Here is a 121,896-nt window from a genome sequence, read left to right as displayed (position 1 = left end):
ATGGTAGTGGTAGATTTATAGTGGAAACCTCTTATAGTGATCTCTGTCTGGGTGAAATTGATCACTATAAGCAGAGAATGAAGTCAAATGTGAGCCTGGCTAGCTGGTGGCCGTCGCTCTGCACTGCACTCATTCAGCAGGTAGCTAGTAACGGCGTCGTCAAAACGTTTTAGCTCTCACGTTGCTTGTACCGTTATCACCTCTACCTGTGAGACACCGGCTCACTGTCACCATGTTAAGAAACGTTAAGAGCCAATCATAGGCTCCCAATCCCACATCTTGCACCTTTAAGCAATGAAACTGTCAGCTTTGTGATTTAGGGAAAAGCTTGCTGCCAATCTGCCTTTACCCTAACCAAAGGCTTGCTTGGTGTGATGCTTTGACGTTTTTTGTCTGATTGTGTTCCAGCCAGCGTTTGGCTGGAAAGAGAACCAATGGTACCGAGCGGAGGTGATATGCGGGTGGTGATGACAGACTGGCAGTTGAATGAAATCATGTGGCTTTTAACCGCTCTTGTAATTTGAAGAAGACTAAACCGAAAACAGTCGGTCGCCATCATTCTGAGCTCAGCTGCCGGTTACAGCGTACAGAGCGACCTGCGGTGGCGTTTGCTGTGCAATACAAAACATCACATCAGTACAGCATCGTAGAAAGAGGAGCATCTGTATTTATGACAGCATTGAAAATCACACAGTCTGGATTTCTAAATCTAAGCCTGCGGGGGATCACCAAAGTCATTAGACTTGATCATCTGAACAAAATGTCATGATCATCAATGACAGTTCTGTTAGAACCAGTTTTGAGCTGATTGAGTTATATTGTGACTCCATAAATGATTGCACATACACTTGCATATTGATGCTCATGTTCAAGGTCTCTGAATGACAAGGAATTAGAATTAGAACTGCTGCAATGTTTCTTCAGTAAATTTCTTAATTTTGATTCATCAAGCACATGATTAGACACAATTAGATGGAAAAAATGCTAAAAAAAAATGTAAAACACAGATTTTTGGGAAAATTAAAACGGAAAACACCGAACTTGTGAAAAAATAAAACAGATTTCATAGGGCCCTATACCTGAAGCAAAGAAACATATACAAACAAGCATATCTGAACATCCTTTCTCAACAACAATAATGCACTTTTCACCATTTCCATATCCTCCACTCTCATCCTTCTGCTCCATTTCATCGTTATGCAGATTAAGCTCATTAGGTGTCAGTCAGGAGGCTAAACACAGTCCTCAGATGAGGAATCAATCTACCATCTCTACGGGCCCACGGCGAAGCCCCACACACACACACACACACACACACACACACACAGAGGATAATCAAAAACCATAATTGCTTTTTAAATCACAACGTTAATGACAAGATCTCTCGATTGTAATCCATTGTAATCATGCCATTAATATGGATATGACTGCAGCATCGGGAGCCATCTGTTTGGCTGAGGCAGCGCTGGACGTTTTCCAACAGACTTCCTACTTTCAAGGACTGTATTTTGGCCAGCGATCACAGGCATCATAATCAATGTGAATGCCGCCACCAGCGCTAGGAAACGAGGGACCCAAATTGACCCATCAATCACATATTCAGACAATGTTTATTCAGCGTTGCCTCACTTCGTAGTTATTCACACTCGCAGATGAAACCTCGGGGAAAAAAAACGATGTCGGGGACTAGAGAGCAATAACATGGCACAAAAACAGCCTCTCTTTACACAGGGCTTGAGTGTTCACTTTTGGTGGGGAAGGTGATTGCCTTGGGTTACCTCTGGGTGGAATCAATTATACAAGCTCTTTAAAAGGCCCTCTTTGGTCTTCACAGGAATGCGCGAAGCGAGCAAGCTCCCGAGGTATCTAGCATTATTCCTTTTTATGTTCTTACATCAAACTTTCTCTTTCTTCTCAAACTTTTCCGTACTTACTGCTAGAGTGGAAATGTGGGGCATTTGAGATGTTATTGCAAAACTTCAATTGCCCTCCTCCCTCCTCCTGCTTCCTCCCCCTTATGACTAATGTATTTCCAGTACAAAAGCATATGGTGCTTTTAAAGAAGCTCTGCTGCAACTCCTGTGTGCTGTCGTCGTGTTTATGGTCGCTGGTGGTGGCGAGGCGGGCGGGGAGGGGGAAGGAAGAAAAATACTTATTTTGCCTCGGGGCATTTCTGACAGCTTCACTTTGTGTTTTAGCATTAAAGGAATGAGAAAGCCAAGCCCTTGCTTTGTTGTGACATGGGTCTCTCTGTGAATGTCAGGGGAGGCCAGCGGCTGGAGGCATGGTGTGGGTTATTAGGGGCATCCCAAGGGGAAGAGAAAAAGTAGTGCCACATTTAACAAGTGGAGACGCTGGAGAAAAATAACATTTGCAATGTAAATTCAGGACTCTGCCATTTCATCTAAATAAGAAAAAAAAACCATGCTCTCAAAGAAATCAACATACACACAGATATTTTGCCAGACACAGATGCTTCATTGCCTCATTTCTATTACTGGATGTACTGCGTTTCATTAATTCCAGTGATATAAATAGTCCAAGAGTCTAGACAGGGAATACTGTGGGATGTCGATGTAACTGCTCCCTTGATGATGAATGCCAGACAGACTTTACGTGAGGGTGACTGGTACAGTTCTGTTAGTTATACTTTAAAGAAAAGCTCATTTGACGATGAAAGCAGAAGCAATAGGGGCCCTTAACTTATTGCATACAGCACTTACATTTTATGCCTCCCCGGCACCCAATTTGCAATAGTTTCCTGGAGTTACAAAACTCTTTAAAGAGAACATTTTTGTTACATCTTCCTTGTGGAGTTGAAGAACAAGAGTATGCAAACGACATGCTACTGTCTGTGTGTTACATCTCCTGCCAGGCACTTTAAATGTGGGCCTTTTTTACCTGCTGAAATATGCGAGCTGTGGGTCTTTTTAGTTGGTGGTTAATTGGCAAGTCTGCCTTCATTCCCTGAGAGCAGAAGACAGTCTGCAGGGAGGAGGGCAAGCAACGCATCTCATGTCTCTGCAGATTTCTTCAACTCTTGTAATTAATTGCATCTTTAAAAGAACAAAATGTAAATACGCCGCTGACATGCTGCCAATTAATTTTAAATAGCCGTCTGCCTGACGTTTTCTGCTTAATGGAGGGGGAAATCAAAAGTTTTAGAGGGTGTTACGAAAGCTTTAATAGTGTCCCTTTGTTCCTAGTGACACATTGTGAAAAATGCATTCAGACCTGACAAAGTGCTCCTGCTCCGTGTAATCAATTCTGTCAGCTTCTACCAGGCGAGTAAGACGGGGCGGAGGGAAGATCTGAGAGAAACCACCATCTCACTTGTCTCCCCTTGTTCTTTGATCAGGCAAAACAAGCTTCTTTTCACATCGGAGACATGTAGATAAAGAGGAAGCCACTATCTGTGCAAGGACAAATATTCATTTACTTGGTTATGTAGTCGGTAATTAAAGGATCAGGAAGCATCGACCTCCAGTATGTGATCTCTGTAAGGTGAGCAACCATTCCAACCAAACACCATTAATGTTTACTCATGAGGATAATGGTATCTTAACCTCCCTCTCTCTCTCTCTCTCTCTCTCTCCTCTACTCCCTACTGTTTAACCAACATATCCAAATCACCCATATTTCATTATTTTAAACCCAGATAGTCTCTTGCTATGCACCAGTGCAGGTAACAGTCTCATGGTCAGTGTGTGAGAGTTGGCAGCTCTGGACACACAATTGACAGACGCTCACATGGCATTTTCTTACGCAGTGAAAAACACATTTATAATGGTGAGCATTGCAGCATGAAAAGAGGACACTGAGAATGCATGGACAGACACGCAGCAGCACAGCATCACCATAAAACACTGCGGTGAAGCCCACTTGAATTTAGATGCAGTCCTATTTGTTCTGTAAGAAATCCTTATTTTAAACAGTTTACATATAGGTTTGTTGAGATGGCCAATGCATTTCTGCTCAAAATTTTCCCGACTAAGACCTTAAGTAGTTTTACTGATTACCGTCTAGAGAGTCAGTCGCTGTAATACATTGAAAATATCCTAATTTTTTAACTGTAATAACTTAAATTAATAAGTTTTGCTGAAATTTTCAAGTTCCCCCTGACTATGACTGTCATATCTGAAGTACTTTTGCTATCTTACTCCAAACTAAATTAATTTAGCAGCCCTGCATAACTTGCTAAAGAAAATGCGCTGCATATAACACAATCAAACAGCATTCACAATCTAATAAAACGTAATATTTCAGCATGCAACCCTTTTCTAGTTGGGAACCTCAGAGTACCTTTGTCACACAAATATGACATAATATTTTGGATGTAATTGCATGGTTGGAACCTTTTGCACCGTAAAGAAAAAACAAGAAGCAGAGAGAAAGAAGGATAAATACACCAAAAGGTTCAGTAAAATGCACCAGTGCATGTACATGCAGAGAAAGAAGTATTTCAAGTGATAGATACAACACTAAAGGCCGCATTTCTGTAGTGGCACAACGACCAGCAAGTAGACAATTTTCTGAAATTCACTTATACGTGGTATTTCCGTGGCCAGTGCAGAGTGTTCAGTGCACTAGTGAGAGGTTCATTCAAATGAGGGAGCACAAAACTGGTCGTTGGTGTTTTGGTTGAAATATACTTAGTGCTGATAACACCCATTTCAGTTTCTGGCATAACATCACTCAGCTGCCACTTTGTTTCGTCAAAGCAGCAAATTTTATAATTGGAGCAAGTGCAGAGTAATAAGGCAAACATGCTAAAAATGTAAATAAACACACTTGTTCAGGCTGCCAGTTCAAATCCGTATTTTGGCAGAATAGATTGATTTTAGAAAGTCTGTAGAGCAAATTGGAAATTGGATCCAAACCACATTTGGAGGAGTTTTGAAGCAGAATCCATGCTGCTACTAGCAGAGCACTATGGAGGACAACAGAGGGAAACAACCAGTGGACAGACGCCAAAACAAATCGTCTGTTGTCATTTTCATTTTCTGCTGCTTCCCCCTTGCAACGTATCCCAGCATCGCTGAGTTTATCTGGTGTGACGGAGGAATTCTTCACTGCGACTTGACAGCGTGATTGTTTTTCATCTTCAGAAAGCCGCATCACTGTCGCGCATATGTCAGCCCCTACTTCCCTCCCTTTCCTGCTATTCTCCAGCTGAGCTATTGAAACCCCTAAACATTTTTTGAAAAGAAAGTCCGATGTCATGGTTTACTAGGTCTGTCCGCAAGACAGCAAATAACTTTTAAAATGCTTGTTTTCTGAATGGAGTTTGGATCAATTGGAGCTTGGCTATGCTAACACTCTAGCTGCTTCATAAACACTTAAAATAAGGTCATCTAGGCTTGAATACGGCAGCGACCTTGCTGTTTGTACCAGAGATAGTCTCTGGTCTGTACTCGGCTTCGTTTGGTCTCTGTACTAATGTGAGCTTCTATTATAGAGCTCTGGAAGACCACAGACCACTATGCTATGTTTTGTCTCCATTTCTGTGTAGTAACGACAAGAGGAGAATCTCAACGCTGAGTTTAAACTCGTGTAAATACCAAATTTGCCTTATTTGTACCGCCCAATGCCACCCAGGTTGAATTTGTGTCTCTACACCGAGTTAGTATGTAATAGAACCGTGCAGAATAAAATCGTTTTGCATTTAATGTGAACGTACCTCGGACCCAGTGACTAAACAAAGTCAGATAAATGGATTCCCAGCACTGTAAATCCCTCACAGTGAGGCAGAAGGCAGCAGGACAGCAGGACAGAGGTCATATATTATTCTTGCACTGCATCACAAAGAAAACCCTGACACATTTTAAGATATATCCATTTGCAACTTGAATTATAGTAACATTTTGAGTGAATAGCATTGGATTGCTGCTATGTTTCATTGTTGGATCCTCTCATCAATTGTACTAATTAACTGTTAAAGCCATCTGCCTCTGGCTGCAGATTGTTGTACGTTCACATTGTGCTGCTCTGCACCATCCAGGCAGCAACATGATGCCCTGAAGAGGCCAATCCCTCACTTGTTGGGTTGGCGTCATCATGCATCAATGTGATTGGCTCAGCTGTCTCACAGCATTGAGACCAGTGATGTGACTGGCTGAAAGCATATTTATTTAATCCCCTCACTCTCTGATCTATATTCACCTTCATTCAGTCGTTTGGCACTTCTCACTGCTGTACATACATTCAAAGTAAAGCTGCTTTAAATTTGTCATAACCTTTGCACAATTAAAACAAGGCCCCAGGACGTATAGTCATGCTGGTGGCTCAGAAGAACAGAAATTACCCTTTAAGTTTTGCCAGTGCACTAGTAGTCGGTTAAATCAAGTTAGCGGGTTAAAAGGATTTGTGTCAAACCGTAAATCAATTGTAGACAATACAGAATTAAAGCATAGTCAAAGTGCTTGAGCTCCACGACAATGAGTCCTCACATGAGCACTTTAGTCTGGTGTGCCTAAAGAATGGGTTTAAGTTACAGCCCAGTTCAGTTGGAAATTGGGTACATTTACATAAACATTTCTGTGATTTATTTTTGTGATGAATTTATTTTTGCCAATATTTGATTCCCTTAACTGTTAAAGAATTATAGCCAATGAGCAGCTGTTGAATAATAATTATTTTCTAAATAAATTAACAAAAAGGATATTTACTGCACCCCCCCCCCCCCCCCCCCCCCCTAACTAAATCATTGCGGTGCTTTAAGCTAATTGCTTACATATTCACACTAGGTAGGATAACATGGTGAAGTGTGCGTGCTAACATTTGCCATTTACAACTAAACACAAAGTACAGCCAGGCAAGCATTCCAGTTTGAAAGAGACACAGACGGAGACTGGTGCTTCTCTCTCAGTGTCATAAAACTAGTGTACTGTATGAGGGACCTTGCTTTAAAATTCAAAGAGGATGTATGAAAAAGTCAAATACCTGCAAAGAGACAAATATTGTCCTTGTGGATAGCTTAGCAGTAGTCACAGCACTGTGGGTGTTTAACTGCATTTTACCTGAAGTGCCTCTCTCTCAAAAAGCCGCCGAGGCCAACGGGGAGAGAATGCTCTGCTAACCCCGATGACACTCGTAACAAACTGAAGTGGGATTTTCTGCTGCCTATCAAGGACCCTCTTTTATTACTAGTAAGTAAACAGAAGCAAATAGACCTGTGTGATGTGAATTACAATTTCCGTTTTTATAATGAACAACAAATATTAAGTCACCTTTTGATCACAATAGACGGACACTTCTTCCAAAGAAATGCATCTAAGTTTGAGGCTCTAATTAGACAGCATGATGGTAAACAAAACATTTGTTGACAGTGATCTGACCTTGTTTTATGACGATAAAGGGGCTGAAAACACACTCTCTATGTCTACAGATGGATCTGCTGCTTACATTGTATGGATGAATGGAGCAGCTATGCTTTATCTCACATTCACAACTTAATCAGCTCAGGCTGAGTGATCTATTGGAATAGCATCATCTCATTAATGGGCTTTGCAGCATAAGAGCTTGTGTCTAATTACAAAATGAATGTCATCAGCAGGTCTTTCAAACGACCATCACACGACAAGCTCAACATGTTTCTTTTAACTGGACAACTCTGGAGTCTTCATGGTGAACAGATCATTAATATATGTCTCTCTCCCTTCCTTCCGTTTCCTCCTCAGCATCGTTTCTCTGCAGTTTGCAAAGGGTTTTGTGTGCTCGGTATTGGAAGGCAGCACGACGGCAGTACCGGTGAAAACAAAACTGCTCTGTGATTTCACCCTCACTTGCTTCAGGCATTTCTCACAGCAGTGGGAAACAAACTACTGCAGAGTGCTTCATAAATGCCTACACAACACAGAGAGAGAGAGAGAGAAGTCACGCAGACCTTACAAAGCATACTATTTATTATCTACCAATTTATATTGAATATAATATTACCGGACTGATTTTTGCGTTCATACATTTCACTGTGTCATTTCATTTACTTATTTTCCTTTCCTTTGTAGATGATATTTCTGGTTGTTCATGCAGGGGTGAATTACCGTGTACAGAGGCAGGAAACTATACCGTAAATGTGAATGTTAAAAATTTGAATTTCCTCTCACATCTTACACCTGATAAACACGGTAAATCAGAGGCCATTATCAATTCATATTTCCGCATAATGTGTTCAAACCTTGAAAACTACTCTGAGGTTCTTCACTGCTGCCTGTTGAATGTTTATTTAATTAATCGGTTTAGTGTGACAGGGTGTATTGGTTGTTTTTACTGTGGCAAGACTGCCCTCTGGTGAAGTACTAGGATATGTCTATTAGGATGTGATGGCAGAGCCTGGAAGAACAGCCTCAGACATGCTATGCAATTCATAAATTATCTTTTATTTGTCCTTCATGATCTTCACTAAAATATAGGTGTTCTACCTGTGATGCAATCCAAATGTGCTTCTTGACACGTGATTCCAGTATGTTTTGCTGCCACATTAAAGTCAAGCTGAAATGGAATATTTGGCCAGGATAATTGGGACATAATACTTTCATATAATTCCATGAGTGGTATAAATAAAAGAAGGCAGCTGCTTCAGTTAGGCTCAATTAGACGTGGGACAATAACAAAATATCACATCACGATTATCCTGGCCAAAATAATTGGGATACATGATATTATCCCGATAATCATCAAGATATGCTAACTCTTATGGCACTTAAACATATTGGAATCACTTTACATTTACACACATATTTATTGCATCTTTTTTGTGTGAAAACAATTGAATAATCTAATCTTAAATAAGATGATCATGAATCATAAGTGCTGCCTGCATAAATAAAGGATAAATAAAATGTTTTAATGTGTTTTTGTATCCTGTATTTTTTTTAAATCAGGCTATTTTTCACTTCTCTATCATGATAGCAGTTAGACAGCTCTTCCAAGTCACTTGTGATGATGTTCACAATTATCCCGCTAATGGAAATTCATCAGGATCAACTCATTTTAACGACATCGTTGCATCCCTAGGCTCACTCACTGTATGTTATCATTTCAGTTATAGCAACTGTCCACATTATTGATGGTTGGCATGGAATATTAACCTAAAAAAAAATGGCATTGAAAAGATTTCAGGCCATTTGACAATCTCATAAAATACACTGTATTTTATACAGTATTAGCCACATTTGTGAGTCAGGAATAGGGTTACATATGAGAAAGCAATTGCAACAGGTTGCTGTGTGGAATGAGATTCTCATATCACGTAAGCCACAAAGATAAAAAACCAACAGAGGCTCTGTATTTCAAGATGTTCATCTCAGCCAAGCTCTGCTGCAACAAGTCTGTTCTGTATGTCTTTGTGTGGAAACGTAAAGACAGTGGAAACAAATCTCCCTCCTCCCAAAGACTGCCCATCTCTACTGAATACGAGCCAACCCAGTGAATGTTAGCTGAGCTGTAGGCAATAACTAAAGCTAAATTGAGTCCAACAGACGAAGCAGTCGAGCCAAGACCAAGCCTGAACCATTCAATATTGTTGTTATTCCTGGGTTAAGTGTTAAAACCACCAATCAGGACAAGGCTCACCTCCACTTAAATGAACATCACCCCTAAGAAAAGCAGACCAAATCAAACACATTGGCAGGAAATTCACAGATTTGATCAAGGACATAAAACCACAAAATTACATTGCATCACACTTCTCTCTCTTTCACACACATGGACACCTCAATCAGGGCCAAAGCTGGAGGACACTGAGGTGTTTACAACCAAGGATCAAGGATCATTTCAGGAGTTTTTATACTTTTTAAGCTTTTACGGAAAACAAATAAATAAATAATGCAGTATTTCTCCACAGACATTTGTTTCCTGCCTGAGGGGGAGAAGCATAGCAGCATAGCATTTAATACTTCATGTTATGAAATCAATTGGGGAAAAAATATACACATAAATAGGACCAGGCTTCATTTAATCTGTCAGGAACAGGGGTCTCAAACTCAATTTACCTGCGGGCCGCTGGAGGTAGTCTGGGTGAGGCTGGGCCGCATCAAGTATTCCACAAAAAAAGGGGTTCAAGTACTCAAAAAAAAAAAAAGTACAACCGATCCAATCTTCTCAATCTAATTACAATTCAGAACATGCACAGTTCTTCAGAACACGTTTGTCTTACTTCCTCCAACTTTATACTATATTCAGGTGTGCTCAATAGTCCAGAGATTACGGTAGAAGTGCCTTAGCTGTGTTAAAAAGTGTTAAAAAATACAAAACGCACAGGGCAACGACTCACGCAGATAAAGTGACGAAAAAAGCCTCGTCAGCCGTCGATACGATTCAATTGGCTTCTCATTCATAACTGCAGGCTGTTTAACGTTTACCAGCTAAGTCACTGGTCGCCAGTTTAACCAGTCCGCTCCTCTGGGCTAACACCTGTCTACTCGTATAACGCGGCTCGCGCTGTCAGCAGCGACATTAGCTAAGCTAACGACGAAATTCTCTCAAGTATCACGAACGTGCAAAGATCGCGAGAACAGCAGATGAGCGGGAGATCACCCTGAATGCAAGACATGAAAGCTGCCAACGTCCTTTGCCTTCTCTAAAAGTTGTTAATTTGTTGGTTAAGAAATGTGAGATTACGGTCAGTCATTTATTTATCATATCCTATCACTCCTAAAGCAGTGATTTTTTTAAATATAGTTTTATATTCTATATATTTAAGGTGGGACCCTTGCAGCTTTTGTTCTTTAGAAGCTGAAACCATCAGCCATTTGCTTTTTTGTTATTATTCCTACACTTAGTTTATGTAATTGATTTTATGCACTAATTGGATGTTAGTATTTCAGACACTGCTAATGTGATTATTTTGGGCTAAAATAATATTCATAGTTGTAAGTGGAACAGCACCACTCCCTCTTCTTATATAGTCCCCTCCACATATAGTGTTATTTCCCTATTTCTCATCATTGTCTACTTTATTTCCCAACTTGGTTTTGTTCATTTGATTAAATATAATAATACAATTTAAAAAAGAGCTTTAGGAGTGCCGATGAAGATTGCAGACCAGAATGACTTCCGGTTCAAACGAGGAGACGGAGCAAGGAAATATAAAATAACAGAGGTAGATACCCAATGTAGGTTTACTTTTGAAATAGAGATTAAACAAAATGAATTAATAAATATATAAATAAAAGCTCAAAGTCGGGAACCAACCAGACCAGAAGTATCAGAGAGTAAATACAAAACATCTCGTTAGACAACATGTAGATAAGGCCAAGGCATAGATGGAAACAACACAAACTCGTGAACCAAAATAACAATAAAAACGTAATCAATTAAAGGGTTTCTTTGTTTTATTAAAAACAAACAGTACAAATGTTCTGCATATTATTTCAAGGCAACATTTACCAATTGCTTATGAAAAGGTCACTTACAGCTTAGAAAAATATGCCTATATAGGTCAATAAAGTTGAACCCTATAACATTTTCAGTATTTTAATTTCTACAAACTGAGCACATGAACACACACTTCTAAATAAATCTCAAATCCTAATTTATTTACAGGGTGTCAAACGGTAGAGAATGGATCTTTCAGTACCTGGCTTCAGCCCAGACTGGAGTTGATAAAAAGTACAACGTGTCCCATCATGTCCACAGAATGAGAGTAACTCACAGCCATACATTGTCTGAAAGTCAATGACAAAGGTGAGTCCATGTGTGAAAGATGATTGGATGTGTGCTGTCAGTAGCCCTCCCAGGAGTGTGAATGTCTTTCAGAGGCAGTGTTTCGAGTTGTTGGTTTAAGTCCAGCCCCCTTCGTCTTCCTCCATTATAAGTGTGTCTATAGTCCATGAAGGGTGGAGCTGATGATGTCCATGAAGGTGGCCTCTACACAGTAGCACAGCTGCACATCAGGGTCAGCTCCACCAAGTTCCTCTGCTGTCTTTTGGGGTAAAGTGAGCTTGGAGGAACCGCCTCCTGGAGCCACAGTCCCCTGAGGCTTCTCCTTCAGATACTGCAGGCCTGAGGTGGGGAAATGACACACTTCTTAATAAGCTCATCATTTTGGTCGACCTCTCAGTGTCTAATATGAATAATGCCTCATGAAGTGACTGCCAATCTAAGTGCAAATTGTTTCCTGTTCAGTGCTTACACCAGGTATAAACAGAGGGAGTTCTGGGACACCAGAGTTTCTGTTCATCTTTTCAGAAGAAGAATTTAAAAAAATCATCTGTTAGGCGATCCTTACTCAATAACCTCAATGATGTGTACTACAAACTGTACATACGGTGTTTCTACACTGGCAGTCGCAACAATGAAAAGGAATATACTGATGAAAAGCCGCCAAAGTGACTAATTATACTTACGGGTTATGAGTGGGTCAATGTCCCTGGCTTTGGTGGCTACGTCGGAGGCACAGACCTGACCCACTTGAACTAGCAGACCTGCAACATCATCGTAGAGCGGAGGGAATGCCTGGCAGAAGGCCACCAGGCATGGCAGGATGGGCATGAAGAAGGAGAAACGCTTGGCACGAGTCAGCACTACAAAACACACAACACAGTACACTAAAGAACTGTGTATACAACAAATACAGGCTGCTTCACACTGTGCACTTATGTAATGGAGAAGGAATGCTGCACTACCAGCCAAAGGCCTGATGGTGGCAGCCACATATAGGGATAAAAATATCAAGACATACTGTATGACAACAGATGGTATAATGTATACAGGCTGCTTTTTTTAGTTATGGGATACAACAGGTCTGCTGGAAGCAAATACAATGATAGAGACACAGAAGTAGATACAGAGTAAACATGGGAGTTAAGGTGGCTACAACCAAAAGCATGCATGTATGAGCTGTAAAGATAAGAGACGGTTCAGTCCACTGACCTGTGAGGAGGGTGCCCATGACACTGATGGCCAACCTGGCCACACTGAGGGACTTGGGTAATGCGTACTGAGTGCACAAGTACGACAGCAACTGGATTGCAAAGATCTGTGTGGACACGTACATTCAGAACAGCTCCACCACATGTTTATGCAGCAAACATGCAAACACACAGCGAGTGCCTAATAGAGCTGCTTTAAAAAAACAAACATGTATGTGTAAGAGAGGCTCTGGCACAAGTCTGGGATTTAAAGCCAGGAAAAAGAGGGGAGATGAGAGGGGAGAGGAGGTAGGGGGGGCTCACCTGCTTTTCCAGCTGGGGCTGGGCCAGCAACTCTGGGATGAAGTCCAGACAGATATGGATGGAGGGGATGCCTGCCACAGTTAGAGGCAGCAGAGCTTGAGGGTAACCCTGACGGAGAAAGGCACAAAGATGGAGAGAACAGGAAATATCACTCTTTGAATGATTAAGGGAGGAATAAGGAATACACAATAACGTCAATCAAGTAGTCGTCCCAGCACACAAGTACGTTTATATTCAACGCGTGTAAACGTAAATGGACACAGCAGCTACTACTTGGCAGTGAGGGCAAGAGGGGATTAACGTGACAGAGGGAGGATTGGTTTGATGAAGTCCTCCATATGGCCGTCTGCTACTTCTGGGAGTGCTGCAGTCACTTGGCATGGCAGAATGTCATGACTAATGGGGTCAACATGACTGGGCAATTTTGAAAAACGGACTCGAAGGTGTTTCCAGTAATATGTCACTATCCACTCAGCCACTCACACAAATGGTATCTGTAAGATAACATTACTTTCTAACGGCAAAAATGGGAAGGGAGCCAGCAAATCTGATCATGCAGTAACATCATAAAGAAGCAGGGATGCCATAAAGAGTGTGAACGACAGATGCCAGTTGGCCTTTGAATCAGTCCTGCTCCAACACAATGACACAGGAACTCTCTGCTGAGAGCAATGATGCCTCCCACAAGTGTCTGCGGCAAACAGTGTAGGTTAAGTGCAATAACGACGAGCGCTGTGGGTTAAGTGTAGCGGCGGGGCTATGAGTCGTCCTCAGGCCTGGACCATTATCATGGCAGAAACGTTTGGACCAGACGTGACAAAATACGCCGACGTTACAACATTGTATGGAGAAACCGAGCCGGAGGAGTTCATTAAAGTACAGAGCCTGTTAAAGGTGAAAAATGCTAATTTCACTGTGACAATTTAAAATGAAAGTAGCAAGAGGAACGGACAGAGAAGAAAAATACTGAGGTCCAGTTGAAAAAATTGCTGGAAGACGTGGAATTCAACTCCAGGGAGGTTGAACCTCCAATTAATTTCTACCTCAGTTCACAAATGGAACTTATCAGGTGTGAACTGAAGGACAGGGAGGCGAGGCTCACCCCAAGTAACCCCGAGGGGAGAGTCATCCTGGAAATCCAAGATGATCATTGCTGGCCAATTTCCTTAATCAGTACCAAGAACAAAAGGAAGAGGACAGTTGGAGCCATGAGAAAGATCACACGCAGAGGGAGAAACGTGGCCTTAGAGCTCGTTTGGATGAGGCCCAGGCTAAAAATGCCAGGGATACAGAGTATCGTACTCCTAGCTGGGGAACATCGGCCCGATCCTCCGGAAAGCTCAGAAAGATCTTGAGGAGCAGACCTCCAAAACCAACCATCCATCCATCGTCTACTGCTCATCCTGTATTCAGGGTCGCCTCCAAAACCAAAGACCTGCAATTCAAACTGGAGCAGATTAAGGCCCTTAAAATGTCAGCTCAGTGCTGAAAAGGGCTCCAGGCAGTGATCATATACAACCTGTAGATGACTATTCATTACCTGAGGATGCAACTGAAAGACTCAGTAGTTTCAGGCACGCTCCAGAACACTGGAGACTTTAAGACACCTGGAAAGTCACAGTCGCAGCAGGCCTGAAAAAGGTGCTGCTGACTGATGAAAACCGACCTGCTGAAGAAGACAGCCACCTGTGTGGCTCAGCTTGATGCACAAAAACAAAGAAACACCACCCTCGAGGCTGCTCTGAAGGGGGCTGAGCAGCAATTGGAGAGCCATTGCATCAAGCGGTAGGAGGACAAGTCATCCCTCCATCAAACCGCAGAGGGCCTTAAGTAGAAAAAGGAAGAGGAGTGGAAGAAGGCCGAGAGCTCCATGAGAATCCAGCTGGAAGATCTCACCAAAATGCAGGAGAGGAAGTGGAACAACATGCTCTTCAAATGCCCCGGCTCCAGCATTCCACGCTCAGGAAAATGCAAATAGAGACACACACACACACACGCATGTGTTTTTGTATTCTTGTAAGGATTAATCAAGACTTAACCCCTAAACAGCACTTTGAAAAAGGTTGTTTGAGGCTTAAGACTTAATTTCACACTTGGAAAGTGAAGTGATTTCACTTTTCCAGTGTGAAACTGAAAGTGCTCCCCAGAAGGGACACGGACACGGACACGGACACGGACACGCACACACACACACACACACACACACACACACACACACACACACACACACACACACACACACACACACACACACACACACACACACACACACACACACACACACACACACACACACACACACACACACACACACACACACACACACACACACACACACACACACACACACACACACACACACACGATGATAGGGGAGCTCTTTAAATTGCCTTTCCCAGGTTGTTCTCAGGTTCATGGGGAGGTTTTTCTCATCTTTGTAGAGCTTGGGCTGTTATTCAGCTACACAAATAACCTCTTAAAAAAATAACAATACATAAAAAGATACGTTTGTTGCTCGGTTGTGTGTACAAGCACTGTATGATGTGGCGGGAATCAGCTCTTTGCAACATTTTTGTTTTTATTTGCTGCCTCTTGGTATTTTTTATTACTGGAGCGTGTACGACATAAGCAATGCCATAGATACAATAAAAAAATAAGGTGAATGAGATGAGACTCCAGGCTAACCCAGCAACAGGAGGCCATCAATGATGCTCGGTGCTCAAACATCGTGGAAGTTGATGGAGAATGTTTCCCTAATGTTGAATTTACAGCGTTATGCTGCCGGCCACGTTACCTACCTAGAGAATTGTTTTTGTGGCTGCTGTTTACATTCCACAGTCCAAAATTGCACTACGGGAATCCTCTAGTTTTTGTTTTGTCATATTTTACTTGTGTAGCGTAAATGGTCGACGCTACAATTGCACAAATTAATTCTCTCAGGGGGTTTGCTAAAGTTCAGCAGCTGTAAAACTGGCCTAAACCTTCAAGGCTTTTTTGTGAGTCTCCGATTCTGTCCGTCTGGGCAATTCCTCCCTGACATTTCTGTATCTCTGACATTGTGTAAGAAAGTGTAATTCTGTCATCACAATGACAGAACAGCCTGACCTCCCTGGGCAGCCAAGTCTGTCTGTGTCTGTCCTCCTCTAATGCCAGACTATGGTCACTCAGTCTAACTGTCGATGTTTTTATCAGGTTCTTATCCGTTGCTGTGGTTTGGCAGTCTGCCACGGAGTTTAGGGATCATTATTTTCTAGTTTATGTTGTGTGTGTGCAATATCATTCCAACAAGTGATGTATTTTTCTTTTCCTTAAGCTCTAATTTGGTTCGGTCTAATCTTCTGAGTAACTGCCCTAAAGGCTGGCGGGGGTTTGTGATGTCAGAAGGTGAAAGGTCAGCCGGCCTCAGTTTCACTTGGCTGAGGAGACTCGTTTTTTATGTGCAACTCTTGGCAGACAAAGGCTTGGTAACAGACAGGGTCGCTCTGTTTAATATAGCTCATTTAAATGTTGGATTATTTCTTTTTAACCTTAATCTTTTTTTAGAAGATCTCTCTTTTATGTGTGTGACTCTTTAAACCTGCCAGCCTTCCCACTCTCACAGTGAAACAAAAACATCAAGTGCACATTCCACTTCATCTTCTTCCCATTGTGTTACCTGAAAGTGGACCAACTTGGCAATGTTAGGGTCGGCAATGAACATCTGATGCAGCAGACAACAGATGAGACACTGCACCTCCCTCAAGTCACTGAGCAGGCCTCCCTCTGGCTCGGCAGCCTCCACGCCCACTTTGGCTCTCGGCCCCAGGCTTCCCTGTTTCGATTTCCCTGGCAGAGAGCCCCTAATGCTGCACAGCAGGCTCTCTGTGTTGGCCCCCAGCTGCTGCTGCTGCTGCTCTTCGGAGGTTGGCAGACACACTTCCAGGAGAATCTGGACTGCTGCGCTGTCCTGAGGTTAAATAGAAACAGGTGGTTAACATGGCTGGGTGTAAAATGCCACCTCTTATATGTTTTTTTTTTTTGTGTAATTTCATGCCAAAGTATGTCTCCATCATGCTCCACCAAAACTCCATGACATCAGTGTCAGTGGTTTAAATACCTGCGCAGAGAGAAGGGCGTTTTTCAGTTCCTCTCTGGTGACCTCCGGTGTATCTGGCTGTCCGGGAACACCCAGGTTAGAGACGGTTTGGCTCTGCCGATCAAAGTCCCCAGTCTCCTTCAGGTGGCAGTGTAGGTAGGCTTTGGAGGCCAGCAGGTAGCCATTCAGCATGTGAAGGACAATGTCCATCAAAGGAGGACATCTGGCAAAAGAAAATGTCACTTTTTTTTACTGCATATACAAGCATATGTTTATGTGTACGTTTATAAAGAAAATAATAAAACACTTCCTTTGTCCATTCCATTAGTCTTGGTAGAAGATTAACAAAATCTAAGCATATTTTGACATTCATCTTCAATTATTTGAACACAGCAATCATTTCAAAGTTTCTTTAAAGCTATCTGACGAACATATTTTACATTACAGAAACAAATTCAAGCCATTTGTGTGTGTCCTCACGAACTGTACACAAGCAGTGAAAAACTTCAGACCACAGGTGTGTGCAGGTGAACAGGTCTGAGCATGCAGACCTTCAATGTAGCATAAACAGAACTGCATCCGTGTGCCATGTGTGGCCATGTGTGTCCCTTTGGAACAGTCCTGTAGTTACCTGTACACCCGTTGATCACAGCGCAGCACGATCAGGGGGTCCACCATCAGGTCGTTCTGAGTGTACGTCTGCTGCCTGAGCAGCGTCGCTGAAGGTTGGAGGGCATTTACTGTCATCACCCACAACCTGCAACACAGACCAGACCAGTGTTAACTTTCATATTACACCAAGTATTACGAAGAGGATGAAATACGCAACCTGTTTGGAATAAGAAGTATATAAATTCAAATTAAGATGCCCAGCATTTCTTCAGTCATTTGAAAATACTGACGTAAAGAGATGATGGCACTTTTTAAAAGGGTAATACTTAATTAATGGTGGATAAAAATATCATATTTATCTCAATTAACTAATCAAGGACGATCAAGATTTTTTCCGAAATGGATTCATTGTATTTTTAAAGAAAATGAATCCGATGCTACTGAAATATGTGATTCACTTCAGCAAAGGTTTAATGCAGTTACTCACAAATCAGCCTGTGGCGGCTTTTCACCCACAATCTCTCTTATCAGATCGATGCTAAACTATGAACAGTAGGGTACACTTGGAGCTCCAAGCCTCCCTGCAGCTTGCACACTGGCATCAATCAGTGAGTCTGTGTGAAATGTGACACTGCTGCCTTCCTGCTGGGTTCACCAGAGCCCAGCCCTCTGCAACATTCAATACTGTCAGAGGGAGTGAGGACGAGAAGAGGGGGGGGGGGTGACAATCCCTTACATCTCCCTCATGAAGTCGCCCTCAGTTTTCCTGCCCTGAGCTCTTCTTGTTACAGAACACTTTTGGATCGATAGGATGTCTGCTCGGTGCTTTGGTAACTGTGCTTCTGTGGGCCCCGGGGCAGAGTGAGGGTCACCCTTTTCTGTCCAGAGAATCCACGCAGGATGACACAGTTGTTTAGCTCAATACCTCTGATCTATTCACACAATAATCACGGAGCAGGCAGCCAAGGTTATGGACAACAACTCTTGTTCCACAGGTCGCAACTTGTGAGAAACGCCACCAAGTCAAGTACTACTGTTAACCCGTTACTGAAAATACATATATATCATTATAAATCTAACCAGCAGGCAAATATATCAATACATTCATGGATTCATATTTATATTTTTCTCATTTTCTTCTTGTTCAGTTGAGCAAAATACCCCAAATGCTAATTAGTAAAGAAAAGGTACATAATTGGACTAAATAAATGCCATTATTCTAAGAAACGTTCTGTAAAACGCCTTACAGGTTATAATACGATATACACTGGGCCTATTTGAATATTATGTCAATTTAGACAACATATACAAATTAAATTTTCCAATTACCATGATGTATTATTCCCATGCGACATTCAGAGGTTATCTCACTTGAGGCTGTCACAGTAGCATTCTCCATCCTTCATCAACATGTAATTGTGTCCGTGTCCACATACCTGCGGGGCATCACGGTGTTGAGACCCATCCAGAGTTTGTTAAGGGTCTGCAGTATTCGTCGAGGCACAGCGGGCTCCAGCAGCAGAGCCATGCTAGCTGTGAGGGCCTCCGCGTAAGGGATTAGGTCCCCAGGGGAAAGCAGCGTTAAATGCTCCAGGATCCGCATCAGCCTGGGACTGCTAGACGGTAGCTTCTGGAAGGCTTGGTGGGGGGAATAAACAACAGCTGAATTAATCTTCAAATTTCAATCAATTGTGCCCACTAAGATTAATAGAAACCAAAGAGATAGAAACCAAAACCTTTTGGAGCATCAAATAAACTCATGTGTTAACAAGCACAGAACGTTGATCCGAAGAAGATAGAAAGCTTGCCGCGAGGCCGCCATTGTTTGCATCAACATGCTGTATGTAATACAAGAGTCACGTAAATGTACAAGATGAGCAAACGTTCATCTTCTATTGTTGTTTTGGTGCAAACGTGCTACTCGTCTCAACCTCTCTGGTTCCACAAAGCCAAGATGCCTCTGTAAACGCATTATAAACTTCTTTATAAACGGTGCTATCACGGCACATCGAGGGCTCTCCTTTCTGCGATTAACGCAGAATCTCTGAGTTAAAAAGGCCTTCAGTTAAAACCCGTTCACCTCCTACTGTTAAGCCCTAGGAGATGGAGGAGCTATTTATCTATTCGTATCATACTTTGCTATTCATAATTAATCCATTGTCTTTCTTTTCGCCACTGATCTGAAGAAGGGTGCAACGCAGAGGGAGCCTTAAACACACCGTGGGTACGGTACAACTACACAGTTGTGCATAAAAACATAAAATATCAATTAGTAAAGGTACATATACACATTAACCTGCATAATGGTGTGTGTGAAACTGATTAGCTGTTACACGTTTGCGTTTTGTCAAGGATCTCTATAAAAGAAAAGCCAATTACAGCATAATCCTCTAAACCTTGAAGGATTAACTATTGAGATAAGATTTCAGTTGGATAACGGCTTACACCTGTAAATGCATTACTCTTCTCCGTTACACTCAATCACTCCTCTCAAACACAAGCCTACCTCCTGGGTTTCTATCACTGCTGTTAATCTGAGGATTTCCTTTATTCTTTTCAATCCAAACAATGTCAGTTTACCTTTTAATTTAATATCAATCAACTATTGTAGCGTTGTTTTCTTTCCATTTACCTTACGTTGCATCTATGTGGCACTGATTGTGTAAGGATGATATGTTTCACGTTTCTAAACATTTGGTCATTTTAGAAGAAGGAAGCTGAGAACTAGCAGCCTTCCACCTTCTGCCCCCTCCTTAATTCATTCAGCCCGTATTCCCAACCTCCTCACCCTGGTGAAGCTGGCCCTGAGTGTATCTGCAGGTGTTGCTGGGAAGCATCATCCTCCTCAGCAAGGGCAGGGTACCAGTCACCTCCTCTTCACATACCCAGTCCTCCACCAGACACAGGTGGGGGTAGTTGGTGGCCAGCAGCCTCAGCAGGGCAGAGTGCAGACCTGGAAACGGGGAAAGGGAAAGAGGGGGTTATTTGGAAGTCTCTTATCCACAATAATTTAGGTTTTATTACTTTTCTCTTGTGTGCTTTTCCTTTTCGTCACACAAGACTTTTTTATGTTTAAACAAGGAATAATGATATTCTTTATCACTGCCCATAAAAAAAAGCAAATAGAGTTGAGGAGAAGACAAACACATTGAACGTTTCCAGTGGAATAGTGACTGTGATGTGTAATGGGGGGGTTTCTACAAAATATTGGTATGTAACTTGTGTGTGCTTCCAATTATGTCGTTTTATGAGTGAAATAAAACATCAGTATAAGTCCATGTCTCACCCCCGAGCTCCTGCTGCAGTCCCTGGGCCTGGGTAACCAAGTACTTAATGGGGATCTGGTCCATCAAGGCTGCTGAGTAGGACTTTGGCTTCCTCTGCATTAGGGCTTAAAAAAGAGAAGAAGGGTGAGCGAAGAAAGAAACAATAAGACAGGAAATAGAGAGGGAGATAACATAAAGCAAGAAAAGGACAAGACAGAGCGTAAGTGTTTTATTTGGCATCGTAAGGACGCCAGAGCCACTGTGCTGATGCGTTGAGAGGAGCGAAGGTGATTTTTCATTGACGTGGGTTCATTACCACTGCTGATGGGCTTCATTACTCGTTCCTTGAAGGCTGCGGGAGCACTTGGGTAAACACAGCAATTAAAGAGATGGGCATAAACTCTCACATAAATCTGGCCTAATGAAGGGCAAGAGGAGAGCCCGTCATGGGAGCGGATAAACACTGACTAGGCTAACTGCTAATGCTCAATCTAACCTACAGCTGTCCTAGTTAGCTCAGCTCCTGCAGTCACTGTGCTTGGCTCTTTGTCAGCCCTCCATTTGTTCTCTATGAAGTGGCCAACATTCTGTGCCAAGAGAGAAAAGGATGAATGACTGCACATCCAGAGTGAGAGCATCTCCTACAACTTAACAGAGGACAAAAGATGCCTTTCTCCACTCACTGCCTGACAAATTCCCTCCATCACATATACAATGCCTCCTTTGGTGAAGGAGATGACAATGGGTGCAATTTAGACAGACAGAAGAGGGGGGGAGAGAAATGGAAAGGAAGTGAGCCAACAGCACAGCGGCAAGTCAGGCACAGTGCTATGTGGGACACAGTTATTGTCTTGTACATACCCAACTGTTTGGTGCTCGCCAACAGGTTCTCCTCGTAAGACAGGATGTAGTAGAGGATAAGGAGTTGGGTGGTGATGGAGTAACGTTGTCGTCCTCCTCGATTACCCTCCCCTTGCTAACCAATAGCAGAAGAGAAAGAAAAAGCTACAGGTCAGGGGCGAGCAGCAAAGTAGTCATCATCAGTGAATCGATTTCAAAAGATTCTTCAACAATATAATACCTGGAATACTTGAAGCAACAAATGGTACTTTTTTTTAAATACAAAAGGTATTTAAAAAAATAGGTAAAGGTAAGGTATATCTTGAGAATGTCATACGTAACAAAGCCTTGAACGGACCTTCAAAGAAACAAACGGTGGGGTGCAGTTTTAGGTTTTTGCAGTTCCCGTGAAGTCTGGACTGACTCACCCCAGCAGAGTTCTTGAAGACACTGAGGATCTCCTGCTCAGTGATGGGCTGGTTGGTGGCCTCTGGGTTGGCCTTGGATGCTGGAGTGAGGATGGAGTTTATATAGGCATCAATTAGGGGAATCAGTTGGGTGTGGATGGGGGTGGTTGTCTCACAGAGCTGGCGATAGATCCAATCCTGAGAGGTGCACACAAGGACAGCACCGGAGGGTTAAAATTAATTTTTAAAAACAGACTTAATACTAGTCATCATAGAGCTATCGAGTGCACTTATCCAACCTTGATGGACACTTTGTGCTTGGTGAAAGCTCGGCTCCGAAGCAGCTGGTAGATACAGTGAATGGGGAGGAATCCTGTGATGTTGGCACTCAAATTGTTGGTCACTGCAACTCTCACTGCATGGGCTGTAACCACCTACACATCAGAAATAAACAAGTTGGAAAATAGACATAGCACACCTACAATTCTACTCTATCCTTCTTCTACTGTGAGTATGATAACATGAACATTCTTGATTGCTAATTACCCTGAGAAACATAACCTTCTGCATCACACATCAAACACAGACACAGATGTAGGACTGGGCCATATGACGCTTATAGGCAGCAAGATAATAGAAATTTGACTGAGACTTTTTTTAAACTGAGGTAATTATACCGCTGGGTCGTGTAAAAATCATTTACATAAACTTGATTGATGCTCACTATAAGATGGATTTTTTTATTTCATTTTGACAAGTTATTAAATGAAAACCTTGAGTTCGCTCTCAGTGGGCAAAATAAATGACTGTTAATGAGAATAAAAATAGAAGCCCTCCGAGGCAAGTGAGAAAAAATAAGTCTGGTGATCTATTTTCTAATCTGATTTAAATTGTTTTCTCCACTGTGTTTCTGATTTAAGAACAGGTGGAGAAATCAAAGTTTTGCACGGATCATTCTTCCAAGTTACTGATTGTCGTCAGGATAACTTTTCTAAGTTCTGTTCCAAAGATCCTACACAAATCTACAAATCAACAATAAAACACTTGAATTAGTCCGAAGAAAATTAGGATTTAAGGATCACAAAGTACCTGTTCTGTGAAGATCTCCTGTGTGAAGATCGTCTTCATTTTGCTTAGAGAACTGGGCTTGATGGCAATCTGTAGAAAGTTTAAAATTGGCAACAAAAAAAACCAAACATCAACAATGGTAGGTTTACTGTGAGTGAAAACAACCTGCAGGCAGCAGAGCGGGTATTTTGTAATTCCCTCCCTTCATATTTCATAAGAAAAATTCTACATGGCAGGCGCAACACTGAATCGAGAGGATTGCCCTTGGGGTGGAAACAAACAGGCTCTAAATCCAATTACATTACACATCTTAGTGGGAAATACACTGAGACAGGAAAACTACTTAGCACACGGCAGGAAACAATAGTGCACTTAATAAGTAATAAAACAGCAAATTGGCCACAGGGTATAGAGTGTCTTGGTAGATATGTGTATGCTGCAAGTGTTTCATCAGTGATATAGTCTTTCTCTGCTCCGCTGCTGCAGTGGAGGAGTGGGGCCAGTAGCTGGTCAGCCAGACTGATGTATTGATCACTGCCTCCCTCCCTCCCTCCCACCCACCTACCACCTTACCTTCATCCCCAAAGTAGAGCACACCAACTCAATAATGGAGCTGAGCTGGTTGCTATGGAAATACATGGCAACCAGTAATAGCATCTCTCCAAAAGAAGCAGATACGCCTGCAGCGCTGTAGGGAGGAGGACACACATGCATGCGAGGCAAGTGAGAGAGGAGACTTGGACTTGTCGTTAATCCTGCATCTTACAGGACGGAATTTTAATAAACTGATTAAGAGCGCTGCATCAACCCACGCACGCACACACACCTTCATCTTTCAGCCTGCATCCCTTTAGCCGCCCCTAAAGTCACTTAGGACTCTGTGATGATTTATGCTTTATGGACTAGACTCACAAACACACATTCATATGCACTGTTGCAGTTATAATTTGCTGTTAAGACAGGCCAATATAACTTACTTTTAAAATACAAAACTGTGCTGAAATTATCACTGCCTGTTTCAACACAGAACAAACATAACAGAGAGAACAGTAAGTTCAGACATGGATTTAACACATTGAACTCCTACTGCTCCCTGTTTATTCAGTGAGAATTATTGTTTGACCCTCCATTTTAAAACAAATATCTGTTCTTTCTACTCCTCCTTTTTCTTATTGATATGACGCTAGATTATATTAGCCTTGCAAAAACAGCCAGTAGAATCGTAATTCTTTTTACTTTGAATACACAGCCTGTACTTTTTAACTTTTCCTTGAGTAAAGAAGTAGAATCAGTAGTTCTACTTTTACGAGAGTCTTTTTGAACACGAATATCTGTGCTTCTACGTGATGACATGTGAGCACAAGTGTTTTTACAGTATCGTTTTAGAACTTTACAGAATTCACCAGAAGTTTTATGATGTTATAACAGCTTCTTAACTGAGTAGACACATATTATTATTATCATTTAATGCTGTAATGCTGCATGCTTAACCCAGATTTACCTTCCGGTATTTCTAAGAGAAGTGCCTTTCATGCACTACATTATCTCATTGTTCAAATATATAATATATGTACAGTATGTATCTAAATATCCATGTTGCACAAAATTACTTTTAAATCACACGGTAAAGTAGTAAAGTTACGCTTGTGGTCATCCCATTTGTGTCACATGGGATGATAAAAAAAAAAAACTGTTCACAAGTCATAAAGATTTCTACTTCACTCACTATTCATTTGGATATGTAAACCAGTTTCTCCACACAGAACGCCTGTTCTATAATGCCTGATTATCATAAAAGACTCTGCTTACCTCTCAAAGTATTCCTCCTCTTTGATCATCCAGCTGAGCCACATGATCATCAGCTGTTCCTGCTCTGGAGTGCTGGACAAACACACAAACAAGACAGTGATCACACTTCATATAACAAAGTGTCAATATCTAATTCCAGGAGCTGCAGAGAGGACTTCTGGCAGGCAGCATGCTTTGGCAGGAAATCAAAACCCAAGACAACCGTTAATTGAATTAGGTTCGTTATCCCGACCGGGTGCATTTGTGTTGGCTGAATAAAAACAAAAGACCTCTGAAAGCAGGAGTCGATAAGAAGAGCGCTACGTACCTGACCAGAGTAGGGAAGGCCAGCAGCTTGCAGAAGGACAAGGAGACAAAGCGGACGCCGGCAGGCGTGGCCGGGGGACGGCTGGTCATCAACTGCAAGAGCTGCTCAGCCTCCTCATCTGTGGGTCTGTAGAGGGATCACTTTGAGTATATTATCTTGAACACATGAATAATTTAGAATTAAACCAATACTTCATATAAATGAATGGACTGTGGAATGTTTATAACATGTGCTGGAATAACTACGGACGAATTCAATATCAGGAGGCTACAGCATTCCCTCTGACCTACCTGAGGCCCGCGATGCCCATGAGGGCACAGTAGAGTCGGAGCAGAGCGCTGGCCTTCACCACATGCTCCTCTCTGAGGCCAGAGTAGCCTGAGCTGGGCTCCTCTCCCATACCGCCATCATTGGGCACATGGGTGCTGCGTGAGCGTGGCAGGATGGCGACCAGCTCCAGCAGCAGCTGTCTGCGCATCTGCCACAGCACCGAGCTGCTTTCTCTCTTTCTCTGGCAGAACAAAGGGAATGACATGTGTTAGCTGCTGTGCTTACACTAAGGCTCTAACCAGGAAATCTGTCACATTTTACGACAAATGACAAACAATACACAATAGATTAACTAAATTCATATTTTTTAGATGAATCATTTTCTGAAGATCAAGTAATTAACTAATCCTCTAAGCTCTAACTTGTATCAAGTTGGAATGTAAAACAGAATAAGCTAATTATAGAACATTATAATACATTTCCCAAATGCTTCTACGGAGCTGAGGGAAAGTCTTATTGTCTAAAAACATCACAAGGGAAACAAACAAATTATGACATTTGCTATGAAAGACTGATTGTGCCTGTCTCCATGAACTGCCAGAAATGCCAGCAGATGGAAATATGCATGATTTAATTTGTATAGCTGTTGTTGTTTTTAGACGCGCTTAAATTAAGGATGACTCAATTCAAGATATGATAACTGAGAAAAGACAGAACAGAATGGGGGTGACACATAACAACAGAACATGCTGGGGGAGAGAAATGCATTATGTCAATGAGGTTCACATCAGGGAAGAAAGAGAAACGGTGTCTGTAGTTAATTATATGAGATGAACATTTAAAAACCCCGGCTCAGTCTGTCTGTGGTGATACTGATCCTACTACAACATACAAAGACCATGTTAAAACCTCCCTCATTATATCTAATCAAAGTTAAATCAGAAATCATGTAAATGTTAACTTTTACTTCATCCAGTAGACTCAGACATGGTGTCTGCTCTAACATGGTGAGACTCTTGTAACTGCTCCATAGGTACACCACAACATCTTGTCCTGTCACCTCACACAGAGTAGCTTTGCCTCTGCTCAACGTGATGACAAACTACATCTGCGATAAGTTTTGTGTCCACTTGAACGTCCGTGCTTGTGTGTGCCGGATTAAACAACATTAAATGCAATACAGAATAAAGCCTGGCCGCTCACCTGTTGTCCATTGCGAATGAACATGCTGAACCAGGTACGGACTTTGCTGTTGGTACCCAATAGTAGACCACTGACATAAGAGACCAGGGGGCTGACGGCTTCATCTGCTGTATCTGGTCTATAGTCCAGAGTCAGAGCCACACCCAGACCAGGCAGGTGACACTCCTCCACCTGGGAATACACAAAACAAACACACAGCCAATTATATTCTATTCTGATGGCATTCGATTTCCAATTATTGTAACATTAGAACGAAGCACTTTTTTGGCAGTTTTGCTTGAAAAGACTCAAATAATCGACTATTAAAATATCAGGTGATAAATTATCTGTTGATGGACTGATTTTTGCACCTCTACTATACATCACACTTCAGCATCCTTTGTCACCTGACTTGACATGTTATCTGCTTTTTTTGACCGCTCTGAGGACAGTTTTTGGCAGAGTATAAGTCCTGCTGATTCATTCTTCAGGAAGGCAATGAATTTCTACTGCCTCCTGGGGCTTTGTTCGATAACTGACCTTGTGCTCTAACCTTCTTGAGAGGAGGGGGGGCGAGAAGACAAATTTCTCCCTTCAGGGACAGCATCACAAAGTGTCTCAAAAAAAATAAAACACAAATAACCCAGTAAAGGGAAACATGGAGAATACGGTGTCATGTTCTTGACAAAAAAAGATTGTATTGTATGTGGTTCTAAGCTTAAAAAGATCGGGTTTATGACACCACTTATGTTAAACCTGCAATAACCTATTTGTTTTCGGCCACTTGGGCAACTATATTGACGTATCATCACTGCAGTTCATCTGGCTTACGGTTTGTTATTCAAACATCCAGCAGTTACATATAAACATTATCATTCACTGATGTTGTGTTTGTCTCCACTAGATGATGTGAGGCCAATATCCACCCTCCTTTTAGTTTGTTTTTTGGACTCTACCAACTCCTGAGAGAAATATCTTGCTCTTATGTTGCTAAATGCTTCACTGTGTCTGTCTGCTGTTTGGTGCCGAGCAGGTAAGTTAGGGAGTTTTTTTCACTGAAAACAGCTGCAGAACGAAGCTGTGAGAGCAGAGAGAGGGAACCGAAAAAGTAAAGTTGTGGGTCAGAAAGCCAAAAATTTGCTGAAAGTGGCTATAAAGCGTTAAGTCAAGGGGAGCTGCAGATTCAGGTGATAAATCTCTACGAGTGACATCGTTTTCATTGTCACAGTTTTCACATTTCTATTTGATACATTGTTACCATAAAAAATATCAATTAGAGTTGCTTTAACGCATGCGTTTCAATCATGTATAGCATTTGAAAATTCACCACCGTGGCACTTTTAAGGAGGCATTAATGGATACGGCATGGCTATAATGCTACCTTAAATGTCTTTTGGTTTTAAGAGAAACTGCAAAATGATTTTTAATTTTCTATGCAATCGTGTTTCTTTTGAATAACCGACTCCACAAACATTTTGTCATGAAAGCATATCACACAAACTAACGAGATGCTTACTTTTAGTTGACACGTGCTTAATTAATGTAGAATACATTAGCAGAATAAATTCAGCACAAATGCATCTCCAGCAGAATAAAGCAGCTGTGATGGATTCTCTCATCTGAAATAGATCAAACTTTGGGAGGAGGTTATGCATGAAGTGGGATTCTGCTGTCGAGTTTGGAGTCCTGTGATTATATTAATAGTGTGACTGACCACCATTGCTCTGATGTTGAGGGCCTGTGAGGGGTTCATCTGACAGAGCTGCCTGAGGGCTTCAGTCCTGCGTCGCCCACCCACACTCTCCTCATCCTGACGCTCTCCACTCGTTATCAAACCTCGACAAACTGCAAAGACAGACATGAACATTTAAGTAAACAAGCAGCATGTATCATCCTTAAAAAAAAAGAACTTGGTCTGATTTTCTTGAAATTGTATAAAAATAAACTTTTTGTCACCGACTTTCCCACAAAGTAGAGAAAATAATTCACAATCAATACATTTAATGTTGCCATGCTTGCTTAATAATGTGATCCTTGCCTAAAGGAATGGATAGTAAACTATCATTTCTCCAATGTCATGGCCGAGTCATGATCCTCCATAAATACCCCAAACCGTAGAAACATGGCTCATTTATTTGTCTGTAAATAAGACTAAGACTAACAGCGATCACAAGACAGCATTTTCTGTTTTTTTGTACCATCTCTACCTCTGGATTATTTCATATGCCTGAGAGGAGCCAGTGGAGTTTGCTCTGGTTAACAGCTTAAGTTCCACATGACTAACCTAGATGCTTCGAGACGGAGCCATTTCCTACATTTCACCCTGAGATCAATCTCACTCTCAAATCAGTGAAATAAAGTATTCTCTTGAAAGAAAGCCAAAAGGATCCCTGAGTGTTGACTGCTATGGAACACACACACAAGCTATTGACTGAGACCTGACCCTGTGTGTGTTAAGGAGGCACTGGAGACGCCAGGTGTTGTCTTATAATGCATCTCTTGAAGCGCACACCGCAAACTCTGTGTGCCAGAGCTAGACACTAATGTTCATCAATCAAAGACACCTACACCCTTGTGCCAGTAGCATGGCTGGATGTAGAGGTGAAAAACAGCTGAAGTCGGAAAGAAAACATGTCATCGAACTCAACAGCAGCCTGCCTATAATCACAATGAAGCTCTGACGGAGAGCTACTGAGGCAAACGCTGTATTTGTGCCACAGCAGGTAAACTCACGACCCTTATGAAGCTAGTGCTGGCAATTAAACAACCACTCTATCTCACATTATCAGCTCACAGCGTGTGCAGCGTTGTCAAACGGATGAATTACTGTACCTTCATTGAAGCTGTCAGGGACGTTGGCAACCAACAGACACAAAAACCAGTCTCCGTTACGGACATGAAGCAAAGCCTCTGCCACATCAACGATGGGGAGCAAGGAAGGCAGCTCTGAGAAAAAAGAAACACACATCGTAGATAACAATCCGTCAACTGCAGAGGACACAATCACTGAGGTAGGTTATGTCAGGCTTGTTTTACTATTAGGTTGTTTTTCATGTTTGCTCATATGTGCGTGTACAGAGTCCATTGCGTTCAGCACGATCCCACTTCCACATCACATTTATGTAACAGCTAAGAAGATGAGAGAAGTCGGGTACCTGCTTGTAAAATGCAGAGGACATCAGCGACCTCGTCCAAGTAAACAGGGCTCTCAAAGAGTTCAGAGGACTTGAGGAAAAACTCTCCATTCGAGTCTACCACCTGAGAAACAACAAGGGAATGGGAATCAATCCTCAAAATCATCCCATTGGTTGAAAATGCAAGGGTTTGAAGGGCAAAGCAATGTATAATTTGTCAAGTCAGTGTGAGAGCAGATGCCAGACATTTGGGAATAATTTCTGATGCAAACTTCAGCCTTGATGAACAAGTGAAGGAAGCTGTGCAATCTGGTTTCTTTCAACCAGGACCCAAGTAACACATTTTCTATCATTCAGTATTTTGTACTCAATCATTCAGGCTTTGATTTCTGGATGTTGAGACAACTCTGTCTCTATAATTAATATAGAATATGTCTCTTCCAAATCTTTATTTTACACAAAAGGCAACAGCTCAGACTTACGCTGCTAAAATAAGAAAAATAAAAACATACAACCTATCTATGGTAGTTTTCCTGATAGTTTATGGTGGAATAACCAGCACTAGCTGTAAACCAATTGTTGACAACTTTTATACATTTCTAGTATGTTCTATTTATCTAATTGAGCATAATTTAGCACAATACTTTCAGCATTTTTTCCTTCAGGCTAACTTCATTCATGTCGTCATTGTCCTTTGTTTAACTGAATCATGTGATGACGAGACACGGGACGATATGGAAACGTCACGATTATTCTGGCCAAAATATCTGCGATTCAGACAATCATCAAAATATGCTCAAAACTCTGAAATTAGTAAACATATCTTTTAGTGAAGAACAATATTCAATTAATCTGAAATGAGATTATCATACATCATAAGGTCTCCCTGCATTAATAAAGGATAAATATTTTTTGTTATTGAATCTTGTATTTATTAAATGAAGCTCTACTTTTCACTTATATACCATGACAGCGAGCTTACATACTTACGAGTATCCCGATAACAGATATTCACCACAATCAGCATATAGTGAGTGTTTTTTTTTTAATCCTGGTCCACAATATCTATATCTTCCCATCTCTAGTGAGGATCTCTGACTGTACCTTATTCATGATAGCCAACAGTTCGCTGAGGGTCAGACGGAGTCTCCTGAGGGGATCACTGTGTTCAAACTCCAGGGTCAGGCCATGCTGTAGCTGTGACACCAGGATGCTTTCTCCATTAGAGCCACCTGCCTTATGCCTAGTGAAAAATACGACACATTGAGTATACTGTTGAAAAGTTTTTGGAAAACAGTGACCAGTTGTTTAGATTTTTTTTTCATATAAAGAAAGCAATGTATGTATGACTTAATGAAAAGGGCAGTTGATTCTAACCATTACCAGACTAACACTATTATCACCATGTGTGAGTGAGATATACCTGAGCTGCTGCTCCTTTCGTGCATCCTGCTCCAAGGCATGAAAGTCGACAGACAAGAGCGCTACAATGGAGTTGACAGCTTCCACTCCTGAGAGCAGGCGGAGGATAAGCTTCTTGTCCTGTGCCCAGGACTGACTCTGATCAGCTGGAGCGCACAAAGCCATCCTCACCAGGCAGGGGAGAAGCAGCCTCAGCTCAGGGTCACTTAGGGCGGCCAGGCGGCCCACATCCACCTTCTGCATGGCTTCAAAAGCATAGGAGCTGACAAACTGCAGCCCTGCACTGTCTGCCATCATCCTGGAAATTAACCTTGAAGGAAGAGGCAAGAGACACCATTCAAAGGGCAGCCCCCGATGACATCTGATGCAAACATAGTGGACAGTCCTCTGGTCCAGGCGTGTGTGAGGTGTGAGCACATGCACTGGTCGAATGGTTTAGCAAACACTACAGAAACTCTACAAAACTATTTTTGTTTAAAGCCAAGCAAGTAGAGTTCAGCTGACAGAAGAAGCAGAGTTAACGCTGACTTTGACACAAAGTGCAAATACATCAATTTCTCAGTTACGAACGTAAACGTTAGTGGAAACGCCAGCTAAGTTAATGTATTTGTCTGGAGGTTGGCTTAATCACTTGCTACAAACATGTTAAGGTTGTCAATATTATTATGATGTTGCTTACAAAAGCTAAATGCTATCGAGGATAACCAGCGCCAATGTTATTGGTGCCGATGCTAGGGATGCTAACGATGCTAGCTAACACTAGAAATATTAGCTCCCCTTTAACTGACGTGCAATTACCATTACCCAAGTCAGCACATTATTCAGATTCGTGCATATCATTTAGACATGCGATGTGCATTTTAAATCACACATAACATCGTAAGACACAGCCAACTTTAACTACCGTATTAACGCCAGCTAAGAGCTAACTGCGAGCTAACACTCATTCACTATCCCACTGCTTATCGGGCGACACATGCTACTAGCGAGCTAACGGCTAGGCTAGGCTAACATGTAAGGCAAGAATACTCGCATAGTGCCGTCTGACCCATCTCTGACGCTTAAACATTCAGCGTGAATACAATTATTCTAATTGTCTTACCTCACTTATTATGACGATACTTAGACTTTTAAAATGGCACTTTTTAGCATAGAGGCCTCCGGACCTCGGACTCTGTTGTGTGCCGTCAGCCTGTGATGCTTTAGGGGAGTCCAAAGCCAATGACCGAGAGAGACGCTTGTCCTGGCTGTTCCGGTAGGTTCATGAAATTGTCTTTGCATTTGTAAAGGTCTACCCGTTATGATTTCCGCATATCCACTTTCACATGGTCTGTTAAGTACAGTGGTTACTATGTCAGTGTGACAGTGAGTGCGCCGGTGTAGTCGGCTCCGCGGAGCAGCGCTGACTGACCGCGCCGCTGACAGCAGGCTGGCTGGAGGCAGCGCCGTTACAACACTCCGGTCCCCGACTGCAGGCAGCGGAGATAAACGCGGGCCTGGAAACACTGTTTCCGTGTACCAGTGGGATGGGAAGCGCATCTCAACTGCAGAACAAAGCAATAACTCCAGTAGAGTTTGTTCGTCTCCTTGGATAAAAGTAATACAGCTCGGTGGTTAAGATGCAGATATTAATATAATATAATATAATATAATATAATATAATATAATATAATATAACATAATATAACATAATATAATGTAATATAATGTAAACAAGTAGCGGTCTTAAAAGTATACTATCTAAATGTATAGACATATAATCATATCTTGATATATTATGAGGTGGCATACTTGGTTTCACAGTTATATGAGAGGCCAAACGAACGACTCCAAGTCTCTCATGTGTTTAGGCAGTCCTACCGGCCCAGTCAATGACATGTCAGTGTAAATTCCACCACATTTTCAAGGGCACATTGACAGCAGTTGCCGAGGGATGAAGGAAAACAGAGCAAGACCTCTGTGTATTCAAAGGCTGCTGACAGCAAGGATAAAATGCAGAAAAGTCTCAAGATTGCCAGCTGCTACTACACAACCTCGGAGCAATTCAGCAGTTTACAAGTGAGATATCTGACTATTTAATATGCAGGGTTATTTCAATGCCCACTTGTGAATAGCGAGTGTGGTTACAAGCTTGCAGACCTGCTGTACACTAGAAGCAGATGGTTACTGCGAGCAACCATGATTCCTCAAAAAGAAAACATGGCACTGGACTGAAAATAAATTCTCAGGGTTTTTATTAAATATTGAATGTATTCTATACACTCAAAGACCACATACATTTTGATGGTCAGATATTTCAAACCAACAATTGTTGGAAAATATGAACAGCAATGGATTTTCCAATAATCAAAAGTACAGAAATCCAGACAGTAGATGTTCCTCAGTGCACAAACTGCATATCCAACAGGCAGCCATCCATAGCTGGTTAATGTTCATTTACACCACACATTTACTTTCACACCAAAGTCAAATGAGACTGGTCTTAATGTATCCATAACCAATCAGAAGTGGTGCCCAAAGAGCCAGACCTCCTCAGCCAATCAGAGTGGAGGAGCAGTAAACTAAAGGGATGTGCTGAAAAGGACACTGCACGGCTGCCGTTGAGACTCTCACATTCTAGCTCTTATGTTCTCTCTCCTAAAAAAAAAAAAAAAAAAAAGGTCAAACCTGAGGTCAATTGTTCTCTCCTTCCACTCCACTATTGGTGTCCAACTGCACATCGCAGTCACCCCTCCCCAAAGCAAGAAACACAAGCACATGAAAATAAGATGACGCACTTTATTCCTAAAACAGAAGCCACACCACCAACTGCTGGCATGGCATTCATATATAATTATTTATATATATTGCCGTTTGGTTTTTGTGTCTAAATGTGTGGTATAAAATACTATATACAACAATGTACCTCTTTATTTGAACACAGTGAAGTTCATTGCTGTACAAGTCCTCTGTAGCTACAGCTTTGCTGTAAGTCGTCCATGCTCAAAGGCATGAACATAATTCTCCACTCTAATTCTTCTGTACATTGTGACAATACAAATATTCTGTCTCCATTACAAAAAATAATACTCTAAAAGCAACCTACTGGGACTTTATTTAATTTTTATGGGATTTTTTTTCCTGGTTGTTTTTTTAATTAAGACGATTACATATATCTTAGACCAATTGCTTTAAAGCAGGAAGGTGATATAAACCTTCTCCATTTTTTATATATAAAAGAGGTTAAGAAATAAGACAAATTATACATTTAAAAACTTACAATAAATAAGATAGATGCAGGCATTTCTTTTGGATACTATTTCATCCAAAGGAATAAAAAGGAATTTCAGGTCTTAAAACCAAAGATCCATTCTTGAGTTTTTCCGTAATCAAATATGTCCCTTTTCTTCCAATAACTTTACAGATAGACTTGTCTCTCCAATACAGACTGGCCAGTGACTGTGCTGCCATGCTACATACCATGACAACCAATCTGTCATTCTCTCACGTTCATTAATTTGCGATTCAACTTCTGGTTGCGCCCTCATCTTTATTCCCTTGTCGCTATGTGCATGTCTCTGAATCACACGGACAGGACTGTTTCCACCAGTAAACGCCGTCCAATCCCATCTTGGTGCAGGATCCAGCTCCGTACGCTGGACTGGTTCTTGCGGTTTTCTTCTGTCTTCTTGTCAGGAGTATTAGCTTTCCTCTTCTTCAAAACGTTTCCCTTACATCCCCACCGTCGACAGGCTGTTTGCTACAACATGTTCATGATGAAGTTGTACATCTGGTTGAGCACCACAAAGTGAATGGGTAGACATGATCGTCGGTCCTGTGTAGCCGGGTCACACGTCAGCCAGGAGAGGGCGTTGTACTGCTCCAGCACATATCTGTTGAGGCATACCAAAGAAATGCAGTCACCCTTTAAGTTGGAGTTAATCGTCCTGGGCTATAATCAACCCAAATGCATAAGAAGCCAAGTTCACACAGCTTGTTACGTTTAAAAACAACGTTGTCATCTCAATGCTCATGCATGTCATCAATCCCTCATAATTTGTATCCAAAACAACTTCAGTCTGAATAACAACCCTCCAAACAGTCGGTAGGGTTGGTGATAGTGTTTTGTGCACTTGGCTTGCAGCATGGTTGTTTACCTGAGTACATCTGAGGTCTGATTGGAGTCGAGGGGGTGGGAGTGTTTGCTGTGCAGTAGTTCATCTGATTGCACTGAAGACACATGGAGGTGCAAAGAGGCCTGAGAGAGGGAGCACAGGGAAAAGAGGCAGTGACAACGGCGTTAAAATGAAGTTATTAACCTTTTATTAAATCTCATCTAAATAATTATAGTTCTTTTCACAGAATGGCAAGGGGAGCAGGGACTCTGTAGTTCATTCTAGAAACAAGGGACATCAGTACAAATCAAAACGATGTCGTTTTCTTGCATCTACAATCTTTGGTTAAACACAAGGGTTCATTTACTGCAAAGACACTTGGGGCAGTGATATATATTAATATTAATAATTGCATGTTTTAAAGGACTGTTGTGGTTTTATGGGGAATTCCATGCTATTTCTCTATCAGGAGCAGTGGCTTCCTGGAGTCTTCAGTGTTGTCACAGTGAGATTCTTCAGCAATCAGCAGAGACTCCATGAAATTAGAATATGGTCCATCCCTCATAAAACCATGCGTGTCATTTTTACACTTCTGTTACAAAACAAATTAAGGTGCAGTACAGGTACAAACAGGCTGATCTTCAATCTTCTATGGTCGACCCTAATTGTTCCACTAAGTTGTCTTTAGTTTCATTTATTCTTCACCATGCATTAAGAAGACTTAAATAAAGCAGAGCCTGGTACCTTGAGGAAGAGTGGACACTGGTTCTGAGCCTGCGGACAGGCTGACCAGAACCAGTCAGGTAGTGGGCCGGCTTTAGCCGTGGAGACAAAGTAGCCAAGTGCCAGAGGCTGCTGCAGGAGGTTAGGAACTTCTTCATGAGACTCCATACGGTCTGTACTCTGGCCCTGCAACAACATAGAAACACAAACAGGTTACGACATGACCATTCCAAGGCTACTTTCAATACCGCAACATCTAAGTACACGTCACACACACACACACACACCGAGGACTGAGTGCATGAACAGGTGGACTCACCTTACTGCCATCACCTCCGTGGTGGTAATGAGAGCCAGGGGAGTGTACTGGTGACGTGTTGGGTGAGATGTTGATGATGTCTGGATCCACCAGCTCGTTCTCCTGGTCCAGCAGGTCAAAGATCCCGATTGCATCGGACCCATCTGTGTGGAACAGGAGAATAATTCACAAGTGTTTCAAGGGTTTCAAGTAATGAAAGTGCTCGGATTTTTTCACGTCTTTGAAAGCAATTAAAAAAATATTTTTGTGATAATATCGAATGCCATTATATGGTTAATTCTGCTATTTACAAGTATGGAATTTGACTGACCATGACTCATACTGTATTTCTGGCAATACATATATTTGCACAAATTAAATAGGATGTTTCGATGCATTAGAACAGTGTGTAAGCAGTAAGCACACACTTCTACTTAACATACTCTTAATAGACTGGGAAAGTAAACAGGAAGGATTTGGAAACAAACACTACCCATTAAAGGGAAATGCTATTATCGCTGGATTTCCTTTTAACATCTGTGACTTTGTTCACTGTGCAGCAAATAGGATGAGCCACGCTGAAAGAAAACATGCAAGAGAATCCCAGGGAGCAACTTAAAAGACAACCGACGGAGCCCGACTGACCAGTGGTGGCGTTCAGAATGTCGATGTTTGGGTCGATGTTGGTGTAATTGGAGCTGGCCACTTGGACGAAGGCGGACGTGGGGAAGACCAGGATGTGGGTGCAGGAGGTGTCCTGTGGGGTGTTGAGCTGGGACGTCTGCATGTTCAAGGTGGTGCTGCGGCCAAACACTGAGCCCGTCGACACGGAGTCTGATGGGATGCACGGAGGAAGGAGAGAGTGACGGGTCAAACAGTGCGGTTAAGGTGAATGAAACAAAAATGGTCAAAATCCTTTAACCTAGAATGGGTATAAACATTGAACTGGTCTGAGCCGAGGATGTCATATAATTGAGTGTAATCATTGGTGTGGGGTTCTATATTATTAGTGATTTGTTTACTTCCCGTCTACATAACAAGTGATATCAGTGCATCTACTCTACAGTGTATCAGAAGGGAATTTTAAACCACCAGAAGCATGGAGGACCAAGTGGAGCCAATCATCATTACAGCTAGTCCTTCCACTGGTTTTAATTGATTTCACTGCAACATAATAACGAGTATGTTAATGGTGCTTGCTTCAATTAAGCACCAAGTAACAGCTTTACAATTCATTTCAACTTTAGAATTCGATTTGAATGAAACGTCTGATATAGAAGTATTAATGTCTCGGTTTTATAATTCACAGTGGTAGGTTTCCACATAAGTATGTCATAATCATAAAATAAACTAGATTAAAAATCTCAGAACAGCTTCTACATCTAGTGCAGAGAAGTTTAAGATCTATGTTACAGTGATGTAAAACAAACCCTCGCCACAGCCACCTGAGGCTAACACAGCCTCGCTAATCTCCTTCATCTTTAAGAGCTTTTTAGGGATCCAGACATGTCCTCAGCCCAGCATCGCTCTACACAATCCTGGTATGATGCACTGACAATCCCCCCCACTCCATTCCCAAAATAAACCCATTGATCTGGCTCTACATCACACCGCATTGAGATCAATGGGCATCTGAGAGGTAGTGCTTTATGGGCAAAAGGGACATGATCTTCCCCGCCATCAATCTGCCCTGGACAAGGAGGTGACACACGTTGTGATATGCTGCTGCCATCCATCATGCCCCACACTCACACTAACAGACATGTACACACTTCATTGCTGCCTCTCTCAGTGGAGTAATGGGACTCAGATGAGAAGTGTATGTTAAAACAAACAGTAAGTGATAATCGTCATGAGCATACACACACACACACACTGTACCTGGCATGATGATGAATGATCCCTGGGGCTCCATGGCAACCAAGCACACGCTGAGGATGCTGGGAGTGTCTGAGGCGGAGATGCCGCACATCCGACACATTTCCTTCAGACGGCGACTCAGTGACTGGAGGTTTCTCCTGCTCAGCAGTATACTCCAGTCTGGAACATCAAGAGAGGACAGGGATGAATCAACATGTGACGCACTGCTATGAAAAACACATGTAAAAACATGAAAAAAGCATTTTAGAATTATTTAAAAACTAGTCCTCCTTACCTTTTAACTCTCCGTGTCCTATCCTGCCCAGTCGGCCAATCACCACCCTCCAGGGGACTGATGTCATCTGCACCAATCCCAAGCACCAATCCCACAGCTTCTGCAGGCCGAACCGCCGAACGGAGCCCTTTTTCCTCCGTGCCCTGCAGGAAACGAATTCAATTCCATGTCAAAATGACTTTTCAAAGTGTTCCGAACAAACATTGAAAGACTTAAAGCCAGGAAGTCAAGTTTACATAGAGCGTGCTTATTGGCTCGTCAATAGAGCTGTTCAAACATTTTGTGAGCTGCAGGTAAAGGTGAACCTCAGCAATGTGTGGGCCTGTGCAGACAGACAGTGTCCTTTCCCTCTCAGATCTAATTTAAACTTAAGTGAATAGTGTCATTTGACAGCCGGCATGACATAATTGTTTTACACACAAAAAAAAAAGTTTTGATTTCAAGCAGACACTTTAGGTGTCGGAGACAGCTGCCATGCACTTTTTCTAAGGTCACATATCTGTTGTGCAGCTGTGACTGAATGATATTCACAGAGAAATAAATAACCAGTCGAGAACATGTAAGATGATGGCAAGTCTCCTTCAAACATGTACAACCCTAAAATATCTAGGTTAAAAAGATATAAAAGGGTAATATGGGGCTTAAAACTGGATTAAAAGTACATTTCTGAAAGCTTCTGACAAACAACCACAATGTTGACACTTGTGTAAAGGGGATTTCTCCAGTTATTTTTAGACATTTTAATGCAGAAAAGTTACAGTACTAGTGTTGGGACCCAGTTAAGAGATGCCTATTGATGGTAATAAAGGCTTTGAAGCTGGTAGATTTTAATATCACACAGTAGTCATACCTGTTGGGCACATCTATGTTGATGATGCAGGTCTCTAGGAGTTCTCCGTACAGGTCAGTGCATGTAGCAAGCAGCCAGCGTTGGTCGTGGGACAAACAGTATCCCACAAACAGCACGTTGTATTTCTGCGACGCCTCCCCAAATGTCTCCCCGAGCTCCGTCTGCTTGTCTTTTACCGGTGCTAGAATGAATGGCGGTGTATACAGACGCAGACACTCCGGCCTCTGCAGATTGGGAGGTGAAGACGTCAGGATAAAGGATTTAGGATAACAGTTCAGCCCCTTCAACACAGATGAATAAAAACTGGACATGCACCAAATCATGTGACATTTCTGCATGCATGATTGACTGCTGGACTTTCACAGCTGCAGGACATCCTCTCTTTCAATCCTAATTTCTGCTCGATTCAAATTCTAGGCATTTATATAAGCGAAAATGTCCCGCGTTCCATCCATATCCCAGTTATCCCCGGCAGTACAACTCAAGGTTTGCTGGTGTGTTAAAGGGAAAGAGTAGTGCTGGCTGTAAGGAAGGAAGTTCACTGAATTAGGTCCTGATCCAAAGTGCCCCTTTGTCTAAACCTGGAGTTGAGATCCCATTATGGAGGTCCCAGGGAGCTAGCCAAGCAGATAATGGAAAGAAAACTCTGGAGTAGCAGAGGGTTACAAGTTCCCCTGGTCATGTTCCAGAAGAAAAAAACTAGTAGGATGGTTAGCACTAAAAACTCCTATCTCATCTCCTTCTTTCTTTCCAGTGGCAAACTGAACACAGCCGGGGCAAAAGGCTGGGTCATATCAGGTCAGGTTCATTATTGGCGGGAAAGAAAGCAACTGAAACGGTGCTGCTAGGGCCAAAGTGTCAGCCTCTGTTTGCTTGCCTATCGATCACACCACAACGCGAGTATGTTAATGCTCGTGCACACAGCTGACAGGGTGCCGTTACCAATCAGCTGACGAGCTGCATTACAACTCCACGCTGGGACCGTTCTCTGTTTACTGATGGATTGAGTCGAAACAATGGGACTGAAACTGCTACAACTTGACTACATGTTGCATTCACCTCGGGGCTCTTCAGTGCGGTGTCAATGGCCAGGCCCGGACCGAAGCCCGTCAGTGACTTGACGTTGGTGGAGGTGGGCAGCGGCCGTCTGCACTGAGCGAAGACGGAGAAGGCAAGAGACTTTAGGTGCTGGGCGTAGATGTGGCGGTCTTCACCGCGTACTGGCTGAAGCAGGTACTGGCAGGGGACAATCTGAGGTCAAATAATAATAAAAAAAAGATGGTTAGACAAGGGCAACATAAAATTCTCTCTACAATCTCCAATAATGCCTCAATAAAAACATTTACCAGTTACTACTCTCGTCCTACTTGAGGAAAGTGAGCATAAAAGAGTAAAAAAAATGTTCCGTTGTGCATCTTAATACATTAATAATTTGCATAAATGTACACGAGTAGTTAATAGAGCCATACATAAAATGCTTTGTACACTGCAATGCAATCCCACATAACTAAATTAGAGCTGCCCCCTTAAATGTTGTTGAACTGGATAATCAGTCGAGAAGTTGAACCTCATCTCGTCAGTGGCATTACTGCCCCTCGGCTGCGTCACTGTACGGAGTAACGCAGCATAGCAGCACAACAGACTGGGAACTTAAACACGCCGACCTTAAAAGAAAACTAACTGTCATGGAAACGGGGAGGCGAGATGGCAACGGAGGGGAGAGCGATGAGGAGCAGAGTGACTCCTTTCTGTTCCGTGTGGAAAACATGATGTTTTCACACCGCAGATGATGAACAAAGGCATCAAAACGTGAGTCATACGGCCTAATGGGGTGGGGCAGCCGCATTTCAAGTGTGCTGAACGGCACTGTGACCAAACAGAGACGATGACAAATCTATATATCTATATATATTATAGTATCTATTAAGTATCTATAGATACAAAAAAAAGCAGGAACCAAAAGCAAGCGATGAAAGAGTGTATTAAAACCAGGCGATTCAGAGTCGACTTGAGTTATAAATATTGTAAATATTATGTAATTGTAAAATTTGTAAAACGGGTAAAATAAGTGTTGATTCTCTTCATGGTCTCTTTCTGGTCCATTAGGTGTTTTTAATGCCTTTCTAACATTTCACCAGGGTATACAGTTTATTATGGTATTTGTGTTAAAAAAAAAAAAAAAAAGAAGCTTAGCTGGTGGTGATAGAAGAAGATGGAGCATGTATGACATTGTCTCGCCTACAATGCTGTGTATCTAACGCAATTAGCTTACTTAGACGAGCCTACTCTTCTACTCTTATCCCTATTTACATGGGACCACTTTCACCCAGGGACCTCTATAAATTTCTAATAATTGCAGAGGACGTCTGTGATGTTAATCCCATGCAAATTGGCCATGTCTGTAATTTGTAAAGTAACAATTCCAGCCCTATCATATTTCAACAAACACAGTGGTTTTGCTTTTGATAATACTAGTCATTTTTTCCCCTCTGCACCCTTTTCTTGCCTCTTTCCTGGTTTAAAATTATGGAGGCTGCGTTGGAAATAATAAGTGAATGTTTTGACAGCATCACATGGGTATAATACGATTCAGCGCACAATACACATCACTTTCAAAGTTGGTCCACCTGTTGCTCACGTTTTTCTTCCACAAAGGTGATGAACACCAGGAGCAAATGCCGGCAACTGAGTTTTCATTAAAACAACATTATGACCGTTTTAACTGCAAGCCAAATTAATGAGAGCACACAAGGCCATGCTGCCTCCTAAGTTACCGTATGACCAATTGCTGACAAGCAATGTAACATTTAAAAGGCTATTTTTTAGAATGGAGTCCGGCGCAGTGCTCGTGCCACATAATTACTACACGTAATTTCCCCCTGGGGATCAATAAAGTATTCTGATAAAATGCACCACAGTCTAGATTGCATGATTTCCAGAAAATTCACAGAGAGCAATAAGGGGAACACGGCATTATTGTTCTGTATTATCATTCTATGGTATAGCTATAGTGTGTGTGTGTGTGTGTGTGTGTGTGTGTGTGTGCGCATATATGCAAATAAATACAACATCCCCAAAAAACCACAGAGCATAGCCTTAAATACTTCCCATGAAACTCTATATATGAACACGTAGAGCACTTTATGTAAGCTACTGTTTTTCTGGTCACTCAGAGTATACAGTTAATAATCAGGGACATTGTGCTGCTTCCAATGATGATGGATATGTCAGCAATGATGCCATTGAGCACAATCTGTTGAACACTAAGGAGTTATTGACACACTGACATTGAATACACAATTAATGCATTTTCACTCATGCAATTGCCTCCATGATAATGAAACACAATATGATCGGCAATAAAAACCGTGGCCCTCCTGGGAACCTCACTTACCTGTACAGAAATAGAGTTGCGGATGTGGGGGGGCAGGAACTGAAGCATCTCAAGGTAGCAGCGTAGCAAACCCAGCGTCCACACACTGGAGTGGGCTGGCACTGGCCCGGGGCCACCGTCTGCCTCCTCGTAGCTGAAGGGGTCCACGATGTAAACAACAATGGCAGGTGGATACGTGATGGCGTGGGACTCCCCGTCTGTGGGCACGCCTACCTTCTCTCGTTCCAAAGTGCTGGGGGAAGAAGACACACACACACACACACACACACACACAGTATTATTTAACCAATCCCACAGCTCAGTTTCTTCACAGATCAAAGTAAATGATATGATACATTCTGCTTGTTTGAGTTGATGTTGTGTACTGCAGTACCTTTCAGGAGGCTCCGAGGACCCCTGGGTTTGGCTGTTGGAGTTGTCCCCTGAGGTGCCAGTATTCTGGGTACCAGCCTGCTGCCCCAGCTGTCCACTCTGGGGGCCACCTCCTTGGCCCTGGCTGCCCATGCTCCCAAAGGGTGGGAAAGAGCTGGGCTTGGCAGACGGCATCCCGCTGCCAGGCTGGCCTGAGGATGTCACCAGACTGTTGGATGACGCAGAGCCATTCCCCGACCCACTGTTGTTGTTGCTGTTGTTGTTGTTGGGAACGGAGGAACCCGCAGCGTTCACTGAGCCCTGCTGGCCGACTGAGATGGAGGTGGAGTTGGACAGTTGTGTGGATGAGGACTGGCTGGATGAGGTCGGGAGACTGGGCTGTGTTAGGAGGGAACTGTCCAATGGCTGTGATGCGAGGTATGGAGCTAAAGAGAGAGCACAGCATCGGACTTCTATTAATACAATCAATCACGCCTTTAGAAAATAAAAACATATTCCTTTTACTCCATTTCAACTGGACCTCCTCGTCACTGACTTCAAGCCCTCTTTCAAACGGTCACGGCTCTCTAGCTTGGCTTTTTATAACCGAACCAAGTGGTGTCAAAGTAGGAAATGGAGCAACAAAGAACTGCCTGACCAGGCAGACTGTAAGTGACACATACCGAGGTTGTGGCGGCACACTTGTGCATAGAGTTTGAGCTTCGTGAAGGCGTCGCTGTTGCTGCTGGCAGCCTTGAGGAACCAGTCACTGACTGGCTGATCTATGAGGTTCTTGGCTCCATTGCCACCGACATGGACAATACCATCGGGGTACCCTTTGGAAATTGGTCGATGCTGGCCTAGTCGGCATGACTGTAGATAAACATAAACACAAGACGCAAAGAACATGAATGAATATATGGACTGGTATAATTAGAATATATAATATAATTAGTATAATATATTATAATATAAGTAAAATTTAATTTAACAATGGAAACAAAAAGAGGTTTGAGTGTATTCACAGTTGTATTTCTATTGCTTTTTCATTGATCGGGTAATTTTACATGTTTTCAATAGAAAATGATCACAAATGATCAAGATAATTATTAATTAGGTGCCTTAAGTAGAGCACTGTTGCATTTGGATAACGTTAACACTGAAATGTTTGCACCCCTTCTTCACGGTCCCTACCTCGTAGACAGCGGTGAGGTCTCGGAAGAAGCTCTTGGCACCGCTGAGCAAGGCCTCGTTGTCAGGACAAACCACCAGGTACCCAATGTCCCGCTGGGAGCCAAAGGGATCCAGCAACAGTTTCTCCCAGTAGGGCAGACCGAATGGAGACAGAACCACAAAGTCATACTCATAACCCACCAGGAAGGTGGGGATGGGCAGGGGCTCCGGGGACTCGTCTGTGCCTGTGGGGGTGAGACGGCAGGAGGGGGAGAAAGACGGGAAAACCAAGTGTGGAAGGAGGTAGAAAGAAACAGAAAGGAAGAAAGAACAGTGAGTGAGCAACGTTTACGGGTAAGGTGTCAGCTACCTTTCATTCACTTTCTGCCCTCCACTGTGCATCACAACGTGATGTCGCCAACCAATCTGACAGCTCCTCCCAACGGAGCTGACATCTGGACCACAGCGGAGGGACCACACTGCCTGTTGACCTGACAACATCCAGAGTTTTTCTACTCCATTTCAAATGTCACATACGCCAACACCAAACGCTGTCGCCCTCAGAGTTTCGTTAAGAATCTTGTTCTTGGCAGAAAAGTCTGGAAGCTCCGTTGCATTTGTGGTGGAAAAAACACAACTGTATCAAGTGGATTAACACCAGTTCCCCCCCAGCTTTACCGTAAGAGCCCCGTCCAGCCATCTTGTGGAACTGCTGCCAGGTGAGGGGACCCTGAACGCCCCACGACCTAACTGTCCTCTTCTTCTGGATTGCGTCCTGAAGTACGGGCTGGAGGGACATCAGCACTCGCAGCACATCCTGAGAGCACAGCGTACTCACGTCCACTGCTGGAGAACGGACGAGCAAAGGGGAAACTTGAGATTAATCACAACAAGCAAAATTCAACATCATATACAAGTTTGTCTTTTTATGCATTTGTGTTTTTCTTGACTGATCACAAGTGAAAATACTAAATAATAAGTACTCTAAATGGCTCTAATGCTTACATGCATTGGAACTAAAAGCATATAAAAAAGTAGAATTTTGTTCAACACTTAACAGATAACAGATATGAATACAAAAATCGTTCTAATCAATTTTTGGAAACATTTTGCCACATGAACCCTGAAATACACAATTATAGTCTAGTTTTGCTTTCGTGTTGAATAAATGATTTGGATTAATGTTAATTTTCTCTTAGGTTTTTTATGGTTAAACAAAAGCGGTGCGAGGGTCGGCCTGCGGGACAATCTAGATCTAGCCCCATTTCTCACCGTTTTGTTTGGCCCAGTGGTGCAGGCAGGTGCTCTTGACCAGCGCCTCGTCCACCTTGCCACCCGACATGTTGTCCATGAACTGCCTGCCGTGCTCCAGAGCCATGTAGCAGTCACTGTGGTAGTCCCTCTCCTCCACCCTCACACAGGGTGGCACATGAGCCCCACTTGGACCCCGTGTCACTATATCATGTTCTAGCACTGAAATGGGTGAAAAGGGGTTGGTACACTGGTCTTGTAGGAGGAGAATGACCTCATCTGGGACACGGTCAACCCTCCCTACTCCAGTTCTTTCCAGCGAGGAGAGCCGCAGCTCCTCGAAGCGCTTTTCTGCTTCTCTGCTGACGTCTGAGCCGCGGCCGATGATATCCAGCTCGTCCTCCAGGAAGAGACCTGAGCCATTGCCGTAACGGCGATTGACCACGGCACTGAAGCCACAGCCACAGGGTTCCTGAGCCTCGCAGATGGGGTCGCTCAGGTACACGCCCACATCGGCCCCTTTTATGTTCATGTTACATACGCAGATGCAGCAGCTGTCGAAGTTGCAGTCCTTGAAGAGGTTCATGACCGACTCGGAGAGGATGAGGGTGACGTAGAGGCTGTGGGCCTCGGGAATGGAGGGTACGGTGGCCGGCTCTACTGAATTCAGCGGCCGGCAGGTGGAGGGGGTGGACGCTGGGGAGTAGAGGTCCGAGTTTTCGTACTTAAGCGAGCCTTGGACGCTGGAGGGGCCTCGAGGTGTGCGTGGGGTGCGTGGCGTACGTGGGGTGGGTGCAGAGAAACGTGGGGTGGCAGGCGATGGCAGGATGCCAGCGCCGCTGTTACTAGGTGGAGCACTGTTGGACATGAAAGGCGTGTGAGTCTGAGGCGTGTAGGTCTGGCTGTAGTCCTGGTCCATGGTGCTACCCACACTGGGGATGTTACTGAGGACAGAAAGACAAAAGGAAATTAATCAGAAATGCCGCTAGAATTAAAAGAAGGTGAAACACTTAGGTTTTAAAACAAGTCCAGGGGTCTTTAAGAGGATCCTGTGATAGGCAGCAACGATTTGTGGACAATTAGAATGATCCCTATTAGACACTGGATAAATGACTTTTTCATGCCACGTACCAGAACATCTAATTATGGCATGAAAATGGAAGCACTAGTTTTCACAGTTTGTCTTTTTTTTAAACCAGAACAGCAATGCACATTGCTTCAAACAATGTAATACCGTTATCCAACTGTCTCACAGCATTTGTGAAGATAGTTTGAGTAATAAGTCAGTCGGACATGACAACATTCGCGAGTGAGCTGCGACGGCACACATGTTTACACATGAGAGGACAGAAACGCAGGACGGAGGGAATGAGAAACGAGTAGCGAAAAGAAGCAGCAGAGGGGGAGAGAAAGACATTCAATAAACATTTCAACGAGTGTCCCTCTGAGGTAAGGTTTATTTTGGGGCTGGCAAGCAACAGTGAGGAAGCACGGTGAGGGGGAGTATGTGAGAGAGCAGGAGAGGGAAGGAGGGAGGGAGGGAGGGAGGGTGAGCACATCATGTCCCTAGCTGTATAAGGGGAACAGCTCCTGGCACGGACCCATTAGAAGGAAGTCCCAGCACAACTCTCTCTCCTGCAGCCAAGGCACGTTAAACATGGGATGAAGACACAAAGGCAGCGCCAGCACAACATTATAACATCTTTAGCAATGACTCTTTGGATATTTGCCATGCTTAGTCAAGGGCAGACACCTCTCCCTGCCTGCAAAACTATTACACCCAGACGTAATACTCCAATTACACACGTTTAAAAAATGGAAATAATAAACCATGCTCCTATTTAAAGTATTTAAAATTTGACCACTCCTGTTGCTCATTCTGCTCTACATTTCCTGCCATGCTCCAGGGCACTGTAATAAAAAAATAATCTTGATAACCATCTGGCGTGAGTATAACCCCAAAATTGCAATTAGCTCTCCTGCAAAAAGAATTAACCTGATGGATAAACTGCAACAACAACTTGCCTCGTATTTCTTAGAAGTCAAAATCAAATCACAACCGTACCTGAGGAGAGGTCGGTCTATCCGTTAACAGGGCGTGTGTTGTTTGCTCACGTCATGCAACAGAATTCAGCCGAACACAAATATAAGTTGACACCGTTAGAAACTGAAGTAAGAAGTGCATCATGGGGAACGTTTCTGCTCAGTGTAGCAAGATTAGATATAGATCAGTGAACCCCTTAAATTTGGTGAGCCTGACAGATTTTATGTTCCCTGCCGGGTCAATGAAACACACAAGTATAATACATTTTAGTCCATATAAATGTTAGAAGAGTGTACACTACTGCCCTGTTTACAGAGAAGCACAAAATCAATAGAACAAAAGCAGGTCTGCTTGTGGATTTTTCTGATAAACATGCCGATAAGAAAGTCCCATGTGTGTGGAAAGTAGCAGAGGTGCAGCAGTGTGTAGCTATAGGAACAGTGACAGATATAATAGAGACTCCAAGTTGCTATGAGCAGTGAGGTGGCATAGAGCCGCTGTGGGGGCCCATCTCACCACTCCAGTGATAATCCTAGTCTTCAACCAAGACGGTATTTTACACTCATTTCCCTGCACCGCCTCAGGCAGCCATGCATGGGAAATTGAGCAGCCTGCTAAGGGGGTGTCCGGGGAGAGACCAGAGGGTGTGTGGACAGAACGGCGGCGTATATGCTTCTGTGCACACAAACTAGCCAGCACAGCCGTGGCATTTCTTCTGCATGTCTAAATCAGAATGCCTCCATGACCTTCTGCAAAGATCACTGTGATACATGATAATACATATTTGAAACAAGCTAGATAGGAATTATAAAGAAATAAGGAATACAAGAGAGTCAGCATTGATATCACTTGTTGTGCTTCTCTTAAGCTGTAATTTAAGTGGAGCCAGCCCTATAAATGCAAAAGTCTGTCACTGACTCACTCACAGGTTTCTGCTGATAACATCTTTGCCATCACAGGCAAAAATGAAATAAACAAATAAAATAAATCAAAACACTCGCAATCAATCATATGGAACATGGAAAGCTGATGAGTTAATTAGAAGCCTCCGCCTCCCCGCCGTTCGATGTTTGAATATGGTTTTATATCGCCAGCTGGCGATGAATGCAGCTCTACGAGCCTCCACATGTGTGCCTGAACGGCGTCTTGTACTGCGACTATACAAACGCTAATGTGGGTCTGTTTACACCAGTTTAATGTAAGGAAATAAAGTAGCTTTTTAACATACATTTGAGAACATGTCCACCATAAATAACCTACTGATAAGGCAAGTCATTTAAAATAGGAAGTAAGATTGTCAAATTAAATTATATTTAAAAAAAGCATAGGCCTTCTTATAAAAGTGTCTTGTAAAAGTGTGTGAGGGAATACTTAAATAAAATAATTTTTAAATTAATTTTTAAATGCTTAGTGATGATAATTTGCCAGTAAAATCAAATTATTGTTGTATTATTGTTGTCATTATAGTATCAAAGTATGTGGTGTCAGTCTCAAACACAGCTTTACCATGTCATGTGATATGCTACTTCTGTTCACTGTAGTAATAAATATTACTGGGACCACAGCAGTAAATTGCAGTAAATTGCAGATGTTTCATATTGAGGGATTCCCATTATAGACAATACCACTGACTGAATTTGGCCACAATTTAGCCCATTGACCACGCAGGACAAGTGCATGTTTGTGGAAAAGGTCAGGATTGTCCCACCTCTACCTCATTTTGAGCCAGGACAAACTCTCAGCTGTGTGATAACGGCCATCGACTTCCCTGATGACAAGCACCCACTCATTAGAAACCTCACTGATTAACACTAGAGCGACACGTACCTGTCCTTGTTGAGGAAGGACATGACAGGCACGGGGTTGAGCATCTCCCTGCCCATGGTCCAGCTTGGTCGGTAGATGCAGTCCTCTGGGATTTTGACAGGTGGAAGACACTGGCTGGGTAACGCCTTCAGAGGAGCAAACATGGAGCAGCCTACAAACGGCTGGCAAAGATCTGGCTTGTACACAAACGAATAGTCCTAGAAGATGGACAGAAAATAAGGCGTAGTAAGGCAGAGAAATGACGATGTCTTTACATATCCCTGCAGAGAAAAGCTGTTTTTGTTTCCTGTCCTCTATAAAAAGGTGAGGGCACAGGGAAATAAGCAGAACGGCAACCATACAAATGTGAAGACTATATTGAAAATAGGATAAACAAAGAAAAAGGAATTCTTGGCTGAGACTTTGCTCACACAAACACAACATCTGTGGCAGTTCCTTCCCAGTAACGTCAGAGCTGGGAGGAGTTGAGTGTGTTGTTAGGCAGATGCTTGTTGACATAGGGAAAGTCAGTGGTAATTTTACAGGGGTCGGGACCCACCTTGATCTCAGATGGCTTGGGACTGCAGAAGCTCTCCTCCACCTCAATCTTAAAGTGGCCTCCCAGAGATGAGGTGCCATCTAGCGTGGTCATGCCCGAGTTGGCCTCCATGCTGCCGTACTCCTTGCTGCACATGTTCATGGGTGAGTAGCCCATGATGTGCTGCTCTAGAGAGGGAGGTGTGGGAAACATCTGGTGCAGGTCTGCTGAACCTGGTGGAAGAGAAGAACAGAGGGTCCTCAAAATATGAACTGGGCACACTGGAAGGGGAACGTGCAGAAGGTGGCTCAAAAGTGTACTCCGACACCGTTATCTATCAGCAGCTTACGATGCTAAGCATATTGATAATGAGATGAAGATAATTATATTCTGTTTGTAATATCTTAATTACTCTACAAACAGTTTGCAACACAAACCAATTCCTGAGGTAACAATGGGGATGAATTAATGTAAGATGTGTAATCTTAAACCGTTTGTTAATACGGCTTCTGTCGAGATGCTTGCAGATGTACAGGTTTTCTTGCACTGCAACCACATGACAAGCAGCTGTTACTATGTAAATACAAGCGGATGAATACTTATAAGACACGTTTAAAGTCTGACGGGCATCTCGCCAATGACTGATGACATGTTTAAATAGTCTGTCACAGTTACTTTGGCATGATGCTTTGCTTTTTTTTCTTAATATATCAGTGACGATGTTTACAGGATCCAGCAGAGCTGCTTATGCAAAGTTGAAAGGTGGGGAAAAAACAGGAGCGCCTTCTTTTTATACTGCTTTCATGTTGATAAAATAATTTGACTCAACACTAGAAGGATGTGTTTGCTGGTAAAGATGTGTACATCGCTGTGAAAAGACAGCCAGAGATGTGGCGAATATCCACGGCCTCAAACTCACAAAGCATTTTTATAATTGTGACATGCTTCCAGGGGGCTAACAAACACAACTCATGGTTAATGGGATGAGCCTAGAACTGTACAGTAGCGGTTCATAAAATTAAAGCAAAATGGTTGATCTGAGACCAATTTGCTTCACAGTAAAATATAGAGTGTACTTAAAATCTCTTTAGCTCTACATTTGTGTCCCTAAGCTCAAACTGAACAATAAATAACTCAATGAAAAAAACAAAACCCACAGAAAGTATGGTGTGGTACCGTTCTGTTAATTTAAACAATTAGAGTGGAACTTCAAGACAAATGCAGTATAGTATCAAATGAGATAACAGGAGGTCAGGGGAAACTCATTTGTGAGCTAAGCATTGATGTACCATGAGGTTAATTACAGCCATATTCTCCACCACTAGGTGGCAAAGCCAAGGCTGAGCATCAATGATGCTTCAGTAGTAATACCCTTAATTTTATTTAGTGGATTAAAAGCATATGATGCCGTTTCACTTAGCTGAAATTGTCAGCAGAGGGAATACTGCACTTCAAAGTGAAGTGGCTTCTGGCAAAGTCTCAGTCTACCATTCTTAATTTCCAAGGGGCTCACGGGTATGACAAATCTGATTCTAGATTAACGTTTGAGCTAAATCCATCCTTGTACTTTAAGGAGACGCAGCATATAAGTGTGCAGGGAAAAGAGAGGGAGACAGCTGTAGTCACAGATGAAGAGATACATACTAATGCAGGATACGGGGTCCAAAGTGGATGGCTTTGGTTCCTTGCTGCCAAATTTCTCATCCGTTCCATTCACTGGTCTCCTGGAACCAGGCTGTGGAGGGGGAGGAAAAGGATTTTAGCACCTGACCATGTTGGTAACTTGAACTGTCAGTTAATAACATTGCTTTGAATTAATTGCTGTTACATTTCTCACACCTGTGTGGCCTGTATGATACATGACATCTTCTCTGAGCAACTGGTAAGTGGGTAATGATAATTGTCAGCTGATGATGGCACATGCTTGCCAGTGGAATCACAACACTGTGCCAGACCACACTCTGGTCTCTGGTAATGTTATATTCATCGCAGTGGGAGCCAAGGTTTCTACTAACCGCCAGATCATCCTCGTCCGAATTGAAGAGGTTGTCCAGGTCGTTGATGGACACTACCAAGTCTGTCTCGTGGATCAGGCTGGTGGAAGCCATGCGGTTGTGAGCAGCTGCCCGCTGAGCCTCTGCATAAACAAATGTACTCACTGTTAGTACTAAAATATTTATGTGCATATTGGGTGGGTTTGAGAACTCAATGAAAGTCAGCTTTGAGTGAAGATTGTACCAACTGACTACCCGGGTTGGCCTCGATTTACTCTCTATTCAATCAATTCAGAAAGTCATTTTTCTGTCAATAGAATTATTGCAATGATTCTAGCATGACATATTTGTTAACCATCCATCCATCAGACTATCACAGGGCCGACACACAAAGGCCATTCACATCTACAGGCATTTTGGAGCCATCAATTAACTTATCCCCATCCTGCATGCCTGCTGGAGAACTGGAGAACCCTGAGAGAACCCACACTAACACGGGGAGAACATGCAAATAACAACATGCACCCTTTGGCCTGACTGTCTGACTTCTGAAGGTGGCAATATATGTACATATTTATATTTGTGTATTGAGCTGAGTCCAACCAAACAATGTTTAGTCGACTAACACTCAATTGATGAGATGAACTGTAAAACTCAAAAACACGCAAAAATTAAGAAAAATAAAATCACACAAAAGCACCAATTTAAATCTATCTTATATATCAAATTAAATATTTGAAATGTTATTCTACAAGCAAACTATCATTTGAAATAAAAGGGCTCTTTACCATCTGATGGACCAGCGCCTCCATCTTCACCCTGTGAGGAAAAAGAAAGACAGGAAGGTTAGAAGGAAGTATTAAAAATAACACATAGAACCAGACGCATCTATCACACAGTGAACATTGGATTAAACAGAGCTCAGTATGTACGGTCCAGACGGATACATTGTTTATAATAACAGGACACCAATCCCAGGTTGATGAAGCTTTTTCTTGCCCTTAATGACAAGGAGAGTCTGCACCATTACGGTCTTAAACCGTGATAAAGAACTATACAAATATATTTGACTGGAGCTAGGATAAATCACAAAAGGGGTTCCTTTCTCCAATCAAGGCAATAATAATAAAACAAATAAAAGTGATAATAGAGAAAATTGGGCAAAACAGAGGAACACAAAAAAGGGACTGCTTGCCTCTACTGTGGCAAATGAGATTTCCAGTGTGGAGTAGAGTGAAATCACGATCCAAGGAATGGCCTCTCACCCAGACATCAATATCTCGGAGGGCTGGCCTTCTGTGTGTGTGTGTGTGTGTGTGTGTGTGTGTGTGTGTGCTCTTATGACGGGCTGTGTGAACACTGTGCAGTTCTAGCTGGGGAACAGGAATGTTATGTCCTGGCCATTGATTTCATTACACTCCAGGGCTTTTCTCTGAGTAACGCAGGCTTTAATCTGTCTCCCATAAAGGTTCAATCCACAGCAGCGCACAACATCTGCACCAAGGCCACAATCTATAGGTGTTAATGATGCCTTAACCCCTTATCAATAACCTGGCCTTGGATAGGTGGATGTGTACGTGTGGAGTCTTTACATATTGCCATCGCTTGTTCGACTCCAAGGCTGTCTGCATGAGAGCTTCTCATCACACTTTTCCTTCATCTCGCTTGCTTGCGGAGGCTTTTTTTCCCCCATGCACATATCTTATACTTCATAATTCAGCAGGCTATGACAAAGGTGTACCACTTCTGTGCAGTGGTATATGATGATTAGGCGATCCATTACAGCACGCATATGCAGCACAATAACTCTCGAGTTTGCGGATTTATAGTCTGAGCTCTGGAGATGCTCCTGTATGGTTCATACTAGGTCTCTACACTCTATAGTGAGCGAGTACAAAGTGGTTTAATAGTCTGTTTAATAACAGCTTGTTTAGCTACAAACTCCCTCACAAAAAAAGGTTAAAGCTTATGTGAAAAATTGGGAGAGGAACACCCACATACATGTGGTGGACATACACACACCACATGAAGCAGACAGCGGAAGAGCTCCGCTGCACAAGCTGCTCATCAGGGACTCCCCACTCCACTGAGAGACGCTTTAAACCCTTACATTCCAGCACCGACCGGTGGGACAGAAGAGAAAGGAAATATTTGAGTGTGCTTTTTAAGCTTAATGGTTCAGTGAGTCAGGTTTGTTGCTGTGGTTAGACTCCAGGCTCTGTGAAGCTTGCTGCAAACACGCAGCCAAGGAATGAACGCACACACACACACACACACACACACACACACACCGAATCTCCCTTTCAATGCTGGGGGCGATCCGCAGCTAACAGGTGGTCCTTGTCTGGAGCCGGAGCCAACAACCCCAGAGGCAGAGGAGGAAGGTAGGAAGGGGAGGAGGAAGAAGGCAGATCAAATAGGAAATACATAACTTAAAAGGAAATTGGACAGGCTAACTATTTGGTGTTCCTCTGGGCTCAACTAACAATGGAGATTCAGGGATAGCTTCCTGTACAGTTAGACGTGGACAGTGAAAGCGGACGTATGGAGAAAAGCGTCAGTACCGCTATTTTTAGGGCAGGGTGGTGATTCTCCCACACCTCCTTACTGATCTTAAAAACAGCACTCTTGTCCCCGTATTACCCCGGGCAACTAGTAACAAGGCGTGAGTGAAGTAGTTACTCTCCATGCTGGCTTTCAGCAGGGCTTCACACCGCTGAGTTGCCACGGCCTTTTTTGAATTAAATCCAACGGGGTGTGGCTGCAAACTGGATTGAAAGCAACCAACTTGGCGAAGTTGTGTGTGGCTTATTTGTAGGCAAAGCGGAGTTCAATGTGAACCGTTTTTCAGGTCAACTAGTCACAATAAAGAAGTGGCAGAGCGTTGAATAGAAAAGTTGAAGTTTAAGACGGGAACCACCAGCATTTCAAGTGGTAGCAGAGCTGTATAAATATCCCACCACAATGTAAACTACACCATTAGGTGATTAATCTAAGCTGAATCATGATGCTTAAATATCTTTCAGATAATCTACCCTTAATTGGAGGTATTTGTGGTCTGAAGTATAAATTGTTCTTGAGTGGCAGAGCCAAAAACACAAGACGTTGTGACATGTTTCATGTTCAGAAAACAACATCAAGACAAAAATTAAACATCAAAAATACGTGGGTGTATCAAAACCTGAGTGCAATAAAAGATCTATATGCTGTGGGAGAAGCAGTTAAATGTTTGAGAGTATTAAAAGTTATGTTTGCCAGTACAGTACTGTTCTGCAGTTTGTTGTTATGGAAACAAGTTGCAAAACCTGTTTTCAGTTCATCTGTATAACATTTAGTTGATAATTCACATGTAGGACAAGGTAAAGTTGTTGTAACATGGCTTTACGTTTTTACCTGACCCCTATGCGATGCTCTTGTTCAGAGCCAACAATAATCCATAATCCAGGAGCCATTTTTTCATGGGGGTAAAATACAGCCAATAAATATCCCAAGGCTTTGACGAGTGACACTGCAGGTCAGAACCACTCTTCACTCCTCCACTTGGCCTGCCTTACCTTATGTTTCTTGCCCGGCTCACGCTCCCCGCCTGCCTTATCCTTCTTGTTGGAGAATGTGAACTTGACATCTCCTTCCTCGAAGGCGTAGGGGTCCACCTCCGGCTCGTGATCTCCGTCCGTTATGGCAGCCGATAGGTACTGGTTCCTCCTGGCTCGATACATCTGAATGCGTTCTTCAGACACCTTCAGGGGCCATTTAGATGTGGACATCACCCTGGGAAGGTGGAAACACTGAGGTGTGAGGGTTCAGGGGTAGCATTAGACGACCATCAGATATTTACAAATCATAGGCAACAGATAACACCTAGACGTTCCAAACGTACACGACAAGAGCTTACTTCAATTACAGACCATTTTAAATAAAGATGCATCACTAAAAACTGGCTGATCAGTCTCATACATCTAATTTAAACATGTGCCGCATGATGGCGCACAGACAGTAACAGATTATCGTGTACGAACGCACGGACGCATGCACGAACGAACGTGCGCACCAAATGTGTTGCCAAGATTCAGCAACTTTTCAGACCCTCTTCGTGACTTTATTTCTTAAAAGCAACTAGCAACAAATTCAGGAAGGAAAAGCGTGAGAAAAATATTAGATTGTAATTCATTCCCATGCATGCTGATCAGACTAATCACAGAGGCTCAGCAGTGATTCTTCTGTCAACAGCAGGGCATCATTTGTATAAGTACATAGTTTTAGATGCATAATAAATGGGGTCTACAATATATGTACACAGAGTAGAATACAATTTTCTTCTGATTATTCTCCAATATGTCTGAACATACAATTTCTTTTTTCAATTTAAGAAAACTTGCAAAAATGTTCATCTATGCTGTTAATTATAGTTCTTAGAAAGAAAGAAAAACAGAATTTTCAGGTCAGAAACAGCCAAGAAAAATGCAATTGGTGCATCTCTAATTTTAACAGACATCTTGATCAGTTACCAAATAACAGAAGGAAGACTTGTATGTGAGAAGAGAAGTAGGAAATCAGCTACTTCAAAAATAATTTGTTGTTTTAAATTGGGCAAGAGGAACATTTCCCCGGCTGCTGTTTTGGCCTCATGTTGCTGGATATCATATGTCAGAGCTGCTGCCATCTTTATCTGCAGAAACAGAAATGGCAGCAGTGGCAAACAATTCTGACAGCTGTCAGGCAGCAGAACTGGATGCATCATGTTTGTTGTCAGACAATTACATTTCCAGCAGATTTATGGAGACATGGTGACTGCAGCACCGACTACTTATACACTTAGAGTAACAAGTGATACATGTGTCTGTCTCTGCCTCGGCTCATCAAAATCTCTTATGTGGCTATGACTGTGGCCTACTTGTTCCTTATATGTAACAGGACATGGAGGGAGGGGAAAGAAGAAAGTTACTGGCTGCTCTGACCCAATTTATGTGTTGTCCCACCCCTTCACTGCCTTTATATTTCCTAGCACCTCTGTCCTCTCGTCATGCCTGTCCGGCTCTGATGTGAGGTGATGGTGCGCAGTGGCCTGGGCCAGAGCTTAGCTGGCATTCAGAGCTGTGGTTGGGAGGATTACAGCTCACTAGAATAGCCATTCCAAGCGGCTGGCCCCTTGGGATTGCATAACCCCGCCGATAATTTCAACTCTGGCCACCCTACGGCCTGCTGGTCACTCTGCCTGCCTTCACACTGGACAAGCCCCCTCACTCTGTCCATCTGTGATCCCTGCTAGCAGCTTCTCCTTGGTGCAAGTCTCTCCCAAGTGCCTGCCAAATTCATAGCCAGCGGAGAGTATTTATTTCATCTTAAAGTGTATTACAATAGAAGGTTTATCTTTATCTAACCCTACCATTACTCTTCCTCTATCCAAGCCCTGGTATGTGCGAGTAGAAATCGATGAGTAGTGCTGGCCCTGCACATTGGTGATGTATGATGTCAAAAGGGCACATAGCAAGAGATTAACATGCTGTATGCAGCTAAGCGCTATACCGAACATTCTGAGGCTGAGGGGACGAGGGAGGGGGAGTGAGGTGGGGGAGTCTGAGGGGGAGAGAATTAGAAAGAGGGAGAAGGTGAGTTTTGCATTGTTACTATTCAAAACATTTTTCTGGACTATTGAAAGGGCTCCGGAGCGACCTGGGGCCGCTCTGTAACGGGGGAAAATAGGGGTTAATAGAGGTTTGGATGGCTAACTGCTTAAGTCAGCCTGTGATGAGCCAAAGCCCTTATCGCCCTGCGTGTGTGTGAGACAGAAGGCATGTAGTGGAATAGTGATATTAAAATGGCCATGTGTCACTCACTCTGTGACCGACACCAGGTTGTCCTGCGATGCTGAGGCCTCGTCCCTCAGCTTGTCCCCTGGCAGCAGTGGCGTGGGCATCTCGGCTTCTTTCCTGCGGGGTAGGTTGAATAACCTCCATGGTGCGTGGGAGCTGTCCTCCTCCAAGTTGACCGCGGCGCCCACATACACAGTGGGCTCGGGAGGGTCGGAGTAACTTGAAGCTCCAGGGTGGGAGTGGGGGTGATGGGAGTGGAAGTGCTGATTCAGACCCTCGGGCCCTCCGGGTTCCTCGCCGCCACCCTTCACCCCGACCAGGCAGGGCTCCGGGGGTGGCTGGTAAAAGTGTTGGCTGTTGGGGGTTGAAGGGTTCTTCATGCCCTCCCCTGATTCCTCGCCTCGCTCGCAGGGGTGGGGGCTAAGTGGTGGGGGTTGAGGGGAGTTTGTCTGTTCTGATGGCCCAGCGCTGACCCCCCCACTGTGGAGCTGGGGGGCTTTTTGGATGCCGGACACATCTGAAGAGCGTATACTAGGGAACCTTCCTCCATCCTGGCCCCTCATGGCTAACCTTTGGCCAGCTGTTGCCTCGGCCTCAATTGAAGCGTCGTCGCTGGTCAAGCTGCGATGATGGAAGGGGGTCTGGGGTCTTTTCTGCTGCTTGTCACCTTTCTCTGGCTTCTCTCCCCCAGCTTTGTGCTTGGTAGGAGTCTGGGAGGGCTGGCCCGCTGACTGAGTTTGGCCTGGGGTGCTGCCTGTTCGCTGCTTCACTGATTTGTATCTGCAAGGGAAAAGACAAACAGGAAATATGGTGAGACTATGAGGCACCAGTGACACTAAGCAAAACGGCAACAGAGACAATTTATTAAACCACGAAGATGCATAATGAAAATGATGCACAGAGATCTCATGCATCGTATGTTAAATCTCCCTCTAATCCCTCACATCTGCCTTTTCTAGAAAACACCAAGTGACTCCTCTTCCATAGAAGGTGGCAGCCCCACTAATTAATCTCAAATCAATTAGCTTTTTAGTGTTTTTACACCTACAACAATTAAATTGCCCGAGTGTGAGACTGCAACATCTAATTCACACCTCTTGCACATTCATGGTTTTCTTTATTATTCGCACTCATGACATGAACATAACGCATCTCCTAAAAGGCTTCACATTTCCTTTTTACAAAATCCCCCAAAAAGAAAATCAATAAAGCTAATAACCCAATTGCTGACAGTAGAAACTAAATAATACATCACTCTTAGCTCTGCAGCCTATCCAGCTAGTTCAAATGAGGCCAATCAGATTCAGCTGTGCACAGGAATACCCCGTAGCAAGGCTTCACCGTGGTCATCAAGATCTGCTGTTTGCCCACCTGACCTGCCAACAGCCAACAAAGCTTTTTCCCACCTCCTCTATCAAGTACCACCGTCTGTCTCTAGGGTCAATCTCTCCGTTGCTGGGCCACCACTCCACCAACTGCTAGAGTTGTGCATTAGGGTGTTGACGTGGATGCTGTGTCTCCTTTAGGCCAGGGTACTGGCGTGTGCCGACAATTAGATGTCAAGATAAGCAGACATACGGAAGGTTTCCATCTACAAAACAAAGCTAATGGCCAATAAAACTGGCAATGCACAGAGCTTCCCATATCTGTGTCGCCAAAGCGCTGGGTGGCTTCCAACAAATTAGCATGCTCCAGCTGACTGGCCCAATCCACTCTGCTCTCGTCTACGGCCCAAGCAGGCTGTCCTCTCCCTCGGTGAAAAAAAACAAAGAGTGCAAAGGATTCCCCAATGGAGGTATGCCCACACTTCCAAGGTAGCAATCAATCAAAACACACACAAATCTTCGATGGTACCTGCTCATTATCCATGAAACTGAATAGCCTTTCAATCTATTGGATTGGTTCAGTCTCACATTGTGGAAGCCAGTCAAGCATATAGTACAGATCCAGCTCACTGATTGGACCGACAGTCTGAAGTGGATGGCACAGCCTTGTGTTTGCACTTATCCTTGTGAGTAAACAGCTGCATGCAACTGTGATTGAACGATTCATTGATTCAAGCACTGATCAAAGATTTCCCCCCAGTTTCTGACAACTTTCAGAGTAACAAATAAATCACGAAAATAAAAGGCAGATTAATGGACTATAAAAATAATTGTTATTTGAAACTGAAGGATGCAGGGGAGAGGTGATTTGCTGTTTTATTAAAGAATAATGCCTTACAGACAGTCGTTAAATCTAAGCGTGCTGAACAAGAAAACAAACTACTAATATCAAGCTTTTGCAACTGAAGGCTGAATTTGTAAAGTAGTATTAAATAAGGATCACACAGGTGTGCAGGGATGTGCATGCACAATAAACAAGGAATATCATGAACATTAAGGCATCAGGCAAGATGAAAAACAAACAGACGACTACACATGAACTCATTCCACTTGTTTTGAGCTAATTTGTCAACGTTGGGAGCCGGATGCAACACGCATGCTTCTTCTACCACCACAGATTCCCTTGAGTGCTCCATAAGAGGTCAACTATTCTTTCTCACTCAGATTATTCCCATCAGTGTGGGAATAAAAATGTCTGATATACAGAAACACACAGCCCAGCTGAGGCAAGGCTGTCACTTAGACAAACGTGATAAATTGATATATATGAAGAGTAATATGCTTGTCAAAGTCTAGACGTAGACATAACTTGCAGATATTTTGCTGACTACGGCCCTCTGTGCCATTGTTCAAAGCTCCATAGACCCTGTATGACCTCTTTGAAACGTCTTTGAGCACACATATATGAGCCATACCTGCACATGGTGTACAACATCCACATGGGAAGTGACTGACCTGGAACAGCTGCAGTATGACCTCTGTGAATGCTCCACAAAATCCCAGACTCCCGCTTTCTCCGTCAGCTCTTCCTCACAGGTACCGTTGGTTGCGGCTGAGAACTTCCGCCTGAGGAGAAAGGGAAAAACTCAACTCTTTTTCATGTGAACAGACCCATCCTCTTTTTTCATATCATTTTAAGACGAATCCCAAAAGGTGCACGGCCCTTTCTGGTGTTCCTTCGGTATACAGTTGTGACTAGTGGGAGCTTTGTGCTGAGGCTGATTTCATCGTCCTGCTTGGAGCGATAATATTTTGGCTGACGAGCCCAACAGCTAACTCCAGTGGACATTCTGTGCTTGGTCAAGGGGCAACAGTTCCCGGGTTGCTCCCAATGTGTCAGATTCACTGATGGTGAATAATACAACAGACCATGGGAAACAGAGATGTCAGGCACACAGGTCAGTTAAAGACGGTTTTAAAAAAAGATGTCACTGGATAAATTTAGGGGAATATTGACCAAATAATGACCGGCTGCAACACACACCAATCAAAGTGTATTTGGATTTAGTTAACAAGGCAAGGCATCGGGGCTTGTGTTTGAATTTCTACAGTTCAAGTTGGTTGAGTTAATCGTATTATTATAAACTGAAATGAAATTTCCAACCTTCCATGAGTACTTGAACACTAAAGCACAATTGCGCTCTTCTTTACGCGCTCTTGATTTCCATAACCCTCCCACATAACTTTTGCAAACTCCCAATCAGTGTTCCCTTTCTGATCTTTTCCCAGAAACAAGGAAATCTCACTGCTTATTTAATCTACAGCTTCCCCAATCAATACACAAAGACAATATTTTGTGTTCATTCATCGCGTGGATGATGAATTTTGCGCTACTTCATAGCGACAAAAACAGACTTACTTGTTCTGGGCTCGGTTGATATTGCACTCTTGCCAGACACGCTCCACCACTTGACTTGCTAGCCGGCGTGGAACCTTGCCTCCATGGTGGCTTGTTCTGTCCACGCTGAACGCATCAGATGTTGAAGGCATCTTAACCCACTTCTGGGCTGAGTGAGAGTCCACTGGGGAGGGAAAGAGCAAGGTTAGCAGACGTTTGACAAACGCCTTTAATGATACAGCTCAACTCAAAAGCATGCCTGGCCCTTGAGACTTGAGACTCTTTACACCGTGTTCTCCCCCCTACCTGTCTGAGTCTCCTCGGGCGATGTGGGAGGGGTGAGGGTCACCAAAGACATGGCGGGCTCTCGCTGGGAAGCAGGCACTTGGTGGCCACCCGAGTAGACGGCAGTGCAGTGGGAGGACCCCACAGGGGCCACAACAGGGATGTCTGACTGGGGTACCAGCACTAGGCATGCTGGGTACACCATCCGCACACCACCTGCACGCAAACCAGTCAAAACCAAACCACTCAGCTCTATTTGACACAGGTCATCTCACAAAAGATGAAGCTCAATCAGATATGCATTTATATATATGTATATGACAAAAACTGACCTACGAGGACCTCCACAGAGGCCAGAGAGTCATCCTCCCAATCCATGTCCTCCGCCTTGTCCTCCGACACACCATCCTTGGCGCTGGGGCTGATGGGATAGAACTGGTTCCACTCCTCGATCAGCTTCTTGGTGGGTGGGTCTGACATCTTGAACGACTGGCCCGTCAGTGTCCCGTTCAGGCCGAAAGGACTCAGTATCACTAATCAAAATGAAAGGGCGGGGAGGAGAAGCGAGGAGAGAAGGACAGGACACTGTTAGTCAGCATTAGGACATCTTCTCTGCATCATTCTCACAAGAAGAAACAATTTCCATCATTCAAATCAAGCTATAAGCCGGGCTATAAAAATAAAATTGATTTGACAAATCCTCCTAACCTCTTTCTCTCACCTCTATATATTTTACCTCCTACACTTGCATTTACTCGTTTCTTGTTGAATTTCATTTATATATATATATATATATATATATATATATATAGCTCACGGTTGGGATGGTTTGTTTTAGTACTAATTCTTTCTTCCCTTCTTTTGTTTCCTATTCAAAACAACTATTTCTATACTTCTCTTCTTCCTCCTTCACCTCCTTTCTTTCCATCCTTATCCATCACCTATCTTTTCCTTATTCCTTTCCATCATAAGCCTTAACTTACGCCCTTTCTGGCCTTAAAATCATACCTTCCCCTTATTCCTCTCTTATTTTATATGTTTTTCTTCCCATTTTCACTCTTGCCACAGTCCAATTTTAATCTCGATCATCCATCCCGTCCTTCCTCTCCCATATTCCTCTTCCTATACCGAATCAGAAGCGCTCTGACCTTTCCAGAGCACTGCCGGACCCAGCCGATCCCGTCTGACTCGCCAAATACTTACAGAGCAATCCAGACGCCAATTATTGGCAAGCGGTGGCCTCTCAGAGCCCATAAACAGAGGCTTATAAAAAGGGCCACTCCTTGGCAAACACACTTGACTGCACAGACATATGAGAGCACACAGAGAGCCCATCAGTCCGCTTACAGAACAGACCTCCGTCCATCAGAGAATACAGATAGTACCATAAACTACATGATTAATGCATATGATCACAGAAACCATATGAACATATATATGGACACACACACACAACCTGTCAGCTTGGTATGCATCCACATTCTCTTTGTCATACATCTGAATGTGGAGAGGAGGTAGAATTGGTTCTCCCGTACAAGCAGACTGGCTGAGTGGTTGGGTCTGTGAGTGGGTGAGCATTAGTTAAACGTTCCTCTCTGCGCTGCTTTTCTAGTTTGTCGTTACAATACTGGAAGGCCTCTGTCCCCAGGTATTGATCCTGCAGCTGGACCAAAGAACAGCTTCCACGATGGGAAAATTGTATGAGACAACGAAAAGAAAAGAGTTTTATGGGAAAATGAGATCCATTATCTTGCAAATCTTACAATATTTACGGTTATCATGAAAACAAACCCCACTTACAGTTCACCATTCCCAAGCAGGATTCAGATTGCCTACCGAAGCACGAAAGACTCACATTGGATCAATCCAGCCCAACTGTATCCGATTGAAATTAGCCTCAATGTTTACAGCTAACTGTCTCAGCTCCGTGTGAAAGCTGTAGCATTAATGCAAACCAATTACTTTCTACTAACACTGTTTCATGTGAAACACTCCACTGGCAAACCACAAGATCGCTTGTATTGCAAAGCAGCAAAACAATGTTAATGTTAAATACTTAATACAGAATAAGACATTTTTGGTGTTTTCTGCAGGTGAGTTTTCATTTTGCAAGAGTGTGATGAAGATGGAGCTACAGGCGACATTCTGCAAACCATCTCTCCTGCAAGGTAAATAATTGTATTATGCTGTGTTGTAAACACCATGATATCAGATTGTAATTACATGTATTATTGACTGGCTTTAAAACAAGGTGAGCTTGTTTGTCTGCACTGTAAAGAAATACACTTCTGCTGTATTTCTTACAAAGAAGTCGCTCCAGCAGTGTTTGCTGTAGAGTTAAACCCCGGTAACCACAGTCGTCACCAAATCAACCAGGACTGAAATCTGAGGGATTACAACTTTCAGTGGGAAGTTTTGGAAATTACTGGTTTGAAAGAAAACACTTCTATACAGAAGGACCAATTCTGTGTGTTTCAAGGTAATGACTGGCAGGTGTGATGTGGTCGTTAAGTATGAGCACAGTGAAGGATCACCAGGCAAAGTCTGGCGCTCGGAGTTACTATGTTACTGTCGTGTAGACACAATTTATCCTGGATGCCCCTCAGAACAACGTTTCATCCGAGCCCGGAGAACATACTACCTCAGCAAAAACGACCCCGCAGAGAGAAGAACAAAAGGTTATGTTGTGGTGCACAACACAACACAACAACATCCAGCTATGGACGAGCATATTAACCTTAATTAAATTCAACCCCACTATTTTCCCCCCTTTCATTTCTGCATTTCTTGCTGCTCACACGCTCGTAAGACCTGAGGCAAGTTGTGGAACAGAAATCAAATTCAGCACAATTATGGAAATGGTTTACCGTTTTCCCCATCACCACCCACCCCACCGCACCCTCTCCCCCTCTCTCCCTCTCTGACTGTGAGCCTTTCGCTGGCTCCCTGAAGACATGTCAAATGTGCTCAGATCAGTGTAATGGGCTGAGAGTTCATTACATTCACTCTGCGCCCTTTTATGAGGTCACATCCTGGAGAGGTCTGCCTGCCGGAGCGCTCTGCCGCACAGTAAACCAAGCTTGGCAGAGGTGGGGAGGGAAGGGGGGGAGATGGAAGTCAGCCCTTCCTCGACGCTATGCTTGGTTAGCCAGGAGGGGATGCACTGCGGCGGTGAAAACACACACCTGCGTATAGACACACGTCATGCTCAAAGACAAAACGCACAGCTTGTGCTGACAGCTAAAAACATACAAACTAAAGAGACACGTCTGCTTCATTGTGGTACATAAATACAGCGATACAGCAGGTTCCTCCAGGGGTGCTTCAGGGTGTCCCATCAAAATGAGAATTTTAATCTTTATAATTGTAATGGTTAGATTTCAAGATAATGTTAACTCGCAGTGCACTCCATCATCCATGGAACTTGACATGATGATTTTTAAGGCAAAAGGACGTTCATTCATTGACCAATAATATGAGTCACAAGTTGGCAGCTAGGGAGCAATATGATCATCCTAAATGACGAGGAAAGCCCATCACCATCCTCAAAGCAATCCACACGCTAAGATCCAATAATCATTTTATTTTTATCCAAGGCACGAGTCTTTAAGTAGACGGGACATTATCGCCTCCCTTTAGGAGAGCTCTAGACACAGTAAATGGGTGGGCTATGCAGGAATTACTGTGCTAAATGGAGGAGGAGATCACTGCTATTACTCTGGTGGGGTGCATGGCCAGGCAATAGCTGAATCGTGTCTCTCCAACTGTAGATGAGAAGGTGAGATGGGACCTTTCCTCATGTGTCACTCTACTCACATTTTCTTTAGAAAGAATACATTAATAATTTAAGATTTTGATCATAAAATCATTGTCGGATTCAAATCAAAAGGGCTCCGTTAACAGTTAACTAATTTCTATTTGGAACCACAAATGTTTAAAATGTGTGTGCTTGCACACAAACGAGTTGCACACCTGCACAATTGTGACACTTTTTATATGGAAATGTTTTAAATAGTGTTTGTAAAGTTCTCGTTAAAGTACCTGCTAACTTCAATTCTTCAAGACTTTTCTTGAAAAGCAAAGTTATTTTCAACAAATCAAATGCACAGTAGAAGTATATACAAATGGACATTTTGGCTGAACTATTCCTTTAAGTCGAGAACAGGGGAAGTCTGCAAAATACAGCTGAATAATGCTGGATGCAGATATCCATACATCACTCTGTTGCAAATACAAACAGGATGAGTGTGTCATACTTTCATTTTTATTCTAATGTTGTTCAGAAGGTAAATGTTTATTACATTAACATTACTCTGTGTGAGTGGAAATGCAAGCAAACAATGGTTTGGGGATTATATAGTGTTTGGTTTAGGGTGGGGTAATGAATTTAGAGCCAATGATGGAATATCATTGGAGCCACACATTTTTATAGCAACACTACACTATAATTAAAAGTGACTACAGAGGGCTTTTCTTTTTTAACTGGCTGCAAGCCAATCTGTAATGAAAGACAGCCTGACAGAATATTGTATATGCATTATCATGACAACAGCACCCAACACGGCAAACACACAGCTTATGAATATATTTCATTAAAAAACAAACCTACACACCGACGCTTGGGTTAAGCATTTACCATTAACAAGAAAATATATATATATTAAAAAAAAAGATGCTTCTGAAAGCATAATTCCCTTATCTGTACGAGTATATTCCACCTTATCTCCTCCAGCCAAAAGGCTGTTTGCTTTGCTTAATAACAGCCTTAAGTTATTTGGAGCTAAGTGGGGTCCTTGAATCCTGAAGATTAACATGTGTTTTACTAGATGCTATTTCTTAGATTAATCCCGAGTAGTAATGTGGATACAGAAACATTTTTAGTCTTCTTCCCCCCCTGGTTAAATTGACGTCCTGAAAGTCAAAGTAGCTGCAGCACAGCCACAAAATTACCTTCCAATATCTGATCAATATCAGGCATGTTGTTTCTTTGGAAATTCTTTCATGAATGGGATGAAAGAAGGCCACGACTCCTACTTTGGCTTTTTTCTCAATAACAACAATAAACAATAAAGCTGTATTCTTATTTAAAAAAAATGTATTAAGCAAGGTATAGTCAATTAATGCACAGTTCATTTTTATCAAAAGATTACAGTTTTAAACTCAGACATCTGCTACACTGCCACCATGAAAATTCTTCCCCAATCCGCAGTTTTGAGTCCATTCTCGCCGGTTTGGTTTATTTTCACTGATTAGAAGGCAAGTGTTTGTCAAAACACATTTGTATTTGTGTATTTTTACTATGGTGCAGTGTGTGAATGATCCTCCTCAAGCTGACCCTACGGTTTAGAGAAAATTGCAAGGTAGAAAAACAGCAAAAACAATAGGCTACCAGTCTTTCTGGCATGTGCATGGGTTTCTGCCAGATCCATCAGCTGATTACAGCCTTTGTTTTGGAGTGAGAATTCCAAGGCGGGTTAAAGCAAAGAATTAAAGAGGAAAAAAAGCAGGACATAGTAGCAGTGTTTATTTCCTGTCACAAAAATCCCTCTGTTTCTTCACCAACATGCACACTTGGAGAGTAAAGACTTGCCTCACCATAATTGTGTGACGCTACACGTTATGGTCAAATGTGTCACATTAGAGCACAACTAGGGCTGCAACAACTAATAATTTTAATAGATTACAAAACAGTTTCACCATTCAAAATGCCATTATCTATCTAGCATTGTACATGTTATGTTGTGAGTTGCCATGTAATGTCTATGGTAAGCAGCAGCAGGGAGTACAGCTAGGTAATAACCACCACTGCCAATCAGTAACAGAGTCCTGGGACTCCTGTGATCTGTAAACCTATGTTTAGGACTTTTTTACTGTCTGAAACACATGAAGACGTCTCTCTCCAGTGTCCTCCTCCTCCTCCTGGACGCACAGTTACAGTTTAGTTTCATCTCTGGAAATAATAAATAACAATAAAATGTAGCTTTTTTCTTTTTATCCGATTAATAAAAATCCACCAATTAATAATTAATTAGTGTGCCAGTCCAAACTCTTTTTAAAAAAAGTGACAACTCATTCGGCATTCGTTTCTAACTGGCACAAAGGGGGCCGCGTAATTCCTGAAGGATGCAGTGTTTGCTTTAATTGTTTTAGCTCCAACAGCCCATTTGAACTTTTCCCAGTGCATTCTGAGCCACTCGCAAAAGGGAAAGCAGTGTACTGTACTGTACCTTGGAAGGGACTGGATGCTTGCTGAGCCAGAGTGAGGTGCTCCTCTGTCAGATGGTATACAGGCTGATGCTGGTTGATCTCCACACTGGTGCACACGTTGCTCTCGCCGTGCAAGAAGAAGGTGAAGGCGCAGGATAGGTGCTCGCTGTGAGGAAGGAGAGGGAGGGAGAGAGAGCGAGATAAGTCATTTTGGATCACACTACTTTAAAAAGCACCCTTGAAAAGAGCTACTATGTGTGCAATGATTAACTCCAATAGAGTGTAAGGTGGAGAAGTGACTGCTGTGGGGAAAAGGGAGCAGATCAGATAGTCTACTTTATGTCGCTGCTCACAGGGAAAGAAAAAGAGATGGAGAGGAGAAGTAGAAACAGAAAACATAATATGAAGGCATGTGTCTTTTTTTCTCTTTTTTGTTGGAGGCTACAATGGGATCTCTCCTCTCACTCATACTCTGCGTCGACATGACAGAGGCTCTTGATAGGAAAGATTAAGCTAGAGATACAAGGGAGCAAAAGAAAACGCAACTTATCTGTGTACCCTCCGGTGATACAAAGATGCCTTGTAAGCCTGCTCAAATTGTTCTGATGGCTGGACAAGTCTATATTCTGATACGGCTACAGACAATAATGAAGCGCCTCCGTCCTTTCAGCATAATATTGAATAGCATTCCCCTCAAAAGAATTCCAAATATGGGCGGGCAATTTGAGTTTGGAGACTTAACGGCTTGCACAAAGGTCGAGTAGGTCAACACAGCGGTGCTCACAGGTGGTATGTGGGAGCGAGCTTCTGTCCGCCTGGTGTGGATAGCGCTGTGTGTAAAACAAAGGGGCAAGCCCCGACTAACCCTGGCTTTCTAGCCAATATGCTCAGCTACTACAGTAGCTTCTCTCTCTTGCTCTCTCTATGCTTACAACAACGCCTGCCTGTGCCAGTCTGACCTCAACAGCACACAACAAAAGTGACAAGTGGAAGAAGAAACGGAAAGCAAGGATGAAGCAGACGGAAGGAGAGAGGGGCAGAGCCAAATGCAGGCCATTGTCTGTGAGCTTTCCTCTCGCTTTCAGCCCAGAGTCGTCTATCACACGCACATACACACACAGGCTTGCACACACATACATACACACACACACAAATGCAGAGAGGGAAAGAGACGGCGCAAGTGACGGATGACCAAATGAAAGTGGACGCTGTGAATTTGGAAGTGGATCAAAGAGGGTTGCCACCTCCGAGGATTTGGTTAAGCAAATATCAGTCTTCTCTCTCTGGCACACCTACTCTGCAGAGGATTAAATAGAAGGCGTGGAGTGGGAGAGAAAGGCAGATAGAGATATGGGCAGAGAGAGTGAGAGGGAGAGAGAGCGAGCGCACACTTCAATAAGATAATACCACCTACGTAGTGGAGATGCCCTAAGCCCCCCAGAGCTTGACATTCATCTTATACATGAAAATGAGGTGGTGCTAGTTAGTGAATGGCTATGAATGTAAGATATTCATATTTGACAGCTGGAAGCAAGTAGGCTAATGAAGGTGAGTCAGAGTGAGAGGGAGGATTAGATATGCACCTATTCGGGTATTGGACAGCAACTGCCATGAAATTTAAGGATTGGTTCAGAAGTGTAGCATGTACATTTACCTATATGTCCTATCGTAACTACATATTCAGTCACAGCAGACAAAACCCACAGACCTCATCCCGGAAGACAGCCCTTTATTCTGACAGAATCTTCCAAACTTCTGGTTCTCGTAGTACTAAATTCCTTCTAGAGGTTTCCACACAGCGTTTCCTTGTTGAACGGCACATAAAAGGAAACACAAAATGGAGCTTCACACCAAAAAGAACAACAGTGGAGGAAGCCCACTTAATTTGTCGATTTGGATGACATTAGCACTGCATGAAGAAGCACAGCCACCTCATTCCTTTAAACGAGTCCACTCTGTTGATGCCACTCCAAATAATGCAGGGTCACCCGGCAGAAAATCGGGATCTCACTCGACTTTTGTCAAACCACGCTGTTAATGTGCTGTGTTGGCCAAACAAACACATGTCGGTGCACGCTCCTGGTGGATCACCTGATAACACGAACGCCGGATTGCTATTGATTAACCTCGCTTTCGGCAAGATGGCAGATGAAATGAATGCTGCTGTGATAACTTTCAAGAGTTGCAAAATCCTGTTTTATAATTTTACGAACTGCCCTGCAGTGTTTTGGCATCTAATAGTGTTTCGACTTCAGGTACACACCCCTGCCAACTCAACTTGCATCTCCTCTTAATGCAGGGCTCCTTTTGCTCCGAGTGCCTTTTTATTCAGATTGCTTAACCCTTTGCACAGAACAAGAACTGTGGTTTCCCCCCGTCATTCCCAACTCAACATTGGAGTCGAAAGGACCACATCATTGTCAATATGAACAGTAGGAATGAATATAGCAACAACTAACTCTTAAAATAATCCTGAACAAAATCACATACAGGCAGAATTCAGCTGTGGAGTAAACACAGTAAAGAGTCAAATCTGATCATCAGCACGTTGTTTTAACAGAACAACATAGTACAAGGACGGAGGCTTCAGTCCAACATCTTAGATTAGTGCAGAATTTCCAGTCAAACAAGTATTATATTTCCACTGCAAAAGACTGTGTAAGTGCAGGTATCCTCACTTATTTGAACATGCAAGATAACATTGATTGCGTTTTTGTTATATTTAGTCTTTATGCTTCCCAAAGAAAAATACTAAGAAAAAACTAAAGGTTTGATGAAAAAAAAATGAAACAACTTAACAAGGTGGTTAAGTATTATTTTGGTCCTCATTTAACAGAAAATGTGGCTCAGCCTTTGAAAATGAGTGTGCATTTATGTTTATAGAGTGTTTAACATAAAAGCAGGTAACACTGAGAGCAAAGAGGCCTTTGTTTTGGGGGGGTTGGTGGGTGTCACGACTGCCCCGGTACTGAAGTAGTAAACGACACACGGCTCCTGCGGTCTACGTCTGGGTGTGTGTGTGTGCGTGCTAGCGTGTGTGTGTGTGTGTGTTGTGTAAAACACCCTCCAGTCCTGGGGCAAGGCATGTCGCCCAACCACCTGGAGCATTTGCGAGAAACAGTGAGTAGAAAAATAAAGATGGAGGTTAGAATGGAAGCCAGGCATGAGACTTCCTCATTAGCACAGCGTGGAGCTGAACACTAGAAGCAGCGGCGAACTTGTAATGAGAAGGGCTACAGAGGGGTGTTGGGGATATTTAAGGCTCACATAAAAATGAATCAACCATGTTTTGGAGTGATGGATGAGCTGGTTACCATGTCAAGAGAATGTTGATAAGAGAACATATAAGCTGACCAACAGGCCATTCTGCTAACACTGTGACGTATTTGTGTACGAGAAGGAAAACGGGGGCCTTGATGACGAAAAGGGGAGGAAAGACTACAAACAGAGGAAGACCAAATGTGTTGTTGTATTCTGCAGACATCAACAGAACTGCAGTCTACCATTCTCCTCTCACACGCAAAGCAAACCTGACACTACGCATTCACACACATCTGCGCTTGCAGGCTACTTGTAAGCTTGAGGTGGAGGGCTGCCATCTGTGGCTCAGCAGGCACAAGTACAACCCGACTCTCTCACACGGAGCGGTCTGTACACAATCACATTTGTCAACGAGTTGATTTAAATCTGGTACGATACGGTCGCTGTCAGCTGATTGGTTAAGAAGATTGTCAGGCGTGCCAGCTGTTGACATTAAAAGTGTCTCATGCTAAATGATCGCATTACTGTAGCGATTAGTGGACAATATGATATGTAAATATCACTTTACATCGTTCTGAAATCTGTCTATTTTTATAAAACAAAGACAAAGTTCCAGTGATTCTTTTTTGCTTACATAGCTTTAATATTTCCCACCACTGGAGATAATCCTGTATGTCAGCCCACTATTGACCAACAGGACACCACTAAGTTGCAGAGTGAGTGATAGAGAGCAGGCGTGGTTCAAATGTCAACAGGTGCGTGGTTAGCACTTGGCCGAGTAAGCACGGCAACATCAACAAAAACAGCAGCACTTGACGCGTTTCCTCCGCGCTGCATCTCTTACCGACACACACACATAAAAAGGAGCAGGATTTAGTTAAGCTGTGTGTGCTGTGACAAAACTGCAGCACAAGCCTATTGGATGTGTGGGTCTGTTGGTGCGCGGGAGTGTTCACTGCCCTGTCCACACGTGTGACACAAACAAACACGCAGCATCGTGCCAAATTCAGTTCTTCTGCAAACATAAACGCCCTGCTGGTAAGGCAAACACAAGAACACACACCCCAACATGTTGGCTGCACACACACCGGCCGGTAAGCATGGTGGTAAAGTATGTATGTGTGTGTGCACGTGTGCATGTGTGTGTGCTAAAATCAGGTGAGTATGTCAAGTATAGGCATAGGGAAGCCCAAAACATTGATCTACCAAGTATTTCCCCTTTTATTACTGCAGTTTATTTCAGTGATTTTGTTATGCTCGGGCCTTAAAAGAGAAAATACAATAAGGGAACACAGTGGTTTTTGTATCATTTAACAATACGCTTACTTATGTAGATCAGGTGAAATCTTAAAAGGAGTAATTACACTAATTCACTTGTTTGCTTCGTAAGCTTCCGTTTATTATTCTTTCAGAAATCCCCTTCACATCTGAACCGACAGACAAATCCAACCACAACAAAAGACTTTGGAGTTAAAGACAGATGTTTAACAGCAGAGTGTTGTCCGACAATCAAGAATTAAATCCAACAAAATGCAAAATCACAAGGATTTGTTAGACAGAGATACACAGGAAGGTATGGAGGATCTCTGGGTAATTCATAAAGGTGGGACCCCGCAGCTCATATCCACCGTACAGATGGTGCGACACCTCAGGAGGAACGCCACCCCTTTCCTCACCGCGCTGGATTCACAAAGCAGTGAGTCATACAGAGATGTTGTTGACCCACAATCTTAAACATAGTCACAATAAAAAGATTTCTTCATCTTCAGTAATACCAATGCAGGAGTTAGAAAACTCTCGCCAAATGATCAATAGAAGAGAATAAGGGCTGTATCCGTACCATCACAGTTTTACATAAATTCCTGTCTCTATTTTTTTTGTTGTCATTTATAACTTGAATACAGTCACAATTAATAACTACGTGTTGGTGTGACCTTCTGCTTGCTTTGAAATCAATTTCCTTCGTTTATTTGGTATTAAGCTGAATAAATCCAATCAAACAACTCATCCATGATACTTTAAGTTTCATTTTCAACGAACCAACAATATCTGAGTCATCAGCAAATTTAATAATGGAAAGTGAAAGTTAGATGCTGAGTGTTGGTGAGAAGATCTCCACCACTAATGTCTAAGGAGGTGAAGCTACAGCGAGCAGCCAGTCTGACAGACTATTCCTTAAAATGAACACAGGCATCCCGGTAACATTGTGCCTTAACTCCAAATTAAATCATAAAGAAATTATGATTTTATTCATAACCGTTTTTTACTTTGCCTCAGGATCCCCGGGAACCCCCTGAGGGGGCCCCTCTCCATGACACATTGTCTGTAAAAAAGTGTGTCGAACCTGCCTCAAGACTCAGGGATTTTATAATGTCATCTCTCCTGCAGCGAGATACTGCTAGCACTAAAAAAAAGGTTAAAACCCAAGGCCAGTGTTGAAAACCTCAGAAAGCAGTGTCATCAAACACCACCTGTCAGCAGCACAGTGTGCAGGAGCTAATGGACGGATGCAAAAGTCCCTCATTAAGTGACTAAATAATTGTGATCTTTCTGTCTGATCTATTATGAGAGGAATTAAATGCATAATTGTAATAATGGAGGGTAAATCTGAGATACAGCAGGCTGCAGTGTACCCGAAATACTCAGTTTAACAGCCTACAAAACACAACCAGATACTTGTCAGAATGCCGTTCATTAAAGAGCTGTGTGGGATCGCATGTTGTTATCTCCATCTCTCTCCGTCATGTTGAGAGAGAATAGAAAAGGAAGGAGGGAAACCGTTGTAGTCTGACAAAAAGCCACAAGATCTTTTCATCATCTTTTCTCTATCTGCCTCCACCTTTCCTCCCACACCCCTCTCCTCTCCCCTTCCATCTATTAATTGGCAAATAAACTGGGCTGCTCCCTGATCTGCGCTCCTCTTCCTCGCCGTCACACGCAGTGTAAGCCTGCTCACATGCCACCGTGATTGTCCACACAGGGCACTCCCTGCTCCACTTCTCAGATGCAAATGGCCGGTGGCCTTTGGCTCGGCGGGGAGACAATAAGATAATCCAGTGAGGATTTGGAGCGCCGCCCACATACAAAGGAGGGCAGGTGGGTACATTTGCCTTCAGCTGGCATGCCATGGAAATGAGGTGCCAAAGGCCAGCGGAGACCTGTGCGGCGGCGGGGAGCTGCGTGGCACTGACAGCCGCCATCAGTGTCACACGGATGGCCTGCTGTGTAGCACACAGACAGATCAGCCATTTAACCATCACAACGTTTTGCTGTGACATTTATTTACAAAAGGCTATGTATACATTACAGCTCGTTTTCTCGGCAGTAAACGGGAATAGTCCTTTTGACATTTCACTTTATATGAGAGCTTCTTCACTGTACCTGAACAAACTGCATCCTCATCTGTCAAAACACAGACTCTTTATAGTTACCTCAAACACTTGTAAATTGCACTGGCAACGTGTGTGTTCCGAGTTTGTCATACCATAGACACAAATGTGTTATTAACCACAAAGCCAAATTTGATTGATTAAAAAAAACATGTCAAGTCTATAAAATTCCAAATCGTGAGATGAACAGTACCTGCTCTGAAGCACTGGGCGCATGTCTGCTGATTTAAAACCACGTCCAATCATAGGTGAGTGTTGGTTACATATGTACAGTTGCAGAATATATATATAACACTATCTTATCTACCACGCACTACTTCTGCAGAATGTTACCGTACATGCTCAGAGCCTTCTGCCAACAGCTTCACGTCTAATTCCACAATTAAGTACCATACAGCTCAGTCTTCTCACATATCTTCAGCAATTACTCTCTAGCATGTACATAATGAGTTTAGAAACAAATCCTAGATTTTGCGTTATCCAATCCCAGCATTACTGAGACCAACATGGTGTCTTCAAACTGCCTGTTTGATGCGACCAACAACACGGATATTCATTTGACAGCGATGAAAAAACATTAGTTGATCGGCTTTAGATAATTAACGTACATTTACTCAAACATTCGTTATTGTAAGAATTATTATTTCTTAACTACTAAATAACTGTAATTATGGAAAGATTGTTCTTGAATAGAGCAATAAATCTGCAAGCAGTTTAATCTCAAAATCTTCTACTATCTGTATCAAAGATTGCCTGCAGATGAATTTGTGGCTTGTTGATGGGCAACTGCTTTTTGCTGCCAAATGCTCCATGTACATCTACGGGGACAGGGCATCTCAATTAATTCATTTACTGTCTGAGCTGCGATAAATTGATGACAGGATAAGAATCTTCCTGTCAATGTGTCATGCATTAGTGGCATTTTTATTGTCTTTACTTCCAAAGTCCTGTAACGTTTGTTGCACTGTTCTAAACTATGTTGGTTCTGTTCTTTGTTACCCAACACAGTTGTGGCACAGCTTGAAATCATTCGTTGGTCTTTACAAGCCTCTCTAAGATTTTGAATGAATCTGCATTTATCCTGACATAATCACTCATCTGCATTGAGGCAGTTTTTTTTGTTTTGCTGCGGACACACACACACACACACACACACACACACACACACACACACACACACACACACACACACACACACACACACACACACACACACACACACACACACACACACACACACACAGAGAGAGAGAGAGAGAGAGAGAGAGAGAGAGAGAGAGAGAGAGAGAGAGAGAGAGAGAGAGAGAGAGCGAGAGCGAGAGCGAGAGCGAGAGAGAGAGAGAGAGAGCAAGCATGGGCACACAGTTACAGAGGCAAGAGGAGAGTTGATTTCAGGTGAATCAAAAGTGAAATGAAAGCCAAGGGTGGTTTGTAAACGATATAAGAGAGGCAAGAAAAAGGAAGGAGGCTGCACAGCTGTAACATTCCACAGATGTTTGTAGGTCTTGGCTAGCCGGGCTCTAAGAACTAAGCTTCTCTTTAGCTGATGTACATTTCCTCAGCACAACAAAGACCGCAGCACCTTCTGAGGAGGAGTCATTCCTCCAGCGCTGGCCATTTTGCTTCGCTGGACACAGCAGTCACCTCTGGCCTGTTGTGTATGTGGATATCTGCCATGTGCAGCAGCTTGTTGTCCCGATCTGGCGCATGTAAACATGTTTTGACTGGTCATGCGCTGCTGCAGTGACAGGATGTGCTGGCATGGGCACGATTCTATCAAACAATGTTTCTGGAATTAAAATAACAATCGGCCACCACACTAACAATATTGAATTGTTTGTCCACAGAGAGTGATGTAGACGAGGCTTTCGAAGAAACTGTGGTTAGTTATCAAAGCTTTTTCCTGGAAGGAGCAATGATGCAGCTGTACTGGGAAGTGTGCATTAATCACCTGTCAGTAGTGGTGTAACCAACCGTAGTTGATACGTACAAATTCCCACCGTGGTTTGGCACACGCGTGAACCACAAATCAATTACACAATTTAACCACCATAGTGTGAAATAAAGTTTAACTGCCAATTGTTATGGGCCTATATTCAGTACAAATATGTGATCACTTGCTGATCCTTGATCATGCCACATTGCGAACAATAAATCTTTTGAAATCAGCAGGAGAGCTAGTAAGGTTGGCAGCACCGGAGCTAACAGCAAACGTACGGAGGTTCCATTTAATTACATCAGGATGCATTCAAGCTATATTCAGTGAACATGTGTATTGGGTGATGGTCAATAATAATGTTACCATAATGAGTGCAAAATACAGTTTTTGGTGAGAAACGAAGTACAGTTGTTAGAAGATGTATTCACAGCAATATAGAATAGATATTAGAGAGGGAAACACTAGTCATAAGCAGCTTATAATATATATTTAATAAATACTGAGGCTAAGAGTAAGATATTTTTAAAACTTGTAAAATAAGAAACAGTCTGGGGCCTTGTATTTCTCCTGCTATTACAAAACATATCAAAAACGGCAATATCCGCGCCTAAATTGTGATTGCGGCATCTCAAGTTATATTTGCAACCTGCTGATGCAATGTATGACTTGATGCAAACGATATGATGGGAACCGCAAGTTTTGTGAAACTTCGCAACCCCGAACCAAAGAAATCAATTTCAAGAAAGTGCCTCGACTTTCATCTCAAAGCCAAAAGAAAAAGGAACATGCTGAGTCATAAGAGTGGTAAATATAATTTCATTAAACAATGAGTGGCATTTGGTTGAAGAGTGACGGATGAGAGGAATAAGAGAGGAGAGTGAGGAAAAATAATTAAGGTGGTAAACAGCAGTGAATTAGAGGACACATGTCCAGGGTGATATAATCAGACCTGGTGTCTAGCCACCTAGGAAACAACAACACTGTCTGCTGCCAAAGTAACACGAGCACACAAACACACAGAGCCCAGTGCTCCAGCTCCGGCTTTAGCACACAGTTCACACTGGAGACTAGGTGCTAGAGAAAACACTAAACTAAAACTCTGAAGGCCAGCACATTCACTTACACACACACACACACTCAGAGCTCTATTACTTTGAATTGATTTCCCTCTGCCACAAACGGAGAAAGGGTGAGCCTCTTTATATACGTCGGATTAAACTTGGAAGCAGGGGAGAAATGGAAAGAGATAGAGCGACAAGTGCATAAAAAGAAGAGAGATCCGATCCTCTGCAAATCTATCATAACCACACAGAGATGCAGCTGGAGCCGGCTAAAGATAATACTGACATAACCCTGACAAGTCAGCTTCCAGCTCCCTCTCGGTTTTAGCTACATCACACGCTCATGTAGACGCACACGCCAACACCCCAGGGTTCCACTAATACACCTGCTGTCAGCTAAAAAGCAACCGTCTCAATCTGAGCCAGATACCTTTGAAAAAATATTTTCAGTAATTACGCTCATTACCATGTTCACATAATCACTTTGCAACTCCGTCGTGATTGTGACGCCACAGCTGCTGCTTCTTGAGAAAGGAGGCACTTAGCGCATCACTGCAGTGTGGCGTGTGATGTGCATTTAAAAACCCAAAACATGCGTTCAAAGAACGCAGCATACGTGCAACTGTTAAATGTGTGGCAGGAGGCATCCTGTAAACCTGTCTGTGAAGAACTACACTTACAGAGAGATGGAATTTTAAGCTTGTTTTAAGCCATGCTCATGTTGAGTCATTAGGTCATCATGCCTTTAGTAATATGAAATGTGCAGCTGTAATAATGAAAGGTTCATTACCCAGAGCCGTGACCAATTAGTGAGCCTCATCCTGGATTAGAGCCGAGCTTCTGCAGTTGACCCACAAAGGCGAGGCCTGCTTTCGCCCGTTTTCTTTCAAATTAGCTGAAACGCTTTCAGAAAATCATGTTATCCTGCAGTTACCGTGCTTTAAAGTTTGACCACCAGCTGTGACACTGAACTGCAACTAAACGCCATAACCAAATTTGTGGGTTTTCCCCTCACTGTCTCCCAGGGCAACGAGGGCCACATCTCTGTGTTTTACTGAACAAATTAATTAACTTCAGAATGTTGTTTTGTGTTTTTTTGACTCGTAACGTTTTTACCGCTTGCCAAAAGTAACTAGTCAGATTTATGACATTATTATTATGATTTATTTATGACAAATTAATAGTATTAGCAGGTGAAATTAGCTAGTGGATAAGCTTTTTCCAAGTCAATCATCTATGGGTACTGGCCTCAATGCAAAATTCCTACGTCTGTCTAAGATGTTCTTCCTGCTCTGCATGGCGGGAGAAGTTTGCTTGTTGATGTTTTGAAAACATCTGTTACACTGATCACACTCTTAAATAATGCTTTAGTGTATGACAGAGGTGTATAATCAAATAGCACATTCCAGCAGCACATCAGAACAACTTCTAGGCGTGTTTTTATGTTGTATTGTCTGGTTCTACTAATGAAGCTGGAAAACATGTGTGCAATGACATCAGCTCAGCTGAGCCGGTTGAAATCTACAAAGTTGTATTCCAGCGGACTGGGTGTTAAAATGCAGTTTCCCCAGCTCCACGGAAAGGGCATGACATTCCATTTACTTCAAATTAAACACAAATGTTACAGACAATTCAATCAATCTCAAACTACTCTTATAAACACTGAAAATAAATCAATTCAGCATTGAAGAAGGAGGAGGCACGAGAAGTTGTTTTGGTCTGCGCGGTGTCGTCTAAACAGTGAGAAGAAACAACAAAAAAAACAGGATCACGTACAGCTCCCTGATCCTGGGCTTTAAATCACGAAAAATGCAATTCAAATATGTCCTTTAATTGCATTATTAGCCTATGCAGTGAATCTAAACGGAAACAAAAATGGGGCTTGCACACATCTGTTCAGAGTAACTTCATTTCAAGGTTTCTCTGGAGTTTCCATGCCCTGTGGCGAGGTTCCTGTAAATACAAGGCAGCCACCTTGTAGTCTACAGTGATGAGGTGAAAGGTCCAACACCATATAAGGGATTAGCTTTAAATGTGGCCATCTGTCTGAACCTCTGGATTAAAGACAGTACCATAGCAATCACAGTTACTTGGAAAAGGACAGAGTGGAAGGGAGAGGGAGGGACGCCTGACGGATTAACTATGACGACTTCTTCAGACCTTTGCTTGGCCCCAACGCTGCCATAGCCTCTGGTCACATAGGAGGACGGGAGGAATGGGAAGAATGCGGCGACTGAGGGGGGGGCAGGAGGGTGTGAGGAATAAGGGAACAGAGAGAGAGCAGAGGAAATGTAAGGACACAGGATTCCCTCCGTGAACAGTGAAATGTGTCCCTGCTGCTACCCTTGAATTCCACTGCTGACACAACATGAGTTCCCTCAGTGTCACAACACATAAAAAAAAAACATGACGCCTGTTCGCTTTAGTAATGAGAAATAAATCCTTTGTTCTCAGGGCCTCTAGCAGGCATTAGAAGAAATGAGGCAGACATTCAGGAGAGGAAATTGGTGGGAAAATATTATAATGAGGTGCTATGAGTTTGCTGATAGACTCTTCTCCTTCACAGTGCTTGTACCACTGTCAGCGTACTGTTCACTGTGCACAGCGTGTCATGAGATATGCCAATGTAAGAGTGCTGCAGGGATGAGCCGGAAGTTAGCGTTGCGCAGGTTCCCTCGATTAAAAGCCAACGAGAGGGATTTTTCCATTGGATTTTGGAAAAATGCAGGAAGTTTATGATACTTAGACATTTTGTTCAGCAATATAATGTTTGCAAATTTAACGTAGCTTTGATGGCTTTTGAATCCTCTGTCAGCACAAAATAGAAAGAGACCCGGGATGCCACAATGGAGGACACAATAGTCTCCGATCCCTCTTCCTGAGCCCGCCCAAGTCCTATTTCATCCATTACTTTCCTGCGACCGGACGTAGAGCAGATCACGGCGCCCTTGGTGGTGATTGATCATGCTGCTCTGGATCTGTGATTGGAAGATGCCTTGCTCAGTGATTGTCTCAACATCCTACACTCTTAATCCAATCCCAGCGCTTCCTTCTACAATGCTGTTTGCATATCACTGTCATTGGCCATATGTGCTCCGGTAAGAGACAAAAACAACAATAAATTAAAACAAAAATATGGCAACGTTTATCTGGCTGCCGCCATCCATCTGTCACGCTGGTAAAAGAAAAACTGAAACCAAGTTATATTGTTTCAGTTTTCAGAAAGCCATAATCCACCTGTCAACTGAGTGACACCGTTTAAGAGTTATGTTTCCGGTTCTAACTCGACCAGTGCAGTCAACCTCAAAAATATTTTTGTCTTGAGGCCGACGGTTCAAATGGGGATGTATAGTTAAAATCAGTATATTGGCAGATAGCTACTAATTGCAAGGCCAGTGATGCAAAAGACTTTGCTTTAAATTGTAACACCAAAGTGATGCAATCGGTAATGGCCTATGAATAATGTATAATTGTGCAGCAATTAAGGAAATTACCCATAACAATGACGAACACTGGTATTTTCCTCGTAGAGCCATATTTATCTTCTGGACAATATCTTTCCAGCAACATATCCGAAGTGCCGGGTCGCATGGTCCCACAGCCCAGTCTCCCAGGAGGACCAGCGGGTAGGGGGTCGAGTGTTGGGGCAGGTTACTTGTACTGCTGTATATCGGCAGAATTCCAACTACTCGACTGCCCTCTGTGTGCACTGGCTCGCATGCCGATTGAGGACGAGCATGTCTGTGTGGCCGTTTCCCTGTGTGTTTGTGTTGTGATGGGAGCAGGGAGGGGATAAATTTAGCGCGTTAGCCCCAGACTGGAGGCAGTGGCCCTTTATCCTGCACTGTCCTACTTAACAGAGTGCTACTCTCTGCTTCTGCCTGACACAGCGCACCAGGACTCACACATTCAACTCCCAACATCGGGCCAAAACAATAGAAGAAGAATGTGCTCAGCCACACAGCGGCGCAGAGAAATGCAGACAGTCGCACGTGTTCATGCAGGCATATTTGTTATTGCTATGGTTTGCATTCAACCATCATCATTCGCTGCTGTAATGTAGCTGCTGCACACTGGCCTCATTTCATAACAGCTTGATTTGTTAATGGTCCTTTCAGTCAGACAACAACTAAATGCACACGCGACTACACACATTTAATACCGCGGAGTCGTAATCTAACACGCTCCTGATTGCAGTGCTACTGAACTACACCGTAGGTCTTTTAATACAGAATGCATATCAAGCAGATAAAAAGAAATGATATCCCTTTTGTCCTGACCAAATTGAAACATCAAAGCAGACTGGATTTTACGTTGCTCTGAATTTTGAGAATGCAGCCAATTAGGAGCAAGTCAGCGCGTTAGTCTGCCTTAAGCTGACCAATAGAGCACGAGCATCCCGCTTTACCTTGGAAACACACGATCCCATGGTGCATTTCCCTGCTGCCATGACAACCAAGAGGAGCTCTCCCTTGCTCGTTCCCTCACCCCCTCTCTCCCTCCTCCCTCCCTCTCTTGTGTTCTCTCCCGCTCTCTCTCCGTTTCCTGAAGCCACTCTACCTAGCAGCACAAGGTTCACACAGAAACAACCAGGCTGCACAACTTGGAGCCGCCTGTACTCCAGACAAAGAGAATTACTGTCAGCTGTATCAACACATACTGCTGCATTTGCAGTTCACGTTACAAACAAACGGCTTCAATCAATCAGTGCACATTGACTTTTTGTTGTTATAAATATTAAAAACAGTTCAGTTGTTTCAAATATTGTGTTTTACCATTAATCTTTATGTATTTTGTTTACTTGCAGACCCCCCCCAAATATGGCTCATTCTCAATAATTTTGATATAAAAAGAACAGGGGCAACTGGAGTCACTAATGGAGATTATCATTATCAAAGCGTCTGACAATTCAGTTTGCAGCCTACTGCTTAGCACACAGATCAGGCTAAAATGAGAAAGGGGAGAGAGGGAGAGGGAGAGAGATGATGTAAGCATTTCAACACAGGCTGAGGTCTGGGGTTGAGGTTATGAACACTGTCGACTGGCCACAGCCTCCACCAACTGGAGACTTGGATGCTGCAGCGGGCTTGTCTGATGAGCAGAAGGGCCAGTGTTTCCCAAAAGCACATTTGATGTGAGCAGCCTGAGCGGCGAGTGTGCCACAGTGGTGCATTCATGTAGAACAGCAGACAGAAAATCAATCTGCAAATATTTTGGGAGTCCATACGGATGCAATGCCTTAAATATGCTAATTATTCTAATTTAATTAAGTGTTTGGAACAGAAAACTTATAAATGCCTATCATAATTACCTAGAGCCCGAGGTGATGTCATCAAATGTCTTATTTTGTCAAAGCAACTGTCGAAAACCAAGAAATATTAAAATTACTATATGTCATCTTTAAATAAAAAATGAATTAACACTTCTCAACCAACGTGACTGATGTCAACAACCACCCTGATCTACAATCTTAACTTTGAAAAAACAATATCTTTGACTATCAGCGATCTAATGATGAATATCACATATGGTATTCCCCAAATGTTTCTCTTATGAACCTCCTACACGTTAAGCTCTAAAGAAAACAATTTCATTCTAGGAATACATTTTAGGCAAAGGCAATACTTACTAGTACCCAACTCCCTTCTCAATGAAAGGTGAACAAGGTGCTTTCAGGATACGGATGAGGTCATGGTAAGCACCGTTAAATAATTAGTTTAATGTGTGCTTCTGTGTTTAGGGGGGGAAGGAAAAGTATCCAAGAATGGCCGGCTTTTAACAATGTACCGTTAAGGACAGTTTTCACTGGACAATAAGCGTGGGATTTCCTGTAAAATGTTCCATCACATTCTCTCTCGAATCAGCACGTCACTGAGAAAGATCCGTGCACCGAAATGAAAGTCTCCGAAAGGAGCGACCACTCAGTTCTCGGTGGCAATGCAGGTAGGACAAGCTTGAGCATCTTTGTGTTGACAAGAATTTAGAAGAGCTCGGGATCACATGCGAGCATAAGAGAGTGGAAACCCATCACTGTGTACTTCTGCCACACAGAAATGAAACGCAACATTACTTGAGTGATTCAATAATTACAAACAGCGCAGCCCTACATCAATAACAGCTCAGGAAATGTTTCACTGTCAGACCAGCTGGTCTGAGCGCAGTAGAGACATAAAAAAAAAAAAAAACACAAAGGGGGTCTTGTAAATTTCCGTCACAGTTTTGCAGTGCTTTGTTTGTCGAAATCCCAGCGTGGCTGGAGCACAGCGGAACACACCAAAGGGAGAGGAAAAACATCCTTGACGACAACTAAGATTCAGGGTGGCTGCACCACTATTTATAACCTGCCCAGTCTGCTCTGTGACAGCAGAGGGGGATGAAGAAAAAGAGTGGAGACAGAGAGAGAGAGAGAGAGAGAGAGAGAGAGAGAGAGAGAGAGAGAGAGAGAGAGAGAGAGAGCCAGACACAGACAGAGGGTGGCCTGTGAATTCCAGAGCAGAGGAAAAGACCATTGTTTTGTTTTTTCTTTCCCTTGACAGGGGCCCTGTGTGATGTGCGTACTGGGTAAAGAGGCAATAGAGCTAAAAACAAGCCATGAATATAGCTTAAAAGAGAAGTGTCTTGTTCTTCAGTATTATCTTGTCCAACCTTTTGTCTATTATTCTGATAGTTAAGTGGAAATCTATCACACTTGTCCTGACAGGTGAGAGTCACTGTGGACAGATGCGAGGCCCAGAAAGAGTCTGCATTAACGCTGCCAACTCTGATCCGCCGCCTCACATTTGGGTGATGATAAAGACGAGCTGACAGCAGATAGAGTTCTGGCCATTTCTATCCTGGACAGAGCAACTGGCCCGCAAACAAACACGCACATGTGTCTGTGCACATGCGAGATTATGTCGCCGCGTGGCCCCCGTGGTCACCAGACTGGGAAAACTGGCAACGACACCGAAACAACTCCAAAAACAATAACACACATAACAGAGCTGGGAGTGCGAAAGCAAACAAATGCATTAAAACTATGATTCCAGAGCTTTTTTCACCTCGTCCAACGCTGCCCTGTGATACACATGCAAGAACATGTTTGAAACCCAAAGGTAAAACTCCATTTGCGCTGCCAAACAATAGCTGTGGCGACGGGGTGAGGTAGAATAGTCGGGGAGATGGCGGGGGTGCAGGGTAAAAAGTGCTACGGTCATTTTCTCTCACTATCTGTGTCTCAGTCTCTTATCAATAAACCCAGACACCAAGGGCAAGAAATCCAGCTCAGCAGATGGCACAGAGGAGGTGGATGTCTCAGTTGGACACAAATGCACAGAGAGAGGAGGGATAGGAGACGTTCTTTCATTCTTCGTTCTTTTAGAAAACTCTCATATAACGTTATGTTGTGTACAGAGCAGGGAAGTCCTGAGCTGATCTGCAGGCAAATCCTAACATCTGAACGAATAAGTTGGTTAACAACATCTTGCAGGTGACTTACACCTCTAAACTCATGCTGTTGGTTAGAAAAATGATTCCGAACTACAGTATTTTGTTGATGCTTTAGAGAAAAACAATCACTGTAGAGCACTATGTTAAATGAACCAATTTACTCACATTAACGTAACCTTACTCTAGGCTAGGGGTGTCTAGATATTCAAAAGTGAAAATAATGACATGGTAATAATTGTGCATGATAAATATCATGTAAATAAACCAGCACCTTTAAATCAGGCTTTTGTACAGTTATGGTAACTGACTGTCTCTCCACCTTAAGAAACTTTTTGAGTGCTTTTTATTTGCCAAAGAAGGAGACGAAACGCACAGTAAACACAAAAGTGACTGAAAGGATTATTTTTTACTTTCAAATGTTCTTCTATTTATATCGCAATAATATACATAAAATATCCTTCGGCCATCATAATTGTGTAGTTAAAATCTGATATCGTGACAGCCTCTCTGACAGTATCGTGACTACTCTAGGCAGAGCAGGCACTGTGCAGCTTTCTGTTAAAAGGCAAGGCAAAGTCGTACACAGGCAAATAAAATAAGAGCAAGAAATCCCTGGTACAATATGTGCTTTTTAATATCTGACTCTACCCAGGGCATCAACATGAACATATATATTTGTATCAAGTGTTGCCAGTGGGAAGCAAACCTCTAAATCTGGAAGTGTGGATTCAATAGCCTCCACATAAAAAGTGTGAACTCTGCACCAAACCACATCGCAACCTAACAAGAGACTTAACATCCCTCAAAGGGCAACTTCTAGAAAAACAAACATTTCCACAGTGCAGGTAACCGTGCATAGCGCTGCCATAAAGGAGAGGTAACGTGGATAACAACAAGTGCCGCCAACGTACCTCTTGTTGATGGGCTTCTCATCCTTCTCGTAGGGTTTGACAAACCACTTGCCGATGCGGACGAAGCTGCGATTCATGAGGCAGCGCTCCAGCAAGTTGTGGATGGCTTTGAACAGCAGTGTGCGACACTCATAGGACAGCCCATTCTCCCACAACCCATCATCCTCGGCTGCAAAAGAAGAAGAGAGACAGAAAAACGTGAAGGGTGGTGGAAAGCTTTAAGAGTTTTTACAAAGCTGTAAGAACTCTCCAGGGCAAACAATGTCAACCATGACAGCACAAAAACTCAATTTATAATTACAGTGAGAGCGGTGCATGTTGCTGCTGGAGGTGGTAGAAGCGTAGCATAAAGCAGCCTCACCCATCGGATAGTGCAGTCACTAATAGGGCTATACAATGTTTACAAGATTAAATATGAAAGCAGTAACTGTCATACATAATATATTGTCACATTACACCATCACTACCAACAAACGTTGCCTTGTTAAGGTTAAAGTCACTCTTAAGAAAACAACGAACACCACACAGTGACGATGAAAACACACGCACTGAATACAGTCCCATCGATCACATTACGAAACACCTTGCAATTCCAGTCAGACAGACTTTCTAATAAAAGAATACATGTAGCTGTGAGCGATTATGTTACTAATCAAACACACAGGTAACTCAGAATAGAGGCTTTTGCATTCACTTGCAAGTACAATCGCTGAAGGAAAATTGTAAATTGTCGCCCTCTGGCAAGGGCCTGCCAGTAAACACTGGACACCTTGAAACAGAAAATGCACATTTCCTGGAATGCAAAACAGTAAGTCATATCTAGAGTAACATCTGGGAATCGTATCACAAAAAGCTTGCAAACAGACAATGAAAACGGCTCACTGAAACAGAGGTTAAGCAGAAAACGGCTGCCTTCGTTCCTTCAGGTTCTGGAGAGTTTCAGGTGCTTTCTGCTCGTCTGCACATTGAGTTTTGACACCAGGGTTTAATAGTACACAAAGTCACACTTCATTAGTATCCAAGTTTTGTTTTTCGCTACAGGTGGGGAAAACCAAGATTTAATGCCTTTTCATTTTGGCTAAAAAATGAGCGTACTCAGACATTTACAAATGGTTAAAAAGTATTGTGGAATCACATAGAAGTCAATGTGCAACAGATCTATGTGCATATGGAGGAACACTATATTCAACAATGTTACATACAATGTTCAAAAATAAGATCTGAATGTACAAACTATTAAAGTTAAAATGTTTATTGTATAATTTGTTGAGAACAAAATTACATCACACAGGTCAATGGAAACCAAAACCATCAACCCATCGAGGGATGGATTCAAATCACACCGAAAATCTAAATGAAAAATTGTAATCACAGGGTGATCAAACCTGTGTGAATTTCATCACAGCAGCTCATAATGTGACTCAGTGTGTTTGGCCTCTGCATGCCTCTAAGACTACCAACGTCTAGGCTCCCGGTGAGTCAGAGGATGGTGTCCTGGGGGATCTCAGACCTGGATCAGAGCATTAATGCGGTCTTAGACAGTCTGTGGTGTTAGTTGGTGGCGTTGTATGAACCTATACATAACGCCCCGTAGGTGATTTAGGTCAGGGGGACGTGAAGGCCAATCAATGGCATCAATGCCTTCATCATCCAGGAACTGCCTACAAACTCTGGACATGTGAGCTCGGGCTAGTTCTGCACAACAGCACCCACTGCACCAGGAGGAACCCAGGTCCCACTGCACCAGGAGGAACCCAGGTCCCACTGCACCAGGAGGAACCCAGGTTGCACTGCACCAGGAGGAACCCAGGTCCCACTGCACCAGGAGGAACCCAGGTCCCACTGCACCAGGAGGAACCCAGGTCCCACTGCACCAGGACGAACCCCACTGCCCTAGGAAGCACCCCGGGCCTGTTCCTCCTCTCACATGGATCCTGGAGAAGCTGGATTACCTGTGAACCTGATTGGTCTGCAGGTCACACCTCATGGTACACTAGCAGAACACAGAACTAGAGAAGAACCAGTCAGGAAGGAGAAGGAGAGAGCAACTGTCTGTGGCAACCACATCAAAACCATTCCCATTTGTGGTGTTGTCTTGCGCTCTCCATTGCCCCTGTTGTCACTTTCATTTGGACCAAAGCAGCTGAAATTGATTCACAATCGCTTCTGCTTCCTAAGTAGACAAATTGAAATCCCTGAAGTTTAACCGGCTTAGTGTTATACTGTGATCAAGTGTTCCCTTCACTTTTTTGAGCAGTTTATGTAAACACAATGTTTTCACTGAAACTGATAACATATCCACTATAAATAACAGACTGTCTCCCATAGTGATTGTTGTGGTTTTAGGGAGCTGGTGCTTAAGACCCCATGGGGGACAGGACTCGTATCTCATGCCGTTTCAGCCTCCCTTCAGGACAGACACACTCAGTTGACATGTTTGACAAAATATTTGTAACTTATCCAGACACAAAGACAATGTTACCGGTCTAGCTGTCCATTGATGTCACTCAAATTATCAAAGTACTAGTCATTGTCCAGCTATGCTATAATTTATATAATGCGTTCAGACAGGGAATGGATTGGGTTCTTCTTCACTGGTTATTTCAGCCAATATAATGCAAAAGTGCAAAAGAGAGGTCAAACCAGCACGGTTTAGCTCACGGACTGCTAACATTAGACTGTATTAACTCAAATGACTAATTATTTGGATCTGCCACTGAAACAAAGTGAGTCACATTTCTAACTTAGCGTCCTGAACGAATGTGCCGTTACACCCATATCAGAGATGCTCTCTGAATCACATTCTGCACTGGCCTGAATGCTGCTCTAATCTCATTTACAGCCACAACAACACACAGCACTTAAGCTTCTTTCTGTCAAATCTCCAGCAAACATCTCCCCAAGTGTGCCCTCTCTGTCCGAGCACAGATGAAATAAATACCGGGTGTGTGAGTGTGACCCACCCTTCGTGTCAGCTTGGCATGCGCCAGGGAGGCCAAAGCCAGCCCAGAAGCAAGTTAATCGAAAGGTATTAAATTATTAAGTGAATCCTTGGCTTGCTGTTGTAATGCGAAGGAAGCTGTAGAGATATTTTTAAATTTAGATTATTCCATTGCTATCAAAATAGGAAAATGCAATGATTTCCTTCCTTAAACAAGAGAGACACCATGGGTAGGTCTGACAAGCTTGTGCCAGAAGATGTTGAAAACGTTCTAATTTCAAAAAGGAAAACATGTCAGATCCACAGCACTACTAGCCTTTAAAACATTACATCCAACAAAGGAAAAAAACATGAGCCTAGCTGCCAAGTAAAGAGGGCTGTGCGCCCGATGATTTTGAGAGCAACAAACAAATGTATCAGGTGCGGACACACACATCTTGTGGGATAAGATCAGGAACACAGAAAAAAAACAGGGCAGAGGCAGGAAAAAGGAAGGAAAACAGCAATTTCCCATAAAAAAATTAATAGCTACCGCAGAATCAAAACAAATCAACAACTGTAAAAAGCCATTTAACTTGCTAGCTAACGTGCATGTGATGCTTTGAGTGAATTGGCAGCTGCTCTGGCCATCCTGAGAGCCATGGCAGGCAAGAGGGCAAAGAGTCAACAAGAAAAGAAAGCAGGAGCACTGAGGGCAGATTATGAGAAAGGATGGGGGGGGGGGACAAAATAGGATTGAGGCCAAACTGCTGGCTGAAGAGAGAGATCAGTGTGACTGATAATGTTTGAAAGAGAGGAAGATGACGAGAGCAGTGGGGTTCAAATCTATGGAAACAGTCAAACCTTCTGTCCTACTTCAGTACTCTGGATGATTGCTCTTCAGAAAAAAAGTGGCAGAAATCTCCCTACACCTACTTTTACATCCCCTGCCATGGAGATCCCATCTGCCAATCATCTGCCATCGGATTTTCTTGAAACGATGCCAAGGTTTTGATATGTGTGGACATGGCCTAAAACAGGCGTCTGGTTTACATCAAGTGTTCTTCACGTTCATCATGCAACGCCTGCTGCAACATTTCCCTTCAGATAGACACAGAGCCAAAAAAGTTGCAGTTCAAGTCAATGTCAATCATTGGAAGGTGCGACTGTTCCGGGACAGGCAGGACTTCCCATTGGTCCTTGAGTGAAACCCATTAGACTATTAGGGGACAAAGGAAACATGACTGACTCAACATTACGCCACAAAAAACAACATCTAAAAAATGGCTGAATGGAACACCACATGCAGTCCCAAAAGATAAAAGTATCACAGTTTACTACCACTGGTATGACTGTGTGTGAATGAATGAAAAGCGCCATACAAATCCAATCCATTATTATTACTATTAATCAGCAGATATAGTCAGTTAAATGGAGTGAGTCATGATTTGAACGGTTGTGCACCACAAGAGTATCACTAAGAACTATTGAACAAAAAACAAAACCTCTGTTTAACCATATTAGAGACAGCTATATGGCTTGATTAATTGGTTAATCGTTTGTCTATAACATCTCAGCATATTGACAACACAGAGTGAAATAATTGCAGATACATTTTCAATCTATCTATCTATCGTTTCAGCTCTAGTGAAAAAGCACATGAACGTTTGGCAAGAAGAATGGCCGTTTAAATCCTCAGAATTTACAGTTGAGGATGTGGTAAAAATAAACACAGTAAACAAGCTGTTGTAGATAAAAAACGAATTCATCTGGTAATCAACCCAAAATTCAAATCTGGTGGTGGGTGCACATGTGACGGGAGGGGACGGGGGGACGGGGGGCATGGTGTGTGCGGTGGTCAGAGCACAGGGCGTAAGATGAGTGGCCTCATTTAGACAAAGATTTATGAGCTCAGCTGATGGCTAGGACACTTTCAGGTCTGTGCCTCCTGTGCAGCAGGCTCAGATGAGCTGACCTTTATAAGAGCTCTTGAGCGGTTGCACAGCAGCTCTATTAAGAATACTCACATCTACCTCTAGCAGGGAATCGCTCCGACACAAAAACGCATTTCCTACAACACCGGGAACGATGCTGTATCAAAGAACTCTGCTTATCCCCCCCAAAAAAAAACAAAAAACAAAAAAACCCACACCTAATATCACAGAATGCCACATGGGACAAGAAAGTTATTGAATTTAGCAAAAGCCGAGGAAAAAAAAAACTTGAGCCCCACTCCCAGTTGTGTATAAGCAATTAGAGCAGCAGTCGGTCATTAAACAGCAAGATTAATGCCTTGTGATCGACTGTGCTCAGGGGGATTCTACCAAGCCTGGACAGAAGGTTTTCTCCACTCCTCCACTTCCTCCTTATCTGCAAGGAAAAAGAGAGGGGAGAGAGAGAGAGAGAGAGAGAGAGAGAGAGAGAGAGAGAGAGAGAGAGAGAGAGAACCAGAACCAGTGGTGCTCTGTAAAAGCTCCATTACTAATTAATGAATATTTCTTGAGCAGAGAGGGGGAAAAAGAGATGGATAGAGAGGGGGGAGAGGGAGACTACACCCATGGGCCAGAGCTGCATGCATGGTCAAGTCCCTGCACTGTGCCAGTCAATGGAGATCTATCAGAGAGAGTGCGCGAGGGAGATGGAGCAGGAGGAAAAGAGGAAAGCAGAGGGTGGTTCACAGGCAGGAGATTAGCCCTGGAAAATTGATCCCCAATCACAAAAGCCATCGGCCTCCTCTACGTTTTTCTCCTTAGAGCTGGTCCGGGTTTATCTATTCATCATTTGTGTTGAACACTCAAGTGAGAGCGTACCACAAATCTTGATGCAGGGTTAACCACGTGGATCACTGACGAATTATCCTTGATATACATCTATGGCCTCTCTGTGACCACAGCCTTACAAACAAACTTTCACTAAAACTACTGATCAAATACTACTAAACAAAAAGATAATTCCATTTGCTGGGAATTAAAGAGAAAATATAGCTTTTACGGTATTAAGAGGATGTTTAAGAAAGCTGTTTCATCTCCCAATTATGCAGTTTCTTAATTATTTTTAGCCTCAGCCAGGACTTCACATCCAATCCACTTTAAAGCTTTTGGACCCTTTTGGGGCAGTTTGACCCTCCTGGGCTGCCCAAGTCAATAACATTATGACATTCCTAAGATTGAGTGGCATTGCCCCTTCCTGAATCCTTGCCTGGGGCACCCACTGGACTGCAGTGTATGCCATGGGCCTCACATCATTATGGGACTGAATCTGTATCTCATTCATTTTTGTGTGTGTCATTGCTCCTGTCACTATCGAAGAGAGCAAATACGCCATTACAATCTTTAACATAGGATTGCAAGTGCAGTGAGTCAGACAACCAGATAACTGATGGCTTGACATTTCCCTGTAAGAATATGAGGCCCAGTTTCAGAAAAATATGACCCTACATTTTTATATTGTCAGGATTTGACAGGTCATAAAGTTTAACGCTTAAAATCCACAGGCAAGTTTATCAATGCAGACAAGTGGGAAGAAGTAGATACTCTAATGGGCTTATGGAAACAAAAGTAACCGCAGCACCAATCAAATAATATGATTTTCTAAATTAAATAGTGTTTTAAAAACACAGCTGTTTAACAAAAATGACAAAAGAATGACAGGAGTCTACCATGTGCAACACATCAGCACGCCACAACCACGTAATCCGCCTGCTGAGTACTTTTAAAAGGGTTGTGCAGTAACTTAAACCGATCACACGTCAGGAAGAGATGTCTACATATCTAAATGCATTTGATGTTCTGGAAATAACACAAACTTGGCAGCAGTTTTACCTGCAATAGTTTATTTTTTTGATTCAGAAACTCCTTATTTTGGAAAAGAACATGCAGGAAGAGTATATGATTATGTGGAGAGCAGGAAACAGATCTTTATTATGTCCAAAAATGTTCTGATTAACAAGTTGCGATTCACAGTGCATGTACATTTTACAACCATTAGCCTCCACTTCCAAACGATGCAAACAAGATGCTAGAGTAACGCGTCGGTAACAGTCTCGCCCGACACACGCTCTATATCAATGTGAGAGAAAACAGCTGAGAGAGTGTGTCCTGCTGGGTAGAGAGTCGTCTTCACTGTTTGACAAATATGAGCAAAATAATTGATGACAAAACAGATTAAGAACTGCATTGAGTGCACAGACAGGGGACATCCTCGTTAGACAGGCTGCTTCAGAAAACAGTGGCAGCCGTCTCTAAGACGCATTGCAAACACACTAAAACACGCAATGTCAAAGTAATAGAGCTATGAGTAAAATGTATGGTATGCCTCAGCCTTGCACGTTTCATTTAGAGTTTAAAACATCATATCATATCATATATATATATATATATATATATATATATATATATATATATATATATATATTTATATATTTATATATATATATATATATATATATATATATATATATATATATTTATATATATATATATATATATATATTTATTTATTTTTACATTGGCCAATTATGCAAACTCATGTCAGATGTTTGTTGTCATGTTTTAAAAATAAAATGATGAAACAGTACTTCCTGCGGAAAATGATCAAGTGTGATTATAGTGAAGATAATTAAAAGTTCAGTTCATTCAGTAGACTCACATGATTTGAGTCAAGTGATTCACATGTTTTTGCAATTTTACTTATTTATAGCATAGCTTGGCAACCCAAGAAAGACATGGACACTTGTTTATTTCCATTGAATAAAGGCCTTTGCACACTGACTCCGAAAATCTTGTCCATCAACAGCATTTTCGGAAAAGGTTTGATTTTATGTGTTTTCTGCATCCGGGCCTCAGCATGGTTACCTCTTGTACGTACATCACCACGTCGTAATACGACACACCCATGGCTTTACGTAGTTTCCAACAAGTCTCAGAGTCATCACAATGGAGAACACCACAGACAGCATGACAGCAACTTTACAGACAAGTGGCGTCTGCACATATTTAAATCAACGATCACTTCTCTTTCTACACAGCCAGCTTTTCACTGGCCATTTGAAAAGGTTTAAACGCTTCTGATGTCTAACAGGGTCTGACAACACATCATACAAACTACTTTTCATGCATGACTCTCAGCGTACCGACATGCCAATAACTTGGTTTTAACCATGCCGTTTTTTTCACTAGTAAAACAAACTGACCATCAACTGGAGTTGTTTTCCCCGTTTCAGGGTTTAAGTCTGTTTTACATAAAATCCTCAGCAGATCAATTCTTTCACCTTGGTGGCTCATCATACAATCATATACAACAAAAGTCAAAAGGCACTGAAATAATGACCAGACATAATTTCAACAGAAACTTTGGGTATTTGAACACTGTGGAAATTTGTTGTCAACAAACATCTGTATTCTGCAGTCGACGCCTCAAACTGAGGATCCCTCAAAGATATGAGGCCAGTTCAATAATTTTGAAGTTGTGAGCCATTCACAGAAGACAGGAATAAGAAATAAACGGACTTGTAAAAACAGTGAAACCCTCAGCCAACTGGGCCCTCACAGACTACTGAAATATGCCCTTTGGAACCGGATTTTCTGCCCTGAGGTGCAAAGCAGGGCTTTTTTTTAATTTAATTATTACTCAAATAGGCATAGGAGAGTGCTAAAACAAAAGATATCCGATGAAGTTGGCAAAGCTAGAAAAATTCCAAGAATTACTGCATACCAGCAAAGACAAACCATTTTGGAAAACAAGCTCACAGAGTGCTGTTAAATTAAGCCTTTCTTCCCTTTATGAGTGGATGGATCCCAAACTATGTGATATCAACTGGTGGAGATGGACAATTTAAACGCAGTCTTCTTCCAACCCCCAGTATTTCTGTCTGCCATTCTCTAGAGATCCAACCCAACACCCGGTAATGAATAGACATGGGAGCTCCAGGGACGGCGGTGGAGATTGCTTGCTGACAACCGATGCTGCACAGCAGATCACCATCTCTCCATTTCAACTTCACATTAGCAACTAATAATCCCAGCCTTGCTGCACAAAGAGCAACAAACGCATGGATAGATGTTTCACATATTAATAAGCAAGCCAAACTAAAACTACATGTATTTATCAAAACAGACATTTTCTAAATTCTTCTACATCTGTGTTCTTTGTGTTTTTTCTCTTCGTCTTCAACAGAAAAGTAAGGAACAACTGCAGCGTGAAGGCCACAACTCTGGAGTCACATGCAGCTGAGGGAACAGTGAACTAGGAAAGACCCAAGAGGGAACCGTGGTACCAGACTGCCAGCAGCTGAAGCTCCAGTGGGACTGCAATGGGGAAAAACGCTATGGAGGGTGGGAAAAGGGACCAGGACTAGTAAGAAATGGACCACAGAGCAATTACCCTCACAGACAGACATCCATTCCTAATATCTATGCAAAAAAAAAAAAAAGATCAGTGCGTCTCTAAGGGGAGGAAAGGCAGCCGTTTATCTTTCGCTTTGAACACCCCTGGTCAGGAGATTCCACCAGCTTTTGAGGGGAGATGACGATGAAGAGAGCCTAGGATTTGCATAAGAATGCATGCCTATACTCAACCAGTGGGAGGGGGGCGGGGGGAGCCGTTTAATTCAGCGCTCACTTGTTGGGAATAATTTCTGTGCATGGCCAGGGGAAGATTAGAATTGGTTTTCTCGTTGTGTTAGTACGAGCAAGGCGGGTTGCCCGATAGTGTAGAGAAGGTGCTTGGTGGTTACCCTTACCCTTCCTTCAATGGTGATTAAGCGTCAGACATTAAAAGATCCCTCAAGTTTTCCGCCCTTCACTTCTCTCATCTCTCAAACTCACTCCTTCTCCCCTCATCTCCCTGGAGAGAAGGGATTACTGGCACGCTGGTATACAGAAATGGCACTTGCTCAAAATTAAAAGACTTTCACAGGCCGCTAATCTAATGAGGGTGGAGGGGGGGAGGGAGGGAGTAAGCGCCATTTCAGCTTGCCGGAATGAAAGGAAAAAGAGCGGATTTTCATGTTTACCCCCAACATTGCACTAAGACTAAAAAGAGACTGAAAACCAAAAAGAATAGAAAGCTTTTTATTCCCAAGACAGGCTATGACAAGGGCAAAAAACACATCGGACTGGTGGAACATACAGCGTGCAGTGGTTCAAAGGCGGCGACAGTTGTGACATTTGAGATGAGCGCACAGGTTGGGCTGGTCCCGACATGGTCTGCCTTGCCCTGCCCTGCTAAGGCAAAGATTTGCATAGCTGTTCATAACAGTCACACTTGAAGGCAGGGCAAATAGCTAATTGTCGGTGCGGATGAGACGTAATATTGAATTATATTTTCAGACATCAATAGTTAAGTTGTTCATGTGAGAAGTGAAAGAAATTGGTGTGTAGCGAAATTAAAGGAGATTCCTTTCTCACCACACAGCTGGCCAACCATGGCGTGAAGTGGCTGTGGATGTCGGATTGGCGGTTTGGGAAAGTTACAGAAATTGCCAGACAAGGGGTTCATTAGCTGTTCAACCATCTGACAAGCAGTTCTGATAAGAGTTTACGTGCACCTTGGCGATCTCTAGGAGAAGAGGACAGTAGCATCCACTCTCCAGTGGTGCAAACAGGTGCACATATACAGGTAAAGCCATCCAGACAGCAGGCTGCTCTGCTTCATTTCACCCACAGCAGCGACAGCAGGGGAGAGGCTCAAGAAGCAGGAGGAAGCCGCCTTCCATTAGAGAGAAGGGAGCTGCAGCTTCCAAAACAGGAAAACATGGATCGCACCGCCCATCTGGGAACCACTCACACCAAGACACTGTTGAATCAGCGTACAAATCACTCGAGAAACTTGAGGAACGGGGGAGTGTGGAAAATCTCGTCAGGTAATCGGGACGCATGTCTACGTGACATCAACATCATTCTCAGGGAGGAGTGTGCTCTAGATGTGGCATCTTGACACATATTCAAAGAACACTACATCAGAAACAAGAGCCACCAAGGGTCCCAAAGAAATCATTGTTTTAAAATCCCTGGGAGGAAGATGGTCAATATTCAATTACATCACACAACAACAACATAGCAGTGACTCCAACAATTTCCAACTAGAGATTGTCCATACCACCCCCTCCTACTTGAAATGTAGCACACTCTATTAGAGGGCCTGAGCCAGATGCTTCAGGTAATTACCAGGACCCGTTAAGCCTGAATGAGCTGCCCATCGTAGCCTTCGGCTCCCATTTTGAGTCCACTTCAGGCACAATGTCCCATAATGAAGGAGAGTCACAGACGGGCTGTGCTTAGCTCAGACTCCAAAGTTCAATTTACATGGCAGAGAGCATGAATAAAGATGGCCTTTTCCATCTTCCACCGCTAAATGTTACCGTTACTGAAGAGGGAAAAGCAAAAAAGGTGGGGGGGTTGGATGCATTTGCCTCGTTTCTGCATGGCTGCTCCTGCATGCTGCGTTTCTCACTCACGTTATAAATCGGACTGAGCTCAGCTTCCTATACCTTCTTCTTCATCCCTTGTGGAATGGCGCCACGTGACTTTAGATTCCCTTGTTCTACTGCATCAAAATAAAATGCAAGGTGATGCTTCATCTGCTGTAGGTCAGCGGTGACTCCGATATGATAACCCTCACACAGATGAAATAATGAGACAGTGGGAGGGCCAGTGTCTCCGGGGAGAGGGAGTTGCCCTACAGGTGTCACTACCAGCCTGGCTGGCTTGCTTATAGATCAGAGGAGGGGGTGGGGATGAGGTTCTCACTTACAGGGTACCTCCCCTGTGTCTACCCGACAATCAAGCAGTGCAATCTGTAACGTTTTTCATTGTACAACCAATAAGACATGTTGACAGGGTGATCAATGTTCAAGTGCTTCTTTTACAAAAGCTGCAAGCCCTCAACACTTCCCGTTATTTTTTTTTTTACAGCCATCACTCTAAGATTTATAATCCTGAACGAATCCAACAAAAAGGTGCACTGGAGAAGGGGAGGTGATTTTCATATTCAGCGATCATTTTCTTTACCAAAGCAGCAGTCCTCTCTCGCTATCTTTAAACATCTCATTTGTCAAAAGAACTAGAAAAACAAACTTTGTTGACAACGTGGCTAAACTAGATGCAAACGACCTACTCCTTAACTATAAGAACCACCGCCATGTCAAGGAAGGCTCTCCCTGTTCCCTTGAACTCAACCACTGACTCCTGATAAAAGCCCTGGGTTTTGTTCAGTACCTGACCCTGACCTCCACCGAGCTAGGAGGCAGCATAAAGCAGATCTACATGCACATGTTAATAAAACACTTCTCCAAATCACATTCGCTAAGTGTGTATGTCAAGAGGCCCCCACCTGCAAGTTCATGGTGGATGAGATTGGCGAAGTTGGGGTCGTCCCCCCACCAAAAGAGCCAAAGCTCCCTCCGCCCCTGCCGCTGACTGCGCCGCCATACGCTTAGCACGTCGGCCTTCAGGCAGCGGCTGAAGCTGCATAGGATGGGGTCCTCCTCCGTCACTGGGAAGAGGATGGGTGCAGAGGTGGGCCCCTGCCACACAAACCTCTTCCATTTGATCCCTGTTAAGTCAGCCTGCAAGACAAGGGAGGGGGGGGGAGAGGAAGGGAGAGAGAGATTGTCAGTGTGCTGCTTCAGGATCCACTCAGCACCTCAGAGTAAACATGTGCTGAGCACACTGTAAGGAGGAGGTATTAATCCTCTTTATGGGGCAGTTCACCAACCAACTACTTCTGACAACAAGACACTCAGGCTGTCAAAACTGGGGGGGATATAAACCCAGAGAAAGGAAAAGATTGAAAGATACACAGTAAATGACAATAAAACACAGCACCATTGTGTGTTGATACAAAAGAGAAATTTCACGTAAAAATTGGGACGTTTGTTTCTGCAAAGAACTGTGTACTTGGGCCTCAGGTGCTTTCAATATCACCACAAACCGCATGTTCAAAACACAAATAGGAACAAACTAATGCTGGTAAATGTGGTTTCACCACCTTAATCCTCATTATTGGTGAGTGCTGGTGGGGTGCTCTGCCTTTCTATAAACGCTGTCTGGCTTTTATGGAGAGAACAAAAACACACAGGAAAAAGCCTCATAGGCAGTAAATCACCGACGGGGTTATTAAGTGTTAAAGCAGGAACATTACGCTCCACTGCTAGCTAGCACTGCTGCTAATCATCCAAGCGCCAACAGACAACCCATGTCTACCTTAACACACGCACACAGACACCCACACACACCCACACCCTTAGGCGTACATCCCCATTTCCGCTGGCAATCTTGGTCCTCGATCTATCCTTGTAGACATTTCATGTAATCTGCGTGAACACCGACCGTTCATTTTCATGCCATTTAGTCCTATTCTGTTCAGGCTGAGTTGGCAAGCTGTCCCTCTGTATGTTCAGCCAATTAATCCATTACAATTCAGGGGGATATCTTAAATCAAGTGCAGAAGCGCTGAGCCTGAACAAGTGATTACCAGTGGTTGTGGCGATGTGGTGGTCTTTGGCCGGGCTACAGATAAGCTGGGAGATTTGAGGTGTACGGTATGATGGGGTTGGGGACTTTCAAAACAGCATTGTGTGGCATCAGCTGGAGCAGTGCTGGATCACAACAAGTTTGTAAGCAATACGACGTAGTGAGCACACACATTAATAAACCTGACGTTTAAATAGTTGTGACTGTATTTATGACTCCTGCAAATGTCCAAGTAATACACAGCAGCAGCATACAGGCAAGCTTGTTATGCATCATCAGTAAACAGAGAGCACGCGTTTAATTTGCTCAAGGGAAAAAGTGACTGGCAAGCACACAAAAGCCCAAGGTGTCATCATGACTTTGAGGGAAAATTCCCCACCTTTTATATGGATGTCCAATCAGTGTTGACGGTAAACGTAGTCCACTGAAGCAATAAATCCCTGTGTATATTGACCGAGAAAGCTGAGTTTGCAGCAGCAAAATCTGTTGGTCTTCCTGCATCCATTGTCGTCATTTGACATGACAGTTACATACTTGGGTGCAAAGGAAGAACTACAGGCTGCTATTTCAGCTTGAACTGCTAGTCTCCCCCTCTGGGATATTCAGTCGTATTTATTTGAGCCAGAGTATACAGCCGAAAGAAACGCAGCTGAGAGAGGCCGAGGCTGCCGCTGCATTAGCCGTGCAAGAGGACATGACTGGCAGAGAGCCTCCCGGCGTCAGAAACTCACAAGCAATATATCCAGCAGGAGAACTCCGCTTTTTTGATCAATAAAGTACGTACAGAAGAATGTATTGCTTCACTACATCTACCATCAACACTGTTTTAACATCTACATAAAACAGGGGTGGCGCTTATCTCTGATGAACAATCTTCAGGAAATCAAAATGCTGAAGACGCTCCAAGGTGAAAAACGGCAGAGCTAGGTCTGTGTGCAATGACAGAGCTGCAGCAGTTGGGCTGCTCCTTCCTGCTGGGGTGCGAGCAGCACTACGTTACACCTGCATCTTCTAGGAAACATCTGTTCACACAATGCAAAGGGAGGGTGGAGACAACGGTTAACTGTGAAACCAGATCGGAAGCAGTACAGTCTAGCGAAGTGAGCACCCTCATCATCTTACTGACCACGAGTCGTCTCCAATGGTAAGGTGAGTCGCAAGTCATGTTAAACAACCCTCCACATAGATAAAGAGGGTTACAAGCTCAAGCATTTCCTGTATCCGCTTTCCATGTAAACATAACGTTTACAAGAACAAAAGAATATTAGGGCCATGCAAACTGCCCTCTATCCAATCTACAACCAAATTAAATTTGAGTACAGCAATTAAACAGTCACAATCTGCTCGGAAACAATTAGACCGTTAATTGATTAGTCAATCAAATGAGAATTAACCGACGACAACTTGGATTATCAATTAATTGTAGGCAATTCAAGATGTAACAATAGAAGAAAACGATCATTACACAAGTTCTCAGCTGACAAACGGGTTTAATTGGTGTCAAGAGGTAATCTTCTAATTCAAGCAAACGAGAAGCTCCCAAGGAAGTGAAGGTTAAACAGTTTAATAAACAGTCAGCCGGGTACCAGGTGACTTAAAATGACACAGAAAACACCGACATGCATCTTGTTATTGACTACAGTTGTGGATACACAACTGTACATGCTGGGCTACTTGAACTAACTGACCCCATCTTGTGGGCTCAGAAACTGAGCTGGTTGGAGATTCAGCTGTAGTAGCAGCAGTCAGATCAAAAACACTGATTAATGCTGCTGCTGCTGCTGCCGCTGTTAATGTGTGAATGAAATACAACAGTCTACAAGAGCAGAAGGCTAGACTATTCATCTTACGTTACAGTTCTATTCATCACCTTTTTTGCGGTGCTTTCTGCCATCATCAGGACGTTTGCATCTATGCTGCAGTTTCTCTGCCAGGCAGGAAATTGAATGCACTATGAATCTTTTCTTTAGAGTGTAAGGGCGCACTCACGCTACACCGTCCGTACCGCGCCCAGGCACGATTGAGCCTAGAGTCTGGATGGTTTGGCCAGTGTGAGCGCTCCGTTCCGTACTTAGGAACGATGCGCTTCCTCGGCCCCGGCACGCTTGGAAGAGGTGGATTTGAGTACGGTACGGTTCATGCACGAGCACATGCACGGGTACACAATGCCGTCATGACGTAGGCTTTAATAGATAGGCCGTCCCACTCATTATCACTCAGTGTTCTACTCGGCTCTCCCCTGCTATGGAGACGATTGATGACTGAAAATACTGTTGATGAGTGTGTAGGACACAGAGGGATTCTGGGTCGGGCTTGGGGCTTCAGACTCGTTGTGTGAGCGCTACCAGAGCAGAACCGGACAAGTACTTTTATAATAAAAAAGCCAATGTGTATCCGTCCAAAATACGCTGCACTTGCACTGTCAGCTCACGATCGCTCACGCTGGAGTAGTGTGAGTGCAAACTGGAGGGGGGCCCCGCTGTGGGGGAGGGCAATCTTGCCGAGGCACGGTAAGGATTGAATGGCCCTGGTGCGAGTGTGCCCTGAGGCAAAAAACAAACCTTCACTATGGCAACTGTGGTGTGCAGGAAAAAAGTATAACTAAATGTTATGCGTTGGTGTCAACAAGCAAATTTGACTTATTCATTATTATTATTACAATGAAAGTGCCAAAGCCACTTCTTTATAATCAGCACTCTGCATAACAGAACACTGCTGTTAGAGTTATATCAAAAATAAGTTTACAACAACAGTATTTTATTCAGGGGCTTCAATGCTGAAATTACAGCATTATCATAGATAAGAAAAAAATATGAATATATTATAGAGTCTATTTGACATTGAAGTGGCATCAGTGATTTTGACTTTCACATGTAAAACACTCAGCTTGATCAATACTTAGCGATTGCCAGAACAAAGTTTTTCATGATGTAGATTTCACTGAAGAATAGAAGGGGCTGCAAACGTTTTGTTACAGTGCACCCTCAATTTATGCAATACCTGATGTTGACCAGCTGCAGTGTGAAGACGAAAAAGTGCTCACTGACATTCAGAGCGGCCTTCTCTCTTCTGCACTGCTTGGATGCTGTAACGCAGAAAAGGCCAACCAGTTTTTACCTCGAGCTCTCAATTACCAGTGAGATGCTGAGCTTATCACTGTGTGGATGCGGTGAGAAACCGAAACTATGAAGTTTGACGACGTTGACAAGAATCATGAGAAAGTGATGATCTGAAGCAGCGCAAGAGCCGGATGACTTCATCTTAATGACACGTCTAAACCTGCTCAGCTGAATTGGGAGAATTCTACAGAAAATATACTAAGTCACTTTCAATGAAACGGGCATCTCTGTCTGTTTTGTTTACACTGGAAATAAGCCAAGTATTTGCACAGCTGATTCATAATGGATGCAAATAATGAAGAAGACTTTCTGTGGAATCTATGAATCCACAAACAGAATAAAAACAAATGTCCCTGTTGAAATACTTCCCGTTTATCCTTGTATTTGCACACTATTAGCTGCTCATGGAGATGATTTGCTGATTCAAGTTTGTGTTTGTTAGATGAATGCTGTAAAACCTTTAAGTATGATTTCAGGGCTCTCTGAAGAGATAGGCTACATTAATCTCCCTAGTTACACAAATGTGCAGTTTATGTAGCATTATTATTTAGGTATTTAACTTTTAAGTCATAAAACCTTATGGTGTAGAAAGTCACACTGCTTATAGTTTTTCCCCCCGGCTCCATTTTAAGATATTGCACAAAATGTGTGAGATTGTGAATTAAACCAAACAGTAGACAAGAGATAAAATATTAACTTCTGTCCTTACATATTCCTGAGCCTGAAGAGGCAGAACTGAACAGCCCGTGGACACATCAGTTCTCCACTCCTTGTCAACAATATCCAAAAGGCAGACATCTCTATCAAGGATAAATGTGCCTCCTGCAGTTGTTCTGTCTGTCCTTTCAAAATAAATTAGTGGCAGCCTGTGTGCAAAAACAGAGGGTGCCACAGATAACCAGGATTTGTGCATGTGTGCCTCAAACACTTCATGCGATACTATGAATCTACAAGTTTTCCCACCTGCCTGCATCTTAATAAATGCCCAAGTGTGTAAGCAATTGCTCATGGGCCATGAAAAGTTTACATCCTTCATATGTCAAAGCCAAAAAACACACTGCTGCATTTGGAGGCAATCTAAGGCCAAAGGCACTGGATACAGGAAGTAAGGTTTCTGAGTTCACACATAGTTTGGGAGGGGTTGACCCCTGATTTTGCCAGCTGCTCACCTTCCTTCTGGCCACTTAGGGTTCTGGGTCTCAGTAGGGAGCACTGTGTTCAAACAGCTGCCTTCATGCCTCTCACGATACGAGACAAGCAACAGGTGAAGCTCCTCAAATCATGTCGCAGATGCTCCTCTTCTACCTTCTCCGTTTCCCCGGTCATTGAGAAAACACAAAACTAAACAAGTGTGTGTGTGCATGTTCAGTTGAAGAGGATTAAAATCCAACTTCATACACAGCTCTTGTTAATTTAGTGTACAGTGTAATCACCAAACAGAAGATTTATGCCAAGTGCTTCTTTATAAATCATAGAACTCACAGCGCTGAAAAGCATGGAAGCTCAAAAGACAAATGTCATAAAAAGCAAGCGACATTGGTCCAAAACAATACGAGAGAGACCAATCTGAATTTACACACCAGGTTAATTCCAGTAAGCCCACTGTAAATGCAAAAAAAAAAGTATGCAACAAGTACTATCATAGTCCAGAGAGGACTATCCACTGAAAAATGAAGAGGGAAAAAAGTACCACAATGTATTCACATTCTTTCACCATAAAACCACAAAGTGGAGTCTGTTCAGTGAGTGAGTCATAACAGCAGTGGTGTTATGCTTAGTCTCAGTGTGCAGGAAAATGTCAGCCAGACAGGCACAGCACCACAACTACCAGCCACTACCTCGGCTGTCCACTGTAGCCAACGCTGCCTTCAAGTGCTGTCGTAAACATTGTAATTACGAGTTCAGCACACACAATCGACCCAACTAAGTAGTACTGAGAGAGTGGGGATTTTTCTGCAGTGAAATGTTACCTTTAGGGGGCGGACAGGTCGGAAGCTGTGTCAATTTGTTGCAAAAGCAGTGGAGTATTTCACTATGTTGTTATTATACTACAGTGCATGACAACATTACTACTGCTGCATTTCTACGCTAACTCCTCACTTAACATTGATAATTTTTTTGCATACACATTAACAAATCAATGTAGGATCGATGTACTCTGTGGTCTTTAACTTCTGGCACTGCACCACAAAGTGGTTCTGTGTCATTTAATCTATAATGAACCTCTACTTTTTCGAAGAGTTACATTTTTGCATTTGCCAAAACACATCTCCAACTTCCAGCAGTGGAAGCAGGGTGTTCAGAGGAGCTTATGGAGGTAGGCGTTACACTCTCCAGCTAACCTACAAGTCAAAGTGTGGTTAAGCCTGCTGACAAGCCTATTAACTGCAACAACAACACACATTCTGACCATGTTCTTGATTATCCAGCCAGAGGAGGAGCTCAACACACAAGCGACACCTTTCCACATGCTGTAGACGTGAGGATTGTGGACGACACCGTGGAAGCACACTGCACTGTTACCTCACAAGGGATTTAAAAAACACACACACAACCAAAACTATTTAGGGTAATGTCAACTGGCCATAACTGTCAACATGATAAGATGGGAAAAGATAGCGAAAGGGGGATACATTTAGATGCTTCAACCCAATAGTAGTAGAAAGCCTATTTTAGATATTACCTAAATATTTGTAATGCCCAGGAATGCATGCCAGGGATTATATAATCAACCCGGTGCCTGTGCCCTAGTTGGTGTGAATACTAGAAAATGAAATCCAGGGAGATTAAGCCACTGACAAACAAGATGATGAGATATTACACAAATAATTAAACGATTGCAAACAAATACCGTTACCACAAACTATTTGTTGCACGCCTTTTGCAAAACAAATAAAAAGGAAAGTAAAGCGCTTTCTGGGCAAAACATAAGGGGCGTGCTTGTATCGACAAGGTGTGCAAGTTGGGCACCGACACTCGTCCCTCCAGGAGTTGTCAGTGTTATGTTAAACGAGTATTTCATAGCAAGTGCTCAGTGGTTTCCCCCGTCCCGGCGACGGAACTTAACGCTGCCAGCTGAAGTGCGTGAGGTGTTTGCTTTGCGGGTCACCGCTTGATAAAAACATAGTGGAAATGTAATGAGAGCGAGATAGTGAGTTAATAATAAACAAGCTGTTGAGGCGAAAAGCGTGAAAAGTGCTCCAACAAGTAACTCGCTGGGAAACAAGAGTCGTGCTTTTGGCAGTAAAACATGCATTTCCTTGCTGAGAGCCGATATGTTGCTTGCGTGTGTCTATCCTGAGAAATGTAGTAAATTAAGCTTAACAAGCGAGTGTCGTTAACCTTGAATGTTTGGTTAACTAATAGAAAAAACATGGGAATGTGAAAGAAAGAAGATGCCAACTAAGGGTCCGTTTCTGGCAGGTGAAGTGACAAAGTGTTCAAACGAGGCGACACGGCGACATTAGCGAACTGTGGTACCTTGTTGCCCCGAAATGATGTCAGCCGACAGGGCCGTAAGCCTAGCTAAGCTCCTATCAACTGATGCCTGTGTGGCTAACGTTAGCTTAGCCCCCGTTCAGCTAGTTAAAAATGGCTGCTTTCCTTTAGTTTTAAATCTCTTACCAGACAGAATAGATTGGAATGGCAATCCTCCAAGCTGGCCCCGTTTGGTACATAACAAGAACTCATCCTTCTTCACTGCGAGGTCCAAGTCTCCATCGTTTCACTTCCCGGGAAATAGAGAACAATTGGCGAATTCGTCTTTTTCAAAGATGTGCAGGCTTAATCAACGAGAAATATTTTTTGTAACATTTGGCTGGAGGATAGTTAATTCAACAACCTTCCGATTGCAGTCCCCCCGCCGGAGCAAAAGAGCGGATAAAAGAGACTGTGTGGGCTTTATGTCGACATCTCAGAAGCACACAGTAAAAGCTGATTAAAGGAAGCGAAAAATGTTCATAAAACAAAAAGAAAAGGAGAGCAAAGAAGCAACTCTCCCCCTCCCCCTTAGCCCTAAAACGGTCTCTGCTTAAAAAATGTAAGACGTCCTGCCTTACTCCTCCATCGCAAAAATTGGTCTAAAAACGAAACACATCCTGTAAAAACCTCTCGAAATCTGGCATCGGCCTATTTTTTAACGATTATTTCGGTCATAATTTCTGCCTCGGTTCCTGTTGGTTTCCATTTGAATTCATGGAATCCTTTCTTTAATGGCGGCCACAGGGACAACTCTGCCTTCCACAGCCTATTGGCTCGTTCGTGGTCAAAGCTTTGTCAAGCCAACCGAACACGGACACACACACACGTCAGAGTCCGCAGCGTTTCCGGAAAAATAAAAGTCTAAACTTATTTTTTGTTTAGTATCATGGTAAATGCTGTGATTATTGCTTTGGGGAAACTTGTTGTGGGATATATTTAATTACCCAGTAATATTTTGCGTTTCTCTTAAGCGCTTTGTGTCGCAAAAAGATGCTGTAAAAATGCAACAAACGGCGCGCGTTTTATTTTGACAGTCCTGACCAGAGGAATGGTGTTATAGTGTGGCTAGCTTGACACTGTCGTGGTCATGAGGGCTGTAATAACACAAGACTGATGGGTATTGCCGCTAGGCCAGCGCAAGTGGCGCTACTGAGCAACAGATTCTGTTACCAATGATCAAACCATATAAACTTGCTCACTTACAGAGTGCACCACCTAGCGCATGTGATGTTGCACTCGCAATTGAAATGTGCAACCGAGATGCATTGATGCGCCCTTTCTTTTGTTTTATTTCAATCAACTCCAGTAATCTGACTTTAACTCCACAGGAGAGTGGCTTGCTCGATATAGAGGGAGCCGTAAAATATATTAGGCCTGCAGAAATAAAAACAAATATTATTTAAGAATAAAATGTGTTTATTGACACATTTATAGAAAAAGAATGCATCAGTGTGCTTAAAAGCTTTGCAATAAAAACGCAGTTAAAGGTAAATAAGATAACAGCGCAAGGTTTATAATAATACAAATACACAGAGAGCACAGCGTTGTTAAAGTAACAGGCAACAGTTTAATATGGGACAACCATAAGGGTCAGACATGTGAAGCAAATGTTAAACAGCTTTTCACTGACTTTGACATAAAATCACTTACTTTGTCATCATAGTCTTTTCCTTCAGGTTATAACTCATCCATGTTTTTACAAGTTTACTCAATAGATTATTTGTGTTTTTCCTGCCACTACCTTGGAGCTGCTGCTCTACAACCAGCATGTCACTCAAGGACACTTTGGCAGAATGGATGCTTGTCTTCAGGATATTATCTGCGTTTTATTTTTTTTTTGCAGATTTTAGCTGCAGCCAGCTTTTCCTTCCAAACAACGTCTAAGTGAAACCAGACAGTCATATATCTTTAAATGCAATTTTTGTTGTTTTGTTTAAATCTGGACCAGCCCAGTTATACGTATCATTTTTCCAAACTATTGCAAAAACATTACACAATTGAGCGCTTCACATCTGCTCTCATTCAACCAGCATCCACACTGGTGTTGGGCCAAACCAAAATGCCTTAATTTACGACTGCAAATTGTGATAGAAATAAAGCGAATAAAACCATTTTTAAAACACCAGCATTAAGCTTAAGGCTGAGTGGTTTTAGAGGGCCTCTGTGTCCAGCTGAATCTGCGTAACCACTGCCTGAAGGAGTTTTCCTCTGTAGGCTGTGCATGCAAATAATTGTTACAGTGGTACTGGAGCTGACATTTATAGCTCTGTTCAGTGGATACAATCCTTACACAAGGGATACAATATTATTACAGATTATTCTGTACATAGAACATGGTTTAACAAATTCTTACAATCTTATTTTTATATTTATTGGTTCAAATATTGATTTGTTCAATCAATTATTCAGACAAACCAGGCATTTTAATATTCCTGCACTTTTTTCCCCCAGGGCACACTCTCAGCCAAATATTACTTCCTCTAATTCCAATGTGAGTGCTGTGGGTTTAATGAGTTCTTAGCGAGTCCTTGTCCCATCATTGTTCAATGCCTCCTAATTATAAAATAATGTAAGCCGTCTTTAGTCAAGGTAGATTTTTTTTTTAGAATGAATGGCAACTGGTTGGCCCAGCGTAATTCATTCTGTTATCCTGTGATTCACTAATGCATAATTATTTGACTCTCCTTGAAGTGTAACTTTTATTTAGTAGTTTAGTAATACCAATGCTCTTGTCATGTAATCCCAGCCTTTTGAAATGTCTCCGTTCTCACAGACTTATTAAGTCACGGCTGCCTTGTAGTTTTTAAAAAGGTAAATGCTGTGTATGCTTGTGTTCCCATAAATCAGAGCCGTGCAATAATCAGTGACATTTCTTTTCTTCTGTGCCCAGAATTCGACTATAATATAAAATCATAAGTGACATTTCCAGTTTGCAACACTGAAATTGAGAGCTGGGAATACCAGGCCATAAAGAGGGTGATGTCAGCAGGTCCTGGGGGCAGAAAACAGCTGGCTGCTCCTAAAACGCTGATGGTCTAGTCATTTATGCTTGGCAGCCTGAAGAGTGATACTACTGTAGCAACATGTGATCAGTTTGATCCCATTATTTATTGAGAGGAATCTTGCGAAGGATGAAAACATTGTGGACACTTGAAGGCAACACTGTCTTCGACTATTTCTCCCATTGCCAACGTGTCCCTCACACGACTAAAACATCCCACATCAAAATGAAATGACGTGGCATTGATATGCTAATTATTTGAGCACATTCAATTAATTACCAATACAACACATAACAAGAGGCGTGTGCTTGTATTGTGCATTCTCCAAGGCCTTGCGACATGGGCTTCACGTCTTTCATCTCATCCCAATGGATGAAGCAGCTTCCTCAAACTTAAATCCCCCCATAGGAATGAATGATAATCTCACATTCGGTGCTTCCCACGCTTTATCACCACTCTCCTTGATACAAAAAAAAAAAAACGACTGTGGCGTGATATCATCTGTGGAAGATTGTTTAACAGAAAAAACATCTATAATAGCACAGCAGATGAGCACAGTTGTCATAGCAGGGTAACTAATGTGGATAGCAGATTGCTATCATATCTGGTGATGGTTTTCTCTCTTATCTCCGGCTCCAATTTATCTAAGTCCCACAGAGACATTCTGTCATATATATTCCATCACAGCACTCAAGATATTGGGGAAATAAAAGTGCACGATGGTTCGGAGTCGGCCGAACTGCTCTTTTGACATTTGATTTGACATGCTCTGTGGGCCCTGCCACTCTGCTATAGGAATATTTGAAGACAGCCCTATCCCACTGTTGTGTGACTAAATCCTGCATAAGAAGATGAATAATAAATCTGAGATATAGAGAACATGGGCTGCCTTTAATGAAAGCCTTTGGTCATATTAAATGTGTTCATTTAAAATGTTTAAATAGTAGTGTGAAACAGTGAAGGTGAGAATACAGTTTGTAGTCATGCAAGGCCTCATCCCGTCATGAACATGCACGTGAAGCTGTGTATGTCCTATGACCTTAGACGCAGGGCAAGAGACAGGATGAACGGCGCTGCTACTGAGAGCTCACAAGAAGCATGTGACCTATTTGAAAAGCTTTCTGCAAATCAATATCATTGACCCCCCAGACAGGAAAGGCTTTTCCCTTCACTGGCAGGCACAGTCGAGGCAATCAGCAGTTAAAAGGGCGACTTTGAGGGCCATAGTTCAACAGTGGAACGTGTGTTTACAGAGGCTAAGTGGTAGTATCCCATTCTTGGCCCCTGCAGAAGAGGAATAGTTATGAAGAAGGTCAACAAGCGTGCCATGTTCAAATAAAGTAGCCGACCTCCCAGCCCCTTGTCGTCTCTCTCACACACAAACATATTCTATACACACCGCTTGTTGAGCCCCACAAACCTGGTATGCAACCATGGATTGAGGAGAGCTTTTGAAAAATAATGAGAACAAGCACTTGTTCCATTCATTTACTCAAATAATGGCACTTGGCCCTGACTGCAAAGTTATTAAAATGTGGAGTAAAAACATCTTGAGAGCCAAGGTTGCGCTTGAATTATAATTATATGATGTTTTAAGAACCACAGGGCTGATATGAAATATAAAAATGCATTAGATTCAAGTACTTCCTCTATTTGGTTCATATTCTCGAGATGGCAATTAACCTTTTGTGATCAGTAATAAATCCTAAAACTAAATCCATTTCATTTTATTCTGTGGAATAGGCAGTGTGTTACTGAATAAGAAATTCACTTTAAAAGGAGGAAACGAAAAGCACAAGTTTTGGAGTCTGTAGATGCTGATAAAGAGTAGAGTACATGTGACTTGTGCTGCAACAGAAATCATAATGACGTGGTTGGCAGTAAGCCAGACACGGGGAGTAAAACTTCACCTGTGAACTGAGGGAAACAGAGAACATCAATAGGGAAAGACATTTAAAAAGATGATCCCTACGGAACAAAGGTCTGGCCTGATCTCCGTCAGATCAACTATGTTAGGGGACGTCTAGGTGTGAAGAAAAACAAGGTTTTATGACTTTGTAAGGTTTTTAAAGCAACGCCAATATCAGAGGGTTCTGGACTTACTCTAGCATTAAACACCATTCTGCTGCCGCTGTAAAGAGAGTTAACATAACTTGAATGGGAACCTCCCACTTAGAGACACAAGCACGGAGATGGCAACTTGGGAGTTCTTCGTATGACAAAGTGGGAGCAGCCCTCGTCATTAGCTTGAGAGGGCTGCAGAGTGCTGAGGATGCAGAGGGGCTGGCTCCGTGCCCTCAGCCTCCATCTGAGCAGCCGAGTGGAGTGTTAAGGCTCGCCGAGTGCGGGGTCAGGCAAAGCAGATTGTGAACCAGAAGCACTCTAACAAAGTTTAAAAAAAAAAAAAAAAAGGTCTAGTCTCCTGGTAGTTCTGCAGGTCAACAAGGCATTATAACATGAACAAATAATGGTCGTCTGCTTGTAAACAGTCTTCACAAGGGATGGATAAACTCGTTCTCAGCCGATACAGGCTGCATTGTAACAAGACCACTGTAGTCTCTTCAGAACAACGTCAAACAGGGTTATTCAGAGGCAGTTGGGCAGAGAGCTGCTCTTTGTTGAGTCACTTCTGTAGTTAAATAGTGTGACGTGCTTGTCAGCTCGGTTGTTGCAACAATTCTTTGCCTCTCTATCTGGGGTGAGGTCTGGCCGAGGTTAGCGTCACGTTCCCTCCCTTGATGGAGCTGAGGGTTCGTTGTTCGGGTGCTGCCCCTGTGCACACAGGAACATTCCAGGCGCGTATATAAAGCCATAGCTGTGCCTTTGTTGCAGTGCTGACTAGACAAGAGCCTTTCTGCAGGGCTGCTGCCTTTAAAGAGACGAAGTCGTGCATCCCCGCTGGTAAATGATCTGACACACTTTTTCCCCGCTGCAGTCTTTTCACAAGCCCTTGTTGTTAGGCTGTCGTTGTTATTCTACCTCTCCCTTCCCGCCTTCTTGCTTCCCTCCCTCCTCTCCCTCCCCTCTTTCATACACTTTTGCACACACATTGCAAGCAGATGGAGGAAAAGGTGTCTATATCGAAGATATTTCCCCCCCCCTTCTTAAGCAGCCTCCTACCCTGCAGAAGCAGCATGGGATTAATAAATTCAATATGAATTGAAAGCTAATGAAATGTGCACCCCCACCTCTCCCTCCTGACTGCCAGCCGCCGGGAAGAAGGCTGAGCACAGAGCTCCTTGAGACCAGGCAGGGAGAGGGAGAGAATGAGATCATTGTCACAATTACACCATCAAAAGCAGCAGTCAGCAAAACCATAAAACTGGCCTGCTGTCAGGAGGCTGACCTGGGTGACTGACTACAACATGCCCGGCATTCCTTTGTGACATGGTGCTTTGTCATTTTCTTCACACTGACACTGAGGGAGCGGGCCACATCCCAGGAAGCGCCATTCACACTGTGTTTCAAAGTGGTGTAATTATTCCAGTTTACGACGTCTGCTTCTATTTGGAGTTTTTTCTCTTTACAACATGAATATTTCTATCTTGGAAAATAGTTGCAACACCCGGTGTTATGCGTGTGAGTGTACACGTGCACACTCAGATGTTTGTGCGCTGCGATCCTGAATCCTTACTCTTGGATTACAGCAGCCATAATAAAAGACACAGCCACCACAGGAAATACAGTTTGCAGACACTGCAGTTTTCCCACCATCCATATGGACGGCTGCAATTAGATCAGAAACAGAAGCAGAGGCAGAGAGAGAGAGACAGAGAGACAAGCAGACACACAGAGAGAAGGAGCAGGAGGGGGCAGGGAGACAGAGAGCAATGGGGATGTTAGAGTTCAACTCAAGGGCATGCTGAGTGCCATGGAGTAGGGTTGCCAAGAGGCTGTTGATGGAGTGGAGGGCCTTGTGCAACAGGACCAGCCATGTTTCCAATTAGAGCAGCCTCGGCCCCTAATTGTTTAATTGGAGGCTGTGTGTGGGATGGAGGAGGCTCCAGTGTTCTCCTCTCCTCCTCAGCTGATTGATATAGAGGCCTGTTTACCACCCAGTAGGCCTCCAGTCCACATGATAGGATTTCATTAGCCCATCAGCAACACATCAGCAACCCCATCCCCCTTCCAACCTCGCCAGTTTCCTGCATGGAGCTCATTACATTAGTTGATCAAGCTGGGGGGAAAAAAATGCAAGACTTGCAGAAATGTGTAAATTAAAGTAGCACTGTGATTGATGGATGTCACCAGTCCTTATTTCAAACAAACAACAGATGTGACGACCCATTGTTTGAGTCACTCAACTACTGAGGTCCAAATGTCAATATAATATCCAGCTCATGAATGTCAAAGTGTGTGACAGGACAAAACCAACCCAACTCAAGGGGGTCAAATCCAGTCACTATATTGCACACGTCTGGAGTCTACTGAAGAGTTTCATGTTTCATCAAAAGTTCAATATCATGGATTCAGAGCAGCAATATAGAAGCTAATAATGCTGTCCCGACTGACGTCGTCGTAGAAGCGTTGCACCCACCCTCCAGTAATCCAATAAGTTACATACCGGCATATATACAGTAGGCTATCTATGAAATATAGACTAGAAAATAAATAAATAAATATATAAATTAAGATCAAATAATATAATCCTATATTAGTCCCATAATTGGGAAATGTGCAGTGTTTATAGCAGCAGGGAAAGGGAAATAATACATAAGTAACATACAAGCAGTATAAACAAAAAAACATGCAAGGAAAACAGACACTATAAACAAACAATATCATATAAGTTATAATAAGGTGCTCAAAATAGTGCAGTCTATTGTCAGAAATTTACACTCAAAACAAGAGGCATTTCTAATTTTTCTCCCACTTTGTTTTTGATATCTGCTCCATTCAATTTTATAACTGTAATCTTGTATTTAAGTCAGTGATTAGATGCATACTGACCTTTATTAAAGCTGTTTTTGTGATCGTTGTTTCAGCAGTTTGCCTAGTCACATTATGTTTGAAGTTTCAATGATCAGTGAAATCTATGCTGCCTTAATGAAACCAGAAATTCAAGGGATACTTCGAGATTCATTAGATCTGTAAATGATGATTACATTCTGAATAAACATAAACCATTGAACCATTAAATGATGAAAATAAATTAAGGTTGTGCAGAGTGCTTCTAAATACTGTTGCTTGGGAAAAAACTTAAAAATTCAAATCATACACAAATCTATGATTAAGTTAAATGATATTTGTTGTTTCCAGCTTTCCATTTAGGTAAAGAACGACTTTTAGACCATCTACGGCAGACTGATACGTGTGGTCACACACAGAAGGAATCCCATGCATCCATGCATCTGCAGGGAAACAAACAAAAACACAACCAATGATCCAGCACAGCACACACACACACACAGGTCAATTCATGGGTTGATTTGAACATACTACTTATTGGTCAATACGTTTACCGAGTGCAGCAGCCAAGGCCTCTGTAAGCAATCTCTTACCAACAGAGAGTCCTGGCAGATAGTATCCTCCTCGGCTCGGTGATCAATAAATGCAGGACACTAAATCCGTTCTGGATGTAAAGAACAGCATAGTAATAACTTCTCATTATTAACACTGAATAAAACTGACAGTCTAGCGAGGAGATAGTGTACATTTCTATTAATGCATGCAATAATACTGTGCACATGTCATTACTTGCTCAGTGCAAGCCAAGCAGGTAGTTTGATACGGGTTATAAGCTGCCAAGAACACATCCGTCTGTACCGCCAGCAGACACTAGTATGCTCAGTGTGTGTGTGTGTGTGTGTGTATGTGTGTGTGTGTGTGTGTGTGCGCATGTAGCCGTTTGAGCATCAGTGTACATGCAAATATATGTGTTTTGAGTCATTATTCCCACTGCAATATGCCATAAATACTCTCAACATAGCACACTCACATTGCAATGTGAACACTTGCTCAACAGTCATGCATTATGCATGTCTGCATCTGGGTCTTACATTTACTGTGCCGAGTGTCTTGTTCTGAGGGACAATTTGGTTGGTATAGTGTAATGTGTGTGATCAGCTTGCATCGTTTCCTGCATTGAATGGGATTTATTCAATGCATAAACTCAGAGGCTACAGTTGTATTGTCTCACATCACTATTTTAACAATAACAATGTCCAGTATCTGAAAAATGGCAAGTTTCAGCCTTGATCATGTGAGCTTGCAGTTGAACTTTCTGTGAGTGTCTTTGCAGCGTGTGGCAGTGGGGAAAAAGCCTGTATACACAGTGTAAGTGATATAATTTAGTGTCAAATGGTTCTTTAATATACTTCACTAGTGAACAACTGAATGAGAGAGAGTTTTTTGGCTGAGGTTATTTGGTATGCAAATCAGATATGCCCTTACATGTTGGAGTGCTTTCATGATGCCACTTACAAAGCCTGGGAAGGGAAGTTGGCTAAGATCGCTTCATCATCGGACTGGACCAGTGCCACTGAAACTCAAAGCTGCTCAGTCAGGTCTCCACTGCAGGCTTTACCTGCCACAACAGGTAGCGCAGATGACAACAGCATTTTTACAGGAGCCACAGTGTAATAGATGACAGATAAGACTTTGCTGTAATCTCTTTGTGTTCATATTGATTGGAGATAAACATCTGCCCGGTAGTCTGTGTCACGGAGGCTCTGCGTTGATGTGGTTTCAAGACATATTGAAACCTTTTATTGTACTCTTGGCATGCATGCACACACACACACACACACACACACACACACACACACACACACACACACACACACACACACACACACACACACACACACACACACACACACACACACACACACACACACACACACACACACACACACACACACACACACACACACACACACACACACACACACACACCATTCATTCTGTCCTTTTCTCTGACTCACTTTCTCAGAATCATTAGGTGTTTCAAATAAGAACTAATTCAAGAGGAAATCTCTATTACAAGGCGATTATAAATGGAAACTACAGCTAAACTAACGAGGTAAAAAGATTATAACAGGTAATTTATATACACACACACACACACACACACACATATATATATATATATATATATATATAGAGAGAGAGAGAGAGAGAGAGAGAGAGAGTGTATATGTATGTATATAATGTATGCATATGTGTATCTGTATGTATGTATTTTTGCATGTGTGTATACACACACAAACACACACATGTACACACATATACTGTATACACACACACACACACACACACACACACACACACACACTCACAGAGTAACACGGTACTATAATATAACAATATTTTGCCCACGATAATGATGATATCACGATACTGCAATACACGATATATTGCAAGAAATAATCTACGATAGGAATCACGATATCTGTGTATCTGAAGGAGAAAAAATACCAGTGAAAAGGCAAAAGCAGGAATTAATCGCATACTGTGTTTATTAAATGCATTGTGGTGTCAGTTTCACAGAATTTGTGAAACAAAGCAGTGCATAGTCTTAGCTTAGTCCCTCACACTGACATCTACATGTGCCGTCATTCCAATATAGCCATAAGCTGGCAAAAGGCAAAGAGGAGTCATGAAGTAGTGACTCTGGTGAGGCAAAATGGTAACAGGCTCAATGCATGGAATCAGTAAATAGTGCCTGCATTTTAATATCAATATTTGGCGTCAGTGTATCGATAACGTAACAATATTTCGATATATTGTCCCACAACAAATATGCATACATATATATACACACACCAAATACATAACACCAGTGCTCATTGGCTTGTGGATCTGAGAGCAGACCACAGCAACCTCCCTGAACAAGACCCAGGAACCATCACAATGGCAGACATTAAGAAAGAGAGTGATGTATGAAGAGCTGGACAGCACCAGGTCGTCATATGATCCACACCTACTGGCTTAAGAGACTAACTGCACTCCACGCCTGGCAGCACAAATGAACCAGCTGCTGATGGATGGGACCCTTCCAACTCCGGCCAAATATCTGCCTCTGCACAACATGTAAGCTCCTGTCAGGCGTCATTGCGGCTAAGATGAGTAGGCACATGGCACATGAGCGGGGCCCAGAAAAGAGTTGGTAGTAACACCAGACGAGCCAAACACCATCTACTGTTGACAAAGCAGTCACTCGAGACTCTGTATGCCAGGAATGAGTTTAACATCGACTCACTGATCCACATCACCAGGATCTACAGCAATGACATCGGGATGTCATTCTGGCTTTGATAGGTGTGGTCGGATGGTATCCAAGAGAGGCAAGAGGATCACCAATGAAGGGGTTCAATTACCAGAAGGCAACATAGAAGAAGTCCAGCACAGCTACAAATACCTCAGAGTCCCACAAGCAAATGGAAACCATGAGGAGGCTGCAAGAAAGTCAACCACAGCCAAATACCTATACAGAGTAAAGGCAGGTCCTGAATTGTCCGCTGAATGGAAACAACAAGTTCAACACGTATCGGTCATCAGATACACTGCTGTTATAATAACCCGGCCAAAGGAGGAGATAGAGGCCACTGCCATCAAGAAAAGTAAGCCCCTCACCAAGCATGGAGGCACACTGAGATTGTATACTAAGCAGGTGCAGGTCAGGGTCTACCACATGAGACAGGACCCCAGGTACAGGCCAGGGTCTACCACATCAGACAGGACCCCAGGTACAGGCCAGGGTCTACCACACCAGACAGGACCCCAGGTACAGGCCAGGGTCTACAACACCAGACAGGACCGTAGGTGCAGAGTGTGCAAAGATGCCCCTGAAACAGCACATAACGGCAGGGTGAAAGATGGAAGACACCTCCAAAGGTGGTTGGGTATGACCAAGCTAAGATCCAGTGGGACTTCCAGATCCAGACTGATAAACTGGTGACGGCTAACCAACCAGACATCGTGGTGGTGGACAAACAACAGAGGACAGCAGTAATGATCGAAGTAGCTAGATAGATACAACAACAACATGACTATACTGATGGGAAGCATTATTCTTTACATCCTGTCTGAGAAAATGAGAGCTTTGAACAAGTTTGAATTGTACAAATGCTGCTGTAACGCCACCTATAGGTGAAATGTCATCACATTTTGCAAGATCACTCAGAGTTGGCATACAGTCTACATGTTATAAATGTTGTAGTTGTAATTGCACAAAATACATCATATCTAACAAAATGTAGTTAGCAAATATGACATCAAAAATTATGAAAAGCTTTTTGGACTCATCAAAAAGTATGGTAAGTTTGTATTTTATGAACCTCATTTGGTGAGGATTTGAAGGAAGGAACAAAAACAGCTATTTTAAGGCACTAAACAGTTGGGATTTGCAGATTTTATGGGATCAGACCAACAGGGAGGATGAAGTAGCTCCTAGTGAGCCTGTGAATGCAATTTCCATGATTCTCCAACCATCAGTCACAGCAGGGAGCCAAGTAAACTGGATGCCTACTACCTGCGTTCATCAGGGTGAGCTACAGCTTAGAGTAAAGGTCTTACTGCATGATTAACCCTTCACAGAACAGAAAGTGGCCTTCAGACAGAATTTAAAAACCGTGGCTCACTGGCATTCTCACAACACTTTTGACAAGATCAGCACTGAAAGGCCCAGAACAATTAATGAACAATTAAACGTAATGGTGCTGGAAGGGAAATCCTTGAAGTAGGGACAGTTTAATTTCAAACAACATCAACACAGAGATGTTTTTGAATTATGTTACCTGTTAACACCGTTGGAAGTGGACGCAGTGGGCTTGATTGACATCTCTCTCCATCTCCCGTTAGCTTTGTTGCACCTGTTCAGGCAGGACAACACAGAGATTTGTGATTTGTGATAGCAGCACCTGAATTCAGCCTTCAACGACTTTAAATAAGCCAATATGACACATCCCTCCATTGCTAAAATGACAAATCCAGCTCAGCTATAATAAAAGGCTGTAGATATCATTTTTCAAATGGATGATATAAAACACTTAGCTCTCTACAGGGATATTAAATCTACTTCTCTGTGTGGCAATGCATTGTCAAAATTGGTTTATACTGTGAGCAGAATGTAGATTTTACTTCCCTATAGAAGCAGATGAAGGAACAAAGTGAGTGCTAAATAATTTAGAGGAAAAGTTCTTTGCGTTCTTTAGAGCTTTTGTTTTAGGACAAGTGGACATTTTCTGACAATCTTTTATGCAATTACTTTTCTAACTGCCAGTGAGACAGGCTGCACTCAAATCATTGCACACTGCAGGAATGCAATAGCGTGCACTAGAAGTGATTACTGTAAACATAGGCTACCTTTAGGAGTGAACCTGGAACAAAGTTCATTTAGTTCTCGTGTTATATGCCTGAGCAGAAACTAACTTTCGGAAATAAATTAACTCCTGACACCTTACTAATGATAACAAAACCATGCAGTTGGCAGTTAATATATATAGCCTAGATATTAAATCACATTGTGAGACTTTGTATTTCTTTCAGGTTGTATTTCCCAATTCCAAATGGAGAAAAATGTTATTTCTTTGTACCAATATCATGCTGGCATGGCGTAATTTTCACATTAGTCATTATTTTGGCAATTTATTGTATAGGGAATGCAATTTCTTAAAAGGAATTTAGTTAAACAGTACACGCCACATGGTAAATGGACCTGCATGTTCTAGTCTTTTAGACTACTCAAGGTGCTTTACACTACATGTTTACATTCATCCATTCATTCATTCATAACCTGATGGCAGTGCAGCCGCCTGTACATCAGGATCTGGTGTAAACTCATTCCAAAGACACTTCTACATGTGGACTGGATGAGCCAGGATTCAAACCACCGATCATCCAATTGGCTGATGACTCGCTCTAGCTAAAGCTAAATCTATGAAGAATACAATACATGTAGTAGACATATATGTTTGATCTTGGTCTGTAAATTTCACCTATAAAATCAAACACATTGTTGTGAAATATACACATCTAATGGTGTGTGTGTGTGTGTGTGTGGATCTAGATTGAGCATACATTGTTGTGACTATACCTTACGACCCTGTATTCTCAGAAGTCTCATTTGTTTCTGTTTAATCTGCATGGTGTTTAGCACCAGCAAATGCTAGCATGCTAATCATGGTGAACATGGTAAACATCACACCGTAGCTGCTCGAAGTTTCCTTCAACATCTGTCAGAAATGTCTACATTTATCATCTAACAAAGAATGAACTTCAACCTGTTGCTTTCAGCTGCCGTCTTACATGTGGGTGTAGAGAGCAGAAGAGACGGTGAGAGACAGGGTGTTTCCAGTTGTGCCTGTTTCTCACAAGTATTGCAGTTTTTCTGCCTTCTAGGCTGGTGGAGAAATTAATTTCAGTGCATCTTCTACGACCTGTTTGTGATTGTTTAATATTGATACAAAATGATGATTCTGGAAGGTATCCCGAGCTGTTCTGAGGGATTAATCATAAATCTGTCCGTTTGCCTTTAGAAATGCCACTGTTACGAGTCATCGTAGCGCCTCTGCGCTGTGTGAACAGGTAAATGAACACACACTGGCAGCCTCTCTGGAAATAGACTGACTGCTAAGCCTACAAGTTCAATTGAGAATGCTATAATTAGACTCCGCTATTAATGAGTGTTAGCTGTGTATAGCTATGTGTAATCTTAGCTGTCACACATGCTCCAGTTATTTTACTCCTGGAACAGTAGCTTCAGTTTTAGCTTTCACTGGAGAGAAAAATCTGGAAGATCTGAAGTTGCATTTGTTTAACAAAGCTTCCACTTGTATTTCAGGTTTTCTGTCATTTCATACTTTCTGAATATTTAACACTGTGTTTGATTAAAGCTACATTAACTGGTTTGTCGACTGAGACAGCCTCTCCTGCCTTTGTTTCTTATTACTGTCAAAGATTTTTTCCTGTCTCTCTCTTTCCACTCGCCCGATTCCTCCCGCCCCCCCCATACAGCTCGGAGGATACCAACTGAATGTCAGTTCAGGGAGTGTGTTTGGAGGGATTTCTGCTGGAGGAAATACATATTTAATGGCAAATCAGCAACTGTGCCTCTTTCAACCTCACCCAGCTTCACCCCTCCCTCCTCCCTACGTCACCTCTCAGGGGCTGATGTCCCTTCCTATTCCTCTCTCCATTTCTCCATCACTCCATCCCTGAAACAAAGGGGGAAACAACTCATGCACTTGCCTGTGTTTTACAACTAACGCTTCAGCAGCAGTCAGGCTCACAAAATGCAGGAGCATATGTCCGGGCTAAATTTGATTTGCAGCGTGCCTTTATTTATTTATTTGCCTTTTAACAACTGATTAGTCTCCCATGGCCCCCGAGTTTCATGCTAGACTTAGCATTTCAATTCAGCACACATCTAGCTTTATCCTGGAGCCAAATAAGTGTCTGTCTCCAGTGGGAGTTTCAGCCCACAAGAGCGCAACCACTTCTGTGCGTGGTGGAGGGGTGCGTGAGGAGAGGGGGTGGGGGGGGGGGGTGGAGGAAGGGAGGTGAGGAGAGGGTGAAGAGAGGGAGAAAAGGGCACTGCACACTCACTCGTACAGATAAAAAAAAAATGCCAATGAGTGATCGGCGTGAGGGGAACGAGATCTTCTGGTGAAGCTGCAGATGTAATTACAGCAGGCAAACTGGACA

At 42.9% G+C, this 121,896-nt stretch overlaps 2 protein-coding genes across 3 annotated transcripts; both read right to left on the bottom strand.

The window, feature by feature from the left end:
- Positions 1-11,311: 11,311 nt before the first annotated feature.
- ints2 (integrator complex subunit 2) lies at positions 11,312-32,994 on the bottom strand. Its single transcript, XM_084028302.1, has 25 exons — positions 32,670-32,994; positions 31,569-31,877; positions 31,250-31,388; positions 30,167-30,269; positions 29,844-29,957; positions 28,726-28,856; positions 27,033-27,203; positions 25,850-26,070; positions 25,560-25,685; positions 25,253-25,324; positions 24,017-24,131; positions 23,465-23,533; positions 22,675-22,809; positions 22,397-22,573; positions 21,990-22,104; positions 21,149-21,253; positions 20,651-20,815; positions 19,299-19,500; positions 17,882-18,007; positions 17,272-17,473; positions 16,831-17,121; positions 13,176-13,283; positions 12,874-12,979; positions 12,348-12,524; positions 11,312-12,003 (listed from the first exon to the last, which is right to left on the bottom strand). The coding sequence occupies exons 2-25, from the start codon at positions 31,862-31,864 to the stop codon at positions 11,822-11,824; spliced, it is 3,648 nt and encodes a 1,215-aa protein (XP_083884428.1). The 5' UTR covers positions 31,865-31,877; positions 32,670-32,994; the 3' UTR covers positions 11,312-11,821.
- Positions 32,995-34,330: 1,336 nt separating this feature from the next.
- On the bottom strand, positions 34,331-106,967 carry med13a (mediator complex subunit 13a). 2 transcript variants are annotated; one of them, XM_084029134.1, is made up of 31 exons: positions 106,608-106,967; positions 106,391-106,493; positions 98,506-98,740; positions 86,256-86,424; positions 68,287-68,432; positions 62,392-62,592; positions 62,081-62,275; positions 61,796-61,958; positions 60,892-61,002; positions 58,076-58,831; positions 55,793-56,009; positions 53,027-53,057; positions 52,260-52,381; positions 51,889-51,979; positions 50,266-50,477; positions 49,728-49,924; positions 45,878-46,800; positions 45,284-45,451; positions 44,627-44,850; positions 44,116-44,305; positions 43,455-43,878; positions 43,082-43,313; positions 40,747-40,938; positions 39,688-39,911; positions 38,838-38,980; positions 38,564-38,722; positions 37,328-37,516; positions 36,704-36,846; positions 36,406-36,570; positions 35,704-35,804; positions 34,331-35,439 (listed from the first exon to the last, which is right to left on the bottom strand). In XM_084029134.1, exons 2-31 carry the CDS (start codon positions 106,454-106,456, stop codon positions 35,307-35,309), a joined length of 6,522 nt encoding a protein of 2,173 aa, XP_083885260.1. In that variant the 5' UTR covers positions 106,457-106,493; positions 106,608-106,967; the 3' UTR covers positions 34,331-35,306. The 2 variants fall into 2 exon arrangements, with proteins under 2 accessions (XP_083885260.1, XP_083885259.1); XM_084029133.1 differs by having other exon boundaries at positions 106,391-106,967.
- Between the last annotated feature and the right edge of the window lie 14,929 nt (positions 106,968-121,896).

Source organism: Eutrigla gurnardus, assembly GCF_963514095.1.
Source record: "Eutrigla gurnardus genome assembly, chromosome: 15".
Lineage (NCBI taxonomy): Eukaryota > Metazoa > Chordata > Actinopteri > Perciformes > Triglidae > Eutrigla > Eutrigla gurnardus.
This window is presented reverse-complemented; position numbering and strand designations above follow the sequence as displayed.

Bases quoted from the DNA above. Each gene is read 5' to 3' on its own strand.
- ints2 (XM_084028302.1), bottom strand. From the start codon at position 31,864: ATGATGGCAGACAGTGCAGGGCTGCAGTTTGTCAGCTCCTATGCTTTT. The intron at 24,132-25,252 runs GTAAGCAGAGTC...TCCTCCCTACAG, and splicing joins GAGGAGGAATACTTTGAGAG to CGCTGCAGGCGTATCTGCTT. The intron at 23,534-24,016 runs GTAAGGTGGTAG...AACTTTCTACAG, and splicing joins GCTCTACTTTGGGGATGAAG to ATTGCCATCAAGCCCAGTTC.
- med13a (XM_084029133.1), bottom strand. From the start codon at position 106,456: ATGAGTTCTTGTTATGTACCAAACGGGGCCAGCTTGGAGGATTGCCAT. The intron at 44,851-45,283 runs GTAAAGCTGGGG...TCACCCCCACAG, and splicing joins GGCTGGACGGGGCTCTTACG to GCACAGACGAGTCCCCGGAG. The intron at 38,981-39,687 runs GTATGACTACTG...CGTTTCCTGCAG, and splicing joins AACATAGATGTGCCCAACAG to GGCACGGAGGAAAAAGGGCT.